The sequence below is a fragment of the Ranitomeya variabilis genome, chromosome 2 (assembly GCF_051348905.1).
Source record: "Ranitomeya variabilis isolate aRanVar5 chromosome 2, aRanVar5.hap1, whole genome shotgun sequence".
In the NCBI taxonomy this organism is placed as follows: Eukaryota; Metazoa; Chordata; class Amphibia; order Anura; family Dendrobatidae; genus Ranitomeya; species Ranitomeya variabilis.
The window spans coordinates 422311445-422455623 of record NC_135233.1 but is presented as its reverse complement, the minus strand read 5'-3'; the positions used below and the strand labels follow the sequence as shown (position 1 = coordinate 422455623).

The following is a 144179-nucleotide window of genomic DNA, read 5'->3' as shown; positions in this document are numbered from 1 at the left end:
CTGCCCCTTATTCTCCACACTCCTGCCCCTTATTCTCCAGACTCCTGCCCCTTATTCTCCACACTCCTGCCCCTTATTCTCCGCACTTCTGCCCCCTTATTCTCCGCACTCCTGCCCCTTATTGTCCACACTCCCGCCCTTTATTCTCCACACTTCTGCCCCTTATTCTCAACACTCCTGCCCCTTATTCTCCGCACTCCTGCCCCTTATTCTCCGCACTCCTGCCCCTTATTCTCCACACTCCCGCCCTTTATTCTCCAGACTGCTGCCCCTTATTCTCCAGACTCCCGCCCCTTATTCTCCCCACTCCCGCCCCTTATTCTCCTCACTCCCGCCCCTTATACTTCGCACTCTCGCCCCTTATTCTCCAGACTCCCGCCCCTTATTCTCCAGACTCCTGCCCCTTATTCTCCGCACTCCTGCCCGATTCTCCGCACTCCAGCCCCTTATTCTCCACTCTCCTGCCCCTTATTCCCCACACTCCTGCCCCTTATTCCCCCCACTCCTGCCCCTTATTCTCCGCACTCCTGCCCCTTATTCTCTGCACTCCTGCCCCTTATTCTCTGCACTCCTGCCCCTTATTCTCTGCACTCCTGCCCGATTCTCCGCACTCCTGCCCGATTCTCCGCACTCCTGCCCGATTCTCCGCACTCCAGCCCCTTATTCTCCACTCTCCTGCCCCTTATTCCCTACACTCCAGCCTTTTATTCCCCCCACTCCTGCCCCTTATTCTCCACACTCCTCCCCCTTATTCTCCACACTCCTGCCCCTTATTCTCATCACTCCTGCCCCTTATTCTCATCACTCCTGCCCCTTATTCTCATAACTCCTGCCCCTTATTCTCCACACTCCTGCCCCTTATTCTCCACACTCCTGCCCCTTATTCTCCACACTCCTGCCCCTTATTCTCCACACTCCTGCCCCTTATTCTCCACACTCCTGCCCCTTATTCTCCGCACTCCTGCCCCTTATTCTCATCACTCCTGCCCCTTATTCTCATCACTCCTGCCCGTTATTCTCCACACTCCTGCCCGTTATTCTCCACACTCCTGCCCCTTATTCTCCTCACTCCTGCCCCTTATTCCCCAGAATCCTGCCCCTTATTCTCCACACTCCTGCCCCTTATTCTCCAGACTCCTGCCTATTATTCTCCACACTCCTGCCCCTTATTCTCCGCACTCCTGCACCTTATTCTCATCACTCCCGCCCCTTATTCTCCGCACTCCCGCCTCTTATTCTCCGCACTCCCGCCCCTTATTCTCCACACTCCTGCCCCTTATTCCGCTCCTTATTCTCCACACTCCTGCCCCTTATTCTCCACACTCCTGCCTCTTATTCTCCAGACTCCTGCCCCTTATTCCACACTCCTGACCTTATTCTCCACACTCCTGCCCCTTAATCTCCACACTCCTGCCCCTTATTCTCCGTACTCCTGACCCTTATTCTCATCACTCCTGCCCCTTATTCTCTGCACTCCCGCCCCTTATTCTCCGCACTCCCGCCCCTTATTCTCCGCACTCCCGCCCCTTATTCTCCGCACTCCCGCCCCTTATTCCGCTCCTTATTCTCCACACTCCTGCCCATTATTCTCCACACTCCTGCCCATTATTCTCCACACTCCTGCCTCTTATTCTCCAGACTCCTGCCCCTTATTCCACACTCCTGCCCTTATTCTCCACACTCCTGCCCCTTAATCTCCACACTCCTGCCCCTTATTCTTCGCACTCCTGACCCTTATTCTCATCACTCATACCCCTTATTCTACGCACTCCCGCCCCTTATTCTCCACACTCCCGCCCCTTATTCTCCGCACTCCCGCCCCTTATTCTCCGCTCTCCCGCCCCTTATTCTCCGCACTCCCGCCCCTTAATCTCCGCACTCCCGCCCCTTATTCTCCGCACTCCTGCCCCTTATTCTCCACACTCCTGCTTCTTATTCCGCTCCTTATTCTCCACACTCCTGCCCCTTATTCTCCACACTCCTGCCTTTTATTCTCCAAACTCCTGCCCCTTATTCCACACTCCTGCCCTTATATTCCAGACTCCTGCCCCTTATTCTCCACACTCCTGCCCCTTATTCTCCAGACTCCTGCCCCTTATTCTCCACACTCCTGCCCCTTATTCTCCGCACTTCTGCCCCCTTATTCTCCGCACTCCTGCCCCTTAATCTCCACACTCCCGCCCTTTATTCTCCACACTTCTGCCCCTTATTCTCAACACTCCTGCCCCTTATTCTCCGCACTCCTGCCCCTTATTCTCCGCACTCCTGCCCCTTATTCTCCAGACTGCTGCCCCTTATTCTCCAGACTCCCGCCCCTTATTCTCCCCACTCCCGCCCCTTATTCTCCGCACTCCCGCCCCTTATTCTTCGCACTTCCGCCCCTTATTCTCCGCACTCCCGCCCCTTATTCTCCAGACTCCTGCCCCTTATTCTCCGCACTCCTGCCCGATTCTCCGCACTCCAGCCCCTTATTCTCCACTCTCCTGCCCCTTATTCCCCACACTCCAGCCCCTTATTCCCCCCACTCCTGCCCCTTATTCTCCGCACTCCTGCCCCTTATTCTCCGCACTACTGCCCCTTATTCTCCGCACTCCTGCCCCTTATTCTCCGCACTCCTGCCCCTTGTTCTCTGCACTCCTGCCCCTTATTCCCTGCACTCCTGCCCGATTCTCCGCACTCCTGCCCGATTCTCCGCACTCCAGCCCCTTATTCTCCACTCTCCTGCCCCTTATTCCCCACACTCCAGCCTTTTATTCCCCCCACTCCTGCCCCTTATTCTCCACACTCCTCCCCCTTATTCTCCACACTCCTGCCCCTTATTCTCATCACTCCTGCCCCTTATTATCATCACTCCTGCCCCTTATTCCTTATTCTCATAACTCCTGCCCCTTATTCTCCACACTCCTGCCCCTTATTCTCCACACTCCTGCCCCTTATTCTCCACACTCCTGCCCCTTATTCTCCGCACTCCTGCCCCTTATTCTCATCACTCCTGCCACTTATTCTCATCACTCCTGCCCGTTATTCTCCACACTCCTGCCCCTTATTCCGCTCCTTATTCTCCACACTCCTGCCCCTTATTCTCCACACTCCTGCCTCTTATTCTCCAGACTCCTGCCCCTTATTCCACACTCCTGACCTTATTCTCCACACTCCTGCCCCTTAATCTCCACACTCCTGCCCCTTATTCTCCGCACTCCTGCCCCTTATTCTCCGCACTCCCGCCCCTTATTCTCCGCACTCCCGCCCCTTATTCTCCGCACTCCCGCCCCTTATTCTCCGCACTCCCGCCCCTTATTCTCCGCACTCCCGCCCCTTATTCCGCTCCTTAGTATCCACACTACTGCCCATTATTCTCCACACTCCTGCCTCTTATTCTCCAGACTCCTGCCCCTTATTCCACACTCCTGCCCTTATTCTCCACACTCCTGCCCCTTATTCTCCACACTCCTGCCCCTTATTCTTCGCACTCCTGACCCTTATTCTCATCACTCATGCCCCATATTCTACGCACTCCCGCCCCTTATTCTCCGCACTCCCGCCCCTTATTCTCCGCACTCCCGCCCCTTATTCTCCGCACTACCGCCCCTTATTCTCCGCACTACCGCCCCTTATTCCGCTCCTTATTCTCCACACTCCTGCCCAGTATTCTCCGCACTCCTGCCCCTTATTCTCCAGAATCCCGCCCCTTATTCTCCGCACTCCCGCCCCTTATTCCGCTCCTTAGTATCCACACTACTGCCCATTATTCTCCACACTCCTGCCTCTTATTCTCCAGACTCCTGCCCCTTATTCCACACTCCTGCCCTTATTCTCCACACTCCTGCCCCTTATTCTCCACACTCCTGCCCCTTATTCTTCGCACTCCTGACCCTTATTCTCATCACTCATGCCCCATATTCTACGCACTCCCGCCCCTTATTCTCCGCACTCCCGCCCCTTATTCTCCGCACTCCCGCCCCTTATTCTCCGCACTACCGCCCCTTATTCTCCGCACTACCGCCCCTTATTCCGCTCCTTATTCTCCACACTCCTGCCCAGTATTCTCCGCACTCCTGCCCCTTATTCTCCAGAATCCTGCCCCTTATTCTCCAGAATCCTGCCCCTTATTCTCCACACTCCTGCCCCTTATTCTCCAGACTCCTGCCCCTTATTCTCCACACTCCTGCCCCTTATTCTCCGCACTCCTGCACCTTATTCTCATCACTCCCGCCCCTTATTCTCCACACTCCTGCCCCTTATTCCGCTCCTTTTTCTCCACACTCCTGCCCCTTATTCTCCACACTCCTGCCTCTTATTCTCCAGACTCCTGCCCCTTATTCCACACTCTTGCCCTTATTCTCCACACTCCTGCCCCTTATTCTCCACACTCCTGCCCCTTTTTCTCCGCACTCCTGACCCTTATTCTCATCACTCCCGCCCCTTATTCTCCGCACTCCCGCCCCTTATTCTCCGCACTCCCGCCCCTTATTCTCCGCACTCCTGCCCCTTATTCTCATCACTCCTGCCCCTTATTCTCATCACTCCTGCCCCTTATTCTCCAGACTCCTGCCCCTTATTCTCCACACTCCTGCCCCTTATTCTCATCACTCCTGCCCGTTATTCTCCACACTCCTGCCCGTTATTCTCCACACTCCTGCCCGTTATTCTCCACACTCCTGCCCCTTATTCTCCGCACTCCTGCCCCTTATTCCCCAGAATCCTGCCCCTTATTCTCCACACTCCTGCCCCTTATTCTCCAGACTCCTGCCCCTTACTCTCCACACTCCTGCCCCTTATTCTCCGCACTCCTGCACCTTATTCTCATCACTCCCGCCCCTTATTATCCGCACTCCCGCCCCTTATTCTCCGCACTCCCGCCCCTTATTCTCCACACTCCTGCCCCTTATTCCGCTCCTTATTCTCCACACTCCTGCCCCTTAATCTCCACACTCCTGCCTCTTATTCTCCAGACTCCTGCCCCTTATTCCACACTCCTGACCTTATTCTCCACACTCCTGCCCCTTAATCTCCACACTCCTGCCCCTTATTCTCCGTACTCCTGACCCTTATTCTCATCACTCCTGCCCCTTATTCTCTGCACTCCCGCCCCTTATTCTCCGCACTCCCGCCCCTTATTCTCCGCACTCCCGCCCCTTATTCTCCGCACTCCCGCCCCTTATTCCGCTCCTTATTCTCCACACTCCTGCCCATTATTCTCCACACTCCTGCCTCTTATTCTCCAGACTCCTGCCCCTTATTCCACACTCCTGCCCTTATTCTCCACTCTCCTGCCCCTTATTCTCCACACTCCTGCCCCTTATTCTTCGCACTCCTGACCCTTATTCTCATCACTCATACCCCTTATTCTACGCACTCCCGCCCCTTATTCTCCGCACTCCCGCCCCTTATTCTCCGCACTACCGCCCCTTATTCTCCGCACTCCCGCCCCTTATTCCGCTCCTTATTCTCCACACTCCTGCCCCTTATTCTCCGCACTCCTGCCCCTTATTCTCCAGAATCCTGCCCCTTATTCTCCAGAATCCTGCCCCTTATTCTCTACACTCCTGCCCCTTATTCTCCAGACTCCTGCCCCTTATTCTCCACACTCCTGCCCCTTATTCTCCGCACTCCTGCACCTTATTCTCATCACTCCCGCCCCTTATTTTCCGCACTCCCGCCCTTTATTCTCCGCACTCCCGCCCCTTATTCTCCGCACTCCCGCCCCTTATTCTCCACACTCCTGCCCCTTATTCCGCTCCTTATTCTCCACACTCCTGCCTCTTATTCTCCAGACTCCTGCCCCTTATTCCACACTCTTGCCCTTATTCTCCACACTCCTGCCCCTTATTCTCCACACTCCTGCCCCTTTTTCTCCGCACTCCTGACCCTTATTCTCATCACTCCCGCCCCTTATTCTCCGCACTCCCGCCCCTTATTCTCCGCACTCCCGCCCCATATTCCGCTCCTTATTCTCCACACTCCTGCCCATTATTCTCCACACTCCTGCCTCTTATTCTCCAGACTCCTGCCCCTTATTCCACACTCCTGCCCTTATTCTCCACACTCCTGCCCCTTATTCTCCACACTCCTGCCCCTTATTCTTCGCACTCCTGCCCCTTATTCTCCGCACTCCCGCCCCTTATTCTCCGCACTCCCGCCCCTTAATCTCCGCACTCCCGCCCCTTATTCTCCGCACTCCTGCCCCTTATTCTCCACACTCCTGCTTCTTATTCCGCTCCTTATTCTCCACACTCCTGCCCCTTATTCTCCACACTGCTGCCTTTTATTCTCCAAACTCCTGCCCCTTATTCCACACTCCTGCCCTTATATTCCAGACTCCTGCCCCTTATTCTCCACACTCCTGCCCCTTATTCTCCAGACTCCTGCCCCTTATTCTCCACACTCCTGCCCCTTATTCTCCGCACTTCTGCCCCCTTATTCTCCGCACTCCTGCCCCTTATTCTCCACACTCCCGCCCTTTATTCTCCACACTTCTGCCCCTTATTCTCAACACTCCTGCCCCTTATTCTCCGCACTCCTGCCCCTTATTCTCCGCACTCCTGCCCCTTATTCTCCACACTCCCGCCCTTTATTCTCCAGACTGCTGCCCCTTATTCTCCAGACTCCCGCCCCTTATTCTCCCCACTCCCGCCCCTTATTCTCCGCACTCCCGCCCCTTATTCTTCGCACTCTCGCCCCTTATTCTCCAGACTCCCGCCCCTTATTCTCCAGACTCCTGCCCCTTATTCTCCGCACTCCTGCCCGATTCTCCGCACTCCAGCCCCTTATTCTCCACTCTCCTGCCCCTTATTCCCCACACTCCAGCCCCTTATTCCCCCCACTCCTGCCCCTTATTCTCCGCACTCCTGCCCCTTATTATCCGCACTCCTGCCCCTTATTCTCCGCACTCCTGCCCCTTATTCTCCGCACTCCTGCCCCTTATTCTCCGCACTCCTGCCCCTTATTCTCTGCACTCCTGCCCCTTATTCCCTGCACTCCTGCCCGATTCTCCGCACTCCTGCCCGATTCTCCGCACTCCAGCCCCTTATTCTCCACTCTCCTGCCCCTTATTCCCCACACTCCAGCCTTTTATTCCCCCCACTCCTGCCCCTTATTCTCCACACTCCTCCCCCTTATTCTCCACACTCCTGCCCCTTATTCTCATCACTCCTGCCCCTTATTATCATCACTCCTGCCCCTTATTCTCATAACTCCTGCCCCTTATTCTCCAGACTCCTGCCCCTTATTTTCCACACTCCTGCACCTTATTCTCCACACTCCTGCCCCTTATTCTCATCACTCCTGCCCGTTATTCTCCACACTCCTGCCCCTTATTCCGCTCCTTATTCTCCACACTCCTGCCCCTTATTCTCCACACTCCTGCCTCTTATTCTCCACACTCCTGCCTCTTATTCTCCAGACTCCTGCCCCTTATTCCACACTCCTGACCTTATTCTCCACACTCCTGCCCCTTAATCTCCACACTCCTGCCCCTTATTCTCCGCACTCCTGACCCTTATTCTCATCACTCCTGCCCCTTATTCTCTGCACTCCCGCCCCTTATTCTCCGCACTCCCGCCCCTTATTCTCCGCACTCCCGCCCCTTATTCTCCGCACTCCCGCCCCTTATTCTCCGCACTCCCGCCCCTTATTCTCCACACTCCTGCCCATTATTCTCCACACTCCTGCCTTTTATTCTCCAGACTCCTGCCCCTTATTCCATACTCCTGCCCTTATTCTCCACACTCCTGCCCCTTATTCTCCACACTCCTGCCCCTTATTCTTCGCACTCCTGACCCTTATTCTCATCACTCATGCCCCTTATTCTACGCACTCCCGCCCCTTATTCTCCGCACTCCCGCCCCTTATTCTCCGCACTCCCGCCCCTTATTCTCCGCACTACCGCCCCTTATTCTCCGCACTACCGCCCCTTATTCCGCTCCTTATTCTCCACACTCCTGCCCCTTATTCTCCGCACTCCTGCCCCTTATTCTCCAGAATCCTGCCCCTTATTCTCCAGAATCCTGCCCCTTATTCTCCACACTCCTGCCCCTTATTCTCCACACTCCTGCCCCTTATTCTCCACACTCCTGCCCCTTATTCTCCGCACTCCTGCACCTTATTCTCATCACTCCCGCCCCTTATTCTCCGCACTCCCGCCCTTTATTCTCCGCACTCCCGCCCCTTATTCTCCGCACTCCCGCCCCTTATTCTCCACACTCCTGCCCCTTATTCCGCTCCTTATTCTCCACACTCCTGCCCCTTATTCTCCACACTCCTGCCTCTTATTCTCCAGACTCCTGCCCCTTATTCCACACTCTTGCCCTTATTCTCCACACTCCTGCCCCTTATTCTCCACACTCCTGCCCCTTTTTCTCCGCACTCCTGACCCTTATTCTCATCACTCCCGCCCCTTATTCTCCGCACTCCCGCCCCTTATTCTCCGCACTCCCGCCCCTTATTCTCCGCACTCCCGCCGCTTATTCCGCTCCTTATTCTCCACACTCCTGCCCATTATTCTCCACACTCCTGCCTCTTATTCTCCACACTCCTGCCCTTATTCTCCACACTCCTGCCCCTTATTCTCCACACTCCTGACCCTTATTCTTCGCACTCCTGACCCTTATTCTCATCACTCCTGCCCATTATTCTCCGCACTCCCGCTCCTTATTCTCCGCACTCCCGCCCCTTAATCTCCGCACTCCCGCCCCTTATTCTCCGCACTCCTGCCCCTTATTCTCCACACTCCTGCCCCTTATTCCGCTCCTTATTCTCCACACTCCTGCCCCTTATTCCACACTCCTGCCCTTATATTCCAGACTCCTGCCCCTTATTCTCCACACTCCTGCCCCTTATTCTCCACACTCCTGCCCCTTTTTCTCCACACTCCTGCCCCTTATTCTCCGCACTTCTGCCCCCTTGCACTCCTGCTCCTTATTCCGCTCCTTATTCTCCACACTCCTGCCCCTTATTCTCCACACTCCTGCCCCTTATTCCACACTCCTGCCCTTATTCTCCACACTCCTGCCCCTTATTCTCCACACTCCTGCCCCTTATTCTCCACACTCCTGCCCCTTATTCTTCACACTCCTGCCCCTTATTCTCCACACTCCTGCCCCTTATTCACAGCACTCCTGCCCCTTATTCTCCGCACTTCTGCCCCCTTATTCTCCGCACTCCTGCCCCTTATTCTCCACACTCCCGCCCTTTATTCTCCGCACTTCTGCCCCTTATTCTCAACACTCCTGCCCATTATTCTCCGCACTCCTGCCCCTTATTCTCCACAGTCCTGCCCCTTATTCTCCACAGCCCTGCCCCTTATTCTCCACAGTCCTGCCCCTTATTCTCCACAGTCCTGCCTCTTATTCTCCGGACTCCTGCCCCTTATTCTCCGCACTCCTGCCTCTTATTCTCCGCACTCCCGCACCTTATTCTCCGCACTCCCGCACCTTATTCTCCAGACTCCCTCCCGCACCTTATTCTCCAGACTCCCGCCCCTTATTCTCCAGACTCCCACCCCTTATTCTCCAGACTCCCGCCCCTTATTCTCCGCACTCCCGCCCCTTATTCTCCGCACTCCCTCCCCTAATTCTCCGCACTCCCTCCCCTTATTCTCCGCACTCTCACCCCTTATTTTCCACACTCCCTCCCCTTATTTTCCACACTCCCTCCCCTTATTCTCCACACTCCCTCCCCTTATTCTCCACACTCCCTCACCTTATTCTCCACACTCCCTCCCCTTATTCTCCACACTCCCACCCATTATTCTCCACACTCCTGCCCCTTATTCCGCTCCTTATTCTCCACACTCCTGCCCCTTATTCCACACTCCTGCCCTTATATTCCAGACTCCTGCCCCTTATTCTCCACACTCCTGCCCCTTATTCTCCACACTCCTGCCCCTTTTTCTCCACACTCCTGCCCCTTATTCTCCGCACTTCTGCCCCCTTGCACTCCTGCTCCTTATTCCGCTCCTTATTCTCCACACTCCTGCCCCTTATTCTCCACACTCCTGCCCCTTATTCCACACTCCTGCCCTTATTCTCCACACTCCTGCCCCTTATTCTCCACACTCCTGCCCCTTATTCTCCACACTCCTGCCCCTTATTCTTCACACTCCTGCCCCTTATTCTCCACACTCCTGCCCCTTATTCACAGCACTCCTGCCCCTTATTCTCCGCACTTCTGCCCCCTTATTCTCCGCACTCCTGCCCCTTATTCTCCACACTCCCGCCCTTTATTCTCCGCACTTCTGCCCCTTATTCTCAACACTCCTGCCCATTATTCTCCGCACTCCTGCCCCTTATTCTCCACAGTCCTGCCCCTTATTCTCCACAGCCCTGCCCCTTATTCTCCACAGTCCTGCCCCTTATTCTCCACAGTCCTGCCTCTTATTCTCCGGACTCCTGCCCCTTATTCTCCGCACTCCTGCCTCTTATTCTCCGCACTCCCGCACCTTATTCTCCGCACTCCCGCACCTTATTCTCCAGACTCCCTCCCGCACCTTATTCTCCAGACTCCCGCCCCTTATTCTCCAGACTCCCGCCCCTTATTCTCCAGACTCCCGCCCCTTATTCTCCGCACTCCCGCCCCTTATTCTCCGCACTCCCTCCCCTAATTCTCCGCACTCCCTCCCCTTATTCTCCGCACTCTCACCCCTTATTTTCCACACTCCCTCCCCTTATTTTCCACACTCCCTCCCCTTATTCTCCACACTCCCTCCCCTTATTCTCCACACTCCCTCACCTTATTCTCCACACTCCCTCCCCTTATTCTCCACACTCCCACCCATTATTCTCCAGACTCCCGCCACACTCCCGCCCCTTATTCTCCGCACTTCTGCCCCTTATTCTCAACACTCCTGCCCCTTATTCTCCGCAGTCCTGCCCCTTAAACTCCACAGTCCTGCCCCTTATTCTCCACAGTCCTGCCACTTATTCTCCAGACTCCCGCCCCTTATTCTCCAGACTCCCGCCCCTTATTCTCCAGACTCCTGCCCCTTATTCTCCGCACTCCTGCCCCTTATTCTCCACACTCCCGCCCCTTATTCTCCACACTCCTCCCCCTTATTCTCCACACTCCTGCCCCTTATTCTTCACACTCCTGCCCCATATTCTCATCACTCCTGCCCCTTATTCTCATCACTCCTGCCCCTTATTCTCATCACTCCTGCCCCTTATTCTCCACACTCCTGCCCCTTATTCTCCGCACTCCTGCCCCTTATTCTCCGCACTCCTGCCCCTTATTCTCCGCACTCCTGCCCCTTATTCTCCGCACTCCTGCCCCTTATGCTCTGCACTCCTGCCCCTTATTCTACGCACTCCTGCCCCTTATTCTACGCACTCCTGCCCCTTATTCTCCGCACTCCTGCCCCTTATTCTCCGCACTCCTGCCCCTTATTCTCCGCACTCCTGCCCCTTATTCTCCGCACTCCTGCCCCTTATTCTCCGCACTCCTGCCCTTTATTCTCATCACTCCTGCCCTTTATTCTCCGCACTCCTGCCCCTTATTCTCCACAGTCCTGCCCCTTATACTCCGCACTCCTGCCTCTTATTCTCCGCACTCCTGCCCCTTATTCTCCGCACTCCTGCCTCTTATTCTCCGCACTCCCGCACCTTATTCTACGCACTCCCGCACCTTATTCTCCAGACTCCCTCCCGCCCCTTATTCTCCAGACTCCCGCCCCTTATTCTCCAGACTCCGGCCCCTTATTCTCCAGACTCCCGCCCCTTTTTCTCCAGACTCCCGCCCCTTTTTCTCCAGACTCCCGCCCCTTATTCTCCGCACTCCCTCCCCTTATTCTCCGCACTCCCTCCCCTTATTCTCCGCACTCTCACCCCTTATTCTCCACACTCCCTCCCCTTATTCTCCACACTCCCTCCCCATATTCTCCACACTCCCTCCCCTGTTATGACCCCAATGGCGAGGGTCTCAGAGGAACGTGGAAGTCTGCAGAATACAAAAATCCAGCTCATAGGGCAGTGGTAACTGGGTTGACCATATATCTACTCCTAACGCCAACACTAGAAGTAGCCAGGGATCATTCCTACGTAGATTCTAGATGACACGCGCCAGCCGGAGAATCTAGCTACCCCTAGTAGAGGAAAACAAAGACCTTTCTTGCCTCCAGAGAAGGGGACCCCAAAGCTGGATAGAAGCCCCCCACAAATAATGACGGTGAGGTAAGAGGAAATGACAAACACAGAAATGAACCAGGTTTAGCACAGAGAGGCCCGCTTACTGATAGCAGAATAAAGAAAGGTAACTTATATGGTCAACAAAAACCCTATCAAAATCCACACTGGAAATTCAAGAACCCCCGAACCGTCTAACGGTCCGGGGGGAGAACACCAGCCCCCTAGAGCTTCCAGCAAAGGTCAGGATATAGATTTGGAACAAGCTGGACAAAAATACAAAACCAAAACAAATAGCAAAAAGCAAAAGGCAGACTTAGCTGATATAACTGGAACCAGGATCAGTAGACAAGAGCACAGCAGACTAGCTCTGATAACTACGTTGCCAGGCATTGAACTGAAGGTCCAGGGAGCTTATATAGCAACACCCCTAACTAACGACCCAGGTGCGGATAAAAGGAATGACAGAAAAACCAGAGTCAAAAAACTAGTAACCACTAGAGGGAGCAAAAAGCAAATTCACAACAGTACCCCCCCCTTAGTGAGGGGTCACCGAACCCTTACCACGACCACCAGGGCGATCAGGATGAGCGGCATGAAAGGCACGAACTAAATCGGCCGCATGAACATCAGAGGCGACCACCCAGGAATTATCCTCCTGACCATAGCCCTTCCACTTGACCAGGTACTGAAGCCTCCGCCTGGAGAGGCGAGAATCCAAGATCTTCTCCACCACGTACTCCAACTCGCCCTCAACCAACACCGGAGCAGGAGGCTCAGCAGAAGGAACTACAGGCACAATGTACCGCCGCAACAAGGACCTATGAAATACATTGTGAATAGCAAACGACACAGGAAGATCCAGACGAAAAGATACAGGATTAAGGATTTCCAATATCTTGTAAGGCCCAATAAAACGAGGTTTAAATTTGGGAGAGGAGACCTTCATAGGAACAAAGCGGGAAGAAAGCCATACCAAATCCCCAACGCGTAGTCGGGGACCCACACCGCGGCGGCGGTTGGCAAAGCGCTGAGCCTTCTCCTGTGACAACTTCAAGTTGTCCACCACATGATTCCAGATCTGCTGCAACCTATCCACCACAGAATCCACCCCAGGACAGTCAGAAGGCTCCACATGACCCGAAGAAAAGCGAGGATGGAAACCAGAGTTGCAGAAAAAAGGCGAAACCAAGGTGGCGGAACTAGCCCGATTATTAAGGGCAAACTCAGCCAACGGCAAGAATGTCACCCAATCGTCCTGATCAGCAGAGACAAAACACCTCAAATAAGCCTCCAAAGTCTGATTGGTTCGCTCCGTCTGTCCATTAGTCTGAGGATGGAAAGCAGACGAAAACGACAAATCAATGCCCATCCTACTACAAAAGGATCGCCAGAACCTGGAAACGAACTGGGATCCTCTGTCTGACACAATATTCTCAGGGATGCCGTGCAAACGAACCACGTTCTGGAAAAACACAGGAACCAGATCGGAAGAGGAAGGCAGCTTAGGCAAAGGAACCAAATGGACCATCTTGGAGAAGCGATCACATATCACCCAGATAACGGATATGCCCTGAGATAGCGGAAGATCAGAAATGAAATCCATGGAGATATGTGTCCAAGGTCTCTTCGGGACAGGCAAGGGCAAGAGCAAACCGCTGGCACGAGAACAGCAAGGCTTAGCTCGAGCACAAGTCCCACAGGACTGCACAAATGACCGCACATCCCTTGACAAGGAAGGCCACCAAAAGGACCTGGCCACCAGATCTCTGGTGCCAAAAATTCCCGGGTGACCTGCCAACACCGAGGAATGAACCTCGGAAATGACTCTGCTGGTCCACTTATCCGGGACAAACAGTCTGTCAGGTGGACAAGACTCAGGCCTATCAGCCTGAAACCTCTGCAACACACGTCGCAGATCCGGAGAAATAGCTGACAAGATAACTCCATCTTTAAGAATACCAACAGGATCAGCGACTCCAGGAGCATCAGGCACAAAGCTCCTAGAAAGAGCATCGGCCTTCACATTCTTTGAACCTGGTAAATACGAGACAACAAAATCAAAGCGGGAGAAAAACAATGACCAGCGGGCCTGTCTCGGATTAAGGCGTTTAGCAGACTCGAGATACATCAGATTTTTGTGATCAGTCAAGACCACCACACGATGCTTAGCACCCTCGAGCCAATGACGCCACTCCTCAAATGCCCATTTCATGGCCAACAACTCCCGATTGCCCACATCATAATTTCGCTCGGCAGGCGAAAACTTCCTAGAGAAAAAGGCACAAGGTTTCATAACAGAGCAACCAGGGCCTCTCTGCGACAAAACGGCCCCTGCCCCAATCTCCGAAGCATCCACCTCAACCTGAAAGGGAAGTGAGACGTCAGGCTGGCACAAAACAGGTGCCGAAGTAAACCGGCGTTTCAACTCCTGGAAAGCCTCCACGGCAGCAGGAGCCCAGTTAGCTACATCGGAGCCCTTCTTGGTCATATCCGTCAAAGGTTTCACAATACTAGAAAAATTAGCGATAAAACGACGGTAGAAGTTAGCGAAGCCCAAGAACTTCTGAAGACTCTTAACTGACGAGGGCTGAGTCCAATCAAGAATAGCTCGGACCTTGACTGGGTCCATCTCCACAGCAGAAGGGGAAAAAATGAACCCCAAAAAGGGAACCTTCTGTACACCAAAGAGACACTTTGAGCCCTTGACAAACAAAGAATTTTCACGCAAAATTTTAAAGACCAACCTGACCTGCTCCACATGCGAATCCCAATTATCAGAAAAAACCAAAATATCATCCAGATAAACAATCAAAAATTTATCCAGATACTTCCGGAAAATGTCATGCATAAAGGACTGAAAAACTGAAGGCGCATTGGAGAGCCCAAAAGGCATCACCAAGTACTCAAAATGACCTTCGGGCGTATTGAATGCGGTTTTCCATTCATCACCTTGCTTAATGCGCACAAGGTTGTACGCACCACGAAGGTCTATCTTGGTGAACCACTTGGCACCCTTAATCCGGGCAAACAAGTCAGACAACAGCGGTAAAGGATACTGAAATTTGACAGTGATCTTATTTAAAAGCCGATAATCAATACAAGGTCTCAAAGATCCGTCCTTTTTTGCCACAAAAAATAATCCCGCACCAAGAGGGGAAGAAGACGGACGAATATGTCCTTTCTCCAGAGACTCCTTGATATATGAACGCATAGCGGTATGTTCAGGTACCGACAGATTAAACAGTCTTCCCTTAGGAAATTTACTGCCTGGGATCAAATCTATAGCACAGTCACAGTCCCTATGAGGAGGCAGTGCACTGGACTCAGACTCACTGAAGACATCCTGATAATCAGACAAATACTCCGGAACTTCCGAAGGCGTAGAAGAAGCAATAGACACAGGCAGGGAATCCCCATGAATACCACGACAGCCCCAACTTGAGACTGACATAGCCTTCCAGTCCAGGACTGGATTATGGGTCTGTAACCATGGCAGCCCTAAAACAACCAAATCATGCATTTTATGTAAAACCAGGAAACGTATCACCTCGCGGTGTTCAGGAGTCATGCACATGGTAACCTGTGTCCAATACTGCGGTTTATTTGCTGCCAATGGTGTAGCATCAATACCCCTAAGAGGAATAGGATTTTCTAATGGTTCAAGAGTAAAACCACAGCGCTTAGCAAATGAGAGATCCATGAGACTCAGGGCAGCACCTGAATCTACAAACGCCATGACAGGATAAGATGACAGTGAGCAAATCAAAGTTACAGACAGAATAAATTTAGGTTGCAAATTACCAACGGTGACAGGACTAACAACCTTAGCTATACGTTTAGAGCATGCTGAGATAACATGTGTAGAATCACCACAGTAGTAGCACAAGCCATTCCGGCGTCTATGAATTTTCCGCTCATTTCTAGTCAGGATTCTATCACATTGCATTAAATCAGGTGTCTGTTCAGACAACACCATGAGGGAATTTGCGGTTTTGCGCTCCCACAACCGCCGGTCAATTTGAATAGCCAGTGCCATAGTATCATTCAGACCTGTGGGAATGGGAAAACCCACCATAACATTCTTAATGGCTTCAGAAAGGCCATTTCTAAAATTAGCGGCCAGTGCACACTCGTTCCAATGTGTCAGCACGGACCATTTCCGAAATTTTTGGCAATACACTTCAGCCTCGTCCTGCCCCTGAGACATAGCCAGCAAGGCCTTTTCTGCCTGAATCTCAAGATTGGGTTCCTCATAAAGTAAACCGAGCGCCAGAAAAAACGCATCAAGATCAGCCAATGCCGGATCTCCTGGCGCCAGCGAAAAAGCCCAATCCTGAGGGTCGCCCCGTAAGAACGAAATAACAATTTTTACTTGCTGAGCAGAATCTCCAGATGAACAGGGTCTCAGGGACAAAAACAATTTACAATTATTCACGAAATTCCTAAACTTAAACCTGTCTCCGGAAAACAGTTCAGGAATCGGTATTTTAGGTTCTGACCTAGGATTTCTGATAACATAGTCTTGTATGCCCTGCACACGAGTAGCCAGCTGGTCCACACTTGTAATCAAGGTCTGGACATTCATGTCTGCAGCAAGCATAGCCACTCTGAGGTAAAGGGGAAGAAGAAAAAAAAAACTCAGAATCTTCTTTCTTATAATCCCTCTTCTGCAATGCATTAAACATTTAATACGGTCCTGGCAAACTGTTATGACCCCAATGGCGAGGGTCTCAGAGGAACGTGGAAGTCTGCAGAGTACAAAAATCCAGCTCATAGGGCAGTGGTAACTGGGTTGACCATATATCTACTCCTAACGCCAACACTAGAAGTAGCCGGGGATCATTCCTACGTAGATTCTAGATGACACGCGCCAGCCGGAGAATCTAGCTACCCCTAGTAGAGGAAAACAAAGACCTTTCTTGCCTCCAGAGAAGGGGACCCCAAAGCTGGATAGAAGCCCCCCACAAATAATGACGGTGAGGTAAGAGGAAATGACAAACACAGAAATGAACCAGGTTTAGCACAGAGAGGCCCGCTTACTGATAGCAGAATAAAGAAAGGTAACTTATATGGTCAACAAAAACCCTATCAAAATCCACACTGGAAATTCAAGAACCCCCGAACCGTCTAACGGTCCGGGGGGAGAACACCAGCCCCCTAGAGCTTCCAGCAAAGGTCAGGATATAGATTTGGAACAAGCTGGACAAAAATACAAAACCAAAACAAATAGCAAAAAGCAAAAGGCAGACTTAGCTGATATAACTGGAACCAGGATCAGTAGACAAGAGCACAGCAGACTAGCTCTGATAACTACGTTGCCAGGCATTGAACTGAAGGTCCAGGGAGGTTATATAGCAACACCCCTAACTAACGACCCAGGTGCGGATAAAAGGAATGACAGAAAAACCAGAGTCAAAAAACTAGTAACCACTAGAGGGAGCAAAAAGCAAATTCACAACACTCCCCTTATTCTCCACACTCCCTCCCCTTATTCTCCACACTCCCTCACCTTATTCTCCACACTCCCTCACCTTATTCTCCACACTCCCGCCCATTATTCTCCAGACTCCCGCCACACTCCCGCCCCTTATTCTCCGCACTTCTGCCCCTTATTCTCAACACTCCTGCCCCTTATTCTCCCCAGTCCTGCCTCTTAAACTCCACAGTCCTGCCCCTTATTCTCCACAGTCCTGCCACTTATTCTCCAGACTCCCGCCCCTTATTCTCCAGACTCCCGCCCCTTATTCTCCAGACTCCCGCCCCTTATTCTCCAGACTCCTGCCCCTTACTCTCCGCACTCCTGCCCCTTACTCTCCGCACTCCTGCCCCTTATTCTCCGCACTTCCGCCCCATATTCTCCGCACTTCCGCCCCTTAATCTCCGCACTCCGCCCCTTGTTCTCCGCACTCCCGCCCCTTATTCTCCACACTCCCGCCCCTTATTCTCCACACTCCTCCCCCTTATTCTCCACACTCCTGCCCCTTATTCTTCACACTCCTGCCCCTTATTCTCATCACTCCTGCCCCTTATTCTCCGCACTCCTGCCCCTTATTCTCCGCACTCCTGCCCCTTATTCTCCGCACTCCTGCCCCTTATTCTCCGCACTCCTGCCCCTTATTCTCCGCACTCCTGCCCCTTATTCTCCGCACTCCTGCCCTTTATTCTCATCACTCCTGCCCTTTATTCTCCGCACTCCTGCCCCTTATTCTCCGAAACTTCTTCCCCTTATTCTCCGCACTCCCGCCCCTTATTCTCCGCACTCCCGCCCTTTATTCTCCGCACTTCTGCCCCTTATTCTCCGCACTCCTGCCCCTTATTCTCCGCACTCCTGCCCCTTATTCTCCGCACTCCTGCCCCTTATTCTCTGCACTCCTGCCCCTTATTCTCCACACTCCCGCCCTTTATTCTCCAGACTGCCGCCCCTTATTCTCCAGACTCCCGCCCCTTATTCTCCGCACTCCCGCCCCTTATTCTCCGCACTCCCGCCCCTTATTCTTCGCACTCTCACCCCTTATTCTCCAGACTCCTGCCCCTTATTCTCCGCACTCCTGCCCGATTCTCCGCACTCCAGCCCCTTATTCTCCACTCTCCTGCCCCTTATTCCCCCCACTCCTGCCCCTTATTCTCCGCACTCCTGCCCCTTATTCTCCGCACTCCTGCCCCTTATTCTCCGCACTCCTGCCCCTTATTCTCTGCACTCCTGCCCCCTATTCCCTGCACTCCTGCCCCTGATTCTCCGCACTCCTGCCCGATTCTCCGCACTCCTGCCCCTTATTCTCCACTCTCCTGCTCCTTATTCCCCACACTCCAGCCTTTTATTCCCCCCACTCCTGCCCCTTATTCTCCACACTCCTCCCCCTTATTCTCCACACTCCTGCCCCTTATTCTCCGCACTCCTGCCCCTTATTCTCTGCACTCCTGCCCCTTATTCTCATCACTCCTGCCCCTTATTCTCATCACTCCTGCCCCTTATTCTCCGCACTCCTGCCCCTTATTCTCCAGATTCCTGCCCCTTATTCTCCAGACTCCTGCCCCTTATTCTCCACACTCCTGCCCCTTATTCTCCGCACTCCTGCCCCTTATTCTCCGCACTCCTGCCCCTTGTTCTCATCACTCCTGCCCGCTATTCTCCACACTCCTGCCCCTTATTCTCCGAACTCCTGCTCCTTATTCCCCAGAATCCTGCCCCTTATTCTCCACACTCCTGCCCCTTATTCTCCAGACTCCTGCCCCTTATTCTCCACACTCCTGCCCCTTATTCTCCGCACTCCTGCACCTTATTCTTATCACTCCCGCCCCTTATTCTCCGCAATCCCGCCCCTTATTCTCCTCACTCCCGCCCCTTATTCTCCACACTCCTGCCCCTTATTCCGCTCCTTATTCTCCACACTCCTGCCCCTTATTCTCCACACTCCTGCCTCTTATTCTCCAGACTCCTGCCCCTTATTCCACACTCCTGCCCTTATTCTCCACACTCCTGCCCCTTATTCTCCACACTCCTGCCCCTTATTCTCCGCACTCCTGCCCCTTATTCTCATCACTCCTGCCCCTTATTCTCTGCACTCCCGCCCCTTATTCTCCGCACTCCCGCCCCTTATTCTCCGCACTCCCGCCCCTTATTCTCCGCACTCCTGCCCCTTATTCCGCTCCTTATTTTCCACACTCCTGCCCATTATTCTCCACACTCCTGCCTCTTATTCTCCAGACTCCTGCCCCTTATTCCACACTCCTGCCCTTATTCTCCACAATCCTGCCCCTTATTCTCCACACTCTTGCCCCTTATTCTTCGCACTCCTGACCCTTATTCTCATCACTCATGCCCCTTATTCTACGCACTCCCGCCCCTTATTCTCCGCACTCCCGCCCCTTATTCTCCGCAATCCCGCCCCTTATTCTCCACACTCCCGCCCCTTATTCTCCACATTCCTGCCCCTTATTCCGCTCCTTATTCTCCACACTCCTGCCCCTTATTCTCCACACTCCTGCCTCTTATTCTCCAGACTCCTGCAACTTATTCCACACTCCTGCCCTTATTCTCCAGACTCCTGCCCCTTATTCTCCACACTCCTGCCCCTTATTCTCCAGACTCCTACCCCTTATTCTCCACACTCCTGCCCCTTATTCTCCACACTTCTGCCCCCTTATTCTCCGCGCTCCCGCCCTTTATTCTCCGCACTTCTGCCCTTTTATTCTCAACACTCCTGCCCCTTATTCTCCGCACTCCTGCCCCTTATTCTTCGCACTCCTGCCCCTTATTCTCCACAGTCCTCCTCCTTATTCTCCACAGCCCTGCCCCTTATTCTCCACAGTCCTGCCCCTTATTCTCCGCACTCCTGCATCTTATTCTCCGGACTCCTGCCCCTTATTCTCCGCACTCCCGCCCTTATTCTCCGCACTCCCGTCCCTTATTCTCCAGACTCCCGCCCCTTTTTCTCCAGACTCCCGCCCCTTTTTCTCCAGACTCCCGCGCCTTATTCTCCAGACTCCCGCGCCTTATTCTCCAGACTCCCGCGCCTTATTCTCCAGACTCCCGCGCCTTATTCTCCAGACTCCCGCGCCTTATTCTCCAGACTCCCGCCCCTTATTCTCCAGACTCCCGCCCCTTATTCTCCGCACTCCCGCCCCTTATTCTCCGCACTCCCTCCCCTTATTCTCCGCACTCTCAACACTTATTCTCCACACTCCCTCCCCTTATTCTCCGCACTCCCTCCCCTTATTCTCCGCACTCCCGCCCCTTATTCTCCGCACTCCCTCCCCTTATTCTCCGCACTCTCAACACTTATTCTCCACACTCCCTCCCCTTATTCTCCACACTCCCTCCCCTTATTCTCCGCACTCCTGCCCCTTATTCTCCGCACTTCTGCCCCTTATTCTCCGCACTCCTGCCCCTTATTCTCCACACTCCTGCCCCTTATTCTCCACACTCCTGACCCTTATTCTCATCACTCCTGCCCCTTATTCTCCGCATTCCCGCCCCTTATTCTCCGCAATCCCGCTCCTTATTCTCCGCACTCCCACCCCTTATTCTCCACACTCCCGCCCCTTATTCTCCGCACTCCCGCCCCTTATTCTCCACACTCCTGCCCCTTATTCCGCTCCTTATTCTCCACACTCTTGCCCCTTATTCTCCACACTTTTGCCTCTTATTCTCCAGACTCCTGTCCCTTATTCCACACTCCTGCCCTTATTCTCCACACTCCTGCCCCTTATTCTCCACACTCCTGCCCCTTATTCTCCACACTCCTGCCCCTTATTCTCCGCACTCCTGCCCCTTATTTTCCGCACTTATGCCCCCTTATTCTCCGCACTCATGCCCCTTATTCTCCACACTCCCGACCCTTATTCTCCGCACTTCTGCCCCTTATTCTCAACACTCCTGCCCCTTATTCTCTGCAGTCCTGCCCCTTATTCTCCACAGTCCTGCCCCTTATTCTCCAGACTCCCGCCTCTTATTCTCCAGACTCCCACCTCTTATTCTCCGCACTTCTGCCCCTTATTCTCCGCCCTCCTGCCCCTTATTCTCCGCACTCCCGCCCCCTTATTCTCCGCTCTCTTGCCCCTTATTCTCCACACTCCTGCCCCTTAATCTCTGCAGTCCTGCCCCTTATTCTCCACACTCCCGCCCCTTATTCTCCGCACATCTGCCCCTTATTCTCCGCACTTCCGCCCCTTATTCTCCGCATTCTCGCTTCTTATTCTCCGCACTCTCGCCCCTTATTCTCCACACTCCCGCCCCTTATTCTCCAGACTCCAGACCCTTATTCTCCAGACTCCTGCCCCTTATTCTCCGCACTCCTGCCTGATTCTCCGCACTCCAGCCCCTTATTCTCCACTCTCCTGCCCCTTATTCCCCACACTCCAGCCCCTTATTCCTCCCACTCCTGCCCCTTATTCCCCCCACTCCTGCCCCTTATTCCCCCCACTCCTGCCCCTTATTCCCCCCACTTCTGCCCCTTATTCCCCCCACTCCTGCCCCTTATTCCCCCCACTCCTGCCCCATATTCTCCGCACTCCTGTCCCTTATTCTCCGCACTCCTGCCCCTTATTCTCCGCACTCCTGCCCCTTATTCTCCGCACTCCTGCCCCTTATTCTCCGCACTCCTGCCCCTTATTCTCCGCACTCCTGCCCCTTATTCTCCGCACTCCTGCCCCTTATTCTCCGCACTCCTGCCCCTTATACTCCGCACTCCTGCCCCTTATTTTCCGCACTCCTGCCCCTTATTCTCCGCACTCCTGCCCTTTATTCCCCGCACTCCTGCCCCTGATTATCCGCACTCCAGCCCCTTATTCCCCGCACTCCAGCCCCTTATTCTCCACACTCCTCCCCCTTATTCTCCGCACTCCTGCACCTTATTCTCCGCACTCCTGCACCTTATTCTCCGCACTCCTGCCCCTTATTCTCCGCACTCCTGCCCCTTATTCTCATCACTCCTGCCCCTTATTCTCATCACTCCTGCCCCTTATTCTCCGCTCTCCTGCCCCTTATTCTCCGCACTCCTGCGCCTTATTTTCATCTCTCCTGCCACTTATTCTCCAGACTCCTGCCCCTTTCTCCGCACTCCTGCCGCTTATTCTCCGCACTCCTGACCCTTATTCTCCGCACTCCTGCCCCTTATACTCCGCACTCCTGCCCCTTATTTTCCGCACTCCTGCCCGTTATTCTCCGCACTCCTGCCCCTTATTCCCCGCACTCCTGCCCGATTCTCCGCACTCCAGCCCCTTATTCCCCGCACTCCAGCCCCTTATTCCCCCCACTCCAGCCCCTTATTCTCCACACTCCTCCCCCTTATTCTCCGCACTCCTGCACCTTATTCTCCGCACTCCTGCACCTTATTCTCCGCACTCCTGCCCCTTATTCTCCGCACTCCTGCCCCTTATTCTCATCACTCCTGCCCCTTATTCTCATCACTCCTGCCCCTTATTCTCCGCACTCCTGCCCCTTATTCTCCGCACTCCTGCCCCTTATTCTCCGCACTCCTGCCCCTTATTTTCATCTCTCCTGCCCCTTATTCTCATCACTCCTGCCCCTTATTCTCCGCACTCCTGCCCCTCATTCTCCGCACTCCTGCCCCTTATTCTTCAGAATCCTGCCCCTTATTCTCCAGACTCCTGCCCCTTATTCTCCAGACTCCTGCCCCTTATTCTCCAGACTCCTGCCCCTTATTCTCCGCACTCCTGCACCATATTCTCATCACTCCTGCCCCTTATTCTCATCACTCCCGCCCCTTATTCTCCGCACTCCTGCTCCTTATTCCGCTCCTTATTCTCCACACTCCTGCCCCTTATTCTCCACACTCCTGCCCCTTATTCCACACTCCTGCCCTTATTCTCCACACTCCTGCCCCTTATTCTCCACACTCCTGCCCCTTATTCTCCACACTCCTACCCCTTATTCTCCACACTCCTGCCCCTTATTCTCCGCACTCCTGCCCCTTATTCTCCGCACTTCTGCCCCCTTATTCTCCGCACTCCTGCCCCTTATTCTCCACACTCCCGCCCTTTATTCTCCGCACTTCTGCCCCTTATTCTCAAAACTCCTGCCCATTATTTTCCGCACTCCTGCCCCTTATTCTGACAGCCCTGCCCCTTATTCTCCACAGTCCTGCCCCTTATACTCCGCACTCCTGCCTCTTATTCTCCGGACTCCTGCCCCTTATTCTCCGCACTCCTGCCTCTTATTCTCCGCACTCCCGCCCCTTATTCTCCAGACTCCCGCCCCTTATTCTCCAGACTCCCGCCCCTTATTCTCCAGACTCCCGACCCTTATTCTCCAGACTCTCACCCCTTATTCTCCAAACTCCCGCCCCTTTTTCTCCAGACTCCGGCCCCTTTTTCTCCAGACTCCCGCCCCTTATTCTCCGCACTCCCGCCCCTTATTCTCCGCACTCCCGCCCCTTATTCTCCGCACTCCCGCCCCTTATTCTCCGCACTCCCTCCCCTTATTCTCCGCACTACCTCCCCTTATTCTCCGCACTCTCACCCCTTATTCCCCTTACTCCCGCCCCTTATTCTCCAGACTCCCGCCCCTTATTCTCCAGACTCCCACCCCTTATTCTCCAGACTCTAGCCCCTTATTCTCCAGAGTCCCGCCCCTTTTTCTCCAGACTCCGGCCCCTTTTTCTCCAGACTCCCGCCCCTTATTCTCCGCACTCCCTCCCCTTATTCTCCGCACTCTCACCCCTTATTCTCCACACTCCCTCACTTTATTCTCCACACTCCCTCCCCTTATTCTTCACACTCCCTCCCCTTATTCTCCACACTCCCTCACCTTATTCTCCACACTCCCTCCCCTTATTCTCCACACTCCCGCCCATTATTCTCCAGACTCCCGCCTCACTCCCTCCCCTTATTCTCCACACTCCCTCCCCTTATTCTCCACACTCCCTCCCCTTATTCTCCACACTCCCTCACCTTATTCTCCACACTCCCTCCCCTTATTCTCCACACTCCCGCCTCACTCCCGCCCCTTATTCTCCGCACTTCTGCCCCATATTCTCAACACTCCTGCCCCTTATTCTCCGCAGTCCTGCCCCTTATTCTCCACAGTCCTGCCCCTTATTCTCCACAGTCCTGCCCCTTATTCTCCGCACTCCTGCCTCTTATTCTCCGCACTCCCGCCTCTTATTCTCCGCACTCCCGCCCCTTATTCTCCAGACTCCCGCCCCTTATTCTCCAGACTCCCGCCCCTTATTCTCCAGACTCCCGCCCCTTATTCTCCAGACTCTCGCCACTTATTCTCCAGACTCCCGCCCCTTTTTCTCCAGACTCCCGCCCCTTATTCTCCGCACTCCCGCCCCTTATTCTCCGCACTCCCTCCCCTTATTCTCCGCACTCCCTCCCCTTATTCTCCGCACTCTCACCCCTTATTCTCCACACTCCCTCCCCTTATTCTCCACACTCCTGTTGTGTATCCGCTTTTTGGGCTCCCCTGGTGGTTGCTGGTGGTACTGGTGACTTGTTTGCACTTTGCTGCTTCTGTTCACCTGCTTCCATCAGCGTTTGGGAGTTTCCTATTTAGCCTTGCTCTCCAGTCATTTCCTTGCCGGTCATCATTGTAACCAGAGCCTTCGGTTCCATGTTCCTGCTACTAGTCTGCTGATCAGCTAAGTGGACTTTGTCCTTTTGTTTTGTACCTTTTGTCCAGTTTGCAGTTTTTGTAATTCTCTGTAGCTGGAAGCTCTTGTGGTCTGATATTGCCACTCCTGTGTCATGAGTTGACACAGGAGTCTTAAAGTAATTTCAGGATGGTTTTTGAAAGGGTTTTCAGTTGACCGTGAAGTCCTCTTTTGTATCCTTCTGCTATCTAGTAAGTGGACCTCTCTTTGCTAAATCTACTTTCATACTGTGTATGTCTTTTCCTCTTAATTCACCGTTATTACATGTGGGGGGCTGCTATCATCTTTTGGGGTATTTCCCTAGAGGTAAGCCAGGTCTGTTTCTTCCTCTACCAGGCGTAGTTAGTCCTCCGGCTGGCGCGTGGCATATAGGAAGCCGTAGCTATGCTCCCTGGCTACTATTAGTTGTGTGGTAGATTTAGCTCACGGTCAACTCGAGTTTCCATCACCCGAGAGCTCGTTCGTTATTTATATGTTTCCTACGTTCCCTAGCCATTGGGAACCATGACAGTATGACCGGCCAGTGTTAAACTTATTGGCAGAAGAAAGGAGAGAAAAAAAAGAAGTCTGTAAATTTATTTTTTTTTTTTCTCTTTTTCCCCTATGCTTGCTCCATAGTTGGATCAGTTGTATTTCAGCTCTAATTACAGCCTTTGCCTTTCTCTCCTTATAATCCTTGAATGGCTCTGAGCTCACCTGTTTAAAGATGGATCCTCAGAGTTTGGCTGCAGGTTTAAATAATCTTGCTACGAAGGTTCAAAATTTACAAGATTTTGTTATACATGCTCCTATTTCTGAACCTAAAATCCCTACACCAGAGGTGTTTTCCGGAGATAGATCTCGGTTTTTGAATTTCAAATATAATTGTAAATTATTCCTTTCTCTCAGACCTCACTCCTCAGGAGATCCTGTCCAGCAGGTTAAGATTGTAATCTCTTTGCTGCGAGGTGACCCTCAAAATTGGGCATTTTCATTGGCACCAGGGGATCCTGCGTTGCTCAATGTGGATGCGTTTTTCTTGGCTTTAGGGTTGCTTTATGAGGAACCTAATTTGGAGATTCAAGCTGAAAAAGCTTTGATAGCCCTATCTCAAGGGCAAGATGAAGCGGAGATATACTGCCAAAAATTTCGTAAATGGTCTGTGCTTACTCAGTGGAATGAGTGCGCCTTAGCGGCAAATTTCAGAGAGGGTCTTTCTGATGCCGTTAAAGATGTTATGGTCGGGTTCCCTGCGCCTACAGGTCTGAATGAGTCCATGACAATGGCAATTCAGATTGATCGGCGTTTGCGGGAGCGCAAACCCGTGCACCATTTGGCGGTATCTTCTGAAGAGACGCCAGAGAAAATGCAATGTGACAGAGTTATGTCCAGAAGCGAGCGGCAGAATTATAGGCGTAAAAATGGGTTATGCTTCTATTGTGGTGATTCTGCTCATGTTATATCGGCATGCTCTAAACGTACTAGGAAGGTTGACAAGTCCATTTCAATTGGCACTTTACAGTCCAAATTTATTTTGTCTGTAACCTTGATTTGTTCATTATCAGTTATTACCGTGGATGCCTATGTGGACTCTGGCGCCGCTCTGAGTCTTATGGACTGGTCCTTTGCCAGGCGCTGTGGGTTTGATTTAGAGCCTCTGGAGGTCCCTATACCTCTGAAGGGTATTGATTCTACACCTTTGGCTTGTAATAAACCACAGTTCTGGACGCAAGTGACTATGCGTATGACTCCAGACCATCAGGAGGTGATTCGCTTCCTTGTGTTGTACAATTTACATGATGTTTTGGTGCTTGGATTACCATGGTTACAGTCTCATAACCCAGTCCTTGACTGGAAAGCTATGTCTGTGTTAAGCTGGGGATGTCGGGGGGCTCATGGGGACACTCCTATGGTGTCCATTTCGTCATCTATTCCATCTGAGATTCCGGTATTTTTGTCTGATTATCGTGATATTTTTGAAGAGCCTAAGATTGGTTCACTCCCTCCTCACAGGGATTGTGATTGCGCCATAGATCTGATTCCTGGCAGTAAATTTCCAAAGGGTCGTTTGTTTAACCTATCTGTACCTGAACATGCTGCTATGCGCGAGTATATTAAGGAGTCCCTGGAAAAGGGACATATTCGTCCTTCTTCATCACCTTTAGGAGCCGGTTTTTTCTTTGTCTCTAAAAAGGATGGCTCTCTGAGGCCTTGTATTGATTATCGACTCCTGAATAAAATTACAGTCAAATATCAGTATCCATTGCCTTTGCTGACTGATTTGTTTGCTCGCATAAGGGGGGCCAAGTGGTTCTCTAAGATTGATCTTCGTGGGGCGTATAATTTGGTGCGAATTAAGCAGGGGGATGAGTGGAAAACCGCATTTAATACGCCTGAGGGCCATTTTGAGTATTTGGTAATGCCTTTCGGCCTTTCTAATGCTCCTTCGGTCTTTCAGTCCTTAATGCATGATATTTTCCGTGAATATTTGGATAAATTTTTGATTGTTTACTTGGATGATATTTTGATTTTTTCTGATGACTGGGAGTCTCATGTTCAGCAGGTCAGGAGGGTTTTTCAGGTTTTGCGGGAGAATTCTTTGTGTGTAAAGGGTTCAAAGTGTGTTTTTGGGGTTCAAAAAATTTCCTTTTTGGGGTACATTTTTTCCCCTTCTTCTATTGAGATGGACCCTGTCAAGGTTCGGGCTATTTACGACTGGACGCAGCCTACTTCTCTGAAGAGTCTCCAGAAATTCTTGGGCTTTGCTAATTTTTATCGTCGATTTATAGCTGGTTTTTCTGGCGTTGCTAAACCTCTGACGGATTTGACTAAAAAGGGTGCTGATGTTGCCAATTGGTCCCCTGCTGCCGTGGAGGCCTTTCGGGAGCTTAAGCGCCGCTTTTTGTCTGCCCCTGTGTTGCGCCAGCCTGATGTTTCTCTTCCCTTTCAGGTTGAGGTCGATGCTTCTGAGATCGGAGCGGGGGCGGTTTTGTCGCAGAAAAGTTCCGACTGCTCGGTGATGAGACCTTGTGCGTTCTTTTCGCGAAAATTTTCGGCCGCCGAGCGAAACTATGATGTTGGTAATCGGGAGCTTTTGGCCATGAAGTGGGCATTTGAGGAGTGGCGTCATTGGCTTGAGGGTGCCAGACATCAGGTGGTAGTTTTGACTGATCACAAGAATTTAATTTATTTGGAGTCTGACAGGCGCCTGAATCCTAGACAGGCACGTTGGTCGTTGTTCTTTTCCCGGTTTAATTTTGTGGTCTCGTACTTACCGGGTTCTAGGAATGTGAAGGCAGATGCTCTTTCTAGGAGTTTTGAGCCTGACTCTCCTGGGAATTCTGAACCTGCTGGTGTCCTTAAGGATGGAGTGGTTTTGTCTGCTGTCTCTCCAGATTTGCGACGTGCTTTGCAAGAATTTCAGGCGGATAGACCTGATCGTTGTCCGTCTGGTAGACTGTTTGTTCCTGACGAGTGGACCACTAGAGTCATCTCGGAAGTTCATTCTTCTACTCTGGCAGGTCATCCGGGAATTTTTGGCACCAGAGATTTGGTGGCTAGATCCTTCTGGTGGCCTTCCTTGTCTCGAGATGTGCGTGTTTTTGTGCAGTCTTGCGATGTGTGTGCTCGGGCCAAGCCTTGTTGTTCTAGGGCTAGTGGGTTGTTGTTGCCCTTGCCTATTCCGAAGAGGCCTTGGACACACATCTCTATGGACTTTATCTCGGACCTCCCTGTTTCTCAGAAGATGTCTGTCATCTGGGTGGTGTGTGACCGTTTTTCTAAAATGGTTCATTTGGTGCCATTGCCTAAGTTGCCTTCCTCATCTGAGTTGGTCCCTCTGTTTTTTCAAAATGTGGTTCGCTTGCATGGTATTCCGGAAAACATCGTTTCTGACAGGGGTACCCAGTTCGTGTCTAGATTTTGGCGGGCAGTCTGTGCCAGGTTGGGCATTGATTTGTCTTTTTCGTCTGCATTCCATCCTCAGACCAATGGCCAGACGGAACGAACTAATCAAACTTTGGAGACTTATTTGAGGTGTTTTGTGTCTGCGGATCAGGATGATTGGGTTGCCTTTCTGCCGTTGGCGGAGTTTGCTCTTAATAATCGGGCTAGTTCTGCCACTTTGGTTTCTCCTTTCTTTTGCAATTCAGGGTTTCATCCGCGTTTTTCATCTGGTCAGGTTGAATCTTCGGATTGTCCTGGAGTGGATGCGGTAGTGGATCGGTTGCATCAGATTTGGGGACAAGTGGTGGATAATTTGGAATTGTCCCAGGAGAGGACTCAGCAGTTTGCTAACCGCCGTCGTCGTGTTGGCCCCCACCTTCGTGTTGGGGACATGGTGTGGTTGTCTTCCCGTTTTGTCCCTATGAGGGTTTCTTCTCCTAAATTTAAGCCTCGGTTCATCGGTTCTTATAGGATTTTGGAGATTCTTAACCCTGTTTCCTTTCGTTTGGACCTCCCGGCATCTTTCGCTATCCATAATGTGTTCCATCGGTCGTTGTTGCGGAGATATGAGGTACCGGTGGTTCCTTCTACTGAACCTCCTGCTCCTGTGCTGGTGGAGGGTGAATTGGAGTACGTGGTAGAAAAGATCTTGGACTCCCGTATTTCCAGACGGAGACTTCAATATCTGGTTAAATGGAAGGGCTATGGTCAGGAAGATAATTCTTGGGTAACTGCCTCTGATGTTCATGCCTCGGATTTGGTTCGTGCCTTTCATAGGGCTCATCCAGATCGCCCTGGCGGTTCTTGTGAGGGTTCGGTGCCCCCTCCTTAAGGGGAGGGTACTGTTGTGTATCCGCTTTTTGGGCTCCCCTGGTGGTTGCTGGTGGTACTGGTGACTTGTTTGCACTTTGCTGCTTCTGTTCACCTGCTTCCATCAGCGTTTGGGAGTTTCCTATTTAGCCTTGCTCTCCAGTCATTTCCTTGCCGGTCATCATTGTAACCAGAGCCTTCGGTTGCATGTTCCTGCTACTAGTCTGCTGATCAGCTAAGTGGACTTTGTCCTTTTGTTTTGTACCTTTTGTCCAGTTTGCAGTTTTTGTAATTCTCTGTAGCTGGAAGCTCTTGTGGTCTGATATTGCCACTCCTGTGTCATGAGTTGACACAGGAGTCTTAAAGTAATTTCAGGATGGTTTTTGAAAGGGTTTTCAGTTGACCGTGAAGTCCTCTTTTGTATCCTTCTGCTATCTAGTAAGTGGACCTCTCTTTGCTAAATCTACTTTCATACTGTGTATGTCTTTTCCTCTTAATTCACCGTTATTACATGTGGGGGGCTGCTATCATCTTTTGGGGTATTTCCCTAGAGGTAAGCCAGGTCTGTTTCTTCCTCTACCAGGCGTAGTTAGTCCTCCGGCTGGCGCGTGGCATATAGGAAGCCGTAGCTATGCTCCCTGGCTACTATTAGTTGTGTGGTAGATTTAGCTCACGGTCAACTCGAGTTTCCATCACCCGAGAGCTCGTTCGTTATTTATATGTTTCCTACGTTCCCTAGCCATTGGGAACCATGACAGTATGACCGGCCAGTGTTAAACTTATTGGCAGAAGAAAGGAGAGAAAAAAAAGAAGTCTGTAAATTTATTTTTTTTTTTTCTCTTTTTCCCCTATGCTTGCTCCATAGTTGGATCAGTTGTATTTCAGCTCTAATTACAGCCTTTGCCTTTCTCTCCTTATAATCCTTGAATGGCTCTGAGCTCACCTGTTTAAAGATGGATCCTCAGAGTTTGGCTGCAGGTTTAAATAATCTTGCTACGAAGGTTCAAAATTTACAAGATTTTGTTATACATGCTCCTATTTCTGAACCTAAAATCCCTACACCAGAGGTGTTTTCCGGAGATAGATCTCGGTTTTTGAATTTCAAATATAATTGTAAATTATTCCTTTCTCTCAGACCTCACTCCTCAGGAGATCCTGTCCAGCAGGTTAAGATTGTAATCTCTTTGCTGCGAGGTGACCCTCAAAATTGGGCATTTTCATTGGCACCAGGGGATCCTGCGTTGCTCAATGTGGATGCGTTTTTCTTGGCTTTAGGGTTGCTTTATGAGGAACCTAATTTGGAGATTCAAGCTGAAAAAGCTTTGATAGCCCTATCTCAAGGGCAAGATGAAGCGGAGATATACTGCCAAAAATTTCGTAAATGGTCTGTGCTTACTCAGTGGAATGAGTGCGCCTTAGCGGCAAATTTCAGAGAGGGTCTTTCTGATGCCGTTAAAGATGTTATGGTCGGGTTCCCTGCGCCTACAGGTCTGAATGAGTCCATGACAATGGCAATTCAGATTGATCGGCGTTTGCGGGAGCGCAAACCCGTGCACCATTTGGCGGTATCTTCTGAAGAGACGCCAGAGAAAATGCAATGTGACAGAGTTATGTCCAGAAGCGAGCGGCAGAATTATAGGCGTAAAAATGGGTTATGCTTCTATTGTGGTGATTCTGCTCATGTTATATCGGCATGCTCTAAACGTACTAGGAAGGTTGACAAGTCCATTTCAATTGGCACTTTACAGTCCAAATTTATTTTGTCTGTAACCTTGATTTGTTCATTATCAGTTATTACCGTGGATGCCTATGTGGACTCTGGCGCCGCTCTGAGTCTTATGGACTGGTCCTTTGCCAGGCGCTGTGGGTTTGATTTAGAGCCTCTGGAGGTCCCTATACCTCTGAAGGGTATTGATTCTACACCTTTGGCTTGTAATAAACCACAGTTCTGGACGCAAGTGACTATGCGTATGACTCCAGACCATCAGGAGGTGATTCGCTTCCTTGTGTTGTACAATTTACATGATGTTTTGGTGCTTGGATTACCATGGTTACAGTCTCATAACCCAGTCCTTGACTGGAAAGCTATGTCTGTGTTAAGCTGGGGATGTCGGGGGGCTCATGGGGACACTCCTATGGTGTCCATTTCGTCATCTATTCCATCTGAGATTCCGGTATTTTTGTCTGATTATCGTGATATTTTTGAAGAGCCTAAGATTGGTTCACTCCCTCCTCACAGGGATTGTGATTGCGCCATAGATCTGATTCCTGGCAGTAAATTTCCAAAGGGTCGTTTGTTTAACCTATCTGTACCTGAACATGCTGCTATGCGCGAGTATATTAAGGAGTCCCTGGAAAAGGGACATATTCGTCCTTCTTCATCACCTTTAGGAGCCGGTTTTTTCTTTGTCTCTAAAAAGGATGGCTCTCTGAGGCCTTGTATTGATTATCGACTCCTGAATAAAATTACAGTCAAATATCAGTATCCATTGCCTTTGCTGACTGATTTGTTTGCTCGCATAAGGGGGGCCAAGTGGTTCTCTAAGATTGATCTTCGTGGGGCGTATAATTTGGTGCGAATTAAGCAGGGGGATGAGTGGAAAACCGCATTTAATACGCCTGAGGGCCATTTTGAGTATTTGGTAATGCCTTTCGGCCTTTCTAATGCTCCTTCGGTCTTTCAGTCCTTAATGCATGATATTTTCCGTGAATATTTGGATAAATTTTTGATTGTTTACTTGGATGATATTTTGATTTTTTCTGATGACTGGGAGTCTCATGTTCAGCAGGTCAGGAGGGTTTTTCAGGTTTTGCGGGAGAATTCTTTGTGTGTAAAGGGTTCAAAGTGTGTTTTTGGGGTTCAAAAAATTTCCTTTTTGGGGTACATTTTTTCCCCTTCTTCTATTGAGATGGACCCTGTCAAGGTTCGGGCTATTTACGACTGGACGCAGCCTACTTCTCTGAAGAGTCTCCAGAAATTCTTGGGCTTTGCTAATTTTTATCGTCGATTTATAGCTGGTTTTTCTGGCGTTGCTAAACCTCTGACGGATTTGACTAAAAAGGGTGCTGATGTTGCCAATTGGTCCCCTGCTGCCGTGGAGGCCTTTCGGGAGCTTAAGCGCCGCTTTTTGTCTGCCCCTGTGTTGCGCCAGCCTGATGTTTCTCTTCCCTTTCAGGTTGAGGTCGATGCTTCTGAGATCGGAGCGGGGGCGGTTTTGTCGCAGAAAAGTTCCGACTGCTCGGTGATGAGACCTTGTGCGTTCTTTTCGCGAAAATTTTCGGCCGCCGAGCGAAACTATGATGTTGGTAATCGGGAGCTTTTGGCCATGAAGTGGGCATTTGAGGAGTGGCGTCATTGGCTTGAGGGTGCCAGACATCAGGTGGTAGTTTTGACTGATCACAAGAATTTAATTTATTTGGAGTCTGACAGGCGCCTGAATCCTAGACAGGCACGTTGGTCGTTGTTCTTTTCCCGGTTTAATTTTGTGGTCTCGTACTTACCGGGTTCTAGGAATGTGAAGGCAGATGCTCTTTCTAGGAGTTTTGAGCCTGACTCTCCTGGGAATTCTGAACCTGCTGGTGTCCTTAAGGATGGAGTGGTTTTGTCTGCTGTCTCTCCAGATTTGCGACGTGCTTTGCAAGAATTTCAGGCGGATAGACCTGATCGTTGTCCGTCTGGTAGACTGTTTGTTCCTGACGAGTGGACCACTAGAGTCATCTCGGAAGTTCATTCTTCTACTCTGGCAGGTCATCCGGGAATTTTTGGCACCAGAGATTTGGTGGCTAGATCCTTCTGGTGGCCTTCCTTGTCTCGAGATGTGCGTGTTTTTGTGCAGTCTTGCGATGTGTGTGCTCGGGCCAAGCCTTGTTGTTCTAGGGCTAGTGGGTTGTTGTTGCCCTTGCCTATTCCGAAGAGGCCTTGGACACACATCTCTATGGACTTTATCTCGGACCTCCCTGTTTCTCAGAAGATGTCTGTCATCTGGGTGGTGTGTGACCGTTTTTCTAAAATGGTTCATTTGGTGCCATTGCCTAAGTTGCCTTCCTCATCTGAGTTGGTCCCTCTGTTTTTTCAAAATGTGGTTCGCTTGCATGGTATTCCGGAAAACATCGTTTCTGACAGGGGTACCCAGTTCGTGTCTAGATTTTGGCGGGCAGTCTGTGCCAGGTTGGGCATTGATTTGTCTTTTTCGTCTGCATTCCATCCTCAGACCAATGGCCAGACGGAACGAACTAATCAAACTTTGGAGACTTATTTGAGGTGTTTTGTGTCTGCGGATCAGGATGATTGGGTTGCCTTTCTGCCGTTGGCGGAGTTTGCTCTTAATAATCGGGCTAGTTCTGCCACTTTGGTTTCTCCTTTCTTTTGCAATTCAGGGTTTCATCCGCGTTTTTCATCTGGTCAGGTTGAATCTTCGGATTGTCCTGGAGTGGATGCGGTAGTGGATCGGTTGCATCAGATTTGGGGACAAGTGGTGGATAATTTGGAATTGTCCCAGGAGAGGACTCAGCAGTTTGCTAACCGCCGTCGTCGTGTTGGCCCCCACCTTCGTGTTGGGGACATGGTGTGGTTGTCTTCCCGTTTTGTCCCTATGAGGGTTTCTTCTCCTAAATTTAAGCCTCGGTTCATCGGTCCTTATAGGATTTTGGAGATTCTTAACCCTGTTTCCTTTCGTTTGGACCTCCCGGCATCTTTCGCTATCCATAATGTGTTCCATCGGTCGTTGTTGCGGAGATATGAGGTACCGGTGGTTCCTTCTACTGAACCTCCTGCTCCTGTGCTGGTGGAGGGTGAATTGGAGTACGTGGTAGAAAAGATCTTGGACTCCCGTATTTCCAGACGGAGACTTCAATATCTGGTTAAATGGAAGGGCTATGGTCAGGAAGATAATTCTTGGGTAACTGCCTCTGATGTTCATGCCTCGGATTTGGTTCGTGCCTTTCATAGGGCTCATCCAGATCGCCCTGGCGGTTCTTGTGAGGGTTCGGTGCCCCCTCCTTAAGGGGAGGGTACTGTTGTGTATCCGCTTTTTGGGCTCCCCTGGTGGTTGCTGGTGGTACTGGTGACTTGTTTGCACTTTGCTGCTTCTGTTCACCTGCTTCCATCAGCGTTTGGGAGTTTCCTATTTAGCCTTGCTCTCCAGTCATTTCCTTGCCGGTCATCATTGTAACCAGAGCCTTCGGTTGCATGTTCCTGCTACTAGTCTGCTGATCAGCTAAGTGGACTTTGTCCTTTTGTTTTGTACCTTTTGTCCAGTTTGCAGTTTTTGTAATTCTCTGTAGCTGGAAGCTCTTGTGGTCTGATATTGCCACTCCTGTGTCATGAGTTGACACAGGAGTCTTAAAGTAATTTCAGGATGGTTTTTGAAAGGGTTTTCAGTTGACCGTGAAGTCCTCTTTTGTATCCTTCTGCTATCTAGTAAGTGGACCTCTCTTTGCTAAATCTACTTTCATACTGTGTATGTCTTTTCCTCTTAATTCACCGTTATTACATGTGGGGGGCTGCTATCATCTTTTGGGGTATTTCCCTAGAGGTAAGCCAGGTCTGTTTCTTCCTCTACCAGGCGTAGTTAGTCCTCCGGCTGGCGCGTGGCATATAGGAAGCCGTAGCTATGCTCCCTGGCTACTATTAGTTGTGTGGTAGATTTAGCTCACGGTCAACTCGAGTTTCCATCACCCGAGAGCTCGTTCGTTATTTATATGTTTCTTACGTTCCCTAGCCATTGGGAACCATGACACACTCCCTCCCCTTATTCTCCACACTCCCTCCCCTTATTCTCCACACTCCCTCACCTTATTCTCCACACTCCCTCACCTTATTCTCCACACTCCCGCCCATTATTCTCCAGACTCCCGCCTCACTCCCGCCCCTTATTCTCCGCACTTCTGCCCCTTATTCTCAACACTCCTGCCCCTTATTCTCCGCAGTCCTGCCCCTTATTCTCCACAGTCCTGCCACTTATTCTCCACAGTCCTGCCCCTTATTCTCCACAGTCCTGCCCCTTATTCTCCACAGTCCTGCCCCTTATTCTCCACAGTCCTGCCCCTTAGTCTCCAGACTCCCGCCCATTATTCTCCAGACTCCCGCCCATTATTCTCCAGACTCCCGCCCATTATTCTCCAGACTCCTGCCCTTTACTCTCCGCACTCCTGCCCCATATTCTCCGCACTTCCGCCCCTTATTCTCCGCACTTCCGCCCCTTAATCTCCGCACTCCACCCGTTATTCTCCGCACTCCCGCCCCTTATTCTCCGCACTTCCGCCCCTTGTTCTCCGCACTCCCGCCCCTTATTCTCCACACTCCCGCCTCTTATTCTCCACACTCCTCCCCCTTATTCTCCACACTCCTGCCCCTTATTCTTCCCACTCCTGACCCTTATTCTCCGCACTCCTGCCCCTTATTCTCCGCACTCCTGCCCCTTATTCTCCGCACTCCTGCCCCTTATTCTCCACACTCCTGCCCCTTATTCTCATCACTCCCGCCCCTTATTCTCCACACTCCTCTCCCTTATTCTCCGCACTCCCGCCCCTTATTCTCCGCACTCCCGCCCCTTATTCCGCTTATTCTCCACACTCCTGCCCCTTATTCTCCACACTCCTGACCCTTATTTTCCACACTCTTGCCCCTTATTCTCCGCACTCCTGCCCCTTATTCTCCGCACTCCTGCCCCTTATTCTCCGCACTCCTGCCCCTTATTCTCCGCACTCCTGCCCCTTATTCTCCGCACTCCTGCCACTTATTCTCCACAGTCCTGCCCCTTATTCTCCAGACTCCTGCCCCTTATTCTCTAGACTCCCGCCCATTATTCTCCAGACTCCTGCCCCTTACTCTCCGCACTCCTGCCCCTTATTCTCCGCACTTCCGCCCCTTATTCTCCGCACTTCCGCCCTATATTCTCCGCACTCCGCCCCTTATTCTCCGTACTCCGCCCCTTATTTTCCGCACTTCCGCCCCTTATTCTCCAGACTCCTGCCCCTTATTCTCCAGACTCCCGCCCATTATTCTCCAGACTCCTGCCCCTTACTCTCCGCACTCCTGCCCCTTATTCTTCGCACTCCTGCCCCTTATTCTCATCAATCCTGCCCCTTATTCTTATCACTCCTGCCCCTTATTCTCCGCACTCCTGCCCCTTATTCTCCGCACTCCTGCCCCTTATTCTCCGCACTCCTGCCCCTTATTCTCCGCACTCCTGCCCCTTATTCTCCACACTCCTGCCCCTTATTCTCCACACTCCTGCCCCTTATTCTCCACACTCCTGCCCCTTATTCTCCGCACTCCTGCCCCTTATTCTCCGTACTCCTGCCCCTTATTCTTCGCACTCCTGCCCCTTATTCTCATCAATCCTGCCCCTTATTCTTATCACTCCTGCCCCTTATTCTCCTCACTCCTGCCCCTTATTCTCCGCACTCCTGCCCCTTATTCTCCGCACTCCTGCCCCTTATTCTCCGCACTCCTGCCCCTTATTCTCCACACTCCTGCCCCTTATTCTCCGCACTCCTGCCCCTTATTCTCCGTACTCCTGCCCCTTATTCTCATCACTCCTGCCCCTTATTCTCATCACTCCTGCCCTTTATTCTCATCACTCCTGCCCCTTATTCTCATCACTCCTGCCCCTTATTCTCCGCACTCCCGCCCCTTATTCTCCGCACTCCTCCCCCTTATTCTCTGCACTCCTGCCCCTTATTCTCCGCACTCCTGCCCCTTATTCTCCGCACTCCTGCCCCTTATTCTCCGCACTCCTGCCCCTTATTCTCCGCACTCCCGCCCCTTATTCTCCACACTCCCGCCCCTTATTCTCCACACTCCTGCCCCTTATTCTCCAGACTCCTGCCTCTTATTCGCCGCACTCTTGCCCCTTATTCTCTACACTCCTTCCCCTTATTCTCCACACTCTGGCCCCATCCAGATAGATAAGCACAAATCTGCCAACCAGGTGACTAAATGTCATTTACAAAGTGCTTAAAGATGGCTGGCATGTTCATCAACCCAAATGGCATCACAGGGTTCTCATAGTGTCCCTCAGGCGTATGGAAAGCTGTTTTCCACTCATCCCCCTCTTTGATGCAAATGACATGATATGTTCCCCCGAGGTCCAGTTTTGAAAACCATTTTGCTCCTACAATCTAATGAAAGTGGTCCGGGATGACAGGGAGCATACATGGATCCCGGACCGTGATCTGATTGAGTTCGCGGAAATCTAGGCAGTGGCTTAAATCCCTATCTTTCTTCTTTACAAAGAAAAACCCCGCGGCAATGGGGGATGAGGATGATCTTCTATGACCCTTTGCCAAACTTTCCGCGATGTAGTCCTTCATGGCCTGCCTCTCTGGACCAGAGGTGTTATAGAGTCTGCTCTTAGGCAGCTTGGCCCCAGGGACAAGATTAAAGGCGCAGTCATAAAGACGATGGGGAGGAAGTTCTTGCGCCCCTGCTCCGAGAATACAACCCCAAAATCAGACAGGTATTTAGGCACAGTCTGGGTGTCCACCCTTGCAAGCCGGGTACCTAAGCAGTGTCCTTGACAATAGCCACTCCACTTTACCACTTTCCAAGTCTGCCAATCTAAAAAACAAAAAAACACCAGAAAACAGGCAGAGATGCTTACCTGTTCAAGGCCTCCAACAATTGCACTAACCAGGGTGCACCAGGCCCAAATAGAGATAGCAAATACACAGGTGCAAATAATACCTATGCAGCCAACCTACAATCAGGAATTGGCCGCTTGGAGCACCCATGCAAAAAATAGTCTGTATGTGGCATGTTCACACAGGAATGCAAAGTATATGGTGCAAAGCCTATTAATGACGCCATATGTATAGCGGGCTAACCATGATGCATCCTGTGTGAACAGAGGCCACAGTGTACAGAGCCATCTAGGGCCCAGACGCACCCTGGAAAAATATACAGTGCACCAAAAACATAACAATGTATGCAAGGTATTGGTTGATATTATGGCCACAATATTGAAGCTGCCAACCCACGTCAAGGGTCCTTGTATCTTGGCAGTCCTAATCTAAAAAAACACCATTAAAGGAAAAACCTCCACTATACTAAACAAAAAAACACCAGAAAACAGGCAGAGATGCTTACCTGTTCAAGGCCTCCAACAATTGCACTAACCAGGGTGCACCAGGCCCAAATAGAGATAGCAAATACACAGGTGCAAATAATACCTATGCAGCCAACCTACAATCAGGAATTGGCCGCTTGGAGCACCCATGCAAAAAATAGTCTGTATGTGGCATGTTCACACAGGAATGCAAAGTATATGGTGCAAAGCCTATTAATGACGCCATATGTATAGCGGGCTAACCATGATGCATCCTGTGTGAACAGAGGCCACAGTGTACAGAGCCATCTAGGGCCCAGGCGCACCCTGGAGAAATGTACAGTGCACCAAAAACATAACAATGTATGCAAGGTATTGGTTGATATTATGGCCACAATATTGAAGCTGCCAACCCACGTCAAGGGTCCTTGTATCTTGGCAGTCCTAATCTAAAAAAACACCATTAGAGGAAAAACCTCCACTATACTAAACAAAAAAACACCAGAAAACAGGCAGAGATGCTTACCTGTTCAAGGCCTCCAACAATTGCACTAACCAGGGTGCACCAGGCCCAAATAGAGATAGCAAATACACAGGTGCAAATAATACCTATGCAGCCAACCTACAATCAGGAATTGGCCGCTTGGAGCACCCATGCAAAAAATAGTCTGTTTTTGCATGGGTGCTCCAAGCGGCCAATTCCTGATTGTAGGTTGGCTGCATAGGTATTATTTGCACCTGTGTATTTGCTATCTCTATTTGGGCCTGGTGCACCCTGGTTAGTGCAATTGTTGGAGGCCTTGAACAGGTAAGCATCTCTGCCTGTTTTCTGGTGTTTTTTTGTTTAGTATAGTGGAGGTTTTTCCTCTAATGGTGTTTTTTTTTCAAGTCTGCCAATCTACCACAGGATTGTGGAGAGCGAGCCCCAAGGAAGCCCCAGAACCACAGGTCTATTACTTACGAGTGCATGACCCCCACCTGAAGATGTAAACCTCGGACGGCTTGCGTAAAATGCCCGTCTCCAGGGTGAGGAGTTGATGGCGATTATGGGTATGGGTCTGGACAGTGTATGTGGGACGAGGCCTTGGACCTGGACAAACTTATCGTCAATCAATTTAAACCCCATCCCACTGTCCAGAAAGGCAGAAATAACCACCTTATTCTGCCCAGATGGATCTTGTCTGGTAGAGAAAATTGAGATCTTCCATCGAAGGAAATAAGTGCACCCGTGCTGCTAACCTACCCTAAGGAGGGGATATGTCCTTCCATACCCCCTCATTAGTTTTCTGGTGGTTAATTACGAGGGAATATGGAAGGACATGTGCCCACAAAATGACCTTTTCACCACAGAAAAAACATACACCGAACTACCGTTGGACCAACAGACTGTGTCTACCCACCAAACTGCATGAGTTCCTCAGTAGACTCAGTCCCGATCTCCCTTGGCCCCGAACCTCCCGCACATTGGAGTGTCTCCTTAGGTCTCTGACGAAGACGACGGTCCACCCGGATAGCCAGAGACATGGCCGCCTCAAGGGCAAGTGGAATGTCATACAGGGCTAAGGCATCCTTCACTCTTAGTGATAGCCCCTCACTGAACTGGCTACAGAGAGCGGGGTCATTACTCTTAGTGTTTGTGGCCCACCTCCGACACTCAGAGCTATAATCCTCCGCCGGCCGGTTTCCCTGCTGGATCTGACGCTGTGTGGACTCAGCCAGGGAGACGCGGTTGGGGTCATTGTATATAAGACTCAGAGCCAGAAAAAATTCCAGAATTATTTTTCACCACAGAATAAAAATGAAATAAACGTCAGGAGTCCGATCCAGGGAATCTCATCATCGGGTCATTTATCAGCATACAATGAGCGCTGTGGAAAAAGAACAAACAACCAAAGCTGGGGACGGAGTATTCACCATTTTTCATTACATTTGACAGTAAAGTGAATGGTGTTATTTACCGTATTTTCTGGACTATAAGATGCACTTTTCCCAAAAACATTTCAGCGAAAAATGGGGCCGCACCTTATAGTCCGAATATAGCTTACCAGGTAAGGTGTTGGGTGTGGGGGGGTTATGAAGGTGGCGGCGGTGGAGCTGGGTCACAGGAGGCAGGGTCAACGCTGCAGGAAGCCGGCAGTGAGAGGAGTGGGCAGGGTACAGGGGGTGTCCTGGCCGTGTGAGGCAGGAGTCATTAATTTACCAGTAGTGAGATTCAGGAAAATGGAGCCGGCGCATGCGCAGATTTAGATCTCAACTTAATGTTAAAGGGAACCTGCCACCCCCAAAATCGATGGTGAGGTAAGCTCACCATCATCAGGGGCTTATCTCCAGCATTCTGTAATGCATTCTGCAATGCTGTAGATAAGCCCTCGACGTAACCTGAAAGATGAGAAAAAGAGGTTAGATTATACTCACCCAGGGGTGGTCCTGCTGCGATCCGGTCCGATGGGTGTCTCAGGTCCGGTCTGGGGCCTCCCATCTTCATTCCATGACATCCTCTTCTGGTTTTCACGCCACGGCTCCTTCGCAGGCGTACTTTGTCTGCCCTGTTGAGGGCAGAGCAAAGTACTGTAGTGCGCAGGCCCTGGGCCTCTTTGCCTGTCCCGGCGCCTGCGCACTGCAGTAGTTTGCTCTGCCCTCAACAGGACAGACAAAGTACGCCTGCGAAGGAGCCGTGGCGTGAAAACCAGAAGAGGACGTCATGGAATGAAAATGGGAGGCTTCGGACCGGACCTGAGACACCCATCGGACCCAGACCGCAGCGGGACCGCCCCTGGGTGAGTATAATCTAACATCTTTTTCTCCTCTTTTAGGTAACACCAGGGGCTTATCTACAGCATTACAGAATGCTGGAGATAAGCCCCTGATGACGGTGGGCTTACCTCACCATCGATTTTGGGGGTGACAGGTTCCCTTTAAGACTTTATGTCAATCTGCGCATGCGCGTCCCCCCACCCCTTCCCGGTGCCATTTTCCTGCAGCCACCACCAGGAGATCAATGTGCACAGCTGGGACGACGCTCCTGCCTCGCACCGCTGACATTTTCCTGAAACCCACCACTGGGAAATCAATGGCTCATGCCTCACAGGGCCGGGACACCCCTTCCTCCCAGACCAGGGCCCACAGTATCACTTCAATCCTGCTGCCACCGGCTTCCTGCAGTGTTGACCCTGCTTCCTCAATCGCCGCCACCTCCCCCGAAAGTTAAATTCGAACTATAAGATGGATCCCCATTTTCACATAAAATATGTTTTCCTACTCAAAATTTATGTTGCGTCTTATGGCCCAAACAGCGGTAAAACTGCAAAATACAAGTCCTCACACAGCGACGGGGCGGGAGAAAGAAGAAAGTTATGGATCTGTGAACAAACTGAAAAAAATAGCAAAAACAAAAAATAACCATGGTAGGAAGGGGTTAAAGCAGCGGCTGCTCATGGCTGTTGCTGAACTACAACTGAAAGTATTTTTGGGGATTAATAAAATTATGTTTTTTTTCTGCTGCCACAAATCCTGCCCAGAGCTGAGACCACAGGTACCACCCCTGACCAGAGCTGGGGTCACAGGTACCGCCCCTGCCCAGAGCTGAGGTCACAAGTACCGCCCCTGCTCAGAGCTGAGACCACAGGTACCACCCCTGACCAGAGCTGAGGTGGCAGGTACCGCCCCTGCCCAGAGCTGAGACCACAGGTACCACCCCTGACCAGAGCTGAGGTCGCAGGTACCGCCCCTGCCCAGAGCTGAAGCCTCAGGTACCACCCTGCCCAGAGCTGAGGCCTCAGGTACCGCCCTGCCCAGAGCTGAGGTCGCAGGTACCGCCCCTGCCCAGAGCTGAAGCCTCAGGTACCGCCCCTGCCCAGAGCTGAGACCACAGGTACCACCCCTGACCAGAGCTGAGGTCGCAGGTACCGCCCCTGCCCAGAGCTGAAGCCTCAGGTACCACCCTGCCCAGAGCTGAGGCCTCAGGTACCGCCCTGCCCAGAGCTGAGGTCGCAGGTACCGCCCCTGCCCAGAGCTGAGGTCACAGGTACCGCCCCTGCCCAGAGCTGAGACCACAGGTACCACCCCTGCCCAGAGCTGAGGTCGCAGGTACCGCCCCTGCCCAGAGCTGAGGTCACAGGTACCGCCCCTGCCCAGAGCTGAGACCACAGGTACCACCCCTGACCAGAGCTGAGGTCGCAGGTACCGCCCCTGCCCAGAGCTGAGGTCGCAGGTACCGCCCCTGCCCAGAGCTGAGGTCACAGGTACCGCCCCTGCCCAGAGCTGAGGTCACAGGTACCGCCCCTGCCCAGAGCTGAGACCACAGGTACCACCCCTGACCAGAGCTGAGGTCGCAGGTACCGCCCCTGCCCAGAGCTGAGGTCACAGGTACCGCCCCTGCCCAGAGCTGAGACCACAGGTACCACCCCTGACCAGAGCTGAGGTCGCAGGTACCGCCCCTGCCCAGAGCTGAGACCACAGGTACCGCCCCTGCCCAGAGCTGAGGTCACAGGTACCGCCCCTGCCCAGAGCTGAGACCACAGGTACCACCCCTGACCAGAGCTGAGGTCACAGGTACCGCCCCTGCCCAGAGCTGAGACCACAGGTACCACCCCTGACCAGAGCTGAGGTCGCAGGTACCGCCCCTGCCCAGAGCTGAGGTCACAGGTACCGCCCCTGCCCAGAGCTGAGACCACAGGTACCACCCCTGACCAGAGCTGAGGTCGCAGGTACCACCCCTGCCCAGAGCTGAGACCTCAGGTACCGCCCTGCCCCGAGCGGGTCACAGGTACCGCCCCTGCCCAGAGCTGAGGCTGCAGGTACCGCCCCTGCCCAGAGCTGAGGCCGCAGGTACCCTCCCTGCCCAGAGCTGAGGTCGCAGGTACCGCCCCTGCCTAGAGCTGAGGACACAGATACAGCCCCTGACCAGAGCTAAGGCCACAGGTACCGCCCCTGACCAGAGGTGACGTCACAGGTCTCGCCCCTACCCAGAGCTGAGGCCGCAGGTACCCTCCCTGCCCAGAGCTGAGGTCGCAGGTACCGCCCCTGCCTAGAGCTGAGGACACAGATACAGCCCCTGACCAGAGCTAAGGCCACAGGTACCGCCCCTGCCCAGAGCTGAGGACACAGATACAGCCCCTGACCAGAGCTAAGGCCACAGGTACCGCCCCTGACCAGAGGTGACGTCACAGGTCTCGCCCCTGCCCAGAGCTGAGGCCACAGGTACCGCCCCTGCCCAGAGGTGACGTCACAAGTCTCGTCCCTGCCCGGAACCGACGTCACAGGTCTCGCCCCTGCCCGTAACTGACGTCACAGGTCTCGCCCACGCCCTGCTGCTCCACGCGACACTTGGTGACTCACTACACCATAGAGGAGCTTTAATACCATAATCCGAAAACAAGGAGTTTAGTGTAGGCAAAACACAAGCACTTCGGTCATAGATGCTAGATTTAAATTACCTATTGAGGTATGAAGTGACACATTAGTACGTAACGATAAAAAAATCTTTATTGAATAATTAGTTTAAAATAACAATATTAAAAAGACAGGGTGATGGAAACAATTAAACCTCCAAACAGATGAAAACAGATGGTGACCAGCAAATTCCCAGTGGTGATGTATTACACATATATTAAATGTACATATACGTTTTACTATGCTATAAATAAATAATTTATATCCCCATAAAAAAGGAAAAAGGTTGTCTATGTGGGTGGACGTGGAACACGTCTCTTTATAGATGCCGCATACCAAACTAATGTCTAATTATAGGGTATAGCACAGAGATAGCTTGATGAATTAATAAATGTGAAAATTGAACGGCACCTTAATTACAAAAAATGGAGAGATAGCTCTGGCTGTAGTACTAATAATTTATTGAAGATGATATGGAGATAAAAAATAAGGTACTACTACCTAATAAATACTACTGTGCATGAGAACATAGCAGTAATAAACTGTGAGGAAAATTGGCCACTAGATGGCAATGTAAGGCCTGGGAAAGAAGAAATCAAGGTTCCCTAGGAAAGCAGCCAGCGAAAAAATAGAGAAAAGAAATTGGGAGCAGAGCCAGAGCGAATCGTTTTACCTGATGGTAAGTGGAGATGGGTGCCGATACTTGGGAACGCAGGTCACCTCCTGTGCCCGACGAGCGCCGTTTCGCCTTTCGGCTTCTTCAAAACAAGAGGGGCAATGGAGACTAGGTATTTGGAGAGGATTTATATGTCCAGGACGCCGGGTGTGATGTACCAATGAGGGGAGCGGGGCGGGACTGGTCAGTTAGATGCATGTGACTGCCTAAATGTGACTGGATGTTACTATGAACGCCAGTGTGGCGTTGCTATCGGCGCATAAGGGAGCCGAGTGTGACGTGCTGGGGGAGGAAAAGTGAAGGAGGGGAGGGGGCGTGTGCAGACTATGGCTACACGAAGGTGACTGAATTTCAGAAGCATAGAGATGTATATGCAAAATGGCAGCGTGTAGGAGCGCCTTAACAAGGCGTTGTAGAATTCCAGGCTGCCTGGATGTAGATGAATGTTATTAGGACGCCTGTGTAGCGTTACTATCGGCGCACAGAAAGCCGAGAGTGACATACTAAGGGAAGGAGAAACAAGGGGCGTGTGCAAGCTATTGCTACACAGAAGTAGGTGGACATCAGAAAATAGGGGAGGAACCATATGAACAACATGGCAACAAATAGGAGCGCTTTAAATAGAGTGCTATAGAGTTGTGAGTAATAGCCATATATAAGGGGGACGTGCGGTGTAGTTGCTGGGTGTTATATCGCCTGATTAGCGGCGCATGGGCACGGTATGACACTCTGTATAGAAAGGGGGCTTGCGGTCCTGCGTCTGGTGGTGGGCGGTCAATAAGATCGTATATCACCATGGTGACGCTGATCGCAAGTCCAGCAGAGGCACAAGACCGGCGCATGCGCTCTCACGCGTTTAACACCACAAAAGCAACAAGCATCTCCTCCTGGTGGATGGGGTGCCACAGGAGAGAAAACATTTTAAAATAAATGAATAAGTAAAGGAGCAACTGTATGGAACAAGGCACATTAGGCAGACATTTGATGAAAGATTGTACTGTGCTTATAGAAAAACAAAACGAAGGTGCAATGTTGCATTTTACTATAAGAGAATATTTAAGATTAAATATTAGGATGACCTACTAGAAAGAAGATAATACAAACATATATAGGCCAATATTTTAATTATAAATAAAGGTGTAGAGTGCAGAATAAAGTGCAAGAGGGACAGAACAATAATCCTAAATTATGTTGTGACTTATGCAGTGCCAACCTGCTAAATATAAGTGCTATCATCCCGAAAGGGACAAAAGCAAAGGTCGAAATTGTTCACTTGAGCTCAAGTATAAGAAATAGAAAATTGAAAGGCCAATAGGAATAAACGGTAAAGATTCAAAAATTGAGAACTGAAGTGTCCTTATTATAATTCCATGAAAGACAAGAAAAATAAAGATAAAGTGCAGTGCAGGTATATAAGTGGTGATCTAATATATATATTCTAGTAACCATGAGATAACATACTATTGGTGGTATATAACAAAATAAACCTTGTTCTGGAGTATATGATGTCCCAAAAAAAAAAAAAAAAAAAAAAAAAAAAAAAACACAACCAACACGGGGCGGTATCCCAAACACTTATTATCTATATATGCGGTAGGAAAAAAGCCGTCTATTGGAGAAAAGGCAGGATAAAGAATACTGATGTATAATCCTGAATTTACTAAAATGTTCACTGTTTGATTATTTTCCAATTTCTTTTCTCCAAACAGGAAGAATATTCGAAGGCAATCGTCACAAGGCAAGAGGCACAGGAATCCGACCAAGACCATCCCCACCAGGAAGGAAGGAGACCAGGACATATAAAAGACCTGAAGTGAGTGGAATAAAATACAATTAAAAAATGAACAAGATAAATTTAAAAAAAGATGACATGAGGAGTCACCTAGAAGGGAGTAAAGAGGTAATAGCTAATAAAAAGAAACGTTAAAACCTAGATAACCATTAAAAACCTCGTGGTGACACAAAATAGTAGTTAATACGGTTAATGTAGAGACAGATAAGCTTTATAGGAAGGATGCAAAACCATGGTTTTCATTAAGGCCATTAGGTGTGAGGGTGTTAAGACGATAAATCCATCTACTCTCCTGTTGTAAAAGTGCCTTTCCCAGATCACCACCTCTTATTCCCAGGTCCACTTGATCTATAGCTTTAAAGATTAGGCCCCTAGGTTGGGAATTGTGGTACAGTTTGAAATGTCTGGGTAGGGTTTTGAGTGAGGAGATATCATCAATTGTTTTAGATTTTTCTATGTCTCTGATGTGTTCCCTCACTCTAATTTTAAATTCCCTTGTTGTTAGGCCTATGTAAATTAAATTACAAGGGCAAGTGGCATGATATATTACTCCGTGTGAGGAGCACGTTAAGTATTTTCTGATGGTATATGTTTTGGATCCATCAAAGTTTAAGAATTTTTTATCTTTTTTCAGATTACCACAAGCTTTGCATAGCCCACAGGGAAAGAAACCCTGTGGGATAGTTGACCCTGATGGATTGGGAATAGGATTGTAATGACTGTGGACCAGCATGTCTCTAAGGTTGCGGCTTCTTTTTGCCACCAGGGAAGGCTGTGAAGGAAGACATTTTTTTAGGACTGGGTCTGTCATTAAAATATGCCAATGTTTTTTAAGGATATTTTTAATGTCCATCCACTGATTGTGATAGGTTGACACAAACCTTACTTGGCCATCTTGAAGACTGATATCCTTGTACCCTGGGTATAGGAGTTTTTCTCTGGGGGCTTTTTTTGCTTTTTTATAGCCCTGTCTTATGGAACGTTTGCTATACCCCCTATTTCTAAATCTATGGGTTAGGTCTGATGCCTGCTTTTCAAAATCACTAAATTGGGAACAGATTCTCTTGGCCCTCAGAAATTGACCCGTAGGGATACCCTTAATGGTTGCTGGGGGGTGGGAAGAGGTAGCGTGTAGGAAGGAATTGGTGGAAGTTGGTTTCCTATACAAATCCGTAATGATGGTGCCATTTGGCATGGTTGAAATTTTCAAATCTAGGAATTCTAGTTCCCTCCCATATTTGTAGGTTAGTCTTATATTCTGATCGTTATGATTTAATTTATTCATCAGAATATGTAGATTGTCCACCGTTCCTTCCCAAATAAACCAGACGTCATCTATATAACGCATCCATCCCTGGATGTTGTCTATTTCGCTGATTTCTTCCCCCTGGAAGATAGCCCTCTCCCATGCTCCCAAAAATAAGTTGGCATATGAGGGGGCACATGATGCCCCCATCGCGGTACCCTGGGTTTGTAGGTATATTTTGTTATTGAAGGTGAAAATGTTATGATTGAGGACAAAATCTAATAAAGTGAGGATGAGATTTGCTATGGTGGATTCTATATTGCTCATCTGAAGATATCCAGATACGGCCTTTAAACCATCCTTGTGGCGGATGGAAGTATATAAAGACTCCACGTCTGCTGTTACCATCAGCATGTGGTCCTCTAAATATAAGTTGTTGAGTCTCTGCAGTGCCGCCGTGGTGTCCTGTATATAGGAGGGAAGAGTTGTCACCAAGGGTTTGAGATAGTGGTCAATGAAGTTGCAAATGATTTCACATAGGCCCTCATTCCCGGATACAATAGGCCTTCCTGGTGGATCTAGGGGATTTTTGTGTATCTTGGGTATCAAATATAAAGTCGGCAGTTTAGGATGGAGTTTTTTAATATGGTCCAACATTTTTTTAGGGATAATACCCTGGTCAAAAGCCCGATTAACAATTTCAATCAGTTTGTTGTGAAAATCTGAGAGTGGATTGGTAGGCAATTTTTTATAACATCCTGGTTCGTTTAGGAGTCTAAAAGCTTGCTTCTCATATAAATCAGTTGGCCATATTACTAAATTGCCCCCTTTGTCTGCGGGTTTAAAAACCACGTCAGACAGGGATTGTAACTGAGATAAAGCCAATCTTTCCTCTTTATTTATGTTAGATGTCCAGGGAGGCGGTTTTTGGAGTGTCTCAATTTCAGAAGTGACAACTTTAGTAAAGATCTCAATGGCAGATGTCATAGTGATGGGAGGGAATTTTTTGCTCTTATTAAATAGGCTGTGGGGGAAATTGCTCACCTCCAAAGAATTCTCCTCCAACAGAGCCTCCAGGTTGCTTAAGGTGTCTCTTTCTTCTTCCGTAGAGCAAATATCACTATTCATGTTTCTGTAGTGTAGTTTTTTGAAAGTTAATTTGCGAGCAAAAAGATGTACATCTTTTATCGCTGTAAACGGATCTAAGTGAGATGAAAGGGAAAAGGATAATCCTTTTTCCAAAAGATTAAGTTGTGTATTTGTCAATATATGACTAGATAAATTAATTACCTTATGTTGTTCACTGGTATTTTTGAGAGATTTATTGTTTTTTTTGAAGATGTCAGGAAGTCTCTTGTCAGTCCTGAGTCTGGAGGCTATGGACTCATTGCCAGTTATCTCGCTCTCACTTGCCGATGTATTGGCATCAGATGTCGATTGGATGGAGCTCTCCGATGGAGTTCTATTGTGAGAGCTAGAGGGTTGAGAATTATCTTTTTTTGGTCTCCTATTGATTTTTTTCTGTTGCCAACGATACACTTTGTTGCTGTCATAGTCATTCAAATCCCGCTGATATTTTTTAAGTTTCCCCTGCGATATTTCATTTTCCCATTTATCAATATCTTTATTGATATCGACCAAGATTTTGTCGAAATCCTCCACTGGTAGGTCTTTTACTAATGCTTTCTCCAGATCTTCCACGTTTTCATCAATTGCTTTTAAAGCAAGAGTATTTTTGTCAATAATAATTTGGATGAACTCCAAAGAGCAGGTGGTGGCTGCTGAAGTCCATCTTCTGAGTTGGACTTCATCGTCAAAATCAAAAGACGGATGCACCTGTACTCTTAGGCCGCGTGGAATGATCTGTTGATCAATGTAATTTTCCAAGGAAGATTTATTCCACCATAATTTAGTCTTCTTATATAAAGCGTTTCGGTACAACCGTATTGTCTCTTTAACAGTTTTGTTTGTGTCCGAGGGGGGGTTGGAGGTCCCCTGTCTGAAAAGGTCAGATGCCTTAGTTTGCCAAGAGCGTTCTCTGGCTTTGAAATCCATTAGAGGAAATTTACGGATAATCTGTTTTTTAAAAACAGAAATATATATTAATACCATAATCCGAAAACAAGGAGTTTAGTGTAGGCAAAACACAAGCACTTCGGTCATAGATGCTAGATTTAAATTACCTATTGAGGTATGAAGTGACACATTAGTACGTAACGATAAAAAAATCTTTATTGAATAATTAGTTTAAAATAACAATATTAAAAAGACAGGGTGATGGAAACAATTAAACCTCCAAACAGATGAAAACAGATGGTGACCAGCAAATTCCCAGTGGTGATGTATTACACATATATTAAATGTACATATACGTTTTACTATGCTATAAATAAATAATTTATATCCCCATAAAAAAGGAAAAAGGTTGTCTATGTGGGTGGACGTGGAACACGTCTCTTTATAGATGCCGCATACCAAACTAATGTCTAATTATAGGGTATAGCACAGAGATAGCTTGATGAATTAATAAATGTGAAAATTGAACGGCACCTTAATTACAAAAAATGGAGAGATAGCTCTGGCTGTAGTACTAATAATTTATTGAAGATGATATGGAGATAAAAAATAAGGTACTACTACCTAATAAATACTACTGTGCATGAGAACATAGCAGTAATAAACTGTGAGGAAAATTGGCCACTAGATGGCAATGTAAGGCCTGGGAAAGAAGAAATCAAGGTTCCCTAGGAAAGCAGCCAGCGAAAAAATAGAGAAAAGAAATTGGGAGCAGAGCCAGAGCGAATCGTTTTACCTGATGGTAAGTGGAGATGGGTGCCGATACTTGGGAACGCAGGTCACCTCCTGTGCCCGACGAGCGCCGTTTCGCCTTTCGGCTTCTTCAAAACAAGAGGGGCAATGGAGACTAGGTATTTGGAGAGGATTTATATGTCCAGGACGCCGGGTGTGATGTACCAATGAGGGGAGCGGGGCGGGACTGGTCAGTTAGATGCATGTGACTGCCTAAATGTGACTGGATGTTGTTCATATGGTTCCTCCCCTATTTTCTGATGTCCACCTACTTCTGTGTAGCAATAGCTTGCACACGCCCCTTGTTTCTCCTTCCCTTAGTATGTCACTCTCGGCTTTCTGTGCGCCGATAGTAACGCTACACAGGCGTCCTAATAACATTCATCTACATCCAGGCAGCCTGGAATTCTACAACGCCTTGTTAAGGCGCTCCTACACGCTGCCATTTTGCATATACATCTCTATGCTTCTGAAATTCAGTCACCTTCGTGTAGCCATAGTCTGCACACGCCCCCTCCCCTCCTTCACTTTTCCTCCCCCAGCACGTCACACTCGGCTCCCTTATGCGCCGATAGCAACGCCACACTGGCGTTCATAGTAACATCCAGTCACATTTAGGCAGTCACATGCATCTAACTGACCAGTCCCGCCCCGCTCCCCTCATTGGTACATCACACCCGGCGTCCTGGACATATAAATCCTCTCCAAATACCTAGTCTCCATTGCCCCTCTTGTTTTGAAGAAGCCGAAAGGCGAAACGGCGCTCGTCGGGCACAGGAGGTGACCTGCGTTCCCAAGTATCGGCACCCATCTCCACTTACCATCAGGTAAAACGATTCGCTCTGGCTCTGCTCCCAATTTCTTTTCTCTATTTTTTCGCTGGCTGCTTTCCTAGGGAACCTTGATTTCTTCTTTCCCAGGCCTTACATTGCCATCTAGTGGCCAATTTTCCTCACAGTTTATTACTGCTATGTTCTCATGCACAGTAGTATTTATTAGGTAGTAGTACCTTATTTTTTATCTCCATATCATCTTCAATAAATTATTAGTACTACAGCCAGAGCTATCTCTCCATTTTTTGTAATTAAGGTGCCGTTCAATTTTCACATTTATTAATTCATCAAGCTATCTCTGTGCTATACCCTATAATTAGACATTAGTTTGGTATGCGGCATCTATAAAGAGACGTGTTCCACGTCCACCCACATAGACAACCTTTTTCCTTTTTTATGGGGATATAAATTATTTATTTATAGCATAGTAAAACGTATATGTACATTTAATATATGTGTAATACATCACCACTGGGAATTTGCTGGTCACCATCTGTTTTCATCTGTTTGGAGGTTTAATTGTTTCCATCACCCTGTCTTTTTAATATTGTTATTTTAAACTAATTATTCAATAAAGATTTTTTTATCGTTACGTACTAATGTGTCACTTCATACCTCAATAGGTAATTTAAATCTAGCATCTATGACCGAAGTGCTTGTGTTTTGCCTACACTAAACTCCTTGTTTTCGGATTATGGTATTAATATATATTTCTGTTTTTAAAAAACAGATTATCCGTAAATTTCCTCTAATGGATTTCAAAGCCAGAGAACGCTCTTGGCAAACTAAGGCATCTGACCTTTTCAGACAGGGGACCTCCAACCCCCCCTCGGACACAAACAAAACTGTTAAAGAGACAATACGGTTGTACCGAAACGCTTTATATAAGAAGACTAAATTATGGTGGAATAAATCTTCCTTGGAAAATTACATTGATCAACAGATCATTCCACGCGGCCTAAGAGTACAGGTGCATCCGTCTTTTGATTTTGACGATGAAGTCCAACTCAGAAGATGGACTTCAGCAGCCACCACCTGCTCTTTGGAGTTCATCCAAATTATTATTGACAAAAATACTCTTGCTTTAAAAGCAATTGATGAAAACGTGGAAGATCTGGAGAAAGCATTAGTAAAAGACCTACCAGTGGAGGATTTCGACAAAATCTTGGTCGATATCAATAAAGATATTGATAAATGGGAAAATGAAATATCGCAGGGGAAACTTAAAAAATATCAGCGGGATTTGAATGACTATGACAGCAACAAAGTGTATCGTTGGCAACAGAAAAAAATCAATAGGAGACCAAAAAAAGATAATTCTCAACCCTCTAGCTCTCACAATAGAACTCCATCGGAGAGCTCCATCCAATCGACATCTGATGCCAATACATCGGCAAGTGAGAGCGAGATAACTGGCAATGAGTCCATAGCCTCCAGACTCAGGACTGACAAGAGACTTCCTGACATCTTCAAAAAAAACAATAAATCTCTCAAAAATACCAGTGAACAACATAAGGTAATTAATTTATCTAGTCATATATTGACAAATACACAACTTAATCTTTTGGAAAAAGGATTATCCTTTTCCCTTTCATCTCACTTAGATCCGTTTACAGCGATAAAAGATGTACATCTTTTTGCTCGCAAATTAACTTTCAAAAAACTACACTACAGAAACATGAATAGTGATATTTGCTCTACGGAAGAAGAAAGAGACACCTTAAGCAACCTGGAGGCTCTGTTGGAGGAGAATTCTTTGGAGGTGAGCAATTTCCCCCACAGCCTATTTAATAAGAGCAAAAAATTCCCTCCCATCACTATGACATCTGCCATTGAGATCTTTACTAAAGTTGTCACTTCTGAAATTGAGACACTCCAAAAACCGCCTCCCTGGACATCTAACATAAATAAAGAGGAAAGATTGGCTTTATCTCAGTTACAATCCCTGTCTGACGTGGTTTTTAAACCCGCAGACAAAGGGGGCAATTTAGTAATATGGCCAACTGATTTATATGAGAAGCAAGCTTTTAGACTCCTAAACGAACCAGGATGTTATAAAAAATTGCCTACCAATCCACTCTCAGATTTTCACAACAAACTGATTGAAATTGTTAATCGGGCTTTTGACCAGGGTATTATCCCTAAAAAAATGTTGGACCATATTAAAAAACTCCATCCTAAACTGCCGACTTTATATTTGATACCCAAGATACACAAAAATCCCCTAGATCCACCAGGAAGGCCTATTGTATCCGGGAATGAGGGCCTATGTGAAATCATTTGCAACTTCATTGACCACTATCTCAAACCCTTGGTGACAACTCTTCCCTCCTATATACAGGACACCACGGCGGCACTGCAGAGACTCAACAACTTATATTTAGAGGACCACATGCTGATGGTAACAGCAGACGTGGAGTCTTTATATACTTCCATCCGCCACAAGGATGGTTTAAAGGCCGTATCTGGATATCTTCAGATGAGCAATATAGAATCCACCATAGCAAATCTCATCCTCACTTTATTAGATTTTGTCCTCAATCATAACATTTTCACCTTCAATAACAAAATATACCTACAAACCCAGGGTACCGCGATGGGGGCATCATGTGCCCCCTCATATGCCAACTTATTTTTGGGAGCATGGGAGAGGGCTATCTTCCAGGGGGAAGAAATCAGCGAAATAGACAACATCCAGGGATGGATGCGTTATATAGATGACGTCTGGTTTATTTGGGAAGGAACGGTGGACAATCTACATATTCTGATGAATAAATTAAATCATAACGATCAGAATATAAGACTAACCTACAAATATGGGAGGGAACTAGAATTCCTAGATTTGAAAATTTCAACCATGCCAAATGGCACCATCATTACGGATTTGTATAGGAAACCAACTTCCACCAATTCCTTCCTACACGCTACCTCTTCCCACCCCCCAGCAACCATTAAGGGTATCCCTACGGGTCAATTTCTGAGGGCCAAGAGAATCTGTTCCCAATTTAGTGATTTTGAAAAGCAGGCATCAGACCTAACCCATAGATTTAGAAATAGGGGGTATAGCAAACGTTCCATAAGACAGGGCTATAAAAAAGCAAAAAAAGCCCCCAGAGAAAAACTCCTATACCCAGGGTACAAGGATATCAGTCTTCAAGATGGCCAAGTAAGGTTTGTGTCAACCTATCACAATCAGTGGATGGACATTAAAAATATCCTTAAAAAACATTGGCATATTTTAATGACAGACCCAGTCCTAAAAAAATGTCTTCCTTCACAGCCTTCCCTGGTGGCAAAAAGAAGCCGCAACCTTAGAGACATGCTGGTCCACAGTCATTACAATCCTATTCCCAATCCATCAGGGTCAACTATCCCACAGGGTTTCTTTCCCTGTGGGCTATGCAAAGCTTGTGGTAATCTGAAAAAAGATAAAAAATTCTTAAACTTTGATGGATCCAAAACATATACCATCAGAAAATACTTAACGTGCTCCTCACACGGAGTAATATATCATGCCACTTGCCCTTGTAATTTAATTTACATAGGCCTAACAACAAGGGAATTTAAAATTAGAGTGAGGGAACACATCAGAGACATAGAAAAATCTAAAACAATTGATGATATCTCCTCACTCAAAACCCTACCCAGACATTTCAAACTGTACCACAATTCCCAACCTAGGGGCCTAATCTTTAAAGCTATAGATCAAGTGGACCTGGGAATAAGAGGTGGTGATCTGGGAAAGGCACTTTTACAACAGGAGAGTAGATGGATTTATCGTCTTAACACCCTCACACCTAATGGCCTTAATGAAAACCATGGTTTTGCATCCTTCCTATAAAGCTTATCTGTCTCTACATTAACCGTATTAACTACTATTTTGTGTCACCACGAGGTTTTTAATGGTTATCTAGGTTTTAACGTTTCTTTTTATTAGCTATTACCTCTTTACTCCCTTCTAGGTGACTCCTCATGTCATCTTTTTTTAAATTTATCTTGTTCATTTTTTAATTGTATTTTATTCCACTCACTTCAGGTCTTTTATATGTCCTGGTCTCCTTCCTTCCTGGTGGGGATGGTCTTGGTCGGATTCCTGTGCCTCTTGCCTTGTGACGATTGCCTTCGAATATTCTTCCTGTTTGGAGAAAAGAAATTGGAAAATAATCAAACAGTGAACATTTTAGTAAATTCAGGATTATACATCAGTATTCTTTATCCTGCCTTTTCTCCAATAGACGGCTTTTTTCCTACCGCATATATAGATAATAAGTGTTTGGGATACCGCCCCGTGTTGGTTGTGTTTTTTTTTTTTTTTTTTTTTTTTTTTGGGACATCATATACTCCAGAACAAGGTTTATTTTGTTATATACCACCAATAGTATGTTATCTCATGGTTACTAGAATATATATATTAGATCACCACTTATATACCTGCACTGCACTTTATCTTTATTTTTCTTGTCTTTCATGGAATTATAATAAGGACACTTCAGTTCTCAATTTTTGAATCTTTACCGTTTATTCCTATTGGCCTTTCAATTTTCTATTTCTTATACTTGAGCTCAAGTGAACAATTTCGACCTTTGCTTTTGTCCCTTTCGGGATGATAGCACTTATATTTAGCAGGTTGGCACTGCATAAGTCACAACATAATTTAGGATTATTGTTCTGTCCCTCTTGCACTTTATTCTGCACTCTACACCTTTATTTATAATTAAAATATTGGCCTATATATGTTTGTATTATCTTCTTTCTAGTAGGTCATCCTAATATTTAATCTTAAATATTCTCTTATAGTAAAATGCAACATTGCACCTTCGTTTTGTTTTTCTATAAGCACAGTACAATCTTTCATCAAATGTCTGCCTAATGTGCCTTGTTCCATACAGTTGCTCCTTTACTTATTCATTTATTTTAAAATGTTTTCTCTCCTGTGGCACCCCATCCACCAGGAGGAGATGCTTGTTGCTTTTGTGGTGTTAAACGCGTGAGAGCGCATGCGCCGGTCTTGTGCCTCTGCTGGACTTGCGATCAGCGTCACCATGGTGATATACGATCTTATTGACCGCCCACCACCAGACGCAGGACCGCAAGCCCCCTTTCTATACAGAGTGTCATACCGTGCCCATGCGCCGCTAATCAGGCGATATAACACCCAGCAACTACACCGCACGTCCCCCTTATATATGGCTATTACTCACAACTCTATAGCACTCTATTTAAAGCGCTCCTATTTGTTGCCATGTTGTTCATATGGTTCCTCCCCTATTTTCTGATGTCCACCTACTTCTGTGTAGCAATAGCTTGCACACGCCCCTTGTTTCTCCTTCCCTTAGTATGTCACTCTCGGCTTTCTGTGCGCCGATAGTAACGCTACACAGGCGTCCTAATAACATTCATCTACATCCAGGCAGCCTGGAATTCTACAACGCCTTGTTAAGGCGCTCCTACACGCTGCCATTTTGCATATACATCTCTATGCTTCTGAAATTCAGTCACCTTCGTGTAGCCATAGTCTGCACACGCCCCCTCCCCTCCTTCACTTTTCCTCCCCCAGCACGTCACACTCGGCTCCCTTATGCGCCGATAGCAACGCCACACTGGCGTTCATAGTAACATCCAGTCACATTTAGGCAGTCACATGCATCTAACTGACCAGTCCCGCCCCGCTCCCCTCATTGGTACATCACACCCGGCGTCCTGGACATATAAATCCTCTCCAAATACCTAGTCTCCATTGCCCCTCTTGTTTTGAAGAAGCCGAAAGGCGAAACGGCGCTCGTCGGGCACAGGAGGTGACCTGCGTTCCCAAGTATCGGCACCCATCTCCACTTACCATCAGGTAAAACGATTCGCTCTGGCTCTGCTCCCAATTTCTTTTCTCTATTTTTTCGCTGGCTGCTTTCCTAGGGAACCTTGATTTCTTCTTTCCCAGGCCTTACATTGCCATCTAGTGGCCAATTTTCCTCACAGTTTATTACTGCTATGTTCTCATGCACAGTAGTATTTATTAGGTAGTAGTACCTTATTTTTTATCTCCATATCATCTTCAATAAATTATTAGTACTACAGCCAGAGCTATCTCTCCATTTTTTGTAATTAAGGTGCCGTTCAATTTTCACATTTATTAATTCATCAAGCTATCTCTGTGCTATACCCTATAATTAGACATTAGTTTGGTATGCGGCATCTATAAAGAGACGTGTTCCACGTCCACCCACATAGACAACCTTTTTCCTTTTTTATGGGGATATAAATTATTTATTTATAGCATAGTAAAACGTATATGTACATTTAATATATGTGTAATACATCACCACTGGGAATTTGCTGGTCACCATCTGTTTTCATCTGTTTGGAGGTTTAATTGTTTCCATCACCCTGTCTTTTTAATATTGTTATTTTAAACTAATTATTCAATAAAGATTTTTTTATCGTTACGTACTAATGTGTCACTTCATACCTCAATAGGTAATTTAAATCTAGCACCATAGAGGAGCTTCAGCACACAGAGCGGCGCCCTCATAACCATAGAGAAGGGGCGTGGTCACACAGAGTGGCCTCAGGACGTCCGGGTTGTTTCCTGTTGCTATGGTGATGGCCGCGCATGCCTTGTTCCGCCGCCCGGCGCTGTAAGTTCTGGCGGAGGCGGAAGTGGCGGTTGTTGTCAGTGTGTGGACGCCTCTCCGGGAGCCTCATCTGTCGTCATGGCCAGACCCCGGAGCGCGGGAGCCGCCGTCACGGCGGAGCAGAAAGCGGACAGCGGCCGCCAGGAGAAGCTGATCCAGGGTGAGAGGAGAGCGCGCTGCTCTGTGTGACCGCCGGCTGTGACGTCACAGGGGTCTAATGGGCGCAGGGAGAACGTGACGTCACAGGTGTGGTGTAATAATGAGGGTGCAGCGAGTTATTGTGGGGGCTCGGCCACTATTGGGGTGTAAGTGTGAGTGACAGCTCGTCTCCATGGTGACCACCCCCCACTGTGCGGACTACAAATCCCAGAAGGTGACGAGCTTCGATCTCATTGTTCCTGCTAACCTGGAAATAATATGTGGATTATAGGAGGCGGAGCCAGTAACCGCGGAGCACCGCAGGGGACGTCACCGGGGGGCCGGTCACAGGGGCGCCCCAGTAACCCAGCGAGGGGCCCGGTGTGAGGGGACAATGTAAACCTCTGTGTGTGTATATATGTATATATATCTATCTATCTGTGTGTATAGCTATATCTACACCTGTCTGGACGTTGAGTAATATATGTATGTGTGTGTATATTACTCTCCGCCCATAGACAGGTGCAGGTATAGGTATATATATATATATATATATATATATATATATATAATCTCGTGATTACTCGCTAATCCCGCCCCTGCACAGTAGCTCCGCCCTCCACACACAATCCCGCCCCCACCACATTACCACACACAATCCCGCCCCCACCACATTACCACACACAATCCCGCCCCCCCGCCACATTACCACACACAATCCCGCCCCCCCCGCCACATTACCACACACAATCCCGCCCCCCACCACATTACCACAGATAATCCCACCCCCTGTACAGTAGCTCCGTCCCCACCCCATTACCACACATAATCCCGCCCCCACCACATTACCACACATAATCCCGCCCCCACCACATTACCACACATAATCCCCACCACCACATTACCACAGATAATCCTACCCCCTGCCCCTGCACAGTAGCTCCGCCCCCACCCCATCACCACACATAATACCGCCCCCCCACCACATTACCACACATAATCCCGCCCCCCCACCACATTACCACACATAATCCCGCCCCCCAGCACATTACCACACATAATCCCGCCCCCCCGCCACATCACCGAACATAATCCCGCCACATCACCGCACATAATCCCGCCCCCCCACCACATTACCACAGATAATTCCACCCCCTGCACAGTAGCTCCGCCCCCACCCCATCACGACACATAATCCCGCCCCCCACCACATTACCACACATAATCCCGCCCCCACCACATTACCACTCATAATCCCGCCCCCAACACATTACCACTCATAATCCCGCCCCAACACATTACCACTCATAATCCCGCCCCCAACACATTACCACTCATAATCCCGCCCCCAACACATTACCACTCATAATCCCGCCCCCAACACATTACCACTCATAATCCCGCCCCCAACACATTACCACTCATAATCCCGCCCCCAACACATTACCACTCATAATCCCGCCCCCAACACATTACCACTCATAATCCCGCCCCCAACACATTACCACTCATAATCCCGCCCCCAACACATTACCACTCATAATCCCGCCCCCAACACATTACCACTCATAATCCCGCCCCCAACACATTACCACTCATAATCCCGCCCCCAACACATTACCACTCATAATCCCGCCCCCAACACATTACCACTCATAATCCCGCCCCCAACACATTACCACTCATAATCCCGCCCCCAACACATTACCACTCATAATCCCGCCCCCAACACATTACCACTCATAATCCCGCCCCCAACACATTACCACTCATAATCCCGCCCCCCACCACATTACCACTCATAATCCCGCCCCCCACCACATTACCACTCATAATCCCGCCCCCCACCACATTACCACACATAATCCCGCCCCCCCACCACATTACCACACATAATCCCGCCCCCCCACCACATTACCACACATAATCCCGCCCCCCCACCACATTACCACACATAATCCCGCCCCCCCACCACATTACCACACATAATCCCACCCCAATACCACACATAATCCCGCCCCCCCACCACGTTACCACACATAATCCGGCCCCCCACAACATTACCACACATAATCCGGCCCCCTGCACAGTAGCTCCGCCCCCACCCCATCACCACACATAATTCCGCCCCCCCACCACATTACCACAGATAATCCCGTCCCCTGCACAGTAGCTCCGCCCCCACCCCATCACCACACATAATCCTGCCCCCCCACCACATTACCACACATAATCCCGCCCCCCCACCACATTACCACACATAATCCCACCCCCCCACCACATTACCACACGAGGCTCCGTCCCCACACATTACCACACGAGGCGCCGTCCTCCCACATTACCACACGAGGCTCCGTCCCCACACATTACCACACGAGGCTCCGTCCTCACACATTACCACACGAGGCTCCGTCCTCACACATTACCACACGAGGCTCCGTCCTCACACATTACCACACGAGGCTCCGTCCTCACACATTACCACACGAGGCTCCGTCCTCACACATTACCACACGAGGCTCCGTCCCCACACATTACCACACGAGGCTCCGTCCCCACACATTACCACACGAGGCTCCGTCCCCACACATTACCACACGAGGCTCCGTCCCCACACATTACCACACGAGGCTCCGTCCCCACACATTACCACACGAGGCTCCGTCCCCACACATTACCACACGAGGCTCCGTCCCCACACATTACCACACGAGGCTCCGTCCCCACACATTACCACACGAGGCTCCGTCCCCACACATTACCACACGAGGCTCCGTCCCCACACATTACCACACGAGGCTCCGTCCCCACACATTACCACACGAATCCAGTTTGCTTTTGATTTTACACTGTGAATAAAATGTATTAGTATTATTCTGATTTTTAATTATTATTATTGTTATTAACTTCATTTTAAGTTAATTTACCACCTGCGTAAGCGCTATTGAATGTTGTCATTATTTACTTTAGTTTAATCACTAGCAGCGTTATTTAGATAGCAATGAGCATGCCGAGCGTTAGCTGGCTGGAAACAGTATATATATATATCTAATATATAAAGCTGAATGTGTGTATGTGTGTATGTCCGGGATTGGCATCTGAACCGTCGCAGCTACAGACACAAAATTTTGCACAGTCACACGTCTGGACCCCGAGAGCGTCAAAGCTATGTTGTGAGGTGAAATTTTAACCCCGCGCTTTCCAATTCACCAAACAATTTTGCCCCTATCTACATAATGGGGAAAAAATGAAAGGAAAAGCGTTTGAGGCAAATTAACAGCTGCCAGATGTGAACAAGGGGGACTTAAAGAATGACAGCGATGGCGCCAAAGAGTATATACTGTACAGTTGCTAAGGTGGGGCCCCGACATGGGATAATCACCACACCACCACGGGGATATGAACACACACACAAAATGCGCCACACACTACCACGTGCTCGAACACATATACCACCCTCAGCGCACATTTCACCACACATACACCAACCTCGCCACATAAAAGTCGAAATACAAAAGACGCCGCTCAAAACTCGCCACGCGCAAAACTCTCCACATGCAAAACTCGCCACACGTGCAAAACTCACCTCATGGAAAACTCGCCACACGCAAAACTTGCACACGCGGAAAAATTGCCACATGCACAAAAGTTGCAACACATGCAAAAGTTGCCTCACACAAAACTTGCACATACTCAAAAGGCACCACACATAAAACTCGCCACGCGCAAAACTCGCCATGCGCAAAACTTGCTGCACACAACTTGCTACACTAACCTGTCACATGCAACTCGACACACAAAAAGTTGCTACACGCATGTCGCCACACACAACTCATCTCACAAAAGTCGCTACATGCATGTCGCCACACGCAGCTCAACACACACAACTTGACACACGAAACTCGCCCTAAAACACACACAAGTCTGGTATTATCCTTCAAAAATAAAAATCTGATTAATAAGCAGACAAACTACAAGAGCAACAAATGTACCATATAGGAATCCGGCAGCTGTCAGTCACATGACCATTATTTTATGTGTATGTGTGAGCTAATATATACTGCCAGGGGGTGGGCTTACTGTTGGCTGGGGATTTATCAGGCTGCCAATTTAGCTTACAAATACTGAGGTAAAAATACTGACCAAATAACGTGTGAACGAGGTCTAATACAGGAGGAGATGACATACAGATATATACTATATACAGGAGGAGATAACACACAGGTATATACTATTTACAGGGGAGATGACACAGGTATATACTATATACAGGAGGAGATGACACACAGATATATACTATATACAGGAGAGATGACACACAGGTATATACTATATACAGGAGGATATGACATACAGGTATATGCTATGTGTAGGAGGAGATGACATACAGGTATATACTATATACAGGAGGAGATGACACACAGATATATACTATATATAGGTGAGATGACACACAGGTATATACTATATACAGGAGATGACATACAGGTGTATACTATATATAAGGGAGATGACAAACATGTATATACTGAGGTGAAAATGAAAAGGTGTGAGTGCAAAATGAGAGGAGTGAGAAAATAGTGGAGTGATCGGAAAATGACAGATGTGAGGTCGAAATGACAAGTGTTAGGGGGGAATGAGAGGAGTGAGGGGGAAAATAAGAGGAGTGAGGGGGAAAATGAGAGGTGTAAGGGGGAAAATGAAAGATGTGATGGGGAAAATGAGAGTCGTGATGGGAAAATAAGAGAAGTGAGGTGCTATAACTAACCACAGATATTTACTATGCCCAGGCAACGCCGGGCTCTTCAGCTAGTGTGTATGTATATGTATGTATATATATATATATATATATATATATATATATATATATATATATTATACACTGTGTTCCAAATTATTATGCAAATAATATTTCCTCATATTTTCTCTAAATTACCTATCTGAATTGCAGTCATTGATATTTTCCAGTCATCTACTATTCTAGTATAATTGCAATGTTTTGGAACAAACTGCCTATGAAAACAGTATCTTTTTAAAAAAAATAAACACTCAAGATGCATGTTCCAAATTATTATGCACAGCAGAGTTTTCAACCTTTTTTATTTTATTTTGAACAAAAAAATAGTCAATTGTGAAGTTATAAGCATTATCAGCTTATTACAAAATGAAATCAAACAGTTTTCAAGTGAAATCTTTATTCTAGGTGATGTTACATTTGCACATAGGACCCCTTGTTCGAAAGAAGCTTCTGAACTCTCGCCCATTGAATTTGTCAGTTTTTGGATGGTTTCTGCTTCAATTGTTTTGCATGTGGACAGAATACCCTCCCAGAGCTGTTGCTTAGATGTGAACTGCCTCCCGCCATCATAGACACTCCTTTTGATGATGCTCCAGAGGTTCTCAATGGGGTTGAGGTCAGGGGAAGATGGTGGCCACACCATAAGTTTGTCCTCTTTTATGCCCATAGCAGCCAGAGATGCAGATGTGTTTTTTGCAGCATGAGATGGTGCATTATTATGCATGAAAATGATCTTGCTGCAGAAAGCACGGTTCTTCCTCTTGAACCATGGCAGTGTTTTTAGAAACTCCACATAGATTATGGAGTTCATCTTTACCCCTTCAGGGATCATAAAGGGGCCGACAATCTCTCTCCCCATGATTCCAGCCCAAAACATTACTCCACCTCCTCCTTGTTGGTGCCTTAGCCGTGTTTTCATGGGGTTTCCATCAACCAGCCATCCTCCACTCCATCCATCTGGACCATCGAGCGTTGCACGGCACTCATCGGTGAACAAAACAGTTTGGAAGTCAGTCTTCATGTATCGTTTGGCCCACTGGAGCAGTTTCTGCTTGTGTGCAGTGGATAGAGGTGGTCGGCACCCCTGAAGGACCCTGCATCTTGTTGTTCTGGGGACGTTGGAGGCACCAGCAGCTTCAAAAACTTGTCTGCTGCTATGACAAGGCATTTTTGCAGCTGCTCTTTTAACCTTACGCAATTGCCTGTTGGAAAGGGTCCTCAATTTTTCCTTATCAGCACGCACACGTGTGTTCTGGGAATCAGCTACATACTTCTTGATTGTGCGATGATCATGATGAAGTGTCTTGGCAATGTTGATTGTAGTCATGCCTTGACCTAAATACTCCACAATTTGTTGCTTCTCAGCAGCCGACACATCCTTTTTCTTTCCCGTTTGGCCGAAAATGTAGGCTGCTTAATAATGTGGAACAGCCTTCCCTTTATTTGGACACACCTGCCAAACTAATTTGCACAGGTATCTGCAATTGCTTTCAGTGATATAAAGAGCCCTGATACACATCACCATCAATGAGTTTAAATGACAAACAAAAAAATTCTAACCTTATCACTCCTAAACTCTTTGTGCATAATAATTTGGAACAAAGTATATATATATATATATATATATATTACACACACAGTTGTGGCCAAAAGTATTGACACCCCTGCAGTTCTGTCAGATAATACTCAGTTTCTTCCTGAAAATGATTGCAATCACAAATTCTTTGTTATTATCTTCATTTAATTTGTCTTAAATGAAAAACACAAAAGAGAATGAAGCAAAAAGCAAAACATTGATCATTTAACACAAAACTCCAAAAATGGGCCAGACAAAAGTATTGGCACCCTCAGCCTAATACTTGGTTGCACAACCTTTAGCCAAAATATCTGTGGCCAACCGCTTCCAGTAACCATCAATGAGTTTCTTACAATGCTCTGCTGGAATTTTAGACCATTCTTCTTTGGCAAACTGCTCCAGGTCCCTGATATTTGAAGGGTGCCTTCTCCAAACTGCCATTTTTAGATCTCTCCACAGGTGTTCTATGGGATTCTGGTCTGGACTCATTGCTGGCCATCTTAGAAGTCTCCAGTGTTTTCTCTCAAACCATTTTCTAGTGCTTTTTGAAGTGTGTTTTGGGTCATTGTAATGCTGGAAGACCCATGATCTCTGAGGGAGACCTAGTTTTCTCACACTGGGCCCTACATTATACTGCAAAATTTCTTGGTAGTCTACAGACTTCATAATGCCATGCACACGGTCAAGCAGTCCAGTGCCAGAGGCAGCAATGCATCCTCAAAACATCAGGGAACCTCCGCCATGTTTGACTGTAGGGACCGTGTTCTTTTCTTTGAATACCTCTTTTTTTTCTCCTGTAAACTCTATGTTGATGCCTTTGCCCAAAAAGTTCTACTTTTGTCTCATCTGACCAGAGAACATTCTTCCAAAACGTTTTAGGCTTTTTCAGGTAAGTTTTGGCAAACTCCAGCCTGGCTTTTTTATGTCTCAGGGTAAGAAGTGGGGTCTTCCTGGGTCTCGTACCAAACAGTCCCTTTTTATTCAGACGCCGACGGATAGTACGGGTTGACACTGTTGTACCCTCGGACTGCAGGGCAGCTTGAACTTGTTTGGATGTTAGTCGAGGTTCTTTATCCAACATCCGCACAATCTTGCGTTGAAATCTCTTGTCAATTTTTCTTTTCCGTCCACATCTAGGGAGGTTAGCCACAGTGCCATGGGCTTTAAACTTCTTGATGACACTGCGCACGGTAGACACAGGAACAGTCAGGTCTTTGAAGATGGACTTGTAGCCTTGAGATTGCTCATGCTTCCTCACAATTTGGTTTCTCAAGTCCTCAGACAGTTCTTTGGTCTTTTTTCTTTTCTCCATGCTCAATGTGGTACACACAAGGACACGGGACAGAGGTTGAGTCAACTTTAATCCATGTCAACTGGCTGCAAGTGTGATTTAGTTATTGCCAACACCTGTTAGGTGCCACAGGTAAGTTAAAGGTGCTGTTAATTACACTAATTAGAGAAGCATCACATGATTTTTAGAACAGTGCCAATACTTTTGTCCACTCCCTTTTTTATGTTTGGTGTGGAATTATATCCAATTTGGCTTTAGGAGAATTCTTTTTGTGTTTTTTCATTTAAGACAAATTAAATGAAGATAATAATTACAAAGAATTTGTGTTTGCAATCATTTTCAGGAAGAAACTGAGTATTGTCTGACAGAATTGCAGGGGTGTTAATACTTTTGGCCACAACTGTACGTACGTACGTACGTACATACATACATACATACATACATACACCTAATAAATATATATATTGCTCTCCGTCTACAGACGGGTGCAGATATAGCTATACACACAGATATAGATACATCACCAGGCACCGTCCCCTCCCCCATCACCGCCAGTTCCTAATCAATCAGCTTAAAGGTCACTCCTGGCCATGTGGCCAGATACAGCTGACTGCAGGTGGGTTAAGGCTATTGCTCTCTGCTGTCAGCCACTCCTGAGGCTGCAGCACTGAGCACAGACGTACCGGCCCTTAATATTGCACAAGACGAGATTTCATTGTTTCCGTGTTTCACAAGATTTCGTCACGATCTGCACCGACGGCTTCTAGAAGATTCCTCTCCTAACCGCGGACAGTTCTGCGCTCTCTGAATTTTCAGTTCTCGCCATCTTTTAGATCTTTTCTTGCTGTCAGTGAATTGATACATTCTTGTTTGTATCCAGAGGCCGTGAACCTGTCCTTCCCCAGTGCTGAGGGTTTGTTACATTTGTATCTAGTGTGTGATACAGAGCCTGATACATTCACAACCCAAGATCAAATCCTCATAAGCAAATCCCCTGCAGTAGATGGTGCATGATAGTGACATGGGGGGCTTAGGTAACAAAAGCCGTCCCACCGCGCCAAGGTGAGAAGGAGCGGGAGCCGGCTATGGACACTGAGCCATGGGGAACTACATAAATCTAACTTCCCCAAAAGGAGGCCTACTGGAGAAAAGGGAGCTCGTCCACAAATAGAAAGCCGGAGACCAGAGCAGGACTCGGGGAAATGTGTATAACTTTATTACAAATCAAATAAAGAGTTTATAAACTGCCATACAAAGGGTGACGACACCTAAGTGCCACGTCGGAGCACGTTGTTAATATAGTTCTATAGACGCCTAGAGTGAGGGATGCAAAGGTCAAAGTATCTAATCTGTAATAAAGCAGCAAGAAATAGTAGGCCGCCCTATAATGCATCAATCAGGGAGAACATCCCATGGTAGAATTCCTCATATACATAAAGAGAAGGAGCTAAGATACAGCTCATGTAGCAAATCTCACCCGGACCCCCGAAGAAGCACATCGTAAACTGCGCATTGGGGTCTGCTCTCCCACGGCCATTGCTGGTTCTTCTGTGTAGCCGTGCCATAGTATTAGGGTATGTTTCCACGTTCGGGAAACGCTGCGTGTTTGACACTGCGTAGAGCCGCAGCGTCCAGATGTTACAGCATAGTGGAGGGATTTCATGAAATCCCATCTCCACCATGCGGTAAAACACGCAGGCGGCAGACCCGCAGGAACGGACATGTGGCGCGTCTTTTCAGAACGCAGCATATCTGTTTACAATGTGGTGACGCTCCGTCACCGTACCGTAATTTACCATAGACAATCATTAGATGCGATAAAATTGCATCTAATGATTAGTCACATGCATAGAAACTGCGTAACCGCAGCTTACTACGCATGTCTGCCGGCTAACCTGTCCCGCCGCCGGAAGTCCCTCGTCCACTGCAGTTCTCGCGATAACTTATCTTATCGCAAGAACTGCCATGCACATGACCGGGAGTTATCTCCGCTCACTAGTCTGGTTCTCGCAAACGGCTGATCAGCTGATTGTAAGAACGCTGCAGTGTAGGTGATCGCTGGAGAGTTATCTCTGGTGATCACCTACGGGCTCTGCTACATCTGGATGTCAGGCATCCAGATGTAGCAGAGTTGGACTCGTCTACACTGTGTGCACATAGAACATACACCATACAACAAACACCATGCGACATGCAACAGACAACACAAACATACGGTACATACATACAGACATACAGTACATATAACATAGAGTACATACTCACCATCACTTGTCACTTTGATCCCCAAAGCCAGTCTCACCTGTAAAAAATATTAAAATAATAAACAAACACTATACTCCCTGATCCTACGAAATCCAATTAAAACGAGTGTCCCACGACGATCTCCCGTGGAGAGCAGCAGCATCAGCTGATGCGACCGCTCTCCAGGGGATCCAGGAATACAATGACGGGAGGAAGGTATCCTTTCGCACTGTATTCCACTGCCACTGTAAAAAATAGTCCCTAGTCTCACTTGTGGCACTGCTGTGTGAGAAAGTTCCCACGCAGCAATGCCATAAAGTGAGACCCTGAACTCAAGTAACCTCAGTGATGCACTGCAGGAGCCATTGTCTCCTGTCAGTGTGTCACTGGAGGTCTATAGAGCAGTGACATCACCCGATGTCACTGTTCTATAGGGGAGATCATCGTGGGACACTCATTATTAATTGGACTACGGCGGACAGGGAGTATGCGGTTGGTTTATTTTAATTTTTTGCAGGTGATCGAGTATGGTTAAATTAAGAATATTAAAATACTTTTTTTTTGGCTGTGTCTTTATTTTATTTTTTTAGCTCTTTCACTACTCTAGGATTAATAATGGATAAGTGTCTTATTGACACCTCTCCATTATTAACCCGGCTTAATGTCACCTTACAATAGCAAGGTGACATTAACCCCTTATTACCCCATATCCCACCGCTACTCGGGAGTGGGAAGAGAGTGACCAAGTGCCGGAATTTGCGCATCTTACAGATGTGCCATTTCTGAGGGGGCTGGTATTTGTAGCCAGTGGGGGGGCAATATTCGTGGCCCCTCTCTAGGCTATGAATGTCAGCCTGCAGCTGTCAGCGTAGCCTTTCTGGCTATAAAATATAGGGGGACCCCACGTCGTTTTTTTTTTTTTTTTTTTTTGGGGGGGGGGGGTCCCCCTAACTTTATAGCCAGTAAAGGCTACGCAGACAGCTGCGGGCTGATATTCATAGCCTGGGAGGGGCCATGGGTATTACCCCTTCCCAGGCTACAAATATTGGCCGTCTGCTTTCCCCCTCTGGCGCAGAAAATTGCGCGGGAGCCCACGTCATTTTTTTTTTTTTTATGTTAATTAAACGTTCATTCATAAACAGCGGCCTTGCTATTATATATCTACTAGATGGTGGCCCGATTTTAACGCATCGGGTATTCTAGAATATGTATGTAGTTTATTTACGAAGTGGTGTTTAACCCCTTAGTGACGGAGCCAAATTTTTTAAATCTGACCAGTGTCACTTTAGGGTATGTGTCCACGTTCAGGATTGCATCAGGATTTGGTCAGGATTTTACGTCAATATTTGTAAGCCAAAACCAGGAGTGGGTGATAAATACAGAATTGGTGCATATGTTTCTATTATACTTTTCCTCTGATTGTTCCACTCCTGGTTTTGGCTTACAAATACTGATGGAAAATCCTGACCAAATCCTGATACAATCCTGAACGTGGACACATACCCTAATGGGGTAATAACTATGGAACGCTTCAACAAATCCCAGTGAATTTGATATTGTTTTTTTTATACTTTATGATAATGATAAATTTAGGTTGATATGTTTTGTGTGTAGTTATAAAAAAAAAAAAATCAGAAATTTGAGAAAAATGTAAAAAAATTACAATTTTCAAACTTTGAATGATTATCCCTTTAATCCAGATAGTCATACCACAGCAAAACATTAATAAATAACATTTCCCTCATGTCGGCTTTACATCAGCACCATTTCTGAAATGTTATTTTATTTTGTTAGCATTTTAGGAGGTTTAAAAATGTAGCAGTAATTTTTCATTTTTTCAAGGAAATTTACAAAATGTATTTTTTTAGGGACTTAGCCATGTTTGAAGTGCCTTTATGGGTCCCATATATTTGGAAACCCCCAAAAGTGATACTATTTTAAAAACAGCACCCCTGACATATTGAAAACTGCTGTCAGGTAATTTATTAACCCTTCAGTTGCTTTTCAGGAATTAATGCAAAGTGACATGACAGAAATGAAAATGTGCATTTTTACCACCTAAATGCCTCTAACTTCTGAACAGGTTACAACAGCAGGCAGATTGTAAGGCCTCTATTTGGTCATGAATTGCCAATCGCAAACATCAGGACCACAAAATCATGATCTGAGGGCACCAATTGGGATTAGGAGGAAGCCCCCACAGTCTGTTAACCATTTGTAATGTTGTAGTCACTATTGAAAGCAGCATCTAAGGGGTTAAACAGATATGGACAGTGCCAACACTGATCGTGGCTGATGCAGCAAGTTGTCAGCTATAGTGGACAGCCGACAGCTGCTGGATTGTCACCTGTATGGGGACCCTATTCTCTTATATCTCATGTCAGTTAACCCCTTCATGACCCAGCCTATTTTGGCCTTAATGACCTTGCCATTTTTTGCAATTCTGACCAGTGTCCCTTTATGAGGTAATAACTCAGGAACGCTTCAACGGATCCTAGCGGTTCTGAGATTGTTTTTTTTGTGACATATTGGGCTTCATGTTAGTGGTAAATTTAGGTCGATAATTTCTACGTTTATTTGTGAAAAAAAAAACGGAAATTTGGCGAAAATTTTGAAAATTTCGCAATTTTCATTTTGAATTTTTATTTTGTTAAACTAGAGAGTTATGTGACACAAAATAGTTAATAAATAACATTTCCCACATGTCTACTTTACATCAGCACAATTTTGGAAACAAATTTTTTTTTTGCTAGGAAGTTATAAGGGTTAAAAGTTGACCAGTGATTTCTCATTTTTACAACAAAATTTACAAAACCATTTTTTTTAGGGACCACCTCACATTTGAAGTCAGTTTGAGGGGTCTATATGGCTGAAAATACCCAAAAGTGACACCATTCTAAAAACTGCACCCCTCAAGGTGCTCAAAACCACATTCAAGAAGTTTATTAACCCTTCAGGTGTTTCACAGCAGCAGAAGCAACATGGAAGGAAAAAATGAACATTTAACTTTTTAGTCACAAAAATGATCTTTTAGCAACAATTTTTTTATTTTCCCAAGGGTAAAAGGAGAAACTGGACCACGAACGTTGTTGTCCAATTTGTCCTGAGTACGCTGATACCTCATATGTGGGGGTAAACCACTGTTTGGGCGCACGGCAGGGCTTGGAAGAGAAGGAGCGCCATTTGACTTTTTGAATGAAAAATTGGCTCCAATCTTTAGCGGACACCATGTCGCGTTTGGAGAGCCCCTGTGTGCCTAAACATTGGAGCTCCCCCACAAGTGACCCCATTTTGGAAACTAGACCGCCCAAGGAACTTATGTAGATTCATAGTGAGCACTTGAAACCCCCAGGTGCTTCACAGAAGTTTATAACGCAGAGACATGAAAATAAAAAATAATTTTTATTTCCTCAAAAATAATTTTTTAGCCCGCAATTTTTTATTTTCCCAAGGGTTACAGGAGAAATTGGACCCCAAAAGTTGTTGTCCAGTTTCTCCTGAGTACACTGGTACCCCATATGTGGGGGTAAACCACTGTTTGGGCACACGTCGGGACTCGGAAGGGAGAGCGCCCCATTTGACTTTTTCAACGCAAGATTGGCTGGAATTAATGGTGGCGCCATGTCGCGTTTGGAGACCCCCTGATGTGCCTAAACAGTGGAAACCCCTCAATTCTAACTTCAACACTAACCCCAACACACCCCTAACCCTAGTCTTAACCCTAATTCCAACCCTAACCCTAAGGCTATGTGGCCACGTTGCGAATTTGTGTGCGGGTTTTTCGCACCGTTTTTGAAAAATCTGCAGGTAAAACACACTGCGCTTTACCTGCGGATTTACCGTGGATTTCCAGTGTTTTTTGTGTGGATTTCACCTGCGGATTCCTATTATGGAGCAGGTGTAAAACGCTATGGAATCCGCACAAAGAATTGACATGCTGCGGAAAATACAACGCAGCGTTTCCGCGCTGTATTTTCCGCACCATGGGCACAGCGGATTTGGTTTTCCATAGGTTTACATGGTACTGTAAACGTGATGGAAAACTGCTACGAATCCGCAGCGACCAATCCGCTGTGGATCCGCAGCCAAATCCGCACCGTGTGCACATAGCCTAATTCTAGCCCTAAGTGCAACCCTAGCCCTAAGTGCAACCCTAGCCCTAAGTGCAACCCTAGCCCTAAGTGCAACCCTAGCCCTAAGTGCAACCCTAGCCCTAAGTGCAACCCTAGCCCTAAGTGCAACCCTAGCCCTAAGTGCAACCCTAGCCCTAACCCTAATGGACAAACAAAAATAAATATAATTTCTGTATTTTATTATTGTCCCTACCTATGGGGGTGATAAAGGGGGGGGGGGGGGGTATTTACTATTTTTTTTATTTTGATTGCTGTGATAGGTTCTATCACAGCGATCAAAATGTACCTGGAAAGAATCTGCCGGCCGGCAGATTCGGCGGGCGCACTGCGCATGCGCCCGCCATTTTGGAAGATGGCGGCGCCCATGGAGAAGACCGAGGACACCGGGAGGGACATCGGAGCTCGGTAAGTATGGGGGGGTGCGATCGGAGCACGGGGGGGGGGGGATCGGAGCACGGGGGGAGCGGACAGGAGGTCGGAGGGGAGCATGGGACATGACAGGACGGAGAGGAGGAGATCGGTGGCGGTGGGGGGGGGGAGATCGGGGTCTCCAGCCGTGGCAGATGCTATTGCAGCGGGCCATGGCTGGATTGTAATATTTCACCAATTTTCATAGGTGAAATATTACAGATTGCTCTGATTGGCTGTTGAAAGTGAAACAGCCAATCAGAGCGATCGTAGCCACGGGGGGGGGGGGGGGCGAAGCCACCCCCCCCCCCCTGGGCTGAAGTACCACTCCCCCTGTCCCTGTAGGTCGGGTGAAATTGGAGTTAACCCTTTCACCCGGCCTGCAGGGACGCGATCATTCTGTGACTCAACATATGCGTCACAGGTCGGATTGGCACCGACTTTCATGACGCATACGCTGTGTCACAGGTCGGGAAGGGGTTAAAAGACGTATTGGCGGTCATTAAGGGGTTAAATCCCGCTGCAATATCGCTGATTGGTTGCGGCCGGCCGCAACCAATCAGCAAAGCGTGGTTTAAATCCCGCGTCAATTCACGGCCGGACTGCACCTGTCGCTGATTGGTCGCGAGCGGCTGGCGCGAGCAATCAGCGACGCGGGATTTCCGTTGCAGACAAACAGACCTTTAGACGATTATATATATACTAGATGGCAGCCCGATTCTAAAGAATCGGGAGTCTAGAATCCATATATACTTTATTCAAATGTAAGAATAATTTGGTGGGCGGGGACCCTCGGCCTCCGATTTGGTTGGCGGGGCCCCACGGCCTCCGATTTGGTGGTCGGGGACCCTCGGCCTCCGATTTGGTGGGCGGGGACCCTCGGCCTTTGATTTGGTTGGCGGGGCCCCACGGCCTCCGATTTGGTGGTCGGGGACCCTCGGCCTCCGATTTGGTGGGCGGGGCCGCTCGGCCTTCGATTTGGTGGGCAGGGCTCCTCGGCCTCCGATTTGGTTGGCGGGGCACCTCGGCCTCCGATTTGGTTGGCGGGGCCCCTCGGCCTCCGATTTGGTGTGTGCTCTGCCTGGGGCCACTGTGCTCTGCCTGGGGCCCCATATGCTGCCTGGGGCCTCTGTGCTCTGCCTGGGGCCCCATATGCTGCCTGGCGCCCCTGTGCTCTGCCTGGGGCCCCATATGCTGCCTGGGGCCCCTGTGCTCTGCCTGGGGCCCCATGTTCTGCCTGGGGCCCCATGTTCTGCCTGGGGCCCCTGTGCTCTGCCTGGGGCCACTGTGCTCTGCCTGGGGCCCCATGTTCTGCCTGGGGCCACTGTGCTCTGCCTGGGGCCCCATAAGCTGACTGGGACCACTGTGCTCTGCCTGGGGCCCCATATGCTGCCTGGGGCCCCTGTGCTCTGCCTGGGGCCCCTGTGCTCTGCCTGGGGCCCCATGTTCTGCCTGGGGCCCCTGTGCTCTGCCTGGGGCCACTGTGCTCTGCCTGGGGCCCCATATGCTGCCTGGGGCCCCTGTGCTCTGCCTGGGGCCCCTGTGCTCTGCCTGGGGCCCCTGTGCTCTGCCTGGGGCCCCATGTTCTGCCTGGGGCCCCTGTGCTCTGCCTGGGGCCCCATGTTCTGCCTGGGGCCCCTGTGCTCTGCCTGGGGCCACTGTGCTCTGCCTGGGGCCCCATATGCTGCCTGGGGCCCCTGTGCTCTGCCTGGGGCCCCTGTGCTCTGCCTGGGGCCCCTGTGCTCTGCCTGGGGCCCCTGTGCTCTGCCTGGGGCCCCATGTTCTGCCTGGGGCCCCATGTTCTGCCTGGGGCCCCTGTGCTCTGCCTGGGGCCCCATATGCTGCCTGGGGCCCCTGTGCTCTGCCTGGGGCCCCATATGCTGCCTGGGGCCCCTGTGCTCTGCCTGGGACCACTGTGCTCTGCCTGGGGCCCCATATGCTGCCTGGGGCCACTGTGCTCTGCCTGGGGCCCCATGTTCTGCCTGGGGCCACTGTGCTCTGCCTGGGGCCCCATAAGCTGACTGGGACCACTGTGCTCTGCCTGGGGCCCCATATGCTGCCTGGGGCCCCTGTGCTCTGCCTGGGACCACTGTGCTTTGCCTGGGGCCCCATATGCTGCCTGGGGCCCCTGTGCTCTGCCTGGGTGTAGGACACTGGTGACGTCACTTATCTCCGGACATTAGCTCCGGACATTAGCTCCGGACATTAGCTCCGGACAAAGCCACGGAAGTTGGCACAAATTGCAGGAAGTAGTATTCTAGGCAATTATATATTAGATATACTAGATGGTGGCTCGATTCTAACGTATTGGGTATTCTAGAATATGTATGTACATCGTGCTGTGAGTGGGGGTTAAATTCCGTGCCAATATCGCTGATTGGTCGTGGCCGGCCGCGCAGTAGATGGGACAGCCCACGCAGTAGATAACACAGCCCACAAAAAGAATTAAAATAAAAAATAGTTATATACTCGCCTTCCGTCGTCCACCGAAGCTTTCCCGCTCCTCGCAATGTGGCCGGCAGCTTCCGTTCTGAGAGATGTATTGTGAAATTACCCAGATGACTTAGCGGTCTTTGCCAGAGACTGCTAAGTCATCTGTGTAATTTCGCAATGCATCGCTGGGAACGGAAGCCACCAAGAGCATCGGGCGAGCGGGAAAGCTTCGGAGGCGACAGAAGGTCAGAATAGCATGATTTTTTATTACTTTTACCATTATATCTTTTTACTATTGATGCTGCATAGCCAGCATCAATAGTAAAAAAGTTGGTCCGGGATGGGGAGTAGGGAGGGACCAATCAGCGACTCGGGATTTCTGTTACAGATAGACAAACAAATGGAAGTACCCCTTAGATGATTATATAGATAGATGGATAATCTATCTATAGATATATTTATAGATATATCTACCTATAGATACACTAAACATCGGGCTTGGTATTATCTATTTATCGTATCTATTTATCGTATCTATTTATCGTATCTATTATCGATCTATCTATTATCTATCTATCATCTATCCATCTATTATCTATCTATCGAGCTATCTGTTATCTATCATCTATCTGTCTGTGTGTAAACATTATAAACATAAGGGTTAATGACCTCGGGGAGATCAAAACATCTTAACACCGCGGAGACACCATCACGTGTTTCTCAACGCAGTGATCCAGAACACTGCCCCCATCCCTAAAGGGAAGTATGCAAATGCATGTAGGATAGCTGCGGAGACACCATCATGTGTTTCTCAACGCAAGCAATGAATAGCCAGGTCTTTCACCGGGAAGGAACAACCACGGGAAGGGCAGCATCCAATAAAGGAAAACCACCTATGCCAAAACATGTGTGTGTAAACATTATTCTTCAATGGAGTATGTAAATGAAGAAGTTGGACAAGAAATGACATCACCTTTTTTTTGGTATATCTTTATTGAGCTTACAAAAACACACAGAAATCCGCATGAAAAAAGCGTAAAAAAAACACGCATGAATAACGCAGGTGACCTGCCAGTGACCTCAGGTGCAGATGTTACCTGCGTCAAATCCTGATACAATCCTGACCGTGTGCACACACCCTTAGGGTATGTTTCCATGTTCAGGAAACGCTGCGTAGAGCCGCAGCGTCAAACACGCAGCATCCAGATGTTACAGCATAGTGGAGGGGATTTCATGAAATCCCGTCTCCACTATGCATTAAAAGACGCATGCGGCACACCCGAGAAAACGGACATGCGGCGCGTCTTTTCAGAACGCAGCATGTCCTTACAATGCAGAAACAACGCAGGTGACCTGCCAGTGACCTCAGGTGCAGATTTGGTCAGGATTTTACCTGCGTCAAATCCTGATGCCATCCTGACCATGTGCACACACCCTTAGTGGTCTCCTGTACACCTGGGCCAGTCATTACCTTTGGATCCCTCACTGTAGGCATCTATAGACCTATATAACCAACTTGCTCTGACGAGGCACCTAGGTGTCGCCACCCTTTGTATGGCATTTTATAAACTATTTATTTAATTGTCTATTTTTGTTTACATTTTTTTTTTTGTAATAAAGTTCTATCCATTTTTCTGAGTACTGCTCTTGGTCCATCTCTTCTTGGTTACTTACATAAATGTAATGTCCAGCTTAAGGATATTGAGGCCACGCCTGAACAAATAAAAAAGAGTTCTACCCCTACAGTCACCTTGGCGCGGTTAGGCGGCTTTTACATTTTTATTTTTTTTTTAATTAAAATTATGTTAACTAATCACCCAATGTTGTTATTTTCATTTCATGCGCTATTGCTGTTTATTTACTGCAGGGTTTTAGGTTCTGCTTTTATCTGCTTGGGTTTTGTCTGTTTAGTGGCCAGTGTGAACATGCACAACTTATGTTCCAGTTTATTTCTTTGTTTTTAGAGCCTGATACATTGTAACAAACTGTCAGCTCAGCAGAGGATTGTGCTGCTGACGATTGCTTAAGGCTATGTGCACACGTAGGAAGGGTCCTCTGCGGGTTCTCCCGCATCGGATTTGATAAATCTGCAGGGCAAAACCGCTGCGGTTATCCCTGCAGATTTATCGCGGTTCGTCTGGCGGTTTCCGCTGCGGGTTTACTCCTACTATTGATACTGCATATGTTAAAAATAATTTAAAAAAAAATGGTTTATACTCACCCTCTGATGTCCCGATCTCCTCGGCGCTGCTCGCGGCAGTCCGGTTCCAAAGATGCTGTGCGAGAAGGACCTTCATGACGTCACGGTCATGTGACCGCGACGTCATCACAGGCCCTGCTCGCGCAGCAACCCTGCAACCGGACGGCCGCGTGCAGCGCTGAGAGGTGAGTATATCATTATTTTTTTCCTATCGCCACGACAGCACGCCTACGAGAGAGGGGATCCGCCCACCTTCCGGACAGGAACCTACAGGATTTAAAGGGGCGGTCCCCCTCATCACTCCAGTTTGGGTTCCTGTCCGGACGGCGGGAGCCTGCAGGCAGTCTTACCCGGGCCTCCATGCCTCTGCGCGGTGTCTTTAGGAACGGCAGAATCGGGGGCTCGGAAGCAGCGTCGGGGGTGTTCTGCTTGCAGACCCCCCCTCGTCTGGCCAAGTGGATTGCGTCTCAGGAGTCGGGCAGTGCCGTCCTGGTCCGCAGTTGAGCGCGGTGCACACCGGCGCTGGTGAACCCGGAAGTAGTTCTTACACTTCCGGGGTAAGCCGGGGGAGGAGCGCTGCAGCGTTGTAAAGAGCGCCACCTATGGAATGATGCGTGCAGCTATGTCCTCAGTAGGGGACGCCGAGCACCCTCATGGAGAGGGAACGGAGCAGCGCAGCAAGAACGGTAGCGGCCGCTCAAGGAGAAGCAGCAGCAGCGTGGTACGGGGGCAACGTGCGAGCGCCCCAGCGTCACAATTGAATCCCACTCCTTCAGAATCGGTATTCACAAAGTCAGCCTTATGGTGAGTGTTAACAAAACTCCTGGTGCTGATATGGTCTGTTATTTGTGCTTTGTTTTAGGGGAAAAAAACAACTAAATCTAAGCACAAGCAATGTGCTCTATGCATGACTCCAATGCCTGACAGTTATACCAAAAGGCTTTGTCAGGCTTGCATATGTCAGACCTTAGAAGAGGAAACTCCCCTTCGGTCATCAGACCTTAGAGCGGTCATCAGGGAGGAAATAAGCTATTCCCTTAAAGGCAGCAGCCAGGGAAGGTCGGGCAGGGACATATCTCCAGGATCTAGTCTGTCCCTGCAAGAAGGTGAATGTTCCCGCTCCTCATCTCCATCCTCAGATGAAGAGGGAAGGCCTTGTTTCTCGGTGGATAACATGGATACGTTAGTTAAAGGAGTCCGAACTACCATGGGTGTTACAGAGAGCAAGGAACCAAGGTCCGCACAGGACATAATGTCTGCGGGCTTATGCCAGAGGAGTCGTAAGGCATTCCCGGTTGTGGATACAGTTAAGACCCTTATAAAACGGGAATGGGATAAGCAGGATAAGGGTTTCCTGCCGTCGTCAGCCAAAAGAAGGTATCCCTTTGAAGACAATGATCTGGCAGAATGGATGAAAGTCCCAAAAGTGGACGCAGCGGTGGCTTCTACGTCTAAAGCCGGTACTTTGCTGCTGGAGGACGTGGGCCTTCTGAAAGATCCGTCGGATAGGAAGGCGGACATGTTTTTGAAAAAAGTATGGGAATCATCTGCGGGGGCGTTCAAACCTGCCATCTCTAGCACATGTACGTCTAGGTCCGTTATGGTGTGGATATCCCAGCTGGAGGAACAGCTTAAATCCAAGGTGCCCAGAGACAAGATGCTGAGCTCCCTTTCGCAAATACGGGAAGGGGTGGCGTATTTAGCGGATGCATCAGTGGATTCCTTAAAATTAGCAGCGAGATCGGCAGGTCTCTCGAATGCTGCTCGCCGAGCCCTATGGCTTAAGACCTGGAAAGGGGATGCCCAGGCGAGAGCTAAACTGTGTACAATACCGTGTAGGGGTGAGTACCTGTTTGGCCCGGTATTGGATGACATCCTAGCTAAGGCTGAGGATAGGAAAAAAGGTTTTCCTAAAACTTTCAATCCTACCTTTAGGAATACCTTCAGGAGACGCTTCCAATACCGAAGACCTTACCACAACCGAGACTGGGAACCAACAGACCCAAAAAAGAAAGGTTCGGACTTTAATGCCTAATCATCTTCCTCAAGAAGAAGAAGAAATTATCGCTAATAAAGATCTTCCAGTAGGGGGCAGGTTAAAATATTTCTATGCTCAGTGGGCTAAAATAACTGCGAGCAATTGGGTTTTAGGTATAATTAATTCAGGGTTAAAATTAGAGTTCCGGGAAAAACCTTCTGATTTTTATATCTTGACTGCCCCCGATTCCTTACACCAACAAAAAGCCCTTGAGAAAGAGGTCCAAATGTTAATACGGAAGGAAGTTATAGTGGAGGTTCCTAAACATCAGCAGGGGAAAGGGTTCTATTCCCCTTTATTTTTAATCTCCAAACCAGATGGATCCTTTCGAACCATCATAAATTTACGGAGATTGAACAAACATCTACAATATCATGCCTTTAAAATGGAATCTATTAAAACGGCGACTAAACTTCTATTTCCCAGATGTTATATGACAGTCCTGGATTTAAAAGATGCGTATTACCATCTGCCCATTCACCAGGATCATCAACAATTCCTCAGAATGGCGGTGCGCTTAAAACGACCAGGTCAGACACTTTCAGTTTACTGCAATGCCGTTTGGTCTATCTATGGCACCGAGGGTGTTTACTAAGGTCATGGCGGAAGTAATGGCCTATGTCAGACAACATGATACGTTAATTGTACCCTACTTGGATGACTTCCTGGTAGTGGGAAATTCGTTTTTTCAGTGTGGTAGTCGCCTAAATCATGTAATACCTTCCTTACAGGACTTGGGTTGGATAGTCAATATGGAAAAATCAAGATTGGAACCATCAACAACTCAGACTTTCCTAGGTATTCTGCTAAATTCGGAAAAGCAACTATGTTTCCTTCCGGAAGAGAAAAAGCAGAGGATTGTGCACAAAGTCAGTACGGTAACAAAAAAGCCAGATCTGACTTTGAGAGACGCTATGTCCCTTCTGGGATCCCTAACGTCTTGCATACCAGCCGTTCAGTGGGCTCAATTCCACACTCTGGTGTTGCAGGCCCAGGTCTTGGATGCAGAGAGCAGTCTTCAAGGGCAATTAAGCGGAAGACTCAGGCTGTCCGCCGCCACTCTACACAGTCTGAGATGGTGGTTAAACAGGCGACATTTAGGAAAAGGAGTACGCTGGAGTATAGCTCCAGACAACATGGTTACAACCGATGCCAGTCCGATAGGATGGGGAGCTCATATAGGAGATGTTTGGACTCAAGGGCAATGGTCTCTCTTAGAGGCCCAAGAGTCCTCGAATTGGAAAGAGCTGACGGCAGTAAAAAAGGCCCTACTCAGGTTGCTACCATCTCTGCAGGATTCACATGTAAGAGTCCAGTCAGACAACACAACAGTAGTGGCGTATCTCAACCATCAAGGAGGTACGAGGTCAAGATCTCTAATGAACACCACCACAGACATATTCAACATAGCCGAAACCCACTTTCGCTCTCTGTCAGCCGTTCACATTCAAGGAGAGCTCAACACAGAGGCAGATTACCTCAGCCGTCATTCTCTGCGTCAGGGAGAATGGGTTCTAAGTCGACGGGTGTTCAAACAGATAGTAGACCTATGGGGATTGCCCGTTATAGACCTATTTGCAACGAGAAAGAACAGACAGACCAACAGGTTTGCTTCTCTTTGGGTGGCGGACAAGCCCTGTATAATAGACTCCCTTCAAATACACTGGGATTTCCCTCTGGCTTATGTGTTCCCCCCAATGTGTCTGATCCCTATAGTACTCAGGAAGATCAGGGAGGAGAGGGCGAGAGTGATCCTGATTGCCCCCTTTTGGCCCAGGAGGGCATGGTTCTCGTTACTCAGGGCAATGTCTGTGTCCGACCCCTGGATACTGCCAATCAGTCCGGAGCTTCTTTCTCAGGGTCCGTTCAGTCACCCCAATGTGGAATCCCTGCATCTGACGGCGTGGAATTTGAGAGGGAGTTATTGAGGAGAAGAGGGTTTTCAGAGGCTCTGATAGCTACCCTTTTAAATAGTCGGAAAGAGATTACTACCAAGATCTATGCTAAAACTTGGGAAAAGTTCCAACATCCCTTTTCAGGCAAGGTTCCAATTCCGGCTATTCTGGAGTTTTTACAGAAGGGCCGAGAATTGGGCTTGGCAGTAAACACCCTTAGAGTCCAAATTTCAGCTTTAGGGGCGTTATATAACAACGATGTGGCAGGAAATAGATGGGTTTCCCGATTTATTAGGGCCACTGAACGCAGTAACCCAGTGTATATTCCTAGATTACCCCCATGGGATTTAAATTTGGTTTTAGACGCCTTAACAGAACCCCCCTTTGAGCCATTAGATTCTGTCTCCATAAAAAATTTAACTTTAAAAACAGCCTTCCTGGTAGCCCTGACCTCTGCTAGGAGAGTGAGTGATTTACAAGCATTGTCGATAGATCCTCCTTATTTAATGGTCTTTCAGGATAGGGTAGTATTAAAACCGGACCCAGCATACCTACCAAAAGTAGCTTCTAAATTTCATAGAAGTCAAGAAATAGTTTTACCATCTTTCTGTGACAATCCGAATTCAGCTGATGAGCAGAAATATCACGTTAGATGTTAGGAGAGCTTTATTAGAATACCTACACAAGACAGAACCATGGAGGCAGAGTAGGGCTCTGTTTGTTTCCTTTCAGAATCCAAGGAAAGGGGCGAGTGTAACTAAAACGTCTATCGCCAGATGGATAAGAGATGCCATATATCTTGCTTATACTGCTAAAGGCCAGACACCACCAGATGGCATCAGGGCCCACTCTACTCGAGCCATGGCCTCATCCTGGACGGAAAGAGCGGACGTCTCCATAGACGTAATATGTAAGGCGGCAACGTGGTCATCTCCTTCCACCTTTTATAGACATTACCGTCTTGACCTATCATCAGAGGCCAATTTAGTTTTTGGCCGTTCAGTACTTAGTGCTGTAGTCCCTCCCAGGTGATTGATCTTTAAAAATCTCTCGTAGGGGTGCTGTCGTGGCGATAGGAAAACCGGTTTTTACGTACCGGTAATAGGATTTTACGGAGCCACGACAGCACCCGCACATTCCCCCCCGTAGTTGATCACTGGTTTCTGCACCCTTTGGGAAAAGTGTGCCTTTTAAAAAAAAAAAATCACTCTTTAGAAGGTGATGGTATTTAGTAATGTTTAAGTATATATGTTTATGTACTAAATCAATGGCGGTGTCCCTTATGCTCTGAAACACATACTGGAGTGATGAGGGGGACCGACCCTTTAAATCCTGTAGGTTCCTGTCCGGAAGGTGGGCGGATCCCCTCTCTCGTAGGGGTGCTGTCGTGGCTCCGTAAAATCCTATTACCGGTACGTAAAAACCGGTTTTATTTTTATTCTTTTTTTTTAACACAAATATGGTTCCCAGGGCCTGGAGGAGAGTCTCCTCTCCTCCACCCCGGGTACCATCCACACATGATCCGCTTACTTCCCGCATCGTGGGCACAGCCCCATGCGGGAAGTAAGCGGATCAATGCTTCCCTATGTGTGCAGAATTCTGCACTAAAGAAGTGACATGCTGCGGAATGTAAACCGCTGCGGAATGTAAACCGCTGCGTTTCTGCGCGGTTTTTCCCGCAGCATGTGCACAGCGGATTGCGGTTTCCATAGGTTTACATGTAACTGTAAACGCAATGGAAACTGCTGCGGACCCGTAGCTGCAGAAACGCTGCGGTTCCGCGGTAAAAACCGCAACGTGTGCACATAGCCTCATACCATGGAACTGTGATGAGCACGTGGTCAGGAGCGGTTATCACCGATCTAATGTTTGACATCAGCCGCTGCTCCAGATCAGACAGAGTCACTGCACTTACTGGGGTAGAGGAGGAGGAGGGGGCGCTGCACTTACTGGGGTAGAGGAGAAGGAGGGGGCGCTGCACTTACTGGGGTAGAGGAGAAGGAGGGGGTGCTGCACTTACTGGGGTAGAGGAGAAGGAGGGGCGCTGCACTTACTGGGGTAGAGGAGGAGAGGGGGGCGCTGCACTTACTGGGGTAGAGGAGGAGAGGGGGGCGCTGCACTTACTGGGGTAGAGGAGAAGGACGGGGCGCTGCACTTACTGGGGTAGAGGAGGAGGACGGGGCGCTGCACTTACTGGGGTAGAGGAGGAGGAGGACGGGGCGCTGCACTTACTGGGGTAGAGGAGGAGGAGGGGGGGGCGCTGCACTTACTGGGGTAGAGGAGGAGGAGGGGGCGTTGCACTTACTGGGGTGGAGGAGGGGGGCTCTGCACTTACTGGGGTAGAGGAGGGGGGGGCGCTGCACTTACTGGGGTAGAGGAGGAGGGGGGGACGCTGCACTTACTGGGGTAGAGGAGGAGGAGGGGGGCGCTGCACTTACTGGGGTAGAGGAGGAGGGGGGCGCTGCACTTACTGGGGTAGAGGAGAAGGAGGGGGCGCTGCACTTACTGGGGTAGAGGAGGAGGAGGAGGGGCGCTGCACTTACTGGGGTAGAGGAGGAGGAGGAGGGGGCGCTGCACTTACTGGGGTAGAGGAGGAGGAGGAGGGGGCGCTGCACTTACTGGGGTAGAGGAGGAGGAGGAGGGGGCGCTGCACTTACTGGGGTAGAGGAGGAGGAGGAGGTGGCGCTGCACTTACTGGGGTAGAGGAGGAGGGGGCGCTGCACTTACTGGGGTAGAGGAGGAGGAGGAGGGGGCGCTGCACTTGCCGGGGTAGAGGGTGGGGGCTGCACTTGCCGGGGTAGAGGAGAGGGAGGCGCTGCATTTGCCGGGGTAGAGGAGAGGGAGGCGCTGCATTTGTCGGGGTAGAGGAGAGGGAGGCGCTGCATTTGCTGGGGTAGAGGAGAGGGAGGCACTGCATTTGCCGGGGTAGAGGAGAGGGAGGCGCTGCATTTGCCGGGGTAGAGGAGGGGGGGGGGGCGCTGCATTTGCCGGGGTAGAGGAGAGGGAGGCGCTGCATTTGCCGGGGTAGAGGGGGGGGGGGGGCGCTGCATTTGCCGGGGTAGAGGAGAGGGAGGCGCTGCATTTGCCGGGGTAGAGGGGGGGGGGGCGCTGCATTTGCCGGGGTAGAGGAGGGGGGGGGGGGGGGGCCTCGCTGCGCTTGCCGGGGTAGAGGAGGAGGGGTGCTGCGCTTGCCGGGGTAGATGGGGGGGCACTCTGCACTTGCTGGGGTTGGGGGCGCCTCGCTTGCCGGGGTAGAGGAGGAGGGGGACGCTTCCCTTGCCGTGAGTGGAGAGGGAGGCTGCACTCTCTGCTGCTAGCCTTGGGGGGTGCTCCCCCCCCCCCCCCACCCCCCGCTGCCGTGGTTGTGGGCGACTGATGGTGACTTTCCCTTGTTGCAGGGAAGGCTCGCTCGGAGGGCGGCTCCGCCCGCACGTCGCTCCTCATCCTCGCCTCCATATTCCTCTCCGCCGCCTTCGTCATGTTCCTGGTCTACAAGCATTTCCCACAGCTGAGCGAGTGAGTATCAGCCCCACAGAGGGACCTGCGCCAAATCTAGGAACCTTTCCTGCCGCCATCTTTAACCCTAAAATTTTAATTTACAGGGAAGAGATCGAGAAGATCAAGATCCCTCGAGACATGGAAGACGCGAAGGCGCTGGGGAAGGTGCTCTCCAAATACAAGGACACCTTCTACGTGGAGGTGTTGGTGGCGTACTTCACCACCTACATCTTGTATCCTTCACAAATGCGCCAGCTCCCCTCCCCCACTCTTCGTCAGCTTGGGTGACAACCTGTGATAATCGCCTTCGTTATTGTAGTTGTCACTGCTCTTTAGCGCTCTCCCGCTGTCGCTGCTCTTTAGCGCATTCCCGCTGTCGCTGCTCTTTAGCGTCGGCGGCGGTGTGCGATCACATGACTTCTCCTTAATGAGCCGTGCAGCCTGCAGACATTCGCCATCCCCGGCTCCATATTCCTGAGCATCCTCTCCGGATTCCTCTACCCTTTTCCTCTCGCCCTGTTCCTCGTGTGTTTGGTGAGTACTGTGCGGGGGAGGGGAGGTGACCGCCTGCTTCTAGGAGATCCCTATGTGACTGGGGGTCCCGTGTCCTATGTCGGCTTGAAGCAGTCGTCACAGGTGCACTACATTCATCCAGGGAACACACGACCAGCGACAGCACTGCAGCTGGGGCGTCCCCTCTAATTCATATCCATATATCACAATAGGTACGATTGACAATTATGAGTTTCTGTCTAATCCTCCAGTCACCTCCAGAGCTGCAGTCGTTATTCTGCAGTTACATCATGTCTTTCCCTCCAGTCACCTCCAGTGATGATGAGGATTATTGTACACTTCATATGATGGGGGGGCACTTACTTTCCCTTTTCTCTCCCGGGTGCAGTGCTCCGGCCTGGGCGCCTCGTTCTGCTACCTGCTGTCGTACCTGGTCGGCCGGCCGGTGGTTTACAAGTATCTGACGGAGAAGGCGGTGAAGTGGTCGCAGCAGGTGAGTGTCGCACACTGGAGCCTCTCTGTATTCAGTGAATAGAAACTTTCTGCCGGAGCAAACATGTTGGGACCTGAGTTGTGCGCCGGCTCCCTGTGCCGCTCTGCCAGGCTGATCCCGCCATAAGATTACCACTAATGTGATCCCATATGATCCCTGATGATCCAACTCTTCCTGTTATTTCTGCCACCAGGTTGATCGGCACCGGGATCATCTCATCAATTACATCATCTTCCTGCGGATCACACCGTTCCTGCCCAACTGGTTCATCAACATCACATCCCCCGTCATCAACGTCCCCCTCAAAGTGTTCTTCCTGGGAACGTTTCTAGGTGAGAACTACAACTAGAGCGCCCCCCTGTGGTGAGGAAGATTGTATGGCCTCTAATCACTGTGGTGCAGGATGACTGCATAAAGTGACTGACTGCACCAGCAGAATAGTGAGTGCAGCTCTGGAGAATAATACAGGATGTAACTCAGGATCAGTAATGTATGTACACAGTGACTGCACCAGCAGAATAGTGAGTGCAGCTCTGGAGTATTACACAGGATGTAACTCAGGATCAGTAATGTAATGTATGTACACAGTGACTGCACCAGCAGAATAGTGAATGCAGCTCTGGAGAATAATACAGGATGTAACTCAGGATCAGTAATGTATGTACACAGTGACTGCACCAGCAGAATAGTGAGTGCAGCTCTGGAGTATAATACAGGATGTAACTCAGGATCAGTAATGTATGTACACAGTGACTGCACCAGCAGAATAGTGAATGCAGCTCTGGAGTTTAATGCAGGATATAACTCAGGATCAGTAATGTAATGTATATACACAGTGACTGCACCAGCAGAATAGTGAGTGCAGTTACCAATAGAGAATCATGAAGGCGCTGGATCCAAAGTGTACCAATGTAAAAAACATAACTTTTATTACACAATTTTAAAAAACAGTACGTAACATATAACACAATAAATATAATGTAACAATGAGTCAATACAGGGTCACCACAGAAGCTACAGACTGATACAGCCCCCTTTAAATTGTATCTACCCCCAGTATATTGTAAGTGATCATAGGTCATTATATCATGACAGGCACCCTAGCTAACCTGCATGAAGTGTAACAAACTAAACCATCTAGCCACCAAGTACGGATACTGTGATCCATATACACTTACAGCTATAGGAAAAACAGCTAACAATGGTGATTACCTGTAGTCATCATGGACCGGGGATAGGGGGGTCGACCAAACTGAGCGCACCTCGACGCGCGTTTCACTGCAAAAGCAGCTTCGTCAGGAGCTGGGAACGTTTCTAGGTGAGAACTACAACTAGAGCGCCCCCCTGTGGCGAGGAAGATTGTATGGCCTCTAATCACTGTGGTGCAGGATGACTGCATAAAGTGACTGACTGCACCAGCAGAATAGTGAGTGCAGCTCTGGAGAATAATACAGGATGTAACTCAGGATCAGTAATGTATGTTCACAGTGACTGCACCAGCAGAATAGTGAGTGCAGCTCTGGAGTATAATACAGGATGTAACTCAGGATCAGTAATGTATGTACACAGTGACTGCACCAGCAGAATAGTGAATGCAGCTCTGGAGTTTAATGCAGGATGTAACTCAGGATCAGTAATGTATGTACATTTGTGGCCAAAAGTATTGACACCCCTGCAATTCTGTCAGATAATACTCAGTTACTTCCTGAAAGTGATTGCAAACACAAATTCTTTGGTATTATTATCTTCATTTAATTTGTCTTAAATGAAAAAACACAAAAAGAATTCTCCTAAAGCCAAATTGGATATAATTCCACACCAAACATAAAAAAGGGGGTGGACAAAAGTATTGGCGCTGTTTGAAAAATCATGTGATGCTTCTCTAATTAGTGTAATTAACAGCACCTGTAACTTACCTGTGGCACCTAACAGGTGTTGGCAATAACTAAATCACACTTGCAGCCAGTTGACGTGGATTAAAGTTGACTCAACCTCTGTCCTGTGTCCTTGTGTGTACCACATTGTGCATGGAGAAAAGAAAGAAGACCAAAGAACTGTCTGAGGACTTGAGAAACCAAATTGTGAGGAAGCATGAGCAATCTCAAGGCTACAAGTCCATCTCCAAAGACCTGACTGTTCCTGTGTCTACCGTGCGCAGTGTCATCAAGAAGTTTAACCCCTTAAGCCCCGAGGGTGGTTTGCACGTTAATGACCGGGCCAATTTTTACAATTCTGACCACTGTCCCTTTATGAGGCTATAACTCTGGAACGCTTTGACGGATCTTGGCGATTCTGACATTGTTTTCTCGTGACATATTGTACTTCATGTTAGTGGTAAAATTTATTCTATATAACTTGAGTTTATTTGTGAAAAAAACGGAAATTTGGTGAAAATTTTGAAAATTTCGCAATTTTCCAACTTTGAATTTTTATGCCCTTAAATCACAGACATATGTCACGCAAAATACTTAATAAGTAACATTTCCCACATGTCTACTTTACATCAGCACAATTTTGGAACCAAAATTTTTTTTGTTAGGGAGTTATAAGGGTTAAAATTTGACCAGAAATTTCTCATTTTTACAACACCATTTTTTTTTAGGGACCACATCTCATTTGAAGTCATTTTGAGGGGTCTATATGATAGAAAATACCCAAGTGTAACACCATTCTAAAAACTGCACCCCTCAAGGTGCTCAAAACCACATTCAAGAAGTTTATTAACCCTTCAGGTGTTTCACATGAATTTTTGGAATGTTTAAATAAAAATGAACATTTAACTTTTTTTCACACAAAATTTATTTCAGCTCCAATTTGTTTTATTTTACCAAGGGTAACAGGAGAAAATGGACCCCAAAAGTTGTTGTACAATTTGTCCTGAGTACGCTGATACCCCATATGTGGGTGTAAACCATTGTTTGGGCGCATGGCAGAGCTTGGAAGGGAAGGAGCGCCATTTGACTTTTCAATGCAAAATTGACAGGAATTGAGATGGGACGCCATGTTGCGTTTGGAGAGCCCCTGATGTGCCTAAACACTGAAACCCCCTACAAGTGACACCATTTTGGAAAGTAGACCCCCTAAGGAACTTATCTAGATGTGTGTTGAGCACTTTGACCCACCAAGTGCTTCACAGAAGTTTATAATGCAGAGCCGTAAAAATAAAAAAAATCATATTTTTTCACAAAAATGATCTTTTCGCCCCCAAATTCTTATTTTCCCAAGGGTAAGAGAAGAAATTGGACCCCAAAAAATGTTGTGCAATTTGTCCTGAGTACGCTGATACTCCATATGTGGGTGTAAACCATTGTTTGGGCGCATGGCAGAGCTTGGAAGGGAAGGAGCGCCATTTGACTTTTCAATGCAAAATTGACTGGAATTGAGATGGGACGCCATGTTGCGTTTGGAGAGCCCCTGATGTGCCTAAACATTGAAACCCCCCACAAGTGACACCATTTTGGAAAGTAGACCCCCTAAGGAACTTATCTAGATGTGTTTTGAGAGCTTTGAACCCCCAAGTGTTTCACTACAGATTATAACGCAGAGCCGTGAAAATATATATATATTTTTTTCTCAAAAATGATTTTTTAGCCCCCAGCTTTGTATTTTTACAAGGGTAACAGAATAAATTGGACCCCAAAATTCGTTTTCCAATTTGTCCTGAGTTCGCTGATACCCCATATGTGGGGGGGGACCACTGTTTGGGCGCATGACAGAGCTCGGAAGGGAAGGAGCGCCATTTGGAATTCAGCCTTAAATGGATTGGTCTGCAGGCGTCACATTGCATTTGCAGAGCCCCTGATGTACCCAAACAGTACAAACCCCCCACAAGTGACCCCATATTGGAAACTAGACCTCCCAAGGAACTTATCTAGATGTATTGTGAGAACTTTGAACCCCCAAGTGTTTCACTACAGTTTATAACGCAGAGCCGTGAAAATAAAACATCTTTTTTTTCCCACAAAAATGATTTTTAGCCCCCCAAATTTTTATTTTCCCAAGGATAACAAGAGAACTTGGACCCCAGAAGTTGTTGTTCAATTTGTCCCGAGTACGCTGATAACCCATATGTTGGGGTAAACCCCTTTTTGGGCGCACGGGAGAGCTCGGAAGGGAAGGAGCACTGTTTTACTTTTTCAACGCAGAATTGGCTGGAATTGAGATTGGACGCCATGTCGCGTTTGGAGAGCCCCTGATGTGCCTGGACAGTGGAAACTCCCCAATTCTACCTGAAACCCTAACCCAAACACACCCCTAACCCTAATCCCAACGGTAACCCTAACCACACCCCTAGCCCTGACACACCCATAATTCTAATCCCAACCCTAATCCAAACCGTAAATGTAATCCTAACCCTAACTTTAGCCCCAACCCTAACTTTAGCCCCAACCCTAACCCTAACTTTACCTCCAACCCTAACCCTACCCCTAACCCCAAACGTGACTGAAATACGTGGCACTGAAATACGTGGCACTTAAATACGTCATACGTGGCACTGAAATACGTGGCACTGAAACACGTGGCACTGAAATACGTGATACGTGGCACTGAAATATGTGGCACTGAAATATGTGGCACTGAAATACGTGGCACTGAAATACGTGGCACTGAAATACGTGCAACTGAAATACGTGGTACTTAAATACGTGGCACTTAAATATGTGGCACTGAAATACGTGATACGTGGCAGTGAAATACGTGGCACTGAAACACGTGGCACTGAAATACGTGATACGTGGCACTGAAATACGTGGCACTGAAATACGTGGCACTTAAATACGTGGCACTTAAATACGTGGCACTTAAATACGTGGCACTATGACTGTCAGAAAATGTTCATTAAACGGTTAGGGGTGAGGTTAGGGGTAGAGTTAGGGTTAGGGTTTGGATCCCTTTATCACCTTGATGGTGGTGGGTGGCTTTTCAGTGTGTTTTCTGTTTTTTTTCGATAAAAACGCATGCGTTTTTAACGCAAACGCATGTGCTTAAAAACGCAAGAAAATACTGCAGGTTGTATTTCTGAAAATGAACGCATGCAGAAAAACGCATGCGTTTGAAAACGTGACCAAACGCGTACAAAAAACGCATGCGTTTTCAATGTTAAATATAGGGAAAAAACGCATGCGTTTTTTTGCGCAAAAAACGCTGCAGACAAAAACGCAAGTGTGAAACCAGCGGCGCTTTTTATAGCAAAAAAGTTTTTGCGTCTCCACATTTTGAGACCTATAATTTTTCCACATTTTGCTCCACAGAGTCATGTGAGGTCTTGTTTTTTGCGGGACGAGCTGACGTTTTTATTGGTAACATTTTCGGACACGTGACCGTTTTTGATCACTTTTTATTCCGATTTTTGTGAGGCAGAATGACCAAAAACCTGCTATTCATGAATTTCTTTTGGGAGAGGCGTTTATACCATTCCACGTTTGGTAAAATTGATAAAGCAGTTTTATTCTTCGGGTCAGTACGATTACAGTGATACCTCATTTATATCATTTTTTTATGTTTTGGCGCTTTTATACGATAAAAACTATTTTATAGAAAAAATTATTATTTTGGTATCGCTTTATTCTCAGGACTATAACTTTTTTTAAATTTTTTTGCTGATGATGCTGTATGGCGACTTGTTTTTTGCAGGACAAGATGACGTTTTCAGCGGTACCATGGTTATTTATATCAGTCTTTTTGATCGTGTGTTCCACTTTTTGTTCGGCGGTATAGTAATAAAGCGTTGTTTTTTGCCTCGTTTTTTTTTTTTTTCTTACGGTGTTTACTGAAGGGGTTAACTAGTGGGGCAGTTTTATAGGTTGGGTCGTTACGGACGCGGCGATACTAAATATGTGTACTTTTATTGTTTTTTTTTTTTATTTAGATAAAGAAATGTATTTATGGGAATAATATATATATTTTTTTTATTTATTTAGGATTTTTTTTTTTTTTTTTTACACATGTGGAAAATTTTTTTTTTTACTTTTTTACTTTGTCCCAGGGGGGGACATCACAGATCGATGATCTGATAGTGTGCACAGCACTCTGTCATATCACCGATCTCACTTACATCGGTGCAGGCTTACCAGCGTCTGCTCTGAGCAGACACTCGGTAAGCCACCTCCTTCCGTGCAGGACCCGGATGCCGCGGCCATCTTGGATCCGGGACCTGCAGCGAGGAAGGAGGTAGGAGACCCTCGGAGCAACGCGATCACATCGCGTTGCTCCGGGGGTCTCAGGGAAGCCCGCAGGGAGCCCCCTCCCTGCGCGATGCTTCCCTATACCGCCGGTACACTGCGATCATGTTTGATCGCGGTGTGCCGGGGGTTAATGTGCCGGGGGCGGTCCGTGACCGCTCCTGGCACATAGTGCCGGATGTCAGCCGCGATAGGCAGCTGACACCCGGCCGCGATCGGCCGCGCTCCCCCCGTGAGCACGGCCGATCGCGTATGACGTACTATCCCGTCACCGGGAATTAAGTCCCAGGTCACCTTGACGGGATAGTACGTCATACGGGATTAAGGGGTTAAAGCCCATGGCACTGTGGCTAACCTTCCTAGATGTGGACGGAAAAGAAAAATTGACAAGAGATTTCAACGCAAGATTGTGCGGCTGTTGGATAAAGTACCTTGACTAACATCCAAACAAGTTCAAGCTGCCCTGCAGTCCGAGGGTACAACAGTGTCAACCCGTACTATCCGTCGGCGTCTGAATGAAAAGGGACTGTATGGTAGGAGACCCAGGAAGACTCCACTTCTTACCCCGAGACATAAAAAAGCCAGGCTGGAGTTTGCCAAAACTTACCTGAAAAAGCCTAAAACGTTTTGGAAGAATGTTCTCTGGTCAGATGAGACAAAAGTAGAGCTTTTTGGGCAAAGGCATCAACATAGAGTTTACAGGAGAAAAAAGAGGCATTCAAAGAAAAGAACACGGTTCATACAGTCAAACATGGCGGAGGTTCCCTGATGTTTTGGGGTTGCTTTGCTGCCTCTGGCACTGGACTGCTTGACCGTGTGCATGGCGTTATGAAGTCTGAAGACTGCCAACAAATTTTGCAGCATAATGTAGGGCCCAGTGTGAGAAAGCTGGGTCTCCCTCAGAGGTCATGGGTCTTCCAGCAGGACAATGACCCAAAACACACTTCAAAAAGCACTAGAAAATGGTTTGAGAGAAAGCACTGGAGACTTCTAAGGTGGCCAGCAATGAGTCCACACCTGAATCCCATAGAACACCTGTGGAGAGATCTAAAAATGGCAGTTTGGAGAAGGCACCCTTCAAATATCAGGGACCTGGAGCAGTTTGCCAAAGAAGAATGGTCTAAAATTCCAGCAGAGCATTGTAAGAAACTCATTGATGGTTACCGGAAGCGGTTGGTCGCAGTTATTTTGGCTAAAGGTTGTGCAACCAAGTATTAGGCTGAGGGTGCCAATACTTTTGTCTGGCCCATTTTTTGGAGTTTTGTGTGAAATGATCAAATTAAATGAAGATTATAATACCAAAGAATTTGTGATTGCAATCATTTTCAGGAAGAAACTGAGTATAATCTGACAGAATTGCAGGGGTGTCAATACTTTTGGTCACAACTGTACACAGTGACTGCACCAGCAGAATGGTGAGTGCAGCTCTGGGGTATAACACAGGATGTAACTCAGGATCAGTAATGTATTGTTGTCACGAATCCACACTGCTGCCACCAGTTTGTCACGATTCACACCGTGACCGTCACCCCTACGTCACAGATTGGGGTGACTTTAGGCCAACAGACGGCTATCACATGTGCAGGGGGCTTATCTTAGTTATCCCTCCACTGCTACAATGTGATGAAAAAAACACACACAAGGTTATTGACCTCTTAGTTTACAGCAGGAGCTTATTTTAGGTATCCCACTGCTCTTCAATATACCACGAACTGCAGGGATTTATGTATATCCCGCTTACAGTTCCACTTGAAACTTGCAGCCCTCTGGCGCCCCCCGTACTCTCAGGTCAGACTAGGTACTGCACCTAGGGTAATTAGTCGCCAGAAAGGCTGCCTGCTATGTACTGGCTATTGGGCACGCTGCAGCGAGGCGATATAACTACTCAGGCAGGAACAATAATTATCAACGCCACAGTCGCTACAATGGCACCCAAAGGCCCGCACACGGGATGCTGCCACCAGCTTCGATTAAATGGGTCCGAAGCTAACCCAAAACAGTAGCGTAATTCCCTTCAGAAGGCTTAAGGTACATTTTAGAACAGGAAGAACGAACTAGTAATTTATATATTTTACTCCGAAAGTTTAAGGCAGTGTTTACAAAAAAAGGCATATAAAGATGTTACAGTATGAGACAATTGAAAATGTACAAGGTAATTATAAAAATAACAGGGATTAAATAAGAAAGGTAAAACTCACATGTTCTCAGTTATTCAGGCAGACCCCACATGTCCCAGTGCATAGTACAGCTCCTCAGGCAAAAAACTGCTGACTCTTGGGCTGGGTTGAGAGTAGAGACTTATATACTCTAGCCCCGGGGCATCACTAAGGGCTGGTTAATTATATGCACTGAGGTCAGAGATCTTTACGTTCTGAGACTCTGGAGACAAAGGCTACTTTCACACTAGCGTCGTACGACGCACGACGAATTACGTCGTTGCGACGTACCAACGCTAGCACTGAAAGCGCCGCACAACGGGGGCAGCGGATGCTCTTTTTCAGCGCATCCGCTGCCCCATTGTGAGGTGCGGGGAGGCGGGGGCGGAGTTCCGGCTGCGCATGCGCGGTCGGAATAGACGGCCTCGACGCACCAAAAAACGTTACATGCAACGTTTTTGGTGGCGACGGACCGACGCAATGATGTGTGGCAATGCGTCACACTGCGTCGCTAATGCAAGTCTATGGAGAAAAACGCATCCTGCAAGCACTTTTGCAGGATGCGTTTTTTTCTACAAAACGACGCATAGCGACGTGCAGTGCACGACGCTAGTGTGAAAGAGGCCAAAGACATTCCTGACTGAGAAGGAGGGACCACAGGTGGCTTTGCAGGATTGGTCACCTGCAGTTTAAAGCCACACCCTGCTCACACACTAGCTTCAAATTACCCAGTGTCTGCCATGTGTTTTTGGGACCATGGTCAGAAGTGCAAAAATCCGTCAGCTATGGTTTTTTCATTATCGTGACATACATTTTCCTCACAATTGTATGTACACAGTGACTGCACCAGCAGAATAGTGAGTGCAGCTCCGGGGTATAATACAGGAGGTAACTCAGGATCAGTAATGTAAATGTTTGTACACAGTGACTGCACCAGCAGAATAGTGAGTGCAGCTCTGGAGTACAATACAGGATGTAACTCAGGATCAGTAATGTATGTATACAGTGACTGCTCCAGCAGAATAGTGAGTGCAGCTCTGGAGTATAATGCAGAATATACGTTTGGGTCAGTTCTGTTGGTACAGATCTGCTGCGGTCGCTGTGTGGCGTCCTGTAATATTAACCTTTGCCTCTTTATGTTCTAGGAGTGGCTCCACCGTCATTTGTCGCTATTAAGGCCGGCACCACGCTTTACCAGCTGACCACGGCGGGGGAGGCCGTGTCCTGGAACTCTGTCATCGTCCTCATGGTCCTCGCCGTCGTCTCCATCTTACCAGCCATTTTCCAAGGCAGACTGAAGAAGAAATTTGAGTGATTTCTCCGCAGATTTGCCGGCCGCCATCTCAGGACGCTCCTAGGAGGGGGAAACATTATTTAATTTTATGGATTTAAAGACTTGTGGACTTTATAGAGCGATGAAGAGATTTTATTTCCTGTCATCCCTCCGGCGCCCCCTGGTGCTGGGGGAGGGGAAACATACATTTGTTAATGAGAGATATATATATTTTTAATTTAAAGGCAGGTTAAGTGTTAATATTGATTATTTATTCGGCCGGAGTCGTCCTCGCCCGTCACATGGAGGCAGCAGGGGCAGCGGATGAGGCCGGCACTGTCGGGTCCTGGATAGACTGATGGCTGCAGACTAATTGTTCTTAATATGTTGGGATGGGGCGCAGGTGCTGTTCCTGCCGAGGTCAGATCTCCACGGGTGCAGTGCCGCCTCCTCTGGGCACTGAGCCTGGTGCCAAAATCCTAAGTCTCCCTCCAGCAATAATGTCCTGAATAGAGGAGACTCTGCCTAATCGCCTGTGCTGCCCCATATTGATGCTCGGTCAGTGGTGCCCTCTAGAGTCGGCTTGTGACCGTGCAGAGAGCCGGAGGTGGTTCCTGATATAACCGCGACCCCCACTGCCTGGTATCTCCACCTCCCTGTGTATACGGGGGTCTCGGATCTCCGCCTGGTTCTCTTGGACTCGTCAGTGTTCTCCCCGCGACTCCTCATTTACTGTCCCCTTTTCCTTTCTTTGTGTCTGATAAATCCTATAAAGCTCCTTCACTCCGCACCATTTCGTGTTTCTTGTGTGCAGAGGCATGTGGACGAGGGTGGTCTGGCAGTGCCCTCCGCTACCATGGAGGAACAGTTATAGTGTTTTGTGGTGTTTAGATTTTGTTTTAGGACCGATCACCAAACAAACAGTCATATAAAAGTGACGCGACCTGTCTGCTCCGATCCAGGACAATGTACCGCGTCCTAGAAGCTGCAGCCACAGAGCCGCAATCCGGCGTCATCTGTCCGCAGGGGCTGGAGCTTTATTTGTGTTCTTCCCCTCCTACAGGACCTGAGCCTGCATCTGAGCCGGGGGCCTTACGTCTGTACTGCAGTCTGATGGTGGCTGCACTGCTGTGACACGTCACCGTCTGACCCATGGTGGGGGGTGGTGGTCAGACTCGTGCTGGGGGGCTGCAGGGTGGTATAGAACAGCTGAGGGCGCCACACTCACGGTGGTGATGTGGGGCCAGGGCTGAGACCCCAGAGATGCAGCAGCTGAAAACAAGGGGCCGCCCAGACCCCGATTTGTATCACCAGCTCTCATTGATGAGTGCCTGAGGGGGCTGGTGTCCTGACTAATGGAAGAATAAGGAACAGCCTCCAACTTATGTGTTTTAATTTCTCCCCATTTAATTATCCGCTGAGCAGGAAACCAAGTGCCCAGTGTGCGAACGCCCTCCCCCCCCCTGAGCACAGGGCCACATACACTGGGGGTGGTCTCGTGCAGTGAGGGAGAGCGGCCCGGGTGGGGGTCTCGTGCAGTGAGGGGGGTCTCATTTGTGGCCGGGGGTTTCATGCAGCGAGGGCGGTACTCTGAGCGGGATTTCTCTGCGGTCAGTGGGAGGGGGTCTTGCTTTTGAGTTGGGGGATTCTCTGTCACGATCTGACTACTGAACACAATGACATCACCCTGTTGGCGCAGTGCGCTTGCGCACTCAGACTCCACCCCCTGTGCAGTAGGCTCCGCCTCGTTGTCGGTGCTCAGCTGTCCGGACATCCCGTGATGCAGTGGGGGGCACCGGGCCGCAGCTGACCGGCGACATGAGCGGGGGAGGGGGGAACAGCTCTGCGCCCGGACGCTTCGCCGATTACTTCGTTATCTGCGGTCTGGACACCGACACCGGACTGGAACCGGACGAGCTCTCCGGTAAGTGACAGAGAAGCGGGATAAGGAGAGAGAACCGGAAGGAGGCCACATAGCGGGAGCTGCAAATAACGGTACAGGCGCATCCTGTGTACACTGCCTATGTACCACCCCCTGTATACAGCTCCTCCTGTCTACGCCGCCCCCCGTATACGGCTCCCGTCTACGCCGCCCCCCTATACGGCTCCCGTCTACGCCGCCCCCCGTATACGGCTCCCGTCTACGCTGCCCCCCCCCGTATACGGCTCCCGTCTACGCTGCCCCCCGTATACGCCTCCCGTCTACGCTGCCCCCCGTATACGGCTCCTGTCTACGCTGCCCCCCGTATACGGCTCCTGTCTACGCTGCCCCCCGTATACGGCTCCCGTCTACGCTGCCCCCCGTATACGGCTCCCATCTACGCTGCCCCCCGTATACGGCTCCCGTCTACGCTGCCCCCCGTATACGGCTCCCGTCTACGCTGCCCCCCGTATACAGCTCCCGTCTACGCTGCCCCCCGTATACAGCTCCCGTCTACACCGCCCCCCGTATACAGCTCCCGTCTACGCCGCTCCCCTGTATACAGCTCCCGTCTACGCCGCTCCCCTGTATACAGCTCCCGTCTACGCTGCCCGCTGTGTACAGTGTAATCCGCGTTGAGACCCTATATATATACACGTGGGGGTCACGGATCGGGGGGCTTCCTTCCAGGCGAGCTGGTGACGGCGCCATCTCTGGGCATCTGAACTCGTGATCGGCCCCCGATGAAGTCGCCGCTCTGTGTCTGTCGCTGCTGTGATGTCAGGTAGTGGCCGCACCAATCACATGTGATGTGTATCCCCCCCTATTATTGCCGGGGGTCCGCCATGTGCACAGTCCGTCCGCTGGGTCTCTGTGGGCCGGTGATGTCACGGCTGCTGATGACATCACACAGTAAGATCTTCTTGGTTACGGCGGTTTGTATCTGTAGTCACAGCCGCGCTCTGCGTTTTACCCCCGGGGTCCAGGTGCCCGCGGGGACGTCAGCGTGTAATGTATCCGCCTGTCGTACACCCGGCCGCCGGGTTTTAACCCCTCTCTTCCTGCGCCGCCATCAGTGGTGAATGGTTTGGCGCCCACGACGCCGTATTGCTGAGTGCATTTCTGCTGCGCCATTTTCCCTCCATTTTCTCTGGGTTTTCGTTCTTTTTCGGCGGTCAGTTCTGGCACCCCTGACACAGTGTGACAGATGATGACGCTCAGGGTGGATCCAACTTTGTAGCTTTGTATAAACTGGTGTGCCGCAGCATGTAAGCGCCTGTTCACACCGGCCACTGACAGAAACATAATGATTATATACCCTGCAGTAAATAAACTGTACGGTACGACTGCCATCCCACAACAACGGCACCGTACGACCGCCATCCCACCACTCCACGGTGACCGCCATCCCACCACTCCACGGTGACCGCCATCCCACCACTCCACGGTGACCGCCATCCCACCACTCCACGGTGACCGCCATCCCACCACTCCACGGTGACCGCCATCCCACCACTCCACGGTGACCGCCATCCCACCACTCCACGGTGACCGCCATCCCACCACTCCACGGTGACCGCCATCCCACCACTCCACGGTGACCGCCATCCCTCCACAGTGACTGTACGCACCACTCCACGGTGACCGTAACTGGGACAGTCCTGACTCTTCCCTCCTCTATAAACATCTGCTTGCTGTCAGTGAATTAGCTGTATACATGGCTGACTAGGAGAAAGTCCTGCTCTACAGCTGAGGGTTTGTTACAGTTGTGTCTAGTCTTGTATCAGTGCTGCCTTCTGCTTCTAGAGGAATGGACACAATTGTAACAAACAATCAGCTGTGAGTCAGGTGCATCTGGGTGAAAGGAATGAATGGTTCCTGTTACTGACAGCAAGCAGAGGTTGTGACCAGCAGATGAGGTCGGCCCAAAGGTTGTCGCTGCATCCTGAAGTCTCGGCTATTGCTGCCAGTTACCTGGTGTCATTATATCGGTCTACTGGGACCCGGACAAAACCCCAGAGCCTCCCGGTGCGCAGGTGTCATGGCCACCGTGACTAACAATAGTGGATGAGCGCACCGCCAAGATTGAGGGCTGGTCCGATGGAAAGACTGATGTGGGAGAGCTCGGATCTGGAATAATCATGTATCTGACACACACATGGAAGGAAGCAGAGCTGCGGTGTAAAGCATGGGGCAGCAGGTGGCCTTTAGACCACCTCTAGCTCCAGTGGACATTGCTCCTGACCTGGAGTCACTGAGATGAGCAGCAGGTGAGTCTCCGGATTAGTGTGCGCCACTGCCCCCACCTGGAGGGAGGGGGTTATACCGCCACCAATTGGTTTCTGTGTTTGTATCTGGCGGTTTCGGATACATATCGTCATTCTGCACATACGCAACTGATCTTCTCCTCCAGTCACACCGAGATCTGCATCCAGGATTCTGCTAGAGGATGCCCCCAACCCCGTTCACTGTAGCATGTCACCCATAATCCCCGCACATCCCTCAGAATGAAACACAGCAGCATTGTTGTGAAACTACAACTCCCAGCATTCTTTGATAAGAGCTGATGGGAAACCCCTGGTCTATACTCTAATAAGAGAATCTGCAGCCTAAGCAAACAAGAAAGTGGCAGAATTGTGAATGGAGGGGGTCTTGTGATCCCCATGGTCTGGAGGAGGTCGCGTGTGTCTGGGGCAGTAGTGTGATCTTGGGTTCTTGGGGGGGCAGTAGTGTGATCCCGGGTGTCGTGTGACCTGGGTGGGGTCGTGCGATCCCGGGTGTCGTGTCGTGGGCGTGATCTCGGCTTCTGGGGGCTTGTTTTGCCAAGTACATAAAGGACTCGGATACGGCTTTAAAGGCGATTCATTTTATTACAATAATTAAACGATTGCAGAAAACAGTAAATAGTGTGATATTGCGTACACTTTTGCATAATATAAATCACAAAGGTAAAGTACTTACATTGCACACTACATAAGCAAAAAGCAAAACTTCACCAGGAATAGCAATATCATCTGTCCGGAAACCTCAACCGTGAGAAGCGAACGGCGAAGACAGAATTTCCTGGGATATCCACACTGTAGACCCACACGGGCGTCCCCTCCGATCCACAGGTTAACAGGCTTCTGTCTTCGCTGACATCTTCCACAGCTTATGTATTGTTAAAAAAACAAACAAATTCTTGCAACACAAAGTGTTACACAAACTCTAACAAATCCTGTTTGTCCTATATAATATCTCTCTTCTGAGTGGCCAGCACTTCAGATGTCAAAATACACCGGACAAATACATCACCGAAAATGACATGCCCAAAATTCTCCTGATACCGGGTATCCCACCATTCTATAAACACGACATTTCACCAAACATTAATAACGAAACAATGCAGTAATTGGATGCATACACGTTCCCACTGAAGAGCCGTGCGGTAATATAAACATGCACCGTTCTCACCAGTGATAATTGGGTGAATATTATAAACATGCACGCTCTCATTAAATATTGATGGAGTAATACAGTCTCCAGGTGTTTAGGAAGATTACAGAAGATACAAAGCTAAACTGTTATTGTGTAATATCTTAAAGGTTCCTTTAAGACAGGCTACCAATATGGATTCCTGATGGTCATTAATATCTTAGCACTACAGGGAAGTCGTGCGATCCCGGCTTCCGGGGGTCCTGCCGTTGCTGTGTGCTGATAATCCTGTTATTTCGTTACATCTAGCCCTGTGTGAGTACATTCACGCCTCTAGAGACAGAGATGGCCCCGGACGGTTCCAGTCCTGTGCGCCGGAAGGTAATCGGAGGAGCTGCAGCCGGGAGCCGCACCCGTCACACTAAAACCGCTGTAGAGCCGTGACCTCCGTGGGCAGCGGCCGTGGGTGACTGTCCAGCTGCCATGCAGAGTTCTGCAAAAGCTGGAGGCTCATTGGATGCCCAAGCCGGTGGTAAGATGTAGCCCCAGGTGGTAAGACGGTCATTAAAGGAGCAGCATAGCATCCTGCGCAGCTGCAGCGTGGCCGACACCTCAGATCTGTCTGTGCTCTTCACAGAGCGAGTCCTGCCGCCATCTAATATATTTTGACTCTGGTCATCATTTTAAGATCTCCGCCTTCTATCAGTGAATGGAAACATTAGGGGTGACGGCACATTGGAGCCTGCGGGGATTTTATTTTTACTTAAATTAAAGATAATTTGTACAGTTGGATTTATTTTGCCTATTCGGCTTTTATAGGCCTGTCAGTGAGCTGTCTGATCTGTGCTGTGGTGTCATCACACACCATAGGAATAGAGAGCTGAACTGTGAAGTGGGGCAGATACAAAAAAAAAACCTACAAACTGCAGCTCGCTGATGGATTCTTACATAACTCAACCATTTAAGTGAAAAAAAAACAAAGCCCCAAAGGTGTCCATGACCTTTATAAGGTATCCTGGGAGATTTCAGCAATGGTTTCCATTTACTGCCAGCAAGCAGAGACTGTGAAATGGTGAAAAGCTAAAACACAAACAGTCATTATTCAGAGATTCCACTTTATGTAAATCTGCGGTGACCGCGGACATCCAAGATGGAGGCTGAGACGTGGCCTGTGAGCAGCAGCGCTGGGCGTGATCACCGCGGTATTGTGGCCGCTCGTCTTCTGGGCTTCATCTGTGGAGTCAGTGACCGCCGCTGCTGCCGGAGGTCCCAGAGCTGCCTGGCCTCTCACTGACGGGGAGCTCTCGCTCTCTCTCTCGCGCTCTCACGCTCGCTCGCTCTCTCTCTCGCTCTCTCTCGCACTCTTTCGATGCTGGCACTCTTCTCACTTTGTTCTTGCGCTCTGGACTTTCCGTCTTCTGCTTTTTCTAGTCACTTCCTGTGTGTTTGTCCTGATTTTGGCTTTTTAGCTTTCTAATCCGTCTGTAGTTTCGCTGCTGATGATATCAGTGAATGAAGAGGGCGACGTTGTAGACCGTTAGTCCCCGGACCCCCGAACCAGAGATCATGCTCCTTATTGAATTACCCCAGAGCAGAGCTTTCATCCTGCCCATAATATGGCTTCCGGCAATGATGTGGGGTCGGGGGTCTCCATCCCTATATATAATATACCCCTACATCTCTGATGAATGTTTTTAACCCCTCCAGTTACCAGTGATGAGGACCCCCTGGACTGTCCGTCATCCACTCCCCCATTTCTGTGCTGGTATCATGGCGGTGCTGCCGCCGTCTGCTTGGAGAACTCTCCACTAACGCACTTTCCTCTGTGAGCAGGTGGCTCTCTGCCCTCTCCTGTGTGTCGCTGATCGCTGCCCCCTCTCCCTCACGGAGAACCTGCGGCTTCTCTAACCTGTCGGCTTCTTTCACCGTTTCCTTCCAGGAGAAAATTTCGAGCAGACCCCCCTCCGGCGCACTTTTAAGTCGAAGGTTTTAGCACGGTATCCGGAAAATGTGGAGTGGAACGCGTTCGACCAGGATGCGGTGGGCATGGTATGTGCGCTCTGCCCCTAGGAGAAGGGTCTGCCCCTAGGAGAAGGGTCTGCCCCTGGGAGAAGGGTCTGCCCCTGGGAGAAGGGTCTGCCCCTGGGAGAAGGGTCTGCCCCTGGGAGAAGGGTCTGCCCCTGGGAGAAGGGTCTGCCCCTGGGAGAAGGGTCTGCCCCTGGGAGAAGGGTCTGCCCCTGGGAGAAGGGTCTGCCCCTGGGAGAAGGGTCTGCCCCTGGGAGAAGGGTCTGCCCCTGGGAGAAGGGTCTGCCCCTGGGAGAAGGGTCTGCCCCTGGGAGAAGGGTCTGCCCCTGGGAGAAGGGTCTGCCCCTGGGAGAAGGGTCTGCCCCTGGGAGAAGGGTCTGCCCCTGGGAGAAGGGTCTGCCCCTGGGAGAAGGGTCTGCCCCTGGGAGAAGGGTCTGCCCCTGGGAGAAGGGTCTGCCCCTGGGAGAAGGGTCTGCCCCTGGGAGAAGGGTCTGCAGCTTTTACCTTATTCCTTTTCCTGATCTTGCATAATATTAAAACTCTAATCACATCCAGAGCTTCGAACATCGACCAGAGCTGCAGTCACACATCCTCTCTTTACATTTTAATGCACAAGTCACACCCAGAGCTGCAGTCACACGTTCTATCTTTACATTCTAATGCACAAGTCCCACCCAGAGCTGCATTATTAGAAAAAAACCGTGTGCACTACTGTATGAATGGTGCTAAGGTAGGCTCCCACACCTTAATGTAATAAAGAAAAAAACCTAGCACTCAACTTGATGCGTATGTGAAATTTTATTTGTAGTACCCAACAAACGTTTCGGTCCCTCATACGGACCTTCATCAGTTACGTACTTAACTATGGCTTGGGCATAAAGAGACAGAGGTGTCTCTGGGCACATATACATGCAGCGCCAAAGCGCTGGGCTGGTGTAAATTGCTGATAGAGACCTGGCGTGATGTGCAGTTGTCAGACGCGGTGGGTACTACAAATAAAATTTCACATACGCATCAAGTTGAGTGCTAGGTTTTTTTCTCCACCCAGAGCTGCAGTCACACGTCCTCTCTATACTTTCTAGTACACAAGTCACACCCAGAGCTGCATTCACTAGCCACTGATGGGCAGCCAACCACTTATCTGAGCAGCTGCAGTGTTGTGGCCGCCCCCAGGAGAGAGGGGTGCACTTATTTGTACATTTGAGCACTGTGTATATTTAGCTGTTTGGAGCACTACATCTCCCACGATGCAGCCCAGTAAGGCATGCTCTTCACACAGAGTTTTGGCTGCTGCTTTGGGTGTGACTGGAGACATGTAAGCCAGGCGTTGTGGTGTCTTGCAGCTGTGTATGCCCAAGGGCTTATCATTCAGGACTCAGGCCGACTGCCGGGACCCTCAGTTTCATTCCTTCATCATCACCCGGGAGGACGGATCCAGGACGTTCGGTTTCGCTCTCACCTTCTTCGAGGAAGTCACCAGCAAGCAGATCTGTAGCGCCATGCAGACGCTGTACCACATGCACAACGCGGAGTACGACATCATCCACATGTCGGCCACCAACGGCTCGCACCGCGCAGAGGACGACAACGACTCGTCTGTCGCCAAGCTGCAGAGGTTCAACTCCTACGACATCACCCGCGACACCCTGTACGTCTCCAAGTGCATCTGTCTCATCGCCCCCATGTCCTTCATGACGGCGTGTAAGAAGGTCCTGGAGCAGCTGCACCAGGCCGTCACCTCCCCGCAGCCGCCGCCGCTGCCACTGGAGAGCTACATCTACAACCTCCTCTACGAGGTTCCTCTGCCGCCCACTGGGAGGTCCCTGAAGTTCTCCGGGGTCTACGGCCCAATTATATGTCAGCGGCCGAGCACCAACGAGTTACCCCTGTTTGACTTTCCTGTAAACGAGGTGTTCGAGTTACTGGGCGTAGAAAACGTCGTGCAGCTCTTCACCTGCGCCCTCCTGGAGTTCCAGATCCTCCTCTACTCTCAGCGTGAGTCGCCCTAAGGTCACCTGTCATTATAGCCTGTACATAGGGGCAGTGTATTAGAGCAGTTATATCCCTGTACATAGGAGCAGTATTATAGTAGTTATATTCTTGTACATAGGGGCAGTATTATAGTAGTTATATTCTTGTATATAGGGGCAGTATTATAGTAGTTATATTCTTGTACATAGGGGCAGTATTATAGTAGTTATATTCTTGTATATAGGGGCAGTATTATAGTAGTTATATTCTTGTACCTAGGAGCAGTATTATAGTAGTTATATTCTTGTATATAGGGGCAGTATTATAGTAGTTATATTCTTGTACATAGGAGCAGTATTATAGTAGTTATATTCTTGTACATAGGGGCAGTATTATAGTAGTTATATTCTGTACATAGGGGACAGTATTATAGTAGTTATATTCTTGTATATAGGGGCAGTATTATAGTAGTTATATTCTTGTACATAGGAGCAGTATTATAGTAGTTATATTCTTGTACATAGGAGCAGTATTATAGTAGTTATATTCTTGTACCTAGGAGCAGTATTATAGTAGTTATATTCTTGTATATAGGGGCAGTATTAGTAGTTATATTCTTGTACATAGGAGCAGTATTATAGTAGTTATATTCTTGTACATAGGAGCAGTATTATAGTAGTTATATTCTTGTACCTAGGAGCAGTATTATAGTAGTTATATTCTTGCATATAGGGGCAGTATTATAGTAGTTATATTCTTGTACATAGGAGCAGTATTATAGTAGTTATATTCTTGTACATAGGAGCAGTATTATAGTAGTTATATTCTTGTACATAGGGGACAGTATTATAGTAGTTATATTCTTGTACATAGGAGCAGTATTATAGTAGTTATATTCTTGTACATAGGAGCAGTATTATAGTAGTTATATTCTTGTACATAGGGGCAGTATTATAGTAGTTATATTCTTGTACATAGGAGCAGTATTATAGTAGTTATATTCTTGTACATAGGGGCAGTATCATAGTAGTTATATTCCTGTACATAGGGGGCAGTATTATAGTAGTTATATTCTTGTACATAGGAGCGGTATTATAGTAGTTATATTCTTGTACATAGGGGGCTGTATTATAATAGGTATATTCCTGTAAATAAGAGCAGTATTATAGTAGTTATATTTTTGCACATAGGGAGCAGTATTATAGTAGTTATATTCTTGTACATAGGAGCAGTATTATAGTAGTTATATTCTTGTACATAGGGGGCAGTATTATAGTAGTTATATTCTTGTACATAGGGGGCAGTATTATAGTAGTTATATTCCTGTACATAGGAGCAGTATTATAGTAGTTATATTCTTGTACATAGGGGGCAGTATTATAGTAGTTATATTCTTGTACATAGGAGCAGTATTATAGTAGTTATATTCTTGTACATAGGAGCAGTATTATAGTAGTTATATTTTTGTACATAGGAGCAGTATTATAGTAGTTATATTTTTGTACATAGGAGCAGTATTATAGTAGTTATATTCTTGTACATAGGAGCAGTATTATAGTAGTTATATTCTTGTACATAGGGGGCAGTATTATAGTAGTTATATTCTTGTACATAGGGGCAGTATTATAGTAGTTATAATCTTGTACATAGGAGCAGTATTATAGAAGTTTTTGAATTGTATGTTTGGGGCAGGATATGCTGTCCTCCTTCTTGAACCCTCTCCCCGGCTGGTTGATGCTCCCTGTTGCTATTCATGAATTGACAGCTCTCTTGATTTTCAGATTACCAGAGATTAATGACGGTGGCGGAGACTATCACCGGCCTCATGTTTCCGTTCCAGTGGCAGCACGTCTACGTCCCCATCCTGCCGGCTTCACTCCTGCACTTTCTCGATGCCCCGGTGCCATATTTGATGGGTTTACACTCCAATGGTTTGGATGACAGGTCGAAGCTGGAACTGCCGCAGGAGGTAGGACCTATGGCCGTGTGGGGAGATGTCGGGCAGCCGTCATGGTTTCATGTGTTTTATTCTTTGACACCAGAAATCTCTGAGCGCTCTCCATACCGGTACAGGACAGCTTGTAGTTGTGTAGCTGACACTTCTGTATTCGGAGTAACTGGCTTCTCTGATCCTCAGTGATCGGCAGATCGTTCTCTGCAGCAGAAATACAACATTGGACGGTGAATGTGCGTTGTAAAGGCGACGTCCTAGAATGTTCTAGAGAAGCCTCTGATGACTCTGAACAAGCAGAGCGAGAATCTAGAATCCCGATTGTTATGGACCTTTCAATGGATTCTTGTCCGCGGTGAATACAAAAGATGGTTTTTATAAAGGAATATGTGATGTCACCGCTGATCTCTGGTGATGGATAGGAGGCATTCTCGGGGATGTCACCGCTGATCTCTGGTGATGTATAGGAGGCATTCTCAGTGATGTCACCGCTGATCTCTAGTGATGTATAGGAGGCATTCTCAGTGATATCACCGCTGATCTCTGGTGATGGATAGGAGGCATTCTCAGTGATGTCACCGCCGATCTCTGGTGATGGATAGGAGGCATTCTCAGTGATGTCACTGCTGATCTCTGGTGATGGATAGGAGGCATTCTCAGTGATGTCACCGCTGATCTCTAGTGATGGATAGGAGGCATTCTCAGTGATGTCACCGCTGATCTCTAGTGATGGATAGGAGGCATTCTCAGTGATGTCAACGCTGATCTCTGGTGATGGATAGGAGGCATTCTCAGTGATGTCACCGCTGATCTCTAGTGATGGATAGGAGGCATTCTCAGTGATGTCACCGCTGATCTCTAGTGATGGATAGGAGGTATTCTCAGTGATGTCACCGCTGATCTCTAGTGATGGATAGGAGGCATTCTCAGTGATGTCACCGCTGATCTCTAGTGATGGATAGGAGGCATTCTCAGTGATGTCACCGCTGATCTCTGGTGATGGATAGGAGGCATTCTCAGTGATGTCACCGCTGATCTTTAGTGATGGATAGGAGGTATTCTCAGTGATGTCACCGCTGATCTCTGGTGATGGATAGGAGGCATTCTCAGTGATGTCACCGCTGATCTTTAGTGATGGATAGGAGGTATTCTCAGTGATGTCACTGCTGATCTCTGCTGATCGATAGGAGGCATTCTCAGTGATGTCACCGCTGATCTCTAGTGATGGATAGGAGGCATTCTCAGTGATGTCACCGCTGATCTCTAGTGATGGATAGGAGGCATTCTCAGTGATGTCACCACTGATCTCTGGTGATGGCTAGGAGGCATTCTCAGTGATGTCACCGCTGATCTCTGGTGATGGATAGGAGGCATTCTCAGTGATGTCACCGCTGATCTCTGGTGATGGATAGGAGGTATTCTCAGTGATGTCACTGCTGATCTCTGCTGATCGATAGGAGGCATTCTCAGTGATGTCACTGCTGATCTCTGGTGATGGATAGGTGGCATTCTTAGTAATGTCACCGCTGATCTCTGGTGATGGATAGGAGGCATTCTTAGTAATGTCACCGCTGATCTCTGGTGATGGATAGGAGGCATTCTCAGTGATGTCACCGCTGATCTGTAGTGATGGATAGGAGGCATTCTCAGTGAGGTCACCGCTGATTTCTAGTGATGGATAGGAGGCATTCTCAGTGATGTCACTGCTGATCTCTGGTGATGGATAGAAGGCATTCTCAGTGATGTCACCGCTGATCTCTGGTGATGGATAGGAGGCATTCTCAGTGAGGTCACTGCTGATCTCTGGTGATGGATAGGTGGCATTCTCAGTGATGTCACCGCTGATCTCTGGTGATGGATAGGAGGCATTCTCAGTGATGTCACCGCTGATCTCTGGTGATGGATAGGCGACATTCTCAGTGATGTCACCGCTGATCTCTAGTGATGGATAGGAGGCATTTTCAGTGATGTCACCGCTGATCTCTAGTGATGGATAGGAGGCATTTTCAGTGATGTCACCGCTGATCTCTAATGATGGATAGGAGGCATTCTCAGTGATGTCACCTCTGATCTCTGGGGATGGATAGGAGGCATTTTCAGTGATGTCACCGCTGATCTCTGGTGATTGATAGGAGGCATTCTCAGTGATGTCACTGCTGATCTCTGATGATGGGTAGGAGGCATTCTCAGTGATGTCACCGCTGATCTCTAGTGATGGATAGGAGGCATTTTCAGTGATGTCACCGCTGATCTCTAATGATGGATAGGAGGCATTCTCGGTGGTCACCTCTGATCTCTGGTGATGGATAGGCGGCATTCTCAGTGATGTCACCGCTGATCTCTGGTGATGGATAGGAGGCATTCTCAGTGATATCACCGCTGATCTCTGGTGATGGATAGGAGGCATTCTCAGTGATGTCACCGCTGATCTCTAATGATGGATAGGAGGCATTCTCAGTGATGTCACCGCTGATCTCTAGTGATGGATAGGAGGCATTCTCAGTGATGTCACCGCTGATCTCTAGTGATGGATAGGAGGCATTCTCAGTGATGTCACCGCTGATCTCTGGTGATGGATAGGAGGCATTCTCAGTGAGGTCACTGCTGATCTCTGGTGATGGATAGGAGGCATTCTCAGTGATATCACCGCTGATCTCTGGTGATGGATAGGAGGCATTCTCAGTGATGTCATCGCTGATCTTTGTATATTGAGAACCTTTTCTCTTTGTTCTGTGTGACCTTGTTGGGCCCGGTTTGTCTTATTGGGCCTCTGAGCCGTCATGTCCTTCCTTTCTTTAGGCCAACCTGTGCTTCGTGGACATTGATAACCATTTCATCGAGCTGCCAGAAGATCTTCCCCAGTTTCCCAATAAGCTGGAGTTCATCCAGGAGGTCTCGGAGGTCCTCATGTCTTTTGGGATTCCCCCTGAAGGAAATCTGCACTGCAGCGAGAGCGTCTCCAAACTGAAGAACATCAAGACAGTTGACCTGGTGTCCGACAAGAAGAACGGGAATCTGGCGGGGTCGCCGCTGCGCTCCCTCGAACTCCTGAAAGAGAATGAGACCCTGGCCCGGATACAGGCACTGGTGAAGAGGACGGGGGTGAGCCTGGAGAAGGTGAGGCGAGATCAGGGGGTGCAGTGACCAGGAAAGCTTGACTGTTTTGAGTAATGTTCTTGTGCAATAGGGTAACAATCTCTGTTTGCTGTCAGTACATGAGAAGATTACCTGTAGGTCTTAAGCTGAATGCTGGGACTTTTCTGCGTTGTTTTTTTTTTGTCTACAGTCTGATTTTCGCTTTTCTTTCCTTGTAGGTGGATGTTAAAGAAGAGACCACCAGTAAGAAAGACGCAAAATCCCAGTGTGATGAGGAGGAGCTCCGCGTCCACCAGCTGAACATTCACATCCGGGAAGTGTTCGCCAACCGTTTCACCCAGATGTTTGCCGACTACGAGGTGTTTGTCATCCAGCCGAGCCAAGACAAGGAGTCCTGGTTTACGAACCGCGAGCAGATGCAGAACTACGACAAGGTGTGCAATGTATCACATGTTTCAAGATCTCTGCTGGCTGTCAGTGTAGAGTTCAGTTCTCCTCCTGAGCGCTAATTAGGCTGAATACAACAGTAACAAATGCTCAGCTGTGTAAGCAGGTCTAGGTCAGGATGGGATATCAGCCTCTGGTTCTAAATAACAAGGTTGCCATTCACTGATGGCAAATGGAGATTTTGAAAATGTTGAGAAATTGAAGCACAAAGTTTTTTTTAAAAAGTTGTAAAACTTCTTTATTTACAAGGATTGCCCTTTTTTTCATGGCCATCTCTTTTTGTGCAGGCGTCCTTCCTCTCGGACCAGCCCGAGCCGTACCTGCCTTTCCTCTCACGTTTCTTGGAAACGCAGATGTTTGCCTCCTTCATTGACAATAAGATCATGTGCCACGATGACGATGACAAAGACCCCATTTTACGAGTCTTCGATGTCAGAGTGGACAAGATCCGACTGTTAAACGTCCGGACGCCGACCCTGCGCACATCCATGTATCAGAAGTGCACGGCGTTCGAGGAAGCAGGTCGGGGCATTTACTTATCGGATCAGTGTGAATGTCTGGAAGTGCAGTGTGTTGCCAGGCGTGGATAGATGGTGGCAAGATAGGCAGGGGATGAGAGAGCGAGTGGGAGGGGGGATTAGCAAGCAGGAGGGGGGATGAGAGAGCGAGCGGGAAAGGAGATGAGAGCGAGCGGGAGGGGGGATGAGAGAGCGAGCGGGAGGGGGGATGAGAGAGCGAGCGGGAGGGGGGTTGAGAGAACGAGCAGGAGGGGGGATGAGAGAGCGAGCTGGAGGGGGGATGAGAGAGCGAGCTGGAGGGGGGATGAGAGAGCGAGTGGGAGGGGGGATGAGAGCGGGAGGGGAGATGAGAGAGCGGGAGGGGATGAGAGTGAGTGGGAGGAGGGATGAGAGTGATAGGGAGGGGAGATGAGAGAGCGAGCTGGAGGAGGGGATGAGAGAGTGAGCGGGAGGGGGATGAGAGGGAGCGGGAGGGGGGATGATAGAGGGAGCTGGAGAGGGGATGAGAGCGAGCGGGAGGGGAGATGAGCGGGGGGGATGAGAGAGCGAGCGAGAGGAGATAAGAGAGAGTGGGAGGAAGGAGGAGAGCGGGAGGGGAGATGAGTGAGCGGGGGAGGAGATGAGAGCGGGAGGGGGGATGAGAGCGCTAGATGGGGGGATGAGAGAGTGAGAGGGGAAATGAGAGCGAGCGGGAGGGGAGATAAGAGAGCAAGCGGGAGGGGAGATGAGAGAGCGAGCGGGAGGAGGGGATGAGATAGTGAGCGGGAGGGGGGATGAGTGGGGGGGGATGAGAGAGCGAGCGAGAGGAGATAAGAGAGAGTGAGCGGGAGGGAGGAGGAGAGCGGGAGGGGAGATGAGAGAGGGAGCAGGAGGGGGATGAAAGAGTTAGCGGGAGAGGAGATGAGATGAGAGCGGGAGGGGGGATGAGAGAGCGAGCGGGAGGGGGGATGAGAGCGCTAGATGGAGGGGATGAGAGCGAGCGGGAGGGGGGATGAGGGAGGAGGGATGAGAGCGAGAGGGGAAATGAGAGCGAGCGGGAGGGGAGATGGAGGGGATGAGAGAGCGAGTGAGAGGAGGTATGAGAGCGATGGGGATGAGAGAGCGAGTGGGAGGAGGTATGAGAGCGATGGGGATGGGAGAGCGAGCGGGAGGAGGGATGAGAGAGCGAGTGGGAGGGGGATGAGAGAGCGACCGGGAGGTGAGATGAGAGAGCGAGATGGAAGAGATGAGAGAGTGAGCGGGAGGGAGAAGAGAGAGCGAGTGGGGATGAGAGAGCGGAAGAAGGGATGAGAGAGGGAGGGGGAATGAGAGAGCAAGCGGGAGGGGAGATGAGAGAGCGAGATGGAGGTGATGAGCGAGTGAGTGGGAGGCGGGATGAGAGCGATAGGGAGGGGAGATGAGAGAACGACATGGGGATAAGAGAGCGAACAGGAGAAGGGATGAGAGAGCGAGATGGAGGAGATGAGAGAGTGAGCGGGAGGGGGAAGAGAGCGAGATGGAGGGGATGAGAGTGAGTTGGAGGGGGAAAAGAGCGAGAGGGAGGGGGAATGGGAGAGTGAGCGGGAGGGGGGATGAGAGCGAGCGGGAGGGGGGATGAGAGCGAGCGGGAGGGGAGATGAGAGAGGGAGCAGGAGGGGGGATGAGAGAGGGAGCAGGAGTTTAGATGAGAGAGCGAGATGGGGATGAGAGTGAGCGGGAGGGGGGATGAGAGCGAGATGGAGGGGATGAGAGTGAGTTGGAGGGGGGATGAGAGAGGGAGGGGGAAGAGAGCGAGAGGGAGGGGGAATGGGAGAGCGAGCGGGAGGGGGGATGAGAGCGGGAGGGGGGATGAGAGTGAGCGGGAGAGGAGATGAGAGAGTGAGCGGGAGGGGGGATGAGAGAGCGAGCAGGAGGGGGGATGAGAGCGCTAAATGGAGGGGATGAGAGAGCGATCGGGAGGGGGGATGAGAGAGCGAGCGAGAGGGGAGATGAGAGGGAGCGGGAGGGGAGATGAGAGGGAGCGGGAGGGGAGATGAGAGGGAGCAGGAGGGGAGATGAGAGAGCAAGCGGGAGGGGAGATGAGAGAGCGAGATGGAGGGGATGAGAGAGTGAGCGGGAGGAGGTATGAGAGCGATAGGGAGGGGAGAGGAGAGAGCGAGATGGGGATGAGAGAGCGAGCGGGAGGAGGGATGAGCGAGCGGGAGGGTGGATGAGCGAGCGGGAGCGGAGATGAGAGGGAGGGGATGGGAGAGCGAGCGGGAGGGAGGATGAGAGTGAGTTGGAGGGAGGATGAGAGAGGGAGGGGGAAGAGATGAGAGAGGGAGGGGGAATGGGAGAGGGAGCGGGAGGGGGGATGAGAGCGAGCGGGAGGGGAGATGAGAGAGGGAGCAGGAGGGGGGATGAGAGAGCAAGCAGGAGGGGATGAGAGAGCGAGCGGGAGGGGGGATGAGAGCGAGATGGAGGCGATGAGAGAGGGAGGGTGAATGAGAGCGGGAGGGGATGAGAGGGAGCGAGAGGGGAGATGAGAGTGAGATGGAGGGGATGAGAGTGATAGGGAGGGGAGATGAGAGAGCGAGCGGGAGGAGGGATGAGAGAGCGAGCGGGAGGAGGGATGAGAGAGCGAGATGGAGGAGATGAGAGAGTGAGCGGGAGGGGGAAGAGAGCGAGTGGAGATGAGTGAGCGAGATGGGGATGAGAGAGGGAGGGGGATGAGAGAGCAGGAGGGAGGATGAGAGCAAGATGGAGGGGATGAGAGAGGGAGGGGGAGAAGAGAGCGAGATGGAGGGGATGAGAGAGGGAGGGGGAATGAGAGAGCGAGTGGGAGGTTGGATGAGAGCGAGGGGGAGGGGGCATGAAAGAGCGAGTGGTGGATGAGAGAGCATGCGTGGAGGGGGGATGAGAGCAAGCGGGAGGGGGGATGAGAGAGCGAACGGGAGAGGGAATGATAGAGCGAGCGTGGAGAGGGGATGAGAGAGCGAGGGGGATGAGAAAGCGAGCGTGGAGGGGGGATGAGAGAGTGAGCGTGGAGGGGGGATGAGAGAGCGAGCGGTAAGAGAGTGTGAGCGTGGGGAGGGGAGATGAGAGAACATGATCGGCACTGGACAGATATTACTTGTTTGATTGTCCTGCAGTGAAGGCCATTGAGCTACGACTCTCCAAGATCGATCACACCGCCATCCACCCGCATCTGCTGGATATGAAGATCGGCCAAGGGAAATATGAGCCTGGGTTCTTCCCTAGGCTGCAGTCTGATGTCTTGTCTTCGGGACCAGCAACAAACAAGTGAGAACCATCCTGGTGATGAGGGTGCTAATCCTGCTAGCTTTAGGGTCTGTGCACATGCTGCGGATTTTGGTGCGGATTCACAGCAGTTTTCCATGCGTTGTACAGTACAATGTAAACCTATGGAAAACAAAATCTGCAGGGCACATGCTGCGGAAAATACCGTGCAGAGACGTAGCGGTTTATTTTCCGCAGCATGTCAATTTTTTATGCGGATTCCGCAGCGGTTTACACCTGTTCCATAATAGGAATCCGCAGGTGTAAAACCGCAGGTGGAATCCGCACAAAATCTGCAAAAAAATTGCGGTAATTCTGCAGGTAATCCACAGTGTGGTTTACCTGCGGATTTACCAAAATCAGTCTGGAAAAATCCACAGGACTTTCCGCAACGTGTGCATGTAGCCTTATTCTCCGACAGGCGGCTGTGAGCTCAGGGGGATTGTGGCCCCATGTGGTCCTGGGGTATAATCCCCTCATCTGATTTCATGGTCGGGTCGGACGGACATTATAGTCTTTCTCCCCCTTCCGGGGTCCAAATGTAAAAGCCCCAAAATAACTTATAGTATGGGTCTATTCTACCTGATGGACACATTGTATCACACACCAATATTCGCCTTCAGATCTCCCCCTGCGCTTCTCAAAGGGGTTCTGCAGCAGCTGAGCGAAGGGACCTAATGCTCATTTTTATCATGATCTGTTATAGATGGACAAAAAGGAACGCGCCGGCACAATGGAGACGGAGAGACAGACAGAAGCAGCACACGGAGCACCTCCGACTGGATAATGACCAGAGGGAGGTGAGGGTACAGCGAGGAGCGCTCCGCCTGTACATTCATTCTATTCTCCTCTGTGATCAGCCATGTAACTAGGGAGAAGCAAATTGTGGTGGTATTTTAGTGACAGGATGTGTAGAATCATACCTGACCTCCATTATCTCTACCCTATATCACATATCTCCAGGGCTGAGACCCTCCTATGTGTCACTGTATCAGCCACTCTTATAATGCTCCAGTACTGATATACTTTGGTTTGTGAAAGTATTCACTCCCTCTTTGGCTTTTTACCTATTGTGTTACATTACAACCTGTGTGTAAATATTTGTATAATTCGCTTTGTGTGTGATGTATCAGCACTGAATAGTCTACATTAGTGAAGGGAGAAAAATATCGGCAAAAATTACATTTATGGCATCAAATAACTAAAAATTGGCATGTGCATATGTATTCACCCCTTTTGCTTTGAAGCCTCTTGCTTAGTGACAGGACATCCCCCTGTGTGCAATCTAAGTGTCACATTGTGTCAGTATATACTTCACCTTATCTGAAAGGTCACAGAGGCTGCAACACCATTAATAAGCGGCACCACTAAACAAACACCACGATCATCAAGGAGATCCCCAAACACCACGATCATCAAGGAGATCCCCAAACACCACGATCATCAAGGAGATCCCCAAACACCACGATCATCAAGGAGATCTCCAAACACCACGATCATCAAGGAGATCTCCAAACACCACGATCATCAAGGAGATCTCCAAACACCACGATCATCAAGGAGATCTCCAAACACCACGATCATCAAGGAGATCTCCAAACACCACGATCTTCAAGGAGATCTCCAAACACCACGATCATCAAGGAGATCTCCAAACACCACCATCATCAAGGAGATCTCCAAACACCACCATCATCAAGGAGATCTCCAAACACCACGATCATCAAGGAGATCTCCAAACACCACGATCATCAAGGAGATCCCCAAACACCACGATCATTAAGGAGATCCCCAAACACCACGATCATCAAGGAGATCTCCAAACACCACGATCATCAAGGAGATCTCCAAACACCACAATCATCAAGGAGATCTCCAAACCAAACAAAACCACGAAGACCAAGGAGGTCTCCAAACAGCACCACGAAGAGCAAGGAGATCTCCAAACAACACCATCAGGAACAAAGTTGTTGAGAATCACAACTCAGGGTTGGGTTATTTGAATAAAGAAAAAAAACTCCTATTTTCCGTTGATGCCTCAGACAACCATCATATCCATTATCATGACATGGAAAGAACATAGCACCACATAAATCGTGCCTAGAGAGGACGCCCACCAAAACTGTCTGCCTGGGCAAGGAGAGCATTAATCGAAGAGGCCACACAGAGACCAAAGGTAACCCTGAAGGAGCTGCAGAGTTCCCAAGCAGAGACTGGAGTATCTGATCTGTCCATACGACCACAATATGCTGTACACTCCATAGAAGTGACCTTTATGTGGACAGAAAAAAGCCGTTACTGACACAAAAATTGTAAGGTTCGTTTTGAGTTTGCCAAAAGACATTTGAGAGACTCCCCAAATGTATGGAGGAAGGTGCTGTGGTCAGAGGAGACCAAAATTGAACTTTTTGCCCACTAAGGTAAATGTTATGTCTGGCACCAAACTAACACAGCTCAAGAACACCAGCCCCACAGTGAAACGTGGTGGCAGCATCATGCTGTGGGGATTTTTTTTTCAGCAGCAGGAACAGGTAAAATGGTGCGAGTCCAGGGGAAGATGGGTGGTGAGAAACACAGAATATTTTCGCACAAAACCTGTTTCAGTCTGTCAGTGATTTCAGACTGGGACGGAGGTTCACCTCCCAACAAGACAATGACCCAAAGCATACTGCTGTGCCAAGGACTGTTTGGATATTTATACAATCTTTTGGGGGCCATACAAATTGTATTCTAATTCCGCCCTCAAAGTCCTGATGCTGGCACTGGTGTCGGGATGTAATCCTTCATTGCATGCGCTCCAGTGTCCATTACTGAACACTGCGTATGTGTGCTCACCGAGCAAGAAGAAATGAATTGCCCATGCACGATCTGCCTGGGGCCCGGATAAAAGGCCATTGAGAGCTGTGTACGACCCGCGGGACTCAGTGTCTGCACGCCTGTGCTAAAGCAACACTGGAGCGGTGTAAGGGGAAACGTGGAAATGTTCTGGAGCGGCCGAGACCTTCATCCACTGGAGAATCTGTGGTCAGACGAGAAGATGGCTGCTCACCAGAGGAAACATCTAACCTTGAAGGAGCTGGAGCAGTTTTGTCTTGAGGAATGAGCAAAAATTCCAGCGGCCAGATGTGGAAATCTCATAGAGACTTCTCTAAAGAGACCGCAGCTGTGATTACCGCAAAAGGAGGCTCTACACAGTACTGACTGTAGGGGGGTGAAGAGTTCTGCACACTAAAGGTTTCAGTTATTTTGGCCTATTTGTTTGCTGCACAATAAAAAGAAAACCAAATATTCACAGTTGTCGGCATGTTTTTCATATGAACCGATGCAAACCCTCAAAAAACAGGGAAATTCCAGGTTGTGAGGTATAAAAACATGAAAAATGTCAATGGGGCGAATACTTTCACAAGCCACTGTAACCTCCAGACATTACACCATATGTGACTGATATCAGCCCCTCTTATAACGCTCCAGTACTGATATAACCCCCAGACATTACACCATATGTGACTGATATCAGCCTCTCTTATAACGCTCCAGTACTGATATAACCTCCAGACATTACATCTTATGTGACTAATATTAGCCCCTCTTATAACGCTCCAGTACTGATATAACCTCCAGACATTACACCATATGTGACTGATATGAGCCCCTCTTATAATGCTCCACTACTGATATAACCTCCAGCCATTACACCATATGTGACTGATATCCGCACCTCTTATAACGCTGCAGTACTAATATAACCTCCAGACATTACACCATATGTGACCAATATCAGCCCCTCTTATAACGCTCCAGTACTGATATAACCCCCAGACATTACACCATATGTGACTGATATGAGCCCCTCTTATAATGCTCCACTACTGATATAACCTCCAGCCATTACACCATATGTGACTGATATCCGCACCTCTTATAACGCTGCAGTACTAATATAACCTCCAGACATTACACCATATGTGACCAATATCAGCCCCTCTTATAACGCTCCAGTACTGATATAACCCCCAGACATTACACCATATGTGACTGATATCAGCCCCTCTTATAACGCTCCAGTACTGATATAACCTCCAGACATTACACCATATGTGACTGATATCAGCCCCTCTTATAACGCTCCAGTACTGATATAACCCCCAGACATTACATCATATGTGACTGATATCAGCCCCTCTTATAACGCTCCAGTACTGATATAACCCCCAGACATTACATCATATGTGACTGATATCAGCCCCTCTTATAACGCTCCAGTACTGATATAACCCCCAGACATTACACCATATGTGACTGATATCAGCCCCTCTTATAACGCTCCAGTACTGATATAACCTCCAGACATTACACCATATGTGACTGATATCTCCCCTTTTCTTACAGAAGTACATCCAGGAGGCGAGGAATATGGGCAGCGGTATTCGGCAGCCTAAACTCTCCAACCTTTCTCCCTCTGTTATTGCTCAGACCAATTGGAAGTTTGTGGAAGGCTTGCTGAAGGAGTGCCGTAATAAGGTGCGTGAAGGAGTGCCGTAATATGGTGCGCAGCCGTTATACACCCATCTGTTAAGAATCTTGTGACGCTCACATTATCTTCCGCGAGGTCCAGTCGTCGTCCATCACCAGGTCCAGACTGGTCCTGTGGTTGAGCAGGTGGTGGACATTTCTTTATTCTTGCAGACTAAGAGGATGCTGGTGGAGAAGATGGGCCGTGAGGCGGTGGAGTTGGGCCACGGTGAGGTCAGTATAACGGGCGTGGAGGAGAACACGCTGATCGCCAGCCTCTGCGATCTCCTGGAGCGGATCTGGAGCCATGGCCTCCTGGTGAAGCAGGTAGGGTCTCACTTGTAGGTTCTGTGACTCCCCACTGACGGAGGCCTCACACCCTGTCCTGTGTTTGTGCTGCAGGGGAAGTCAGCCTTGTGGTCTCACCTGTTACATTATCAGGACAGCAGGAGGAGACTGAATGCTGGGAGCCTCGGCCACACGGGTTAGTAGGTCTTCTACCCTGTGTCTCCCGACTTGTGTCTGTCCGTCACCGCCGTAGCAATGATCTGGTGATGACCTTAGGAAGTGACCGATCCGAGCCCTGGATCCCTCCTGTCCTAAATGACAGTGCACTTGTGTAATGTGCTACATATCACCTGTAGAGATTGTGGGGTGCGGGGGTCACCTCTCTATTATATGACCTGTAGAGGTCGTTGGGTGTGGGGGTCACCTCTCTATTATATGACCTGTAGAGATTGTGGGGTGTGGGGTCACCTCTCTATTATATGACCTGTAGAGGTCATTGGGTGTGGGGGTCACCTCTATTTTATGACCTGTAGAGATTGTGGGGTGCGGGGTCACCTCTCTATTATATGACCTGTAGAGATTGTGAGGTGCGGGGGTCACTTCTCTATTATATGACCTGTAGAGATCGTGGGGTGCGGGGGTCACCTCTCTATTATATGACCTGTAGAGATCGTGGGGTGTGGGGTCACCTCTCTATTATATGACCTGTAGAGATTGTGGGGTGCGGGGGTCACCTCTCTATTATATGACCTGTAGAGATTGTGAGGTGGGGGGGGGTCACTTCTCTATTATATGACCTGTAGAGAGCGTGGGGTGCGGGGGTCACCTCTCTATTATATGACCTGTAGAGATTGTGAGGTGGGGGGGGTCACTTCTCTATTATATGACCTGTAGAGATTGTGGGGTGCGGGGGTCACCTCTCTATTATATGACCTGTAGAGATTGTGGGGTGCGGGGGTCACCTCTCTATTATATGACCTGTAGAGATTGTGGAGTGCGGGGGTCACCTCTCTATTATATGACCTGTAGAGATTGTGAGGTGGGGGGGGGTCACTTCTCTATTATATGACCTGTAGAGAGCGTGGGGTGCGGGGGTCACCTCTCTATTATATGACCTGTAGAGATTGTGGGGTGCGGGGGTCACCTCTCTATTATATGACCTGTAGAGATTGTGGGGTGCGGGGGTCACCTCTCTATTATATGACCTGTAGAGATTGTGGAGTGCGGGGGTCACCTCTCTATTATATGACCTGTAGAGATTGTGGGGTGCGGGGTCACCTCTCTATTATATGTTTGTTCTCTTCCAGAATTGTTTTTCGATTCGGAGAGACGGAGATCCGATCCTAATCCGGTGATGGCTCCGATGAAGATCTCACTGGTCCAAGACATGTTGTGAGTCTTATGGATGAGCTTCCAGCTGCCTTCTCATCAGGGACGTCGGGGGTGAATCTGGGGGTCGCGGGAGGAGCGGATCTGGGATGTGCTGTGGAGTCTAGGTGTACCATAAGAGATAAGGAAGAAATATAGGGAGATGAGTTTAAGGGGATGCAGGGAGATGTTTGGAGGGGTCGGTAGTTTGGGGGGATGCAGGGAGGTGTGTTTGGAGGAGTCGGTAGTTTGGGGGATGCAGGGAGGTGTGTTTGGAGGGGTCGGTAGTTTGGGGGATGCAGGGAGGTGTGTTTGGAGGAGTCGGTAGTTTGGGGGATGCAGGGAGGTGTGTTTGGAGGGGTCGGTAGTTTGGGGGGATGCAGGGAGGTGTGTTTGGAGGGGTCGGTAGTTTGGGGGGATGCAGGGAGGTGTGTTTGGAGGGGTCGGTAGTTTGGGGGATGCAGGGAGATGTTTGGAGGAGTCGGTAGTTTGGGGGATGCAGGGAGGTGTGTTTATATGGTCGGTAGTTTGGGGGATGCAGGGAGGTGTGTTTGGAGGGGTCGGTAGTTTGGGGGATGCAGGGAGGTGTGTTTGGAGGGGTCGGTAGTTTGGTGGGATGCAGGGAGGTGTGTTTGGAGGGGTCGGTAGTTTGGGGGGATGCAGGGAGGTGTGTTTGGAGGGGTCGGTAGTTTGGGGGGATGCAGGGAGGTGTGTTTGGAGGGGTCGGTAGTTTGGGGGGATGCAGGGAGGTGTGTTTGGAGGGGTCGGTAGTTTGGGGGGATGCAAGGAGATGTTTGGAGGGGTCGGTAGTTTGGGGGGATGCAGGGAGGTGTGTTTGGAGGGGTCGGTAGTTTGGGGGGATGCAAGGAGATGTTTGGAGGGGTCGGTAGTTTGGGGGGATGCAGGGAGATGTTTGGAGGGGTCGGTAGTTTGGGGGGATGCAGGGAGGTGTGTTTGGAGGGGTCGGTAGTTTGAGGGGATGCAGGGAGGTGTGTTTGGAGGGGTCGGTAGTTTGGGGGGATGCAAGGAGATGTTTGGAGGGGTCGGTAGTTTGGGGGGATGCAGGGAGATGTTTGGAGGGGTCGGTAGTTTGGGGGGATGCAGGGAGGTGTGTTTGGAGGGGTCAGTAGTTTGGGGGGATGCAGGGAGATGTTTGGAGGGGTCGGTAGTTTGGGGGGATGCAGGGAGGTGTATTTGAAGGGGTCGGTAGTTTGGGGGGATGCAGGGAGATGTTTGGAGGGGTGGGTAGTTTGGGGGGATGCAAGGAGGTGTGTTTGGAGGGGTCGGTAGTTTGGGGGGATGCAAGGAGATGTTTGGAGGGGTCGGTAGTTTGGGGGGATGCAGGGAGGTGTGTTTGGAGGGGTCGGTAGTTTGGGGGGGATGCAGGGATGTGTGTTTGGAGGGGTCGGTAGTTTGGGGGGATGCAGGGAGGTGTGTTTGGAGGGGTCGGTAGTTTGGGGGGATGCAGGGAGGTGTGTTTGAAGGGGTCGGTAGTTTGGGGGGATGCAGGGAGGTGTGTTTGAAGGGTCGGTAGTTTGGGGGGATGCAGGGAGATGTTTGGAGGGGTCGGTAGTTTGGGGGGATGCAGGGAGGTGTGTTTGGGGGGATGCAGGGAGGTGTGTTTGTATGGTCGGTAGTTTGGGGGGATGCAGGGAGATGTTTGGGGGGGTCGGTAGTTTGGGGGGATGCAGGGAGATGTTTGGAGGGGTCGGTAGTTTGGGGGATGCAGGGAGGTGTGTTTGAAGGGGTCGTGTTATGGACTGGTAATTTAGGAGCGACATGCGACTAGCTCTGAGCAGGTGGTAACTATACAGACCGCAGTTCCTGATCTTAACACAACACTAGGAGTAGCCGTTGGATGTTCCTGTCACTCCCTGGACACCTCGTCACAGCCGGAGAACTAGCTACCCCTAAAGGTAGAAATAGGAAAGCTATCTTGCCTCAGAGAAAATCCCCAAAGGATAGGACAGCCCCCCACAAATAATGACTGTGAGAGGAGAAGGAAATGACATACTTAGTATGAAACAAGATTTAGCAAAGGAGGCCACTTCTAGCTAGATAGATATTACAGGAAAGAACACTGTGCGGGCAGTAATAAAAACTAGAAAAAGTCCACCGCAGAGATATGCAAAAATCTCCACACCTGACTAAAGGTGTGGAGGGCAAAATCTGCAGCCCAGAGCTTCCAGCTTAGCTGAATAGATCCATACTGATAAGCTGGACAAATGAGCAAAACATAGAATGTGCTGAACAATAAAGTCCACAACAAGTGGACTGCAAAAGGACAAGCAAGGACTTATCTTTGCTGAACTGGACAGAGTGTCAGGGAAATCCAAAAGAGCAGTGACTCCAAGCAGGAACAATTGACAACTGGCATTGATTGAGGGATAAGGCCAGACTAAAAAGCCGAGCCAGAAAGACGATCAGTGGAAGCAGCTGCTGATGCTAAATCCAAGAAGCAGCTATACCGCTCAAAACCACAGGAGGGAGCCCAAGAGCAGAATTCACAAAAGTGCTACTTACAACCACCGGAGGGAGCCCAAGAGTGGAATTCACAACAGGGTCGGTAGTTTGGGGGGATGCAGGGAGATGTTTGGAGGGGTCGGTAGTTTGGGGGGATGCAGGGAGGTGTGTTTGGGGGGGATGCAGGGAGGTGTGTTTGTATGGTCGGTAGTTTGGGGGGATGCAGGGAGATGTTTGGAGGGGTCGGTAGTTTGGGGGGATGCAGGGAGGTGTGTTTGTATGGTCGGTAGTTTGGGAGGATGCAGGGAGGTGTGTTTTGAGGGGTCGGTAGTTTGGGGGGATGCAGGGAGATGTTTGAAGGGGTCGGTAGTTTGGGGGGATGCAGGGAGGTGTGTTTGGAGGGGTCGGTAGTTTGGGGGATGCAGGGAGGTGTGTTTGTATGGTCGGTAGTTTGGGGGGATGCAGGGAGGTGTGTTTGGAGGGGTCGGTAGTTTGGGGGGATGCAGGGAGGTGTGTTTGGAGGGGTCGGTAGTTTGGGGGGATGCAGGGAGGTGTGTTTGAAGGGGTCGGTAGTTTGGGGGGATGCAGGGAGATGTTTGGAGGGGTCGGTAGTTTGGGGGGATGCAGGGAGGTGTGTTTGTATGGTCGGTAGTTTGGGGGGATGCAGGGAGGTGTGTTTGGAGGGGTCGGTAGTTTGGGGGGATGCAGGGAGGTGTGTTTGGAGGGGTCGGTAGTTTGGGGAGATGCAGGGAGGTGTGTTTGAAGGGGTCGGTAGTTTGGGGGGATGCAGGGAGATGTTTGGAGGGGTCGGTAGTTTGGGGGGATGCAGGGAGGTGTGTTTGGAGGGGTCGGTAGTTTGGGGGATGCAGGGAGGTGTGTTTGTATGGTCGGTAGTTTGGGGGGATGCAGGGAGGTGTGTTTGGAGGGGTCGGTAGTTTGGGGGGATGCAGGGAGGTGTGTTTGGAGGGGTCGGTAGTTTGGGGGGATGCAGGGAGGTGTGTTTGGAGGGGTCGGTAGTTTGGGGGATGCAGGGAGGTGTGTTTGGAGGGGTCGGTAGTTTGGGGGATGCAGGGAGGTGTGTTTGTAGGGGTCGGTAGTTTGGGGGGATGCAGGGAGGTGTGTTTGGAGGGGTCGGTAGTTTGGGGGGATACAGGGAGGTGTTTAAAGGGGTCGGTAGTTTGGGGGGATGCAGGGAGGTGTGTTTGTATGGTCGGTAGTTTGCGGGGATGCAGGGAGGTGTGTTTGGAGGGGTCGATAGTTTGGGGGGGGATGCAAGGAGATGTTTGGAGGGGTCGGTAGTTTGGGGGGATGCAGGGAGGTGTGTTTGTATGGTCGGTAGTTTGGGGGGATGCAGGGAGATGTTTGGAGGGGTCGGTAGTTTGGGGGGATGCAGGGAGGTGTGTTTGGAGGGGTCGGTAGTTTGGTGGGATGCAGGGAGGTGTTTTGTATGGTCGCTAGTTTGGGGGGATGCAGGGAGGTGTTTAGGGGGATGCAGGGAGGTGTGTTTGTATGGTCGGTAGTTTGGGGGATGCAGGGAGGTGTGTTTGTATGGTCGGTAGTTTGGGGGGATGCAGGGAGGTGTGTTTGGAGGGGTCGGTAGTTTGGGGGGATGCAGGGAGATGTTTGGAGGGGTCGGTAGTTTTGGAGGAATGCAGGGAGGTGTGTTTGGAGGGGTCAGTAGTTTGGGGGGATGCAGGGAGGTACATTTGAAGGGGCTTCTGCTGTACTGGTTCCCTGTCACTTCTTGTTTTCAGGCACATACAGAACATTGGAGAGATCAAGACTGATGTGGGGAAGGCGCGAGCCTGGGTCCGATTATCCATGGAGAAGAAACTTCTATCCAGACACTTAAAACAACTTCTCCATAATCATGAATTAACCAAGTACGTCCCCAGCGTCCTGTACCCCAGGTGTCTCCATTATGTGCGTCACACGTTATGTCCCCCCAGTGCCATGTCCCAGGGTTCTGTAGTGAGGACGTTCACACTTCTCTGATTCTCTGTTACTATTCAGCATTTTTAATGATATTTGAAAAACCTTTTGCTTTTTCTGTAGAAAATTGTACAAGCGCTATGCCTTCCTGCGATGTGATGATGAGAAGGAGCAATTCTTGTATCATCTCCTGTCCTTCAACGCCGTAGATTACTTCTGCTTCACCAATGTCTTCACAACGATAAGTAAGTACACGACCGACACTCTAAATGTAGAGACTGAATCTGCAGAAACTAAGAAATCACTGTGTACATACATTACATTACTGATCCTGAGTTACATCCTGTATTATACTCCAGGGCTGCACTCACTATTCTGCTGGTGCAGTCACTGTGTACATACATTGCATTACTGATCCTGAGTTACATCCTGTATTATACTCCAGAGCTGCACTCACTATTCTGCTGGTGCAGTCACTGTGTACATACATTACTGATCCTGAGTTACCTCCTGTATTATACCTCAGAGCTGCACTCACTATTCTGCTGGTGCAGTCACTGTGTACATACTGTACATTACATTACTGATCCTGAGTTACATCCTGCATTATACTCCAGAGCTGCACTCACTATTCTGCTGGTGCAGTCACTGTGTGCATACATTACATTACTGATCCTGAGTTACATCCTGTATTATACTCCAGAGCTGCACTCACTATTCTGCTGGTGCAGTCACTGTGTACATACCGTACATTACATTACTGATCCTGAGTTACATCCTGTATTATACTCCGGAGCTGCACTCACTATTCTGCTGGTGCAGTCACTGTACATACATTACATTACTGATCCTGAGTTACATCCTGTATTATACTCCAGAGCTGCACTCACTATTCTGTGTCAGACTGCATATCACAAGGGCAGATGCTGACCTCGGAGTGTATGCTAGGTGTCATGTGTCCGATCTCAGTACGTGATTGGGTTGTGCCTGCAAGGGTTAATCTATCTCCTCTCTCTCAGTCCAGCATTCAACCTCTGTCCTATGCTGTAATGGGAGCATAAATCACACGCCGGCCCAGGCCACACACCCGCTCATACACACTGCCACCACTCACCGAACACACGGGCAATGAGTCCCGGAAATATTCCTACTACTGTCTGCCAATCTCCAGGGTCACACACTTTAAGGCTATGGATTCTTTTAGAGTATACAAGGATCACACTTAAAGTTTTAAACTTTAATAGAAAAGGTACAGTGCTTACAATTAAAAGGGTATAAAAATATGGGAATAAAAAGTGACATGCAAATATGCAAAAACAGTGATAAATTTAAGGGATAAAACTTACAGAAATATCGAACTTTGCATTCTGATTCTCTGTCCCTGAGGGAGGGAGAAATATGGAATGGCTCACATCAGCTTCCCAGGCTGCCCCCACATGTGAACAGCTTTCTATGTATACAGGCCTAATTTATAGAGTCAACCTAGAGGTCAAATTTCTAGACTAGCCTCTCAGGTTAATATTATAATTTCTGGTTTGTGACTGGACCACGGCCGCTCCACCAATGAATATATTATTTTCTCTGAAACTCTTTGTGTAACGTTTCTCATATATAAATAGTGTCAGGCTGTAATTGACATCTCTCTTCAAAAGAGCTGAAGGTGTGAAACTTTTCCCCTTCCTGGTTCTTAGCGAGGCCCCCTGGCGAGATTGGAGACAGGAGACTGCCTTCTCAGGATAACATATGTTGTGACAAATGTTAAATTACTGCTAGTCACACATACATACCTATACATATTTCACTACACTAGGAGGTTCTTGCACTGAAGTCTGCAGCATTGTGGGTTCAGCTCTGTAGTATAATGCAGCTGCTCCTCGGTGATACGTGGTCTCGGTGGATGATTTGTCTCATGTTCTTCTCTCCTCAGTGATCCCTTATCACATCCTCATCATTCCCAGTAAGAAGCTCGGAGGCTCCATGTTCACTGCCAACCCCTGGATCTGTATCTCGGGGGAGATGGGCGAGACGGGCGTGCTGCAGGTTCACCGGAATATCCTGGAGATGACCTATGAGGTGCGTTGGATATTTGTGCCGCTGACCTTGCGGAGGGTGACGCTGGTATCTGGGCACTGTAAGCGGTTGCGCACGCTCGTCTCTGCAGAGTCTTGCTCATTGATGAATGCCTGGCCGCTGTGTCGCCCTCTTCCTCTGGCCGCTGTGTCGCCCTCTTCCTCTGGCCGCTGTGTCGCCCTCTTCCTCTGGCCGCTGTGTCGCCCTCTTCCTCTGGCCGCTGTGTCGCCCTCTTCCTCTGGCCGCTGTGTCGCCCTCTTCCTCCGGCCGCTGTGTCGCCCTCTTCCTCTGGCCGCTGTGTCGCCCTCTTCCTCTGGCCGCTGTGTCGCCCTCTTCCTCTGGCCGCTGTGTCGCCCTCCTCCTCTGGCCGCTGTGTCGCCCTCCTCCTCTGGCCGCTGTGTCGCCCTCCTCCTCTGGCCGCTGTGTCGCCCTCCTCCTCTGGCCGCTGTGTCGCCCTCCTCCTCTGGCCGCTGTGTCGCCCTCCTCCTCTGGCCGCTGTGTCGCCCTCCTCCTCTGGCCGCTGTGTCGCCCTCCTCCTCTGGCCGCTGTGTCGCCCTCCTCCTCTGGCCGCTGTGTCGCCCTCCTCCTCTGGCCGCTGTGTCGCCCTCCTCCTCTGGCCGCTGTGTCGCCCTCCTCCTCTGGCCGCTGTGTCGCCCTCCTCCTCTGGCCGCTGTGTCGCCCTCCTCCTCTGGCCGCTGTGTCGCCCTCTGCCCGTGGTGTCGCCCTCTGCCCGTGGTGTCGCCCTCTGCCCGCTGTCCTCTACCTTCCATATCACAGCGATGAAGTGACCCTACACCTCTTGTCTCCCCGCACAGTGCCAAAACCTGGGCAAGCTGACCACCGTGCAGATCGGACATGACAACTCGGGGCTGTACGCCAAGTGGCTGGTGGAGCACGTCATGGTCCGGAACGAGATCACCGGCCACGCATACAAGTGAGGGCCAGCGGCCAGTACTGCTCGCACGTTACCTTGTGCCTGGCACGTCCAGAGCTGCATTCTCTGCCTTATTGCTGCCCCCTGGATGTCAGCACTGAGAGGTGCAGCTGAGCGCTCGTCCTCGGACTCATCACTTTGTGGGAAATGTAATTTTTACTGTTGTGCGTATTGTAGACACTACATCGCCCACAATGCATTATCACACTAGACCAGCAGGGGCAGCAGAGAGATGCCAGCCTCTGCAGCCTTGACTCTATCAGAAAGCCTGCAGAATTTTGAATGCAGCTCTAGATGTGAGTAGAGTATAATCTAGCTAAAGAGCAGCCATTTTTTCTCTTCTAGCATTTTTTTTCTTTTTCCAGGTTCCCGTGCGGTCGGTGGTTGGGGAAAGGGATGGATGATGGGAGTCTGGAGAGGGTTCTGGTTGGAGATCTTCTGACGTCCACACCAGATACTGAAGAAAGACCCTGCCGGACGCCTCCTCTGCAGCACTCCCCGGGCATGATCCGGAGACTTGTGGCCATATCCCCCAATAGCAGACCCAGTAAGCACCCCTTATTATTAGAGCGCCCCCTGCTGGTGATGCCAATCTTTCTGCCCTCTGTTATTTTATGGTGCTCATCCATTGTCTTCCTTGTAGAACTGAACACGGGGCAGATCCAGGAGGCCATAGGAGAGGCAGTGAATGGCATCGTCAAGCATTTCCACAAGCCGGAGAAAGAGGTACGATGATTTGTGACGTCCCCCCGGTACTAACACGACATGGCTGATCGTGGGATGACGGGCGCCGGTATTTCTGCATTCCTGTCTTGTAGAGGGGCAGCCTGACGCTGTTGCTGTGCGGAGAGTGTGGTTTGGTTGCGGCGTTGGAGCAAGTTTTCCAGCACGGATTCAAGTCCCCGCGACTCTTTAAGAGCATCTTCATATGGGACTTTTTAGGTAGGGGCATGGTTGGGCTCCGGCAGGTTCGCATCTTTCCCGATGACTACTGACATCTGATTATGTTATCCGTAGAAAAAGCACAAGCACATTACGATGCGCTGGACATGAGTGACACGGCGGCGGGGGAGGACTGGCAGAAACGGGTCTGCAACTTCAGCCGCTTCATCACCGCCATAAACGGCACGCCCAGGAACATCGGCAAAGATGGAAAGTTCCAGATGTTTGTGTGTCTAGGGGCCCGGTGAGTGCACGCTTCCTTAAAGTACTAGTCATATGTTTGTAGTGAAGGTACACGTAGGCGGCCATAGCTCGGACTGCTCCCTTACCCGTGATGCAGCTGCGCTCCTCCGTGATGGTGCAGACACAGGAGCTGGGCGCAACATCATTACTTATTGGGGTCTACTGGGGCCAGATCTGCTATAATTGGGGTCATAAATAGTTTTTAATAACCCCTTTGATGCGATTACTGAATGTCATGGCCTTCTGGCTTTCCCCGGACTGAGCCCATTGTATCCTGCCAGATACATTAAAAACTGCAATGTTCTGAAGAAGGAAGTCTCCTAATAGCACTAGATAAGTTTGTAAAAAAAATTAAATTGCTGCTTTTTCTGATTATTCCACTTTCCTAAAAAAACTAAATAAGAGCTCAAGAAAATAATTTGCATCCTAAAAAGGAACCTACGATCCATCCCTCTTCTGACGAGCGAGGACACGTCTCTGCCCATGAAAAAGTAATGATTAAATGGCGCCTAGACGTCAACAATATGAAAACATTCGCTTTAATGCTGAACAGAGAGCCCCCGATGCATCAAGGGGGGGAAGAGTCTGACGCTCCTGATTTATTGAGGCGCTCACCTCTTAACCCCTTCCCGACCCATGACGCCACGTAGGCGTCATGAAAACCCGTGCCAATCCGACCCATGACGCCTATGTGGCGTCATGGAATGATCGCGTCCCTGCAGATCGGGTGAAAGGGTTAACTCCAATTTCACCCGATCTGCAGGGACAGGGGGAGTGGTACTTCAGCCCAGGGGGGGTGGCTTCACCCCCCCGTGGCTACGATCGCTCTGATTGGCAGTTTCACTTTCAACAGCCAATCAGAGCGATTTGTAATATTTCACCTGAAAAACTGGTGAAATATTACAATCCAGCCATGGCCGATGCTGCAATATCATCGGCCATGGCTGGAAACCCTGATGTGAGCCCCCCCCCACCCCACCGATCGCCCCCCCAAGCCACCGATCTGTCCCGTAGTCCCCTCCGTCCTGTGCTCCGCTCCCCCGTCCTCCTGACCGCTCCCCCCGTGCTCCTATGCCACCCCCCTGTGCTCCGATGCCCCCCCATGCCCCGATCTCCCCCCCTTATACTTACCGAGGCTCCCGGTGCCCGTCCGTCTTCTCCATGGGCGCCGCCATCTTCCAAAATGGCGGGCGCATGCGCATTGCGCCCGCCGAATCTGCCGGCCGGCAGATTCGTTACAAGTACATTTTGATCGCTGTGATAGGTTCTATCACAGCGATCAAAATAATAAATAAACCCCCCCCCCCTTTATCACCCCCATAGGTAGGGACAATAATAAAAAAAAAAGAAAATATTTTTTTTCTTTTTCCACTAGGGTTAGGGTTAGAACTAGGGTTAGGGTTAGAACTAGGGTTAGGGGTAGGGTTAGGGGTAGGGTTAGGGTTAGGGCATGTGCACACAGTGCGGATTTGGCTGCGGATCCGCAGCGGATTGGCCGCGGATCCGCAGCGGATTGGCCGCTGCGAATTCGTAGCAGTTTTCCATGAGGTTTACAGTACCATGTAAACCTATGGAAAACCAAATCCGCTGTGCCCATGGTGCGGAAAATTCCGTGCGGGAAAGCTGCGTTGTATTTTCCGCAGCATGTCAATTCTTTGTGTGAATTCCGCAGCGTTTTACACCTGTTCCTCAATAGGAATCCGCAGGTGAAATCCGCACAAAAAAACACTGGAAATCCGCTGTAAATCCGCAGGTAAAACGCAGTGCCTTTTACCTGCAGATTTTTCAAAAATCGTGCGGAAAAATCTCACACGCATCCGCAACATGGGCACATAGCCTTAGGGTTAGGGTTGGAATTAGAGTTAGGGTTGGAATTAGGGCTAGGGTTGGAAATAGGGTTAAGATTAGGCTTGTGGTTAGGGTTACGGATAGGGTTAGGGGTGTGTTGGGGTTACAGTTGTGGTTAGGGTTGGGATTAGGGTTAGGGTTGGGATTAGGGTTACGGCTGTGATTAGGGTTTCGGCTGTGTTGGGGTTAGGGTTGTGGTTAGGGGTGTGTTGGGGTTAGGGTTGTGATTAGGGTTATGGCTACAGTTGGGATTAGGGTTAGGGGTGTGTTGGGGTTAGCGTTGAAGTTAGAATTGAGGGGTTTCCACTGTTTAGGCACATCAGGGGTCTACAAACGTAACATGGCGCCACCATTGATTCCAGCCAATCTTGCGTTCAAAAAGTCAAATGGTGCTCCCTCCCTTCCAAGCCCCGACGTGCGCCCAAACAGTGGTTTACCCCCACATATGGGGTACCAGCGTACTCAGGACAAACTGGGCAACAACTATTGGGGTCCAATTTCTCCTGTTACCCTTGCAAAAATAAAAAATTACTTGCTAAAACATAATTTTTGAGGAAAGAACAATTATTTTTTATTTTCACGGCTCTGCATTATAAACTTCTGTGAAACACTTGGGGGTTGAAAGTGCTCACCACACATCTAGATAAGTTCCTTGGGGGGTCTAGTTTCCAAAATGGGGTCACTTGTGGGGTGTTTCTACTGTTTAGGCACATCAGGGGCTCTGCAAATGCAACATGACGCCCGCAGACCATTCCATCAAAGTCTGCATTTCAAATGTCACTACTTCCCTTCCGAGCCCTGACGTGCGCCCAAACAGTGGTTTACCCCCACATATGGGGTATCAGCATACTCAGGAGAAACTGGACAACAACTTTTGGGGTCAAATTTCTCGTGTTACCCTTGGGAAAATTAAAAAATTCTGGGCAAAAAAAATATTTTTGAGGAAAGGAAATACATTTATTATTTTCACGGCTCTGCATTATAAACTTCTGTGAAGCACTTGGGGGTTCAAAGTGCTCACCACACATCTAGATAAGTTCCCTTGGGGGTCTAGTTTCCAACATGGGGTCACTTGTGGGGAGTTCCTACTGTTTAGGCACATCAGGGGCTCTGCAAAAGCAACCTGACGCCCGCAGAGCATTCCCTCAAAGTCTGCATTTCAAAACGTCACTACTTCCTTTCTGAACCCCGACGTGTGCCAAAACATTGGTTTACCCCCACATATGGGGTATCAGCGTACTCAGGAGAAACTGGACAACAACTTTTGGCATCCAATTTCTCCTGTTACCCTTGGGAAAATAAAAAATTGTGGGCTAAAAAATAATTTTTGAGAAAAGAAAAATTATTTTTTATTTTCATGGCTCTGCGTTATAAACTTCTGTGAAGCACTTGGGAGTTCAAAGTGCTCACCACACATCTAGATTAGTTCCTTGGGAGGTCTAGTTTCCAAAATGGGGTCACTTGTGGGGGAGCTCCAATGTTTAGGCACACAAGGGCTCTCCAAACGCGACATGGTGTCCGCTAATGATTGGAGCTAATTTTCCATTAAAAAAGCCAAATGGCGTGCCTTCCCTTCCGAGCCCTGCCGTGCGCCCAAACAGTGGTTTACCCCCACATATGGGGTATCATCGTACTCAGGACAAACTGGACAACAACATTTGGGGTCCAATTTCTCCTATTACCCTTGGGAAAATAAAAAATTCCGGGCTAAAAATCATTTTTGAGGAAAGAAAAATTATTATTTTTTTTCACGGCTCTGCGTTATAAACTCCTGTGAAGCACCTGGGGGTTTTAAGTGCTCACTATGCTTCTAGATAAGTTCCTTGGGAGGTCTAGTTTCCAAAATGGGGTCACTTGTGGGGGAGCTCCAATGTTTAGGCACACAGGGGCTCTCCAAACGTGACATGGTGTCCGCTAGCGATGGAGATAATTTTTCATTCAAAAAGTCAAATGGCGCTCCTTCCCTTCCGAGCCTTACCATGTGCCCAAACAGTGGTTTACCCCCCCATGTGCGGTATCGGTGTACTCAGGAGAAATTGTCCAACAAATTTTAGGATCCATTTTATCCTGTTGCCCATGTGAAAATGAAAAAATTGAGGCTAAAAGAAATTTTGTGTGAAAAAAAAAGTACTTTTTCATTTTTACGGATCAATTTGTGAAGCACCTGAGGGTTTAAAGTGCTCACTATGCTTCTAGATAAGTTCCTTGGGGGGGTCTAGTTTCCAAAATGGGGTCACTTGTGGGGGAGCTCCAATGTTTAGGCACACGGGGGCTCTCCAAACGCGACATGGTGTCCGCTAAAGATTGGAGCCAATTTTTCATTCAAAAAGTCAAATGGCGCTCCTTTCCTTCCGAGCCCTGCCGTGCGCCCAAACAGTGGTTTACCCCCACATATGAGGTATCAGCGTACTCAGGACAAATTGGACAACATCGTTCGTGGTCCAGTTTCTCCTTTTACCCTTGGGAATATAAAAAAATTGTTGCTAAAAGATCATTTTTGTGACTAAAAAGTTAAATGTTCATTTTTTATTTCCATGTTGCTTCTGCTGCTGTGAAACACCTGAAGGGTTAATAAACTTCTTTAATGTGGTTTTGAGCACCTTGAGGGGTGCAGTTTTTAGAATGGTGTCACTTTTGGGTATTTTCAGCCATATAGAACCCTCAAAAAGACTTCAAATGTGAGGTGGTCCCTAAAAAAAAATGGTTTTGTAAATTTTGTTGTAAAAATGAGAAATCACTGGTCAAATTTTAACCCTTATAACTTCCTAGCAAAAAAAAAATTTGTTTCCAAAATTGTGCTGATGTAAAGTAGACATGTGGGAAATGTTATTTATTAACTATTTTGTGTCACATAACTCTCTGGTTTAACAGAATAAAAATTAAAAATTTTCGCCAATTTTCTGTTTTTTTCACAAATAAACTCAGAAATTATCGACCTAAATTTAACACTAACATGATGCCCAATATGTCACGAAAAAACAATCTCAGAATCGCTAGGATCCATTGAAGCGTTCCTGAGTTATTACCTCATAAAGGGACACTGGTCAGAATTGCAAAAAACGGCCAGGTCATTAAGGCCAAAATAGGCTGGGTCATGAAGGGGTTAAAGAATCAGGAGTGTCTCGTGCACCTCCGGCAGAAATATTACTCCAGTCGGTGACTGGGTTCAATCTCTGTCCTAAGGAACCACACAGCTCATCTAAGTCATGATGAGAGATCTGTGGAAGACAGAGGTTCACACCACTCACCGGATGTCTCGCCCCCATCCCGCCTCAGCTGTGCCCTTATAGGTAGGGGTGGGCCAAACCGGAGTGCAACTTTTCAAAGCAATTTACGCCATAAATCCGGAAAAAATTGGTGTGATGAATTGAGGCAGAAATCTCTAATTTTGGTTTTGCTGAAATTCTAACAACCTGCAGAATTATGTGGAGATGCCCCATAGTCCTTTGGATGGTGAATAATGGGGAGATGCCCCATAGTCCGTTGGATGGTGAATAATGGGGAGACGCCCAATAGTCCGTTGGATGGTGAATAATGGGGAGATGCCCCATAGTCCGTTGGATGGTGAATAATGTGGAGACGCCCAATAGTCCGTTGGATGGTGAATAATGGGGAGATGCCCCATAGTCCGTTGGATGGTGAATAATGGGGAGACGCCCAATAGTCCGTTGGATGGTGAATAATGGGGAGATGCCCCATAGTCCGTTGGATGGTGAATAATGTGGAGACGCCCAATAGTCCGTTGGATGGTGAATAATGGGGAGATGCCCCATAGTCCGTTGGATGGTGAATAATGTGGAGACGCCCAATAGTCCGTTGGATGGTGAATAATGGGGAGATGCCCCATAGTCCGTTGGATGGTGAATAATGGGGAGAACCCCGATAGTCCATTAGATGGTGAATAATGTGGAGATGCCCCATAGTCCGTTGGATGGTGAATAATGTGGAGATGCCCCATAGTCCGTTGGATGGTGAATAATGTGGAGACGCCCAATAGTCCGTTGGATGGTGAATAATGGGGAGATGCCCCATAGTCCGTTGGATGGTGAATAATGGGGAGAACCCCGATAGTCCATTAGATGGTGAATAATGTGGAGATGCCCCATAGTCCGTTGGATGGTGAATAATGTGGAGATGCCCCATAGTCCGTTGGATGGTGAATAATGTGGAGACGCCCAATAGTCCGTTGGATGGTGAATAATGGGGAGATGCCCCATAGTCCGTTGGATGGTGAATAATGTGGAGACGCCCAATAGTCCGTTGGATGGTGAATAATGGGGAGATGCCCCATAGTCCGTTGGATGGTGAATAATGGGGAGAACCCCGATAGTCCATTAGATGGTGAATAATGTGGAGATGCCCCATAGTCCGTTGGATGGTGAATAATGTGGAGATGCCCCATAGTCCGTTGGATGGTGAATAATGTGGAGACGCCCAATAGTCCGTTGGATGGTGAATAATGGGGAGATGCCCCATAGTCCGTTGGATGGTGAATAATGTGGAGATACTCCATAGTCCGTTGGATGGTGAATAATGTGGAGATGCCCCATAGTCCGTTGGATGGTGAATAATGTGGAGACGCCCAATAGTCCGTTGGTTGGTGAATAATGTGGAGACGCCCCATAGTCCGTTGGATGGTGAATAATGTGGAGACGCCCAATAGTCCGTTGGATGGTGAATAATGTGGAGATGCCCGATAGTCCGTTGGATGGTGAATAATGGGGAGAACCCCGATAGTCCATTAGATGGTGAATAATGTGGAGATGCCCCATAGTCCGTTGGATGGTGAATAATGGGGAGAACCCCGATAGTCCATTAGATGGTGAATAATGGGGAGAACCCCGATAGTCCATTAGATGGTGAATAATATGGAGATGCCCCATAGTCCGTTGGATGGTGAATAATGGGGAGAACCCCGATAATCCATTAGATGGTGAATAATGGGGAGAACCCCTATAGTCCATTAGATGGTGAATAATGTGGAGATGCCCCATAGTCCGTTGGATGGTGAATAATGTGGAGATGCCCAATAGTCAGTTGGATGGTGAATAATGGGGAGATGCCAGATAGTCCGTTAGATGGTGAATAATGGGGAGATGCCCAATAGTCCGTTAGATGGTGAATAATGGGGAGATGCCAGATAGTCCGTTAGATGGTGAATAATGGGGAGATGCCCGATAGTCAGTTGGATGGTGAATAATGGGGAGATGCCAGATAGTCTGTTAGATGGTGAATAATGGGGAGATGCCCAATAGTCCGTTGGATGGTGAATAATGGGGAGATGCCCGATAGTCAGTTGGATGGTGAATAATGGGGAGATGCCAGATAGTCCGTTAGATGGTGAATAATGGGGAGATGCCCGATAGTCCGTTGGATGGTGAATAATGGGGAGAACCCCTATAGTCCATTAGATGGTGAATAATGTGGAGATGCCCCATAGTCCGTTGGATGGTGAATAGTGGGGAGATGTCCAACAGTCAGTTGGATGGTGAATAATGGGGAGATGCCCAATAGTCCGTTGGATGGTGAATAATGGGGAGATGCCCAATAGTCAGTTGGATGGTGAATAATGGGGAGATGCCAGATAGTCCGTTAGATGGTGAATAATGGGGAGATGCCAGATAGTCCGTTAGATGGTGAATAATGGGGAGATGCCCGATAGTCAGTTGGATGGTGAATAATGGGGAGATGCCAGATAGTCCGTTAGATGGTGAATAATGGGGAGATGCCCAATAGTCCGTTGGATGGTGAATAATGGGGAGATGCCCGATAGTCCGTTAGATGGTGAATAATGGGGAGATGCCAGATAGTCCGTTAAATGGTGAATAATGGGGAGATGCCCGATAGTCAGTTGGATGGTGAATAATGGGGAGATGCCCCATAGTCCGTTGGATGGTGTCTCTTCTGAATATCTGCGTATTCTTGGCATTATTAACTATACTATTTAGTGCCAGGCTTTGCTGCCTACGCTGGAGAAGAGTCAAGTAAACATTTTAACATTGTGGGAAAGTTCAGAGTTTTGCAGATTCAGTGTGCGCCGTTTTGTGGGGACTCCGTCAGTGGGATGTAGACAGCATAGTGTGGTAACTGGTAGCCGTGACTGAGATACAAGACCTCAGCTTGCTGTAAGTGCAAGGGAATCTGTCTTGCTTATGTGCTGCTGGCAGAGCTGAATGGCTGGCTACAGAAATGCTGTGTGATGCCTGCGGACTGTGAAGGGAAGATCTTGGAGGCCTTTCCATTATATGATAATGAATCTGCTTTTGTCGTGTGCCTCGGCCGGTCATGTGTTGGGCTTCTGTATGAAGTCGGTCATGTATCATTTGTCAGTTGTGTATATAGCGATCTGTGTTCTTCTCATCTCTCTTTCTGCAGGGATCATCACTTGCACCACTGGATCGCCCTCCTGGCCGACTGCCCCATCATAGCACAGATGTATGAGGACATGGCGTTAATAAAGGACCACACCCTCGTCAACTCGCTAATCCGCGTCCTGCAGACGCTGCAAGAGTTCAATATCACCCTGGAGAGCTCTCTCATCAAAGGGATCACCATCTGAGGCCGATCCCAGCCACGTAGCCCAACCCCAGAGATCGACCACAACTGTGCACGGAGCGGCGCCCCTGATCTCCGCCGGCTGATGTATTAGAGTATCTCTATTTCTGTAAATGCTATAGACTCGTTACATCCTTTCATATGAGAGAGGTGTCGGTGAATATTGCACGGCTTATTGTCAAGCTGTCCTATTGACTTGCCATGGAGCCAGAGGTCGCAGGATCCGGGGAGAGTCGTCGCCATTTCTCCGTCTGTTACATTTTCCGGGCATTTGCTTTCTCGCTGCCTCGTCCTTTATTTGCTGTTACAGGACAGATAAAAGCAGATTCTATATTTTTAATTCTTCTTGTGCTCGGCCGCAGTGTTATGGAGTCGTGTGGGGTTTTCCTCGTCAGTATTACCTTGTGACATTCGGAGAGTGTTTATATATGGCGACATAAATGCACACATCGTGTGTTTTTTTTTTTTTATTATTATTATTATTATTATTGATATGCATTATTTTATTTATTTAACTCTTCATGTTCTCCTGACCGTGTCACTTACCCTCCCCCGGCATAGAGGGCACATGAAGACGGGGAGGGCATTCTCTTTTGGATCGCCCTCTTGCCGCCGGTGATCTGACATTTCCTTTATATTCTGTCTGAGATGAGTTATTTATGCTGCTTCGTGTTCCTCCGACATGCAATAATCAGGCGGCCGCACATCGTCTCTTGCCCTCACCTCCGGCCGTCCGCTTCTGGTGCAGGAGGCATTTTGCACAGATCAGGTTATAAAATAAAATAAATACATTTACACAATTGTCGCTTTCTGCGTTCTTTTATAGGATGGGTCAGGTGAGCAGACCAAGCTTCCGGATTCCCATTGTGGCCCCTCTACAGACCGGCACTAATTGGTATAACGAAGTCTTAGTTTGTGTCACAATCTTAAAATTCTCAGCACAGATTTCCATTTTTTTCCTTTGTAAAATAGGCAGATTGTGAGTGTGATTGTGGATTACCTGAATTCCAGAGGGACGAAATATTTCTTCATTTTAGCCTCATACCTATCAGACTTCTACTTCCACAGTGGTGTGTGGAAAAACACGGGCTTTTACTATAAGTGGCCACCAGAGGGCGAAGTGCACCAACTTCTCCACTTTTCTCATCATGGCCGAGTGACGGGAGCAGCAGGAAATACTGGGAGACATTTACTAATATGTTCCTGTCCGATATCAAGACGGGCAAGTCTGAAGATACATGATAAATTTGGCGCACCTTTACAGACTTCTGGTTAATTTTATGCCTCTTTGCAGCACATTTTTGCACCTAAGTTTTGGAGTAATGTCATTTTGTAAACCACGCCCCCTTGTCAACTAAAGTGTGACAAGATTTCCAGTTCCATCGTGCATTAGGTATAGTGGCCACTACTCTAGGAACCCAGTGTTCAATTTAATTTTCGGGGGATCGTTGAGTCCTATCAGTGGCCACCACCTAATGAGCCGAGTGCTGGAGGACACAGAGGCTCAGTCCCCTCCACCTAATGAGCCGAGTGCTGGAGGACACACACGCTCAGTCCCCTCCACCTAATGAGCCGAGTGCTGGAGGACACACACGCTCAGTCCCCTCCACCTAATGAGCCGAGTGTTGGAGGGCACACACGCTCAGTCCCCTCCACCTAATGAGCCGAGTGCTGGAGGACACATACGCTCAGTTCCTTCCACCTAATGAGCCGAGTGCTGGAGGACACACACACGCTCAGTCACCGCCACCTAATGAGCCGAGTGCTGGAGGACACACACGCTCAGTTCCTTCCACCTAATGAGCCGAGTGCTGGAGGACACACACTCAGTTCCTTCCACTTAATGAGCCGAGTGCTGGAGGACACACACACGCTCAGTCACCGCCACCTAATGAGCCGAGTGCTGGAGGACACACACGCTCAGTTCCTTCCACCTAATGAGCCGAGTGCTGGAGGACACACATGCTCAGTCCCCTCCACCTAATGAGCCGAGTGCTGGAGGACACACACTCAGTTCCTTCCATCTAATGAGCCGAGTGCTGGAGGACACACGCTCAGTCACCTCTACCTAATGAGCCGAGTGCTGGAGGACACACATGCTCAGTCACCTCCACCTAATGAGCCGAGTGCTGGAGGGGACACACGCTCAGTCAATAGAAATATCTTTCTGCCTGCTTGTCAGCGATGTAGCAGACTGGCAGTACAGGGCTGTATAGCTGTGGAGACGACTCCTGCAGAGAAACTAAGAAGGGACTATACTGTCCACTGCCAGAAGGGGATGGAGACTGATAATGTGGCAGAACGTTTGTTTTAGCTACAGGAGAGTTGAGAATATCCTCATGGCTGCTAATAAGGACTAGTTTACAGATATTTCCTAATTCGTGACTGCCCTTTTTGTGTTCTTCCCCAGGCCTTGCTGCTACACTGGCGCTGGTCTCTTGGCCCCTTGTTCCTCCTGCTCTCTCCCTAGAGAACTATGACCTTGTGATGCCTCACATCTGCTAGAAGAATTGTCCATCACTATCCCACGTCCACCTTTGGATCACCATGGGAAAGTCACAGTCCAGCTACATGACGGAGGAGCTGTGTGTGATCCTGGGAGCCAAAACTAAAAGGCCAACCTTGATACTTATTAAAACAGTGTCTGCATTGAGCAAGTTTTTCCTTATCAAATATAAAATGTAACTTTTTCATATCGAAACAAACTTAAAGGAGTCTTTTCCCAAACAAAGTACACTCTAATGAATACATCTTGGCATATTGGAATAATATAATATGTTCTGTAACAGCAGTAAAAGCAGATGGCCTAATATAAATATGTAATAACAAAGAATTAAAAAAAAATGTGAATAATACAGATGATAAAGTATGATGCCAATAAAAGTGCCCCCAAACACAGTGTGATACCCCCACAGTGAATTCCTCCACAAAACCCTCCTCGCGCATTGCATGATGACCCCACTGTACCCACCTCCCTCAATCCTACCGACAAAGAATGGTGACCTCATCATAGTATGACTCTCCAACTGTAATCCCCACACAGCCCTCCATTCAGTGTAATGGGCCCCACATATTGCTCCATACAGTATAATGGGCCCAAATAAGGCTCCATACAGTATAATGGCCCCCACATAGTGCTCCATACAGTATCATGGGTCCCACATAGTCCTCCATACAGTATAATGGGCCCCATATAGTGCTCCATACAGTATAATGGCCAAAAAAAAGTGCTCAATACTGCATATTGGCCCCCCACATATTGCTCCATACAGTATAATGGCCAGAAAAGCACTCCATACAGTATAATGGGCCCACATAGTCCTCCATACAGTATTATGGGCACCACGTGGTCCTCCATACAGTATTATGGGCAGCACATAGTCCTCCATACAGTATAATGGCCACAAAAAGTGCTCCATACAGTATAATGGACCCCACATTGTGCTCCATACAGTATAATAGAGCCCTGCATTGCTTTCCATACAGTATAATGGGCCCCACATAGTGCTCCATGCACTGTAATGGGGCCCTGCATTGCCTTCCATACTGTATAATGGCCACAAAAAGTGCTCCATACAATATAATGGCCTTTCATAGTGCTCCATAAAGTATAATTGGCCCGGCATAATGCTCCATACAGTATAATGGCCCCACATAATGCTCCATACAGTATAATAGGACCAGCATAGTGCTCCATACAGTATAATGGGCCCCACATAATGTTCCTTACAGTATAATGGCCCCAAATAGTGCTCCATACTTTATAATGGGCTCAACATAGTGCCCCATACAGTATAATGGGCCCCACAATTCTCCATACAGTATAATGGGCCCCACAATTCTCCATACAGTATAATGGGCCCCACATAAAAATAAAAAAAAATACCTCTACCCGTTCTCTCGTTGCTCCAGTCTCTTTGTGGTGTGTTCAGATCCTCTATACATCTCGGTACAGCGGACATGTAATGATGTCATCTCTCCTGCTATGCTCTACTACTTGTAATATGATTTTGCCTGAGGCCCTAGAACCTGTAATGGGATGAGGTATGTGGCTCCAGAGCCTGTAATATAACGAGGTCTGAGGCTCTAGCACCTGTAATATAGGGTCTGAGGCTCTACAGCATTTAATATGATGAGGTCTGTGGCTCTAGAATCTGTAATATGACAATGACTGAGGCTCTAGAACCGGTAATATTACCGAGGTCTTTGACTCTAGAACCTGTAATATGACTGAGGAATGTGTCTCTAGAATCTGTAATATTACTGAGGTCTGTATCACTAAAACCTGTAATATGACAAGGTGTGAGGCTCTAGTACCTAGGCCTAGGCTCTAGTGATCATATGATCAAGGTATGTGGTTCTATAATCTAATATTATCGAGGTATGTAGCTCTAGATTCTAGAGTTTAGAACCTGTAAAATAACCGAGGTCTGAGGCTCTAGTACCTGTAATATGATGAGGTCTGAGGCTCTAGAACCTGTAATATGATGAGGTCTTGTGTGTGTATATATATATATATATATATATATATATATATATATATATATATATATTGTTGGGTTTTTTTAGGGGGTCATCTTTGCACAAACCTGTAAGTGATTCCTACTTTGACAGAGATTTCTTGACTCGTTTTCCCTGGAAACATATTTTCAGATGGGTTAAAACCGCAGCCAAGACTTTCAGAGCAAGAGATTTATAACAGCCATAAAATGGACAAAGGTGGATTTACAAACCGCTGCGAATTGATGAAAAGACTGCGTCCACTTCACCGTGCACCGGTCACTGCTGTGGAGGCCGCCATGATGGATTCAACATTATTTTTACCTTTTTTTTTAGAGCACAAAATATAGAAACTTAACTTTCTTGAAACCAAAAAGTATTTTCTTCTGTTGTTCCAGATATGTTCATGGTTTGCAGGATGTGATTTGCGTCACATTCTTGAATTTATTCCGGAATGTTTTCACCCCGAAGCCCCCACATAGGTGGGGAGCTGTGAGCGGATGGGGCCCAGTCAGATCGGCTCCGCGGTGTCACCATGTGGCTGCTGCGTCATGAGTGGATGGGATCCGGTCAGATCGGCTCCGCGGTGTCACCACGTGGCCGATGCGGTGTGAGCGGATGGGGCCCAGTCAGATCGGCTCCGCGGTGTCACCATGTGGCTGCTGCGTCATGAGCAGATGGGGTCCGGTCAGATCGGCTCCACGGTGTCACCATGTGGCCGCTGCGTCATGAACGGATGGGTCCCGGTCAGATCGGCTCCAAGGTGTCACCATGTGGCCGCTGCGGTGTGAGCAGATGGGGCCCGGTCAGATCGGCTCCGAGGTGTTACCATGTGGCCGCTGTGTCATGAGCAGATGGGGCCCGGTCAGATCGGCTCCACGGTGTCACCATGTGGCCGATGCGTCATGAACGGATGGGGCCCGGTCAGATCGGCTCCGAGGTGTCACCATGTGGCCGCTGTGTCATGAGCAGATGGGGCCCGGTCAGATCGGCTCCACGGTGTCATCATGTGGCCGCTGCGTCATGAACGGATGGGGCCCGGTCAGATCGGCTCCGCGGAGTCACCATGTGGCTGCTGCGTTACCCATGTAATGTCTCCAATAAATCTGGGGTGACGCTCCCTACGACATCTGAGTTACGGAAGAGTCTAAATTGGGATTGATGAATTTCTAGTTTTGTGACGACTCCCAGGTTGCGGTAACGAGTACATGACGGCGATCGATTGGGATTTCACGGTGTGACTGATGTTGCTCCGTCCCGCTGATCGCCTCTGTCCACTCTTCGAACCATTTAGATTTATCACTGCAAATTTAATTCAGGAATGTAATAAAAAAAAAATTGGAAATTTCCGATTAAGGAACTCTTCCCGCTTCCGAGTTAGCCACCAGAGCAGCGTTGACCATTTGACGTATTGGTTTTTGTGCCAATCATTAGAGATCTGGCGTTTTGGGGGCATTTCTTCTGGTTTGGCCGCATAGCGGGGAGAAGCTGTGGCCCCCGAGGTTCAGGTGCTGGGGGAAGGGGGCACCTCTTTAACTCTCTGTAGACTGGACCTGGGGCAGAGGGAAAATACAAGACTCTGTGACAGGAGGGTGTGAAGTGGGTGTAAGGTGTGCACAGGGAGGGGGCTAAAGGGAGGCTGAGAGTTAACCTCTTCATGCCAAGTTCAGCTAAGGTAAGCAGAGAAGAGGGGGAGGACTACAAGTGCCATCCTGCGCTGCAGCCCACCAGGACATGCTAGGACTTGTAGTTCCCCTGGCTTCAGGCAGTGTGGATGGGTCAGGGCCTGGGGGTGGGGGCACAAGAGGAGGGAGAAAGGTGCTGATGGGGCAGACACAGCAGGACCGGGGGGAGGGAGGAGAGAGGAGGGAGGGGCGGCCGGATCATCTCCAGAAGCTCCGGGCTCAGACACCGAGGAGAGCGCGCAGGGCAGGAGCGCAGCACACGGGGCAGCCGGAGAGGAGAAGGTCTGTGCGGGGCAACAGAGCCAGAGAGGGGTCTGCAGGAGAGGAGAAGGGGAAACAGAGCCAGAGAGGGGTCTGCAGGAGAGGAGAAGAGGCAAGAGAGCCAGAGAGGGGTCTGCAGGAGAGGAAAAGGGGCAACAGAGCCAGAGAGGGGTCTGCAGGAGAGCAGGGGCAAGAGAGCCAGAGAGGGGTCTGCAGGAGAGGAGAAGGGGCAAGAGAGCCAGAGAGGGGTCTGCAGGAGAGGAGAAGGGGAAACAGAGCCAGAGAGGGGTCTGCAGGAGAAGAGAAGGGGAAACA

At 49.0% G+C, this 144179-nt stretch overlaps 2 protein-coding genes across 5 annotated transcripts; both read left to right on the top strand.

The window, feature by feature from the left end:
* Nucleotides 1-58275: 58275 nt before the first annotated feature.
* On the top strand, nt 58276-96452 carry TMEM41B (transmembrane protein 41B). 2 transcript variants are annotated; one of them, XM_077286646.1, is made up of 7 exons: nt 58276-58553; nt 84946-85063; nt 85150-85278; nt 85486-85579; nt 85947-86051; nt 86245-86383; nt 95535-96452. In XM_077286646.1, exons 1-7 carry the CDS (start codon nt 58472-58474, stop codon nt 95702-95704), a joined length of 837 nt encoding a protein of 278 aa, XP_077142761.1. In that variant the 5' UTR covers nt 58276-58471; the 3' UTR covers nt 95705-96452. The 2 variants fall into 2 exon arrangements, with proteins under 2 accessions (XP_077142761.1, XP_077142760.1); XM_077286645.1 differs by lacking the exon at nt 58276-58553 and adding an exon at nt 58635-58766.
* A 921-nt stretch (nt 96453-97373) lies between these two features.
* DENND5A (DENN domain containing 5A) lies at nt 97374-138220 on the top strand. Of its 3 annotated transcripts, XM_077286642.1 has the most exons (23): nt 97374-97586; nt 101307-101378; nt 102937-103046; nt 104366-105017; nt 106775-106962; nt 109744-110061; nt 110259-110474; nt 110775-111009; nt 114116-114266; nt 114970-115063; nt 118653-118784; nt 118950-119102; nt 119178-119259; nt 120371-120455; nt 124649-124777; nt 124950-125071; nt 126754-126899; nt 127712-127830; nt 128196-128377; nt 128474-128556; nt 128649-128772; nt 128848-129016; nt 137239-138220. In XM_077286642.1, the coding sequence occupies exons 1-23, from the start codon at nt 97481-97483 to the stop codon at nt 137420-137422; spliced, it is 3852 nt and encodes a 1283-aa protein (XP_077142757.1). In that variant the 5' UTR covers nt 97374-97480; the 3' UTR covers nt 137423-138220. The 3 variants fall into 3 exon arrangements, with proteins under 3 accessions (XP_077142757.1, XP_077142758.1, XP_077142759.1); XM_077286643.1 differs by lacking the exon at nt 101307-101378 and having other exon boundaries at nt 97380-97586; XM_077286644.1 differs by lacking the exons at nt 97374-97586; nt 101307-101378 and adding an exon at nt 101405-101529.
* Nucleotides 138221-144179: the final 5959 nt, after the last annotated feature.

Excerpts from the sequence above, each read along its gene's own strand:
- TMEM41B (XM_077286646.1), top strand. The coding sequence starts at position 58,472 with ATGGCCAGACCCCGGAGCGCGGGAGCCGCCGTCACGGCGGAGCAGAAA. Across the intron at positions 58,554-84,945 it reads CCAGGAGAAGCTGATCCAGG|GGAAGGCTCGCTCGGAGGGC; the intron begins GTGAGAGGAGAG and ends CCCTTGTTGCAG. Across the intron at positions 85,064-85,149 it reads CATTTCCCACAGCTGAGCGA|GGAAGAGATCGAGAAGATCA; the intron begins GTGAGTATCAGC and ends TTTAATTTACAG.
- DENND5A (XM_077286642.1), top strand. The coding sequence starts at position 97,481 with ATGAGCGGGGGAGGGGGGAACAGCTCTGCGCCCGGACGCTTCGCCGAT. Across the intron at positions 114,267-114,969 it reads TCGGGACCAGCAACAAACAA|ATGGACAAAAAGGAACGCGC; the intron begins GTGAGAACCATC and ends GATCTGTTATAG. Across the intron at positions 129,017-137,238 it reads TTTGTGTGTCTAGGGGCCCG|GGATCATCACTTGCACCACT; the intron begins GTGAGTGCACGC and ends CTCTTTCTGCAG.